Below are 131,789 nucleotides of genomic sequence, written 5' to 3' on the forward strand. Positions count from 1 at the left end.
CAGTGCAGACCATGAGGTCAAGCTTCATTATGATTTTAGTATTTTATTGATTGACAATGGTACAAGTCTCTTTTACTGTCAATAAAAAATGCAGTATGCTTCAGTAAGAAAAATAGTCATAATAAATTATAATAGTGAATGATAACTAAGCAATTAGACTGTGTTACTTGTTAAATTTTATAGACCCTAAGAATATTTTGTGAACATTAGAACTTGACGTTCTCCCATTTATATCAATCTATAGGGCATTAGTGTTCACTGCAGACCTGCCTTGATTTCAGTTTGCTTATTGATGAACCTGTATAGCTCAAAATCGCCTTCTAGGCCAACTCAGTTAAAACTAGTAATAAACTATAAGAAGAAAGGCTGTTACTGTATATCTTATGTATTATTGTTCATAATATGTCACTTTTTTCCTGTTGGCGATAACCACTTTTGCAATTAATGAGAACAACACCAATACAAAAATTGCAAAACAGTTGCACTAAGGAATGAAAATGGCTTATTTTCCTCTGCTTGTCTCCCCTACTGCCCTGGACACACATAAATTCCTGAACATGGAAAGCAACAGGTTGCTTCCTCTTGTCATCAAAGGCTGTCTCCCTGAGCTTTGGCCCAGCCAGTTCTCTGAGTCCCTCAGATCCTTCATCTGTCTCCATGGCTGTGGTGTTTGACAGGGCATGCTGGCTTGGGTAAGCTTCTATTTTCTCTGCCTGTTTTTCTGGCAGAAGAGAGGTATAACTGCACATTATGCTAATCTAATGGTGTTTGGCACACTTCTGGGTTTTAAATTGTTCCTAAACTATCCATGGATTAAAAGTTGGGCTAACAGCAGCTAACATTTAACTGTTAACACCTGTTTTCCAGCATAATAATAAATATATTTAATGTCAAAGAAAAAACACCTCTTTTCTTTGCAAGGTTAATGTTTACATTTGTGTCTCAGTCTTTTTCCAGGTATGCTGCCAGTGCTGCACCTGCAATGGACAGGTTTTCATCTCTTGAATATCTTGCTTTTACCTGAACCATATAAAAAGCTTTATCATAGAATCCTAGAATGGTTTGGGTTGGAAAGAACTCAAATATCATCTAATTCCAACAGCCCCTGTCGTGGTCAGGGACACTTTTCACTAGACCAAGTTACTCAGAGCCCCATCCAGCCTGGCCTGGAACATTTCCAGGGGTGGGGCACCCACAGCTTCTCTGGGCAACCTGTGCCAGGGCCTCAGCACCCTCACAGTGAAGAATTTCTTCCTAATATCCAATCTCAACCTGCCCTCTTTCAGCTAAAGGCCATTGCCCCTTGTCCTATTACTGCAGAGAAAGACAAGGCAGAGAGGACAAAAAACTTGTCATGTTACAGACTTGATAAATAAATTTCACACTAGTTGTTCTACATTAATTTAGTCAAGAAGTAGTTTAGTCAAGTATAATATACATGGATACTTTTTCCCCTCTTGTCCTAACTGGACATGGTTGTGGCTGTAACTTTTCAAACTAGCATGACTCATCTAGTTTAAGAAGAACAGGGAAAAGGGACTTGATAGTGAGTTTCATTTTCAGTGGTTTTTACCTTCTTAATCCTTTCAGTTATTTGGGAATTGCTTGATAATGGTGTGGAAATGAGGAGCTGGGAAAGCAGGACATGGTTTGTGTGAATTGGCTCACATCTCAAAAATTATCAGGAAAGGCCACTATCATGATTTAAAAGGCTGAGGCTACTGTCTAGCTTGATTTAATAGTTAGAAGTCACATGGATTTCAAGCAAAATCAGACTAGGCTGAAAGCTGGCTTTAGCCTCTTCTCAGGCTTGTTAAGTAACATCCAGTGTCTGCTACTGATTATTTAAGTTCCACATGAATGAATTTCTGGAAAGAATGCTTTAGTAAGCACTGCAAGTAAAACATTGCATAGCCCTTTTCTGTTTGAATGATGTTCATCTTCTAAGGAGACACTGTTTGCTTATTCCAGGTATTTGTTTCTGTTCCATAGTTCAATGTTGAACATAGTTGTTCCTGCTGAGAGAGCAAAAAGTACTTGACTGGAACTGACCCTGGTCATGGTCAGGTGGAGAGCTGGTGGCCTTGCTGTTTTCTGATCCTTGATGCTTGACAGGGTTTGTGTCAGCCACGTGTATCTAGCCTCTAAGAAGATGAATTGGTGGAGCCAGCACCTGAAATAACCTCTGGAGAGGAGGACATGAACCTACTGGAGTGAGTCCAGAGAAGGGACACAAAGATGATCAGAGGGCTGGAGGGAGAACCTCTCCTTTGAAGACAGGCTGAGAAAATGGGGGCTGATCACCCTGGAGAGGAGAAGGCTCTGGGGACACCTCCCAGTGCCTAAATGGGACACACTGGGAACATGGAGAAGGACTTTTTACAAGGGCATGGAATTGTAAAGGGCGATAGTTTTAAATAGAGTAGGTTGAGATCAGGGAGAAATTCTCTACTGTGAGGGTGGTGAGGTGCTAGAGGTTATGGATGCCTGGTACTTGATTCTGATGTGACCCTGCAGGGACCCAAGGCTTTTCTTCCCCAGTTGTGCAGCCTTGGTGCTGATCACAGAATAAAATAATAATAAATGCAGGATAGGAGGTGTCTAAGCATAAGGGCAGCTCTTTGGCTTTAAAAGCAGGATTGTTCTTTCAATAGAGGAAAGGTCAGTTTGAAGAAATGAGGTCAGGCAACTTCCTTTCTCTGCTCCAGTGATGGGGCCTTAGCCAGAGCAAGACCCTGCTCTTCCCAGTGGTGAACAGAAAGGAGATACAGAACAAGTTTCCCCAGAAAAACAAGAAACCCATCCTGCAAGCTCAATTTAACACAAAGAAGCATCTGAGTAGAACATCAAAGAACCCAAAAAAAACTTCTCAAAGAACTAAAGGAAAAATTTTTAAAAAATTTATTCCCTTAATATATATACAAGACTTGACATACTCCTGTACAAAGGTGTAAATGGTCTTTGCTGTGATTTGTTGTGCATATGCAGCTTAGTAGACAGATTTAACATTCAATTTGAATCTCAGTGCAAGTAGGCACTAAAACATCCACCATACCTTCAAGGTATAAAAAGACATACCAATTTTACAGGTTTCTCCAGCATATTTTGTTACAGTGCAAAATGCTATGAAATAACGCTTCTTTAGAAAATTCATATAAATTAAACACCTATTGCACTTGTCCCAACCAAAAGTGTAACAAGTTGTACTTACTGAACTAGTTTGATATGTTTTAAAACATTGCTCACACACATACAGTCCTTCCTCCTGGCTATTTGTGACAAATATGTGTAGCTTTTAGCTCAAATCTTAAATAACTGTTTGTAGCTCTTTGGCTAATTCAATTCTTGAACAGACTGGTAAAAAAAAAAAAAAAATTACAGCAGATTAACGTAACAAGAAAATTCTCCAAAACCCTTTTCAGTCTTTCCAGTAGCACTGTAACTAAATACATAAAAATCAGTATTGTTTTAATTCATAATGCAAGTGTATTGAACAGCAACCATTTCAGACACTTACACCCCTATTTTCTGGAAAGGTATGAAACCTCCAGTCCTAAATATATATGTACTTCTAAGATACTTCAAGCTGCAAAGCTAACATTGCATCCACAAACATTTTGTGCAATACCACAGGCAGGACTTTGACTTCTGTACATCACTGGCTGCTATGGGGCACATTGGGAGAAGTGGGGCAAAGTTGCACCAACTTCAGAGAACAAAGTCCCCTGGGCTGAACTGCTCAATGCAGTCTGTGCACCCACCAGAGGAGAAACAGAGGTGAGGGCAAACACCAGTCCTACTAGATTTGACTTTCCCTAAATCCTTACAAGCCTTGAGGTTTAAAGGAACAAGTGCATTTGAGTGCAGATGCTAACTTTGTGCTTAAGATATTTATTCAGAGCTAAAAGGTCAGGGAGTAACTTTAAGTACAATTTTTTTTTTCTTTTTTTTAACAAATCAGTATGAACAAAGTTCTATTAAAACCATTGACATAAAAAAGCAAAGGAAAAGTAAAACATGGGACTAGCTGAGTGCTAGTCCATGTCTTTACAGTTCAGGGTTACCTGCAAAACACCTCCACCATCACACTTCTAACTCCTTCACCTTAGAGGAGTACACTTACTCCTGTCACATACAAAATGAGTATTTCTTTCATGAAAACACTTCTGCATTCAACTCAACTCAGTCATTCAGAACCTGAGTGAAAGAAAAACCCCATTTCTGGTGCTAGAACACTCTCCAGAACCTCTTCTGGAGCCACAACAGCAACTCTCAAAAGGCAGGTCCCCCTCTGACTTGAATACTACTAGATATGGAGTCCTGAATAAGGCAAGATGCTGTTTATACAAGTAGTGAGATGAAACCCTAATCTGATACATTTAGGAACTCTTTATACAGACAGCATAAATCCACACTACTTGTGCAGGTCAAGTGTTCATGTTTCACAAAACCCAACCAGCTGGGCTTTGGATGAGGAGAGCAAAGAGAGAAGGTTCACAAACTGGAAGGCTGGTGGATTACAGGGCCTGGTTCACATTCAGGAAGGTTGTCTTCTGACTTCATGTACATGAGGAACACGGTGACAGTGGCAAAGGTGGCGGCATTGACGGGAAAAGCACGGAGGAGCGTGGAGGTGAGGCCTCTGGTGAACACCCTCCAGCCCTCCTCGTGGTAACTCTTCCTGACACAGTCCAGGATGCCCTTGTACTGTGTGACCCCTCCTACACCGTCGGCCTGGAGCCGGGATTTGATCACATCCATGGGATAGGTGGAGAGCCACGACACGATTCCCGACATCCCTCCCGAAAACAGCAGCTTGGGAATGACGTAGCTGTCCTCGGCCTCGCAGCCCAAGTACCGAGTCATGCAGTCATAGGTCAGGAAGTAAAAGCCAAAGCTTGGAGTTTCTCTTATGAAGGTAGAGACCATGCCCCTGTTGATACCCCTCAGCCCTTCCTTTTGATAGATTTTGATCAAACAGTCCAGAGAATTTTTGTAGTTCTTCGTTTTTAGTTTATATTCTCCCGTTCCTTGAAGCTGCATCCTTGTCTTTGCCAGCTCCATGGGACAGCAGATGACACACTGGATGGCCCCAGCAGCTGACCCTGCCAGGAACTGGTTCAGAGGAGTGTCTTTGCCCAGAGCACGGAGGGTGTTTCCTTGCACACCGAACACCAGCGCGTTAATGAACGTAAGCCCCATCATTGGTGACCCGATGCCTTTATAGAGTCCAAAAGCCTGATGGGAGAAGGGAGGGAAAACCCTTTTTAGCAGAGGTGTGGATAACCTCCTCACACTGCAGAACACAGCTTTTCTGGCTCTCCCTTGTACCCCAGCTTTTTAACAGTGGCCCCATCAAGACCACCTTGTTTTGTAATAACAATTCCATCTCTGCCTAGGACACAAACACCTAAGAAAGTACAAAAATATAGTTTAACACATCCAGAAAATAATTATACTCCACCCAGAGAAAAGTTTTCTGGCAAATTTTATACCTTTTCTTTTTAAATAGCTTACTTAAAGCCTGAGGCCAACTTTTTAACAATGGTCCTAAAGTTTCAGCAGCAAAAAACACCTTATCAATTTCTTCACTCATTTCTTAGATTCTCAGAAAACTAGTTATTTAAATAACTTATTTTATTTAACAAGTTAACCTCAAAATACCACCTTTTGATTTAGTGATCTTCACAAAGTTTTTGGCTACAATATCTGCCCTACAGCCAGGTGAGGTTCAGAGCATGCTTTATCTCTTGATCTTCAATATTTGTCAGCTTTTTAACAGCTTTCCCACCCTCTTGAGCCAAAACATACAAAGATGAAAAACACCCACAAAGTAATAATTTTGTACTTACAGATTCTTGCTTTATGATGGACTGAAAGCAATGGAAAGTCCCACGGTAGAGAGGTTTCTCTACATTTTGAACTTGCAGACGAACCTACAAAAAGTTGTGTGAGATACCAATTTGTACATCAGGAGCAGCCTAAAGGGCAAGCTACTGTCTTGTACCTATGTGGAGATTTGCTACAGCAATGCATATGCAGGAGCACAGGCTGGACACTGGAGTGCCATATGGGGCACAATAATTTGAAAAATCTTGTCTAAGTTTGAGAAATCTTTGACCTAAGTTTGGGGCTGAAAACATGAGGGGAAGAGGATCACCAACTTCTCGTGACTCTTAGCAAACCAATAAGTGGAAAGGTACATTGACATCTAGAATTTCAAACAGATGCTTTTCCAGTACAGGCTACAATAGGGACTTTCTTTAGCTGCCAAGAATGCTTCTGTTCTCACTAAAGAATACCTGTGCAAACCTGAGACCATTTAATTTTAAAAGTTATTTGCAAGTCAAGCATGAGATTAGGATAACTTTAAAAGGATGGAAACTTTCAGCAATAGCCATAGTGGTTCTAAATGCTAGATTTGGGCCCATTCATTGAGATCTGATTTTTTGGTTTTTTGGTTTTTTTTGTTTTTTTTTTCAGAGGGTAGCTGGGTGTTGACTTTAAGCTGTCTGTCTTTGCATAAGGGAAGGACTAAAAAGCCATTTGTCCTTTCAAATTTTAGTCTATTTTAGTTTTTAAGCCTGCTGAATGCAAGCAACTGGTGAGGGTGTAGCTGCTTCAAACCTTTAAATGTTAGCAATCAACTAACTTTTCCAAAAAAGAAAGAGTATGTTCTGCTGGAGAGATAAATGCTTCTGTAACTGGTGGTCTTAGGAGATCTCTTTTCTGGATGCTTTCTAACCTTTAATGGAAAATTCCAATTCTGCTTTTTTCATGCTTGTTTGCCCTCAGCACTTTAAGAGTCTCAGTTCTACCTAGCTCAGGCAAAGCTCTACACTCAGCAATGAGCTCAGTAAGTTGATTTCACTGGATTGATAATGTTATAAATCTGTTTTATCTCCCACATGGAGGGCTGCAATGTTCTTCACAAAAGATGTAATGCTGCTGCTGCAACTCCAGTGCAAAAAAATTCAGTCTCTTATTCTGAGCAAAAGAACAAAAAATTACCTCTATGTAAAAGATTCCTGAACTTATTTTTTTTTCATGGTTGCCTAAAGTAATAAAACACCACCACAGCAATGAAAGGCCTGTAATGTGTGTGTCTAGAAAAAGATTTATGGAGGTGGTTTGTCAGAATCCCATATTCAAAGCAAAAAGAAATTGACAGTTTTAGTATTTTTCCTACAACATGTTATTTTCTGCTTTGTAAATCAAAACTTTAGTTTTCCATGTCATTTAGTACATACATTAGTGTATGCTAGCCATAGTGGGAGGCTGAGATCACCTTGGGTATTGTCACATCTCAGCATTAAAAGCAGGCTTACAGTAGGATTCAAAGAAAATAAATCCTTTGTCACTTCAAGTGACTTTTGGGGAATAGAAAGACTGTCAAAACTGTTAAAGAAGCAGGTCCACAAGCAAAGGTAAATCTTAACAAGCTGTCACAATTGTACAAACAAAGGTTTTACTCCACTTAGAATTTACTGTTATTGTTTCAAACCTTGTCTGTGACTTCCACACATAGGGGCTTTGGGGGATTTGCAGCTTAGAAACTTTCTTACTTTATCCTTTCTGCTTGTGTTTAATAGTTTAGACTCAGCCATATCAATGGGCTGAATTTCCTAGTGGCATACAGCTCCCTCTATTTTTGTCTAAATAATTTGTGCAATATTAACCAATTAAGCCTTACTAGGGTAGAATATTTAGAGTACTGACTCCCCAGGTCTAAGAATGAAACCTCTTTCTCTTGAGCACAGTGCTGGTCACACAGGGCTACTCACATTAGCAGACTGCCACATATGGCCATGAGTGCACATAAAATTTGCATTTTCATGCATGTTAATGCATATTCAACAAGCTCCACAACTATAGGAAAGATGAATCATGTGCAAAGTTTGTCCACCTGTTCCATTCACTGCCCAATATTCTACCTTCCTTCTTACTGGAAAACACCAAGGTGTTAGGTCCAATAATAACACCCAGCAATTTCACATCACTAAAGACTTGCATAAAGGCACTCAAGAGTAAATAAAAAAACCCAAACCACTCCATCCTCAAAACATCCAAGCATTCAATAATGTGGGAAATCAGTGACTTCAGAAGTATTTGAGCAATGAAAACATCATCCAAGAATTTGTAGTGGCTAAGACCTCAGCAACAGTGTGCTGTGTGTGGGAGTGCATACAGCCAGAAATGCATAGCAGAAAGAAGGTTCAGAATAAAACTACATTTAAAAAAAAGAAGGGATATTTAAACCCCACTCCCTCCATGCCACAGCTGTAGAAGAGGGACACATCAGTTTAAAATTAAAAAGGGAAAAAGCTTCATAAATCTTTCGGTTCTTTACTTGAACTAATACATTTGGGAATAAATTAAGACTGAGAGAAACAGAAGTGTTCACCTGGGCTATACTTACTAGGTAACTCTCCCGTGATGAGGCTTATCTGTCATCTACAACAAAGTAACACTTTTGCTGTTAATGAAGACAGCCCCTAGCTCAGAAAGTAAAGGCAGTTAAAAGCAAAAAAGCAATTTTATACATTACATCAACAAACCAGGGATAAAGAATTTGCCAGTTCTGAGATCAGCTCAGCTGCAGGTTTCCCAGGGCGACTTCACAGCTTAATGTCTCCCTGTGTGTCCCACCATCCCCCTCCCCACTCTGTCACACACGAGCACCAGCCAAAAAAAAAAAAAAAGCTTAAATGCCATGACAGAAGTAAAACTTTGGCTTATCTAAGCAGCTTTCCCATAGTTCAATTATATTAAAAATGCACAGTCTAAGGTGGCTACCAGCTAGCTCTTTAAACACTGCAGAACAATAAAAAGTTAATTCTTAACATATACATACACAAGTTATGCAATGGCTTTTTTTTTTTTTTCCTTAAAGGTTAGTTTTTCCACATACAGTGGTAACTATGCCAGCTAATAATACAAACATTAGTATTTGCTCTAACAAAATAAACACCTACAATACCTTCTAAAGGGTATGAAAATATCATGTGTCACGCTGGATTTAATAAAAAACTTATAAACAAATTATTTGCTCTATTGTAAAGCAAGATGCTTTTTTCCAAAGCCAATACATCTATTTTGCAATGATATATCTGCTGAAATCAGCATGGGAGCCCCAGTTTATACAGTTAAATGCCTAGTTTCATGCAATAGAAGCTGTTCCATTTTAAAAAGAACCAAAAAAAACCCCAAAAAATTGAAAAACTCACACATGGTTACCTTTAGTCTGAGCACAGAATTTTAGCAGCTTTACTGGATTCAATGAAATGACTGATCACTTTCAGTTAAGCATGTAAAACTTGTCAGGATGGGAGAAAAAAAAAAAAAGACAGCTGGCCCTGTACCACCATAATAAAAATTGTGCCAGTCTGGATGATGCCATTCCTGAAAATATATTCTAGAATTCAGCTGCATTATTTAACTGTCAAATTTACCATGTTCTGAGCAACAAAAATACAGGTTTTACTGTTTGAGCAGCTTGCACTGCAAGCTTGCAGGGAGGATCAATATCCACTAACTCAGGAATTCTGTACTGAATTAACCATGTGCTGGAACACAGAATGTGGGGTCCTGGGTAACACTACCAGCCCACAGCCTTTGCATATCTAAATTCAGCAAGGTAAAGGCATTCCAAATATAGATCTACTACGTGGCATGCTGTCTGCTGCAGTCAAGTGACCTGGTGCATTACTTTAGCAGGGAATACACTGATTTCCCTTCTTCTATTCTTCAGTGCAAGGCTTTGGATAAGGCTGCCAAAAGATGACTCAAATTGTCATTCTGTTCTGAAATATGGGCTCGGACTCTGGAGAGCCTTGGCTGAGGGACCCTCCAGGAGATCTCAAATCTTGTATTTATAGTAGCTGAAGTATGTGTAACACACACAACTAACCACCAGAAAACCAATTTTAACTTGAAAAGTTATAACAATATATAATAATACTTGGAGGAAACAGCCCCCAGACAAGCTCCATGCTGTGGATTTTGACTTCCACCTACTGCTACAAATTAAGGAGTAATAGCAGAGCTTGAGGGGAAAACTAAACTAACTAATCCTTCAACTAACAAAGTGGGTCTGTCTTACAAATGCAGGGAGAGGCAGTTTTTGCAGGTAGTGCTGAACAGCTGCAGACAAGCAAGCTTAGAACAAAATTTAGTTCAATGCAAAGTTGTATTTCTAAATACCACGTTGTTACTGCACTGAACTTGCAGTTTAAGGCCAGAGTTTGTGTTACTATAAGTTTTCACTTCTGAAGAGCTGGAGATTGAAGAATCTAAAATAGTGGCTGTGGAGGCTTGCTCCAAGCTTTCCCATGCAGATTTACATTCCTACAATGTCAGGGGATTTTTTCGTTTTTCCTCCCCTACTCCTTGGGAAACTAAGTTTTCTACTTAGAGGCAGATATATTTCATAATCAACCCACCTTAACAGTGTCAAAGGGGTGTCCCACCAGCACACCAGCCGCACCTGAAATGAAACAAATGCCAGGTTATTACTCTGGAGTTTCTTCCTGGCTCTGGGGCTACAGTAGCCCAAGCAGGACCACCAGCCTGAGGTGTGAGTGCACAACTGGAAGAGCAGTGAAGGAGCATTCTACCAAGCCAGGAGATAAGAGATCTACAATTCAGTCCTTCAGGCCAGTACCAGGTGCCTTTATGCTTCTCAGGAAGCCTCTGAGCCCCAGACAGGGGTTGAGCTGTGTCACCACAGACTGTGCCACACCATATGGAATGTGCAGCCATGACTCCTGGCCTCAGCTCAGGGCATGTCCAGTGGGCAGAGAACGCAGGTTTCCTCTAAAGCACAATATTCCATGTACATATCTCTCTGTTCAGGCACAGAAAACACATAATCATCCCTAAAGGCAGCAGAACATTCCTGCTCTCTGCCTACAGCCTTTCCAGCCAGCAGCACCTGCAGCAGAACCATGCATTCCTAAAAACATCTGCTTTATCCTAGCATCAAAGGATTTTTTAGAAGCCACATGTGGGCCTGTTAGTTACACCAAGGCGAGCACAGGCATTTCGCACAGACAGGCTGAAGCAAAGGATCCTCTGGCTGAGCACTTCTGCCACCCAGCAATCCTGGATGACAGCAGCGAGACCCGCGGCAGCCCGGGCGCGCCTCCCGCTTTTGGGGATGGCTGCCCCGTGCTCCTGCAGCCCAGCACGGCAGGACACGGCCCAAGATAGAAAAGCAGCAATGTGCTCCGTGCTCGGCACGGAAACGCCAGCGCTGCGGCTGACCCGGGGAACCTGGCAAGGCAAGGGCCGCCAGCGGGAAATCAGAGAGACTCTGGAAAAAGGAATTTAAAACATTTTCGCCAGGTTGGCAAGAAAAACATCGAGTGCAAAATACCCGAGAGTAAATCTCCCGAACACAATCTAATAACAGCTAAATATAGCCGGCGCAGGCGGGCCGCGGATGCGCTCCCGCTCCATCTGACGCTGCCCGGGGTGCTCAGCTCGGGGTCCCGATCCAGCCGCTGCTCCTGAGCCCCGGGCAGCCCCCGGGACACGGGAACCCCCAGGAGCTCCCCCCGGTACACGGTAGCCCCCCGCAGCCTCTGCCCCCGGCCAGGCTCGGCCCCTGCCGCATCGCCCCCGGCACCATCCTCCGCTCCCAAAATAACAGCGCCGCGCCCAGCCCTCCCCAGCGACCTGCCTGCCTTTCTTCCGCATTTTAAAAACATTTCGCTCTACCCCCTTCTACGCCTTTTCTCTATTTCCTACCCTTTTATACGTCTCCCCTTTTCCTTGCTCAGCTTTTTTTTTCTGCTTGTTGTTCTCCTTATTATCGCCTTATTATTCCCTCTCACCCCCTTCCCCCTCTCTTTCCTTTCGCCTATTTTCTCCCCGTTCCCCACCATCTTTAATGGCTGTTTCTGCCCCTGCAGAGCCGGCACTCACCGCCAACACACCCCGCCAGGAAATCCAGAGCCATGCCGGCAGCGCTGGCCCCGCACAGCCCGCTCGGCTCCGCGCTCCTCCGCAGCCCTTTCTACCCTGCGCGGGCCGGGCCGCGCCTCCGGGGGCGGGGGCAGCGGCAACACCCCCGGTACCGGCGGGGAGAGAGGCACCGGGGGCAGCGGCAACACCCCCGGTACCGGCGGGGAGAGAGGCACCGGGGGCAGCGGCAACACCCCCCGGTACCGGCGGGGAGAGAGGCACCGGGGGCAGCGGCAACACCCCCCGGTACCGGCGGGGAGAGAGGCACCGGGGGCAGCGGCAACACCCCCCCGGTACCGGGAGCAGCGGCAACACCCCCCGGTACCGGCGGGGAGAGAGGCACCGGGGGCAGCGGCAACACCCCCCGGTACCGGCGGGGAGAGAGGCACCGGGGGCAGCGGCAACACCCCCCCGGTACCGGCGGGGAGAGAGGCACCGGGGGCAGCGGCAACACCCCCCGGTACCGGGGGCAGCGGCAACACCCCCGGTACCGGCGGGGAGAGAGGCACCGGGGGCAGCGGCAACACCCCCCGGTACCGGGGGCAGCGGCAACACCCCCGGCACCGGCGGCGAACGGGGGCAGCGACAATTCCTCCCGACACCGGGGCCAGCGGCAATTCCCCCCGGCACCCTCGGCACCGGCGGCCACGGTGCCGGATCGGGGATACCGAGAATGCGAGACCCTCCGGCAGCTCCGACACCCCCCTCGCCAACCTGCCACCAACCTGCCGCTTCGTTCTCTGCGGCAGCGTCATAATGAGCCAGAAGGAAAGGCTGAAAAAAAATTTGGGAGGGTGGGGAGGTGGTGGGTGGAGGGTGGAGGGGCAGAGCATCCCTCTTGTGGAGCATCGATGGCACCTCATTGTTTTGGGTGGTGCGGGGAGGCTGTTCTGGGGGTCTTGGTTCCTGGGAGAGGCACCCCTGAGTGCCTGTGGTTGGAAAACCCGAGGAGCTGATATTATGAGGAGTTTGGAGGGAGTGCCTCCTTTTAACAGGGGTAAAATGCGTGTCAGACCTGTTAGGAGGAAAGGCTGAGGGAGGCAGGGCTGTTCAGCCTGGAGAAGAGAAGGGCCAGGGAGAGCTTCACAGAGCAGCTCAGCTTGGAAGGGACCACAGTGGGACATCTTGTCCAACCTTCCTGCTTAAGCAGGGTCATCCCAGAGCATGTGTCCAGATGGTTGCTGAATGCCTTTACTGAAGCAACACTCCAGACCATTTCTGGGAAATCTGTTCCAGTCTGTAATCACTGCACAGTAAAGTTCTCCTTCATGTTCAGGCAGAACTTCCCGTACATCAATTTCTGCCCATTGCCTCTTGCTCAGCACCAGCAGTAAGAGTTTGGGTCCATCCTCTGAGACCCTCCCTTCAGACACTCATAGACATTGGCTGAGTCTCTTCTCAGTGGTTTCTTCTCAAGGCTGAACAGGCCCAGCTCCATCAGCCTTTCCTTGTAAGAGACATGCTCCAGTTCCTTGATCAACTTGCTGCCCTTTGCTGGCTCACTCCAGGAGCTCCCTGTCCCTCTGGACTGAGCAGGACACAGCACTCCAGGTGTGCCTCACCAGGGCTGAGTAGAGGGGCAGGATCACCCCCCTCCACCTGCTGTTGCCAGAGAAACTGTGGATGCCCCATCCCTGGAAGTGCTCAAGGCCAAATTTAATGGCACTTCAAGCCACCAGTTTGAGTGAGAGGTGTCTCTGCCCATGGCAGAGGGAGTGGAACTGGATGGTTTTTGAGGTCCCTTCCAAACCAAACCATTCTATGGTTCTATTATCAGACTACCCCCCAAAATATTGTCCCAGAGAGGGAAGGAAGGGTTGCACCAGCTAAAAAAGGGTTGCACCATTTGTGCTAAGTGCTGACCCCATGGCCCAAAGGGAAGTGTGGGAAAGTGACCTTATCTTTGGTGGTCAAAGCCACAAATAAGAAGCCTGCTGCCCATGGAGCTTTCCAGAGCCCTGATCTCAGTCTCTCTCAGCACTGCTGCATTTCACCCTGCACAAGGGGCCTCTCCCTCCCTGCAGGCTTTTCTTGTTCTGCATTAATTCTGCTTTCCTGCTAACATTGCCTGGCTTCAGGGTGCCCTGATGCCAGAGCCTTTAAATGGGGAACTCAAGCTGTTGACAGTTTCAAAAGGGAGCCCTGTTTAAGCTGCTCGTTATTTCTGCAGGCAATGTCTGAGAAAGGGGAATACCAGGGGCCTAGAACAATAAGTAGCCTATTCCAGCTTTGCTTAGAGTAACAGGATCTTCTTCAGGGCCTGCACAGTCTAAATTGCCTTTAGAGGGTGAATTCCAGAAGCAGAATGGAAAAGCAGATAGGTGGATTTTTTTTCCTTTTTTTTTTTTTTAATTGCTTTCCATAGTAGGGCAGTTGCTTTTTCAGGTGTAGCAGCTCCATAAAAAAAAAAAAAAATCAATAAAATCTTGCAGTGGAATAACACATTAAAAATCAATCCAGCTTTTAGCTTCTGTGCAAAGAAAGCACACAAACAAATGAACAAAGACAAGGGGCCTTTCAAAGAGGTCTGAAACTAATACCAGAGGAAAAAACTGAGAACCTGTCCCAGTTTTAGCAGCTCTTGGACTATCATTACAATTAATAAGACGACAAGATGTAAATACAAAACCTTCAGTGAATCCCTGACATTACTCATATCTTCCAATCCAATGCTCATTTGGGTTTCTTCTCATCTCTAAAAACCATCAAATCCAATCAAGCACCAAGGACGCTTTGAGTTCCCTCATTCACATCCCTGCCCTGGGGATGACCAGCTGGCTCTAGAGAGCAGTGGGTGGGCTGGTCCTGCCCCCAGGCACAGCATCAATGGCTTTGGGGCTGCTCACTCCTGCTCTATCACCCACCTCCTAACAGGAGCCTTAGGTTTCACTGACAGTACTTGAGATCAGGCAGGAATCCCTGATCAGTCGTTTTTCCTTAAGCATTTTATGCCAGTAGAAGTGGAAGTGACTTTCTGTGACTCTTGTATACCCTGGATCCATGGGAGAAACTGCAACCATGGGCAGAGTTCTGCAGGTGAAAATCCTGATGCTGTATGTCTCTGTCTTGTAGCACAAGCCTTGGAAGGATCAGCTTCACCTAAAAGGTTCCTGGCCAAAGTGTTTTTAATCTGTTATTCAAATCCTCTCATCTCCCAAGCAATCTGCCTCAGAGCAATTACCTTCTCTACCAGAAGTGGATTTGTAATTCTAATATATGCCCACAATGGTCAGGGAAAACGTTTCCTCTCTCTTTGTAGGCACTTCTGAAGATGGTTTCAGTCTTAGTCTTTTCTTCTCTGAATTATATTAATAATTATCTTCTGATTTATGAACCTTTTTACCCCCCTCTTTCTTCCATTGATGTGAAGTTCCTTGAGCCAAGCCCAAGGCCTTGCTGAGTGAGTTCTGGGAGATTACCCTGAGTATTTGCAAACAACACTCTTGTTCATGTATCTGAGTATGAGATCAGACATTCACAAGAGATATAACATAACATAACATAACATAACATAACATAACATAACATAACATAACATAACATAACATAACGTAACATGTAACATGTAACATGTAACATGTAACATGTAACATGTAACATGTAACATATAACATATAACATATAACATATAACATATAACATATAACATATAACATATAACATAACACATGATATTGTTCACTTATGGGCAGCCTGTGACACATGATGTGTTCCAGGTCCCTTCCAGTAGATCAGCTGTGTGCCACAATGTTCCCTACCTTGACCCTGCAGGTTTTTTTCTGTGGTTGTTCCTAGCTGTTTGTGCTAAATTGCTTTTTCCAAATTGCATTTCCAGTTTGTCAAGATCACTGGAATTCTAATCCTGCTGTTGGTGTTTGTGCAGCCCCTCCCAGGTTGCTGCAATTTCCCAAGGCCTGTCTTGTTCCTGTATGCTTGAGCTGTTCCTAATAAGCTTTATTTAATATTACAGAATGTTTTATTCAATGCTACTGAACTCCCTGAAGCACTTCAGAGGAGTGGGGGCCACTTTAGGTGCTAGTGCAGAGAACATGAAGGGCTCATTGGTAAAAACTCTGAGATGTCCAGGGCTGGTTCACTGAGGCATGAGCATGGCTTTAGTCCCACTGGGGAGTTTGTCTTTTGTTCATTTTTTCTTCTTGGGGTTTTGTTTTGTTTTCAGTTCAAGTTACACTTGTGAGGCAATGCTGTGTGAATGTGGATGAGTTTATTAATCTTGTGTGTGGGTGGGACAGTGAGTCAGTATAGATACTTGTATTTGTGTGATAAAGGGAAGGAAGTATTAGAGCTCTTAGAGCTGAGTGGTATTTCTTAGATCAAGTATTTTGAATATTCATCCAGAGCCTTACATGTGCAGTACAGACATGGTTTTGGAAAGAACACCTAACCTGACACTGTAGGAAACCCAAATTTAATGGTTCTCCTCTTCACTCAGGCTGTTTTCCTAGATTTTTCAGAAGCTGTTTCTGATCTTGTGTCTGCTTGGTTGATGTGTGGTGCCTCTGGCTCAGAGTGTGACTCAGATGCCTTTTGGGACTCTTGTGGCCTCCAGGCTCCATGGATTAGGCTCAGCAGTGACTGCCTTCCTTCTCATTCTGCTAAGGCTGTTTCAAACATAACTTACAACTGTTGGGATGCATCCCCTGGAATGCTGGAGTGAGAGGCTGTGATTTTCCTGCTTTCTATTTCTTTGGGACCACTGAGCTTCCTTGCATGGCAAAATGTGGGCCCCTCAGATAAAGAAGGCAGGAAAGAAAGAGCCCAAAACAGCTTGGGAAACAGAGTCTACCAGCAAGTACAGCAGCTGCACTGCCATGTGTCTGAGAGAAAAGGATGTAACTCAATCCAACCCTTCAAAGAACCTCTTCCCTTTGTCCTGTTGTCTTTTAGGTAGAAGAGGCTTTGCAGAGGATGCTGGAGGGTGAGACAGCAGAGGAAAATCCTTCTCATTCCTGTGGCAAGGAGTGACCCTGTTGGCTGTCTGCTGTCCTTGATGGCACACAGGGAAAATCTGTGAGAGGGTGACACCAAACTGAAACCTGTGCAAGGGGATCAGGAGGTTAGGGAATGGAACAGAAAAAGGCAGGGAGCAAGCAGTGTGACAGAATAAACACTGCAGGTAAGTGTGGCATGAAGCAGAAGGGCAGCAGGGCAGAATGAAGTAGGAAAGGAACAAAAATGTGGAGTTGTGATGAACTCCTAAAAATTCTGCAATGGCATGCAATAAAATATACATTGTTGACTCAGGTGTTTCAAAATCTTTCTGTTTGCTTGTGAATTTGGCATCAACGATTGGCCATGTACCAGTAGACAGGTCCCACTACAATGAGGAGGGTGGTGGATGGGGGAGCCTCCCCTTTGCTCCCTAGAGCTTTGCTGAGGCTTGGCCAGCTCTGGCACTACCCTGCATGGGAATTCTCTTTCAGACAGCCTTCTGCCCTCAAATCCTTCCTTAACTTTTAGGATTAACTGCTGCATCCTCACAGCTTCAGCTCTCATTTTGTTACCCAGAAAAATGCATCAGTTTCTCTTTCTGTTTCGAGGTGTGACTGGATTTTGAGCTGTGGCCAGATTTTGAGCTTCTTCTTTTGAGCACCTTCTTTGGTTCCTTGAATCACTCTTCAAAGTGGGGCAGCAGCTCTCTGTGTGCCCCACGTTATGTGAACATGGGTGGCACTCAGACCATGTGCAATGTGAATATTGTGTTTACAGGAGCAAACTGCTTTCAAGGAAAACCTTGCATTTCCCAGAAACTGCAGTCCAGCACAAGCAGGCTTGATGATTGGGTGCTTTAAAGAATGGCTGGCATCTAAAGCAGGGGCAAAATAAATCCAAACAGTGAAATGAGATAAACATTGGGACAATGTATGCAGGAAACAAGCAGGCACTGAGCTGCTGTATAGTAGCAGCCCTTTGTCTGAAAAATAATCTCCAGGTGAATTCACTGGGTACCTTTGTGTGGATTCAGGTCTGTTTTCTTTGTTTTCTTACATACTCTTGTGTTTGCTGCCCTACTTGTTGCTTGCACTGTCCCATCCAGTGTTATGTTATTGAGTCAGGTCAGTGGGATACTCCAGATCCTCTGGATGCAGCTCTAGCTGAAGACAGAGCAGCTAAGGCATTATTCTCAGGGGACTAGATGCCTTTATTATCCATTAACTTTATGACCTTGGATGGCTTTAGGGTATTCTCTGGCGTCATTATCCCACTGGCTTCAAAGGTACTGTATATCAAGTGTTGAAACTTCCCAACCTGATAAAATCCCTTGATAAGCCTGGTGTTTCACAGCATGAAATGTAACTGATGCAGCTGTGCAAGAGCTGAGTGCTGCTGAAACAGCTGCCTTGCTTACAGATCTGCTGATGGGTTGAGGCTTTGAGATCCCCCAAAATGTCCTAGTCAGGGTCCCAGCATTTAAGGCCTCTTCTGTTCCCAGGGAAATCATGGCAGATGAGCAACTGCCTTGGCTAATATATGAAATGCTGAGCTTGTGAGAAGCAAGGCAGAGGTGCTGGGGGACAGGAGTGGCTTTGTACACTCTGTGTTGTAAGGTGCCCTGAAATGTTTGGTCTAGCTCCAACTTTCCATGCTTTATCCTGGTAAAATGGAAATATTTTTATTACTGGGAGCACATACCTTCTGGAAAGGCTGCCCCTCTCCAGTTTAAGCAGAAGTGGCCAAGTTCTGACATGCAGCTTCTGCTGTTTGTCTCAGCCTCTGCTGCTCATGTGTGTGGATGAGTTTGGGTTACTGGTGTGTTGGAGAAGAGAAAGAAGCATAACCTGCACACTAAACAGTCCACAACATTCATGTTCGTTCTGAGGAAGAATCTATCCCTGTTCATAGTCAGTTGTCTTGTGCTTTGTTCAAAATACAAAACCATAACAAACCCCTGGATGCTTCCCTGGAAGCAGATGAGAAATGAACAGACCAAAAAACCAGAAATAACTGCCAATGGCCATTAGTCCAAAGTAATTTCCTTGGCATTGTCTGTGTTTTCAAAGATCATATATGCTCTGGTTTTTGTTAACTAAACTGATGAGTCTTCTCCTCTTCTGTCATTTTCTGGTCAGCAAGAAGGCTCAGAGAGGGCAGACCTGCACTTGTCCATGCTTGTCCATGCTTCTCTTACCACAGGTCCCATCTTTGTCTCTGGCCTGTGATAATACTCTGGTGGCTAAGAAATTAAAATTACATTTTTAATGTGTATTTGGGCAAGGAGCTGAGTCCAAAGTACTTGAAGTACTACAAGGACTATGTTCTCTTACATTTGCTGCAGGTGGAGCAGGTTTCTTAGCTGCTGCCTTCCTTGGAGAAGGCCAGAAGGCTTTGCAAGCACTTGCAACCAGTGACAGAGAGAGCAGGTCTCCAGCAGAACCCAAATGATATTTAGCATCACAGTTTGGAGATGCCAGGGCCCAGGAAGAGGCAGAGATAAGAGAGTGGGCACTGGGTCCAGTCACCTGAGCTAATAACCACCTATCAGCCCAGCAGCTTTACCCACCCTTCCTCTGCACATTACTCAGTTACCTGTGACTGGTGACAGTGAGCAAAACCTGCTGGGAAATCGTTCAGGAAAGGAAGATAAAAGCTCAGTAACTGGCATCTTTATAGCATTTTTCCAGTCTGAATTTATAGACAATATAACCTAAGCCTCAGGCTGTTTCTGTGAGGTAAAAAGGTGTAATTATGTCTATTTTATAGATAAGGAAACTGGTAATACTGATTTGGCCTGGGGGAACAGGAGGCAGAACTGGGAGGACAACCTCCTTTGCTTGCCTCATGGCTTTGTTTTTAAGTTACCCTGTTCTTACAGGAACCTTTCTGTGAGGCTAATGGCTTTTCGCTGCCAACAGGTATAAAAATATACTTTCAACATCATGTATATGAAATCCCCTGGCACAAGCTGTATTCACATGCAAAGTCAATGACTGGGAGACCAAGTGTCTAAATCTAAATGCTAGGTTATTCACCAGAGTAGACACACAGCCACTCAGGTTTACATCTGGACAATTTTTTAATCTGTTGGCCAGTCTTCAGGGACAACTTCCTGCTGGGTGAACTGTGGGCCTCCAATTGTCATGTGGAATGTTTGCTGTTGCAATAGCTTTATAGTAAAGACACCCATTTCTTGTAAACCAAAAGAACAGGCTTGGCAGGATGACCATTGTGCCCCTACGGAAACTTCCCACGAAATCTGCATGTGGACACTCCTCTGGCTCCTGAGCAAATGGCAGGTCATGAGTGAGACTGTGCACTTCCTATGATACTCAGAGTGGTACTGTGAGTACTGGCCATGTATTGTTAGTATTCTTTGTTCAGGTTGAGAGTGCTCCTGAAAAAGCTACGGAAACTTCTGGCTTAGATTTCAGTTTTTCTCTATGCTGGGCCAATGGAAAAAGGTTAATGTTGGAGGCACAGGACAGAACACTTGCTGCTGGAATGGGTTTGTATCTGCACTAGGACAGTGCACACTGCTTGCAAAGATTTATGGCAGAGATCCCTGAATTAGTATTGATCAAGTCAGGATGGGTATCAGAGGCTCTTTGCCTCCCATGCCCAACAACATGGGGTTCTTCAGTATTAAACTTGCTTTGTAGCAGTATTTCTAAGGGACATGCTTTGCTTTTGCTTGAAGACCTTAATTAATTCATTGTAGTTTTGGTTGTTTTCTATTTCTGCAAGATAAAATTCCTTTGTATATATTCCTTCTCAACATAAGCTCATAATAATGCTGGCATTTAGAAAAAGTTCTCTTTTCTAAACTCATTGGTGCCAGGTTTTTCAGTTAAGTAACTCTTTCCATGTGACTTTAGCAGCTGATCTCAAAGTCCCAGACAACAATTCTTTATAGTTCTAGAGCTGAGTTTTCTTTCTAATTTCCAAGTAGCTCAGAGGTCTTTAAATCATATAAAATCAGCTAGTTATAAAGGAAAAGGACCACTGGCTATTCAATATTGTAGCACCTCATAGGTTTTTCACTGGTGTAAAGCAGAGATCTCAAAGAGACACAGTTTGGGAATATTGCAGGAAAAGGTACAGGGACACAGACTCTGGAGAGAGCACTGATAGTGCACCAGCAACATCAATAGGCTTGCACATTTACATCATCATGAAATAAAGAGTGCTTTATTGCTTGGTGGTAGGGAAAAGCAGGCCAGGAAGGTGAGTGCCTCCCTCTGCTCCTGGCTCTCTAAGCCTGCTCCAAGTCACTGACTGCACCTTCTGCTCATTAAAGCACAGAAAATGTGCAAGAGGTTGGGAAATGGCTCAAAAAGCAGTCAGAAAGTCAGTAACAGTCCTGACATCCCCTCTCTCCATCACAGCCAGGAGTTCTGCTGCACTGCTAGCAATGTAGGCATCAGATCCTTTTTGAGCTTGCTGTGGTGGTGCACTGCCAAACTTCCTCTTCCCTGGTGTGCAGCTCAGGGTGATGAAATCAGGGCCCCCCAGCAGCTGAAGGGAGCCTGCAAGAAAGAGGGAGAGGGACTTTTTACAAGAATATGTGGCAGAAGGTCACATGGGAAGGGATTCAAACTGAAAGAGAGCAGGTTAGAAAACAGATATTAGGATGAAGTTCTTTACTGTAAGAGTGATGAGGCACTGGCACGAGTTACCCAGAGAAGTTGTGGCTGCCCCATCCCTGGAAGTGTTCAAGGCCAGGCTGGATGGAGCCCTGGTCTACCTGGTCTAGTGTATCCTTGTCCACAGGACAGCTGGAGTTAGGTGATCTTTAAAGTCCCTTGCAACCTAAACCATTCTATGATTGTGTGATTCTATGATTTTGGGGAAAGATATATGTAACACTTAAAATTTTCAATATATACATAATTTCACAGGGGTGTTTGTGCAGGATGGGTGCTAATATTGTTGCTTCCACCTTTTCCCATTGTTTACTCCTGAACAGAGACTTGTGGCTCTCTGACAAGTGTCTGGACCCTTGCAGTGTCTTCATGGCAGTGGACACACCAGTTATGCTGATGAGAAGATGGGAGACTGAAATGACTTGCCCAAAGCCAGAAAATCTGTGACTTCTTAAATTACTGCATTCATCTTCAGACTTTTTGGAAATGTACTGTTTTCCACCTCTTGGGAATATGTGTAGCAACATTCCAACCTTATTTCAGCTTTCCAGAGGTGAAATCATGTACCATTCATACCTGATGCAGTTGCCAGTGCTAAGCAATTTCCTCACTGCTTCTGTTGGTTTTGCAGTGAGGTTCCTGCTGTGAGCTCTCGAGTCCTTGGAATTATTGGTTTTTTTAGTGCCTGGGATAAAGGACAGGGAGCTGCTGGACAGCTGGAGCCAGGAGGTTCCACCCCCATTCCACCCCCAGCACAAGGCCAAGTCCAGGCTCTGCCAGCTCAGCACTGCTGGTGTCACTCTTTCCTGTTCTGCAATGTGCAAACACCCACTGACACTGCAGGCTGTATTTGCTTGGGTTTAGGTGAACCTGGGAGGAAACCTCGAAAGGGGTCCCTCCAGAAAACAGATTTAACTGGCTTTTCCCCTAACTGGTTTGGGAAAATATTTATTTGGAGAAAAGTGGAAAAAAACAAGTTTATTTAACAAGCAAAATATTAATGAGCATAAAAAGTGAATAATATTAAATAATAAAGTTTTTCACTATTTTGAAGATATGGTAAATTTAGAAAGTCTTTTTCATAGGGTGTAGCTTGGCTCACTTACTTTTTTATTAGTCTTTCCTGTGCTGGAAAATGCTGCATTCTGGTCCCCAATGGGATACAGGCAGGAGCTCTTGGTAATTTTGGGGTGTTTTTAGTCTATAGTAGGTTTAAATAATTTTAAGAAAATGAAAAACTATAGTCTAGGAAACTCTTCTGCCTTAACCAGCCAAAATTTAATTAAAAGCTCCAATACTTACCAGTCCTCTAAATCCCCTGCCACTCTGCCATGGAGCATTTCTCTCTGCCTGGGTGAAGCAAATGGAGTATTTCATCCATCACCCACTGGGCAAAATTAGGCCTTCTTCACTTTTTATCACTCAGCTCCATGATTTGCTAGAGATTGCTTCATATCATCAGATATGTATGTTCAGATCTGTACTTTTATCTGACTGCACCTTCCATACTCTGCTTTCTCAAAATCACCTGTGAAATTGGCCCATTTGGAACAAACAGTTTGCTACTGGAGGAAAAGAACTCATGAGTTATTTCTCATGGAATGCTATCCCTTGTGGAGCCTCAAAACAAGTTTTGTGTGTGATTTCCTAGGGCCTGCTTTGAGAAGACCACCTAGGGTGGGACCAGGCACTTCCTCTCCTCCCTGCAGAGATGTGGACATGGTGTTTATTTGCAAGCTGGACTGGCAGTGATCTCTGGATCTGCAGTCCTTGGACACTGTGTCAAAGTGAGACAGGAATGATTTGTGTTTCATCTTGGAGAAATGCCTGACAACTCAAGATTTCTTTAGGATGGATTTTTTGGACTGTCTCTATTGGCCTGTAGCACTGGAAGATCTTGTTCTGGTAAATTAATGAGGATGGTATATCTCTGAAATCTTAGGAAGAGATGATGGAGGAGGAAGCTCCTTCAGCAAGGCATGAAGAAGAGTGAGATTTCAAGGACTCTGTCTCTGGGGGAGCTCTGTTTAGGGAAGTGGAATTGCTGCCTTGAGGGTCCCTCTCTTCAGGGAGGAGTTGGTCTGTGCTGTTTGGAGTGTGCCAGCAGCAACACAGGCTTCATTTCTCAGATGGGGCTTCCTTCATGCAGGATTGCACCTTGCTCAGTAGCTGCTCTCATGTGAACCCTTGTGTGGGGCTCCTCTTCCAGAAAACCCTTCCCTTTTTCCAGCCAGGCTGAGCATGGCACTGGTCCTACTCCCCTAAGTCCTGACTGCATGCCAGGAGCAGGGAGTTCTGCAGGGGTGGCTGTGCTTGCTTGAGGCTCATGTTACTCTGCTAAGCCCTGGCTGAGGCAGGTGTCCCTCTGTGTGCATTCCTCCAGAGCTGGCTGTCCCAGAGAAACCTTCATGGGGCAAGGTGAAACGCTGCAAGCCCCAAAATATTCTTTTTTCATATGGACACCTTCTGAATGACCTCTGTTTGCCAAGCAATGCCAGTCAAATGGAAAGCCTGACTTCTCCTGGTATGCCCCACTGAAATGACCAAAACCATAATGAAAAGGTTATGGAGTCAGATTCCTGCTATATAAAGCAAGTAACATTTTGTTAGAAGCACTGGCATGAATGGAGGTTAAAAAAATAAACAAAGGATTAATTTTCTTTCACAAGATGGAGGGGGTTGGTTTGGTTGGTTTTGTTTTTTACAGTCTCAGACTATTTAATGAGGAATATCCCCTTTGAGCTGTTCAGCTCAGCTAAAGAAGGTAGGAATTTTTAGGAATTTTTCTTGGTCTTCTGATATTTAATAGAAAATACTAATTGGCCCTGATGCTTTAGTCAGCCAGTGTGAAATGCCAGCCAGCCTCTGTTCCCTTGCTGATATGGCACCAGTCACTGCAATGTGTAGGAAAATTCCCCCTCCCCCATGTGCTTGCAGGCTGCCCCTCCAGAGGGGACTGTGTCCTTGTCCCTGTGTGTCACTGACACAGCAGGTCCCATACCTGGTTCTGCTGCTGGAGGGGTCCTGCAAGGACAGCAGCAGAACTGGATGATGGGAGAAGAGGAAACAGCAGATCTCCCTGCACTTGGCATGCACAGACTGTTGATGAACCATTAATAACTCCTGTACAGACACCAGGTAGAACAAGGAAGAGCTGCTAAACAACCCAGTGTGTTTTTGCAGCTACACTGCTGCCTCTCTAGATAATATTTTACTTCTGGTTTTAAGTTTTTGCTGTCCTTGCATGATGTTAAACAGGAATAATTTGTTCTCTTCAGGACAGAAAGCATTCAGGGAAGGACCCTTAAGAAATAACAGGAAGCAAGTTAATAAAAATCCTTTCATTTTCAATTCTCAGAAGCTCTGCCCTTGCATAGAGCTGTGCTATATGTCACTGGCACAGCAGCCCCAAAACATGTGATTAAGTGAGAAATAGGTTCTTGGAAAATGTGCAGGAAATGGCACTGAAGTCCTCAGCTCCTCTGTAAAGCTGATCCAGGGGGCAGCAGCCGTGAAATTTCCTTTTCCCTTTGCTGCCAATGTACCTTGGCTCTGACTGGGAAGAGGGGCACAATTCAGGTCACAGCTTGGCAAGCCCTTCATTGCAACAGGACTTCAGTTTCCAGGGTCTCCATGGCAAAGCTGAACCTCCCACATGTAGATGAGACACCCTTTGGTGATGGGATTGTAGTACAAAAACAGGCAATATGACATTTCCTTGAGCTCTTGGCTCCTCTTGATCAGCAGTCTCTCTACAAGGAGCTGACATTGGAAAGGGAATTAGAAATCTGAGGAAGAAATAAAGAAGTGCTTCAGGGGCTGGGAAAACTATGCTGCTGCTGTCTGAAATAGAAGCAAATACTCTGGATGTGGTTGGATTAATTTCTGGAGTTTACAATTTGTATACATAATGATGGTAATAATTCATGGGGATCTATGTAAAAGTTTAGGGTCAAATTTGAGTGTTAGGAAAGTCAAGAAAAATGCTTAGTAAAGGCAGATGGAATTTTCATTAATGGAAAGGGTGTGTGGTCCATCAGGAGGAGGAAGAGTGGGCTGGGATGGGGGGAGGAGGAATGCTGCAAATAGCCACAAATGCAGCATGTCTGGTGCTGTGTCCCCTGGCAAAGCAGAGTGCAAAGCTCTCTTGTGGGGTTTGGAGTCAGTGAGTTAGGGGATTCTTTGAATCCTTCTAGGAGGAATCAAGGTGCAGGGATTGAATTAAAGCCTTTGGATGGATTGAAGGATAATTAAGCCGCTCACACATAAAGCAGGCATTTAAGAAGAAGTAAGTCAGTAATTTTAGAGTGAGTTCTAATGCTTTTAGTAAGTGAAAGGTTTCAAATGCCAGAGTAGCAGAGCGAGTTCTAGTGAAGGTTGGAACATACTGATATCTTCAGTGGAGGCTTCAGGCCCACAGTTGTAGACAAGACTTAGACATAATAGAGCTATAGTAAGAATATTGCTTACATTTTTCAGACAGAACAAGATAGGTTGTATGTGTAGCTTATACATAACCTGGCGTGCTAAGAAACAAGAATTGTAATAGGTTAAGGAGTGGAAGTCCAAGTTTGTGTCTTAGCTTGTTGGAAAAATCCTGTATAACAGTATGTATTGGGGAGAGTTGTTGCTTTTAGCCATTTTGGCTTCTACCCATTCCTTATTGCTGGCTGCTTTGCCATTGCTTTTGCCATTGCTTTTTGCTATTGCCTGTTGAGACTGATGTGCTTTGTAATAAGATGTGCTTTGGAATAAATAACCTTTTTAGCTATTAGCTGCTTTGCTTTTTTAGAGAACTACCTGCCAAGTTTGTGCCTGGAGCACTAGAGGTCTTACCCTCTCAGTGGGGCTGGTGGGTCCAGCAGGGGATGGCCCCTTCCAGCCAGCCTGACCCTGTCACCACCCGCGGGACTTTCCAGGCAAAAGGGCGCCGGGAACAGCAGCTGTGGCACAGCGTTTCAGGGCTGCATGCGATTATTTATTCACTGTGCTCCTGGAACGCTTCCAGCCTTCCAGCCCTGCCACCAGGGTACGGATCCGGGCACAAGGCTGCAATCCCCGGGGGCAAGAGCAGGCTCTAGGAAGGTGATTAAATGACAAAATCCCCGTCTCCGAAGGACCAGCAGGGCCCTGGGAAGACCGGACCGGTATCCTCGTCCCTCCTGCCGCCCCTCCCTCACCAGGGTGATTCGGGCAGCGGCCGCGCTCTGGATGGAATTCATTGCTGGGGCCATCGGAGGTAAATACACGAATTAGCAGAGAGCCGCGTTTCCTTCTCGGTCAGCTACGAGCAGCTCTCAGCAGCAGAGCTGAGACTCTCTGGATGGGGGTGCTGGTTAGGAGCGTGTTCTTCCCTCCTGAGTGGGCGATGCCATCAGAGCGCTCAGAGCGATGGAGAGGCAGGGCTGCAGGTCAGCCGGGGTCACCCCTGCCATCTGCTCCAGCCTGAGAGGGACAGCGTGAGACTGATGGGAAGAGACACGGTGTAACAGGTTCTGTGCCTGTATTGCCCAGACAGCAAAACCCGCTCGTGTCTGGCGTCCAGGGGTCCCAGCAGTGGCTCTGGGGCTGAGGGGCTGGTTTGTGACAGGAGGGGAGGAGGCACAGTGCTCTTGCTGCATTCAGAATATCTGCATGAACGAGCTTTGCATCGTCTTAGGCTAAGACGTGTTTGCAGCTGTGCTGGGGATCTCAGCGCAGGCGAGCTGCGCAGCAGGCTTTGATCTGGGAGAAAGTAGGTTAGCTGGGTATAAAAAAAGTAACAGGAGAGAAGTGTGATTAAATTCTAGACATTTTTAGAGCATGCACTGCTCAAACCCATCTTCGTTTTAAACTACAAAATGTAGCCATTGGTCTCAGTTCTTTGCTGAAATCTGGTTAGATTTAGTGGAGTATACAAGATAATATACACCAATAAATAAAGCCTTTGGGTTACCACTGACAGAAAGGCCAGCTAAACCTACCAGGTGGCTGACACATCCAGCCCAAGCCAGATCTGACTTTGACATTCACTGAAGTTTGGCATTTTCCCTCACCACAGCAGCCTGTGGTCCTGCTGCAGATGTGCTTGTCCATGCTGAGTCTTACCCTGCCCATCAACTGCTCATCACCCAATATGTGCAAGTGGGGCAAGGTTTGGCATCTCAGCATCATCCAGCCCTGCAGGTGCCTGCTGTGCCTATGCTTGGGGTGTTGTTCTTCCCAGGGTGTTGGGAGACTCTTGGGAGAGGAGGATATAACCAGCCCCACCATGATAGCTGATGTTTCTTCTGTTTCCCTTCTGACTTCAGAGCACCCTGTGAAGAAGGAAGCCCTGTCCTGGGGTGGGCAGCAGGGTGTCCATCCCAGAAGGATTAGCCAAACCTCTTCTCAGACTTCATGTTCATGTTGAGGCAGAGATGATTGCATTTGTTGCTTGGACTCCTTTGCTTTTTTAGCAGAGTTTGAGATAGGTCACTTAAGGACAAACTTCTTTTGCAAGGGAACAAGGAGAGCTGAAAGCAGAATTTGAACGTGGCCATTCACCTTGGCTTTCTGCCCCAGCTCTCATGCAAAGCCAGGGTTTGTGCTGTGACCCCCTGTCCAGGCTCCAGCATCATGTTCTACCCAGCCACGCAGCAAGAGTCTCTCACGTGTGCCTGGACACAGGCTCAGCCTGAGGGCAGGCAGGCTGTGGAGATCCAGCTGGGACCAGAAAAGTCTTTGCTTGTTGTAAGGCACTTTACTGACCTCAGTGTGTCAGAGAGCAGGCTTTTCCATCCCGTGCTCTATGTCCAGCTCAGAACTTTTCTAGGGTGGATACTGAACTTCTCACTGGCTGAAGAGGGAACTTGCCCATAGACACATGGGAGGTACCTGGGTAGGGCTTCAGGGCCATCATCCTCCCCCTCAGATGGGACAGCTCCTGGGGTTGGACATCCATCCTGCAAGAACTGGGATGGTTTTGGTGCTGAGCTTGCTTTGGGGTTTATGTTTGCTAGAGCTGAAGAGTTTCCGTGCTCCTAAGGAGTCTCTGAACTCAGCTAAAAAGGATCAAGCAAGTTGAGGCAACGCAAAAAATAAGACTTTCTGTTTACTAACTGACATTTTTGTGACCTAGACCTATTTTCAGAGTGTCTTGGAAAAAACGTGGCTTAAGCACCTCTGAAAAACAGCAGACATCATACCCATTTGAATTCCAGGCTCTGGCTGCCTCAGACAGCTGCACAAATACTGTGTATTACCTCTGATGTCAGGGAAATGGGAAATGGGTTCTGTGGCAATGAGATAATTTCATCATCTTCAGCCCAAGAAACAGTGATCTGCTATGGCTCCAGACAGAACAAACCTGAGAGGAACATCCTTAGTGACTGTGGAGACTTTCTGTAAGCAGCAAATGTGGCTGGGTGTTTTAGGAAGCAGTCCTTCCTGGCCAGTAAAACTGAGCAGGAGGTTGGACTAGAGACCTCCTGATGTCCCTCCTGACTTGAATTTTCCTGTGATCCCAGGCATGCTTTCTAGCCCTGCTGCAGCACCTGGGCCATGGCAGGGGTGGGGATTGCTGACTGGGGCTGTTGATGACTGCAGGATGGTTTGACTCTTATGTCAGCAGTAAAGATTTGGGGAAGGAAGGTGAGGTTTCCCCAGTGGTGGTGGAGCAGCAGGGGCTGCAGCATGACTGGGTTTTCCACAGCTGGGAGGTTACAGGCAGTCCAAGGGCAGATAAAATCATTCCCCTACAGAAGGAATATGCTGTCTCCTCACCTGCTGGGGTCATGAATGAAGCTCAGCTTGCTTAGGGTGTGGGGCACTGATGTTCCCAACTCTGCCCAAAACAAAGGTTTTTGAAAGCTGCTGTCTGCCCATCCAGTGCATGGACAATGATCCCTGCTTCTCCCTGGGGGTCTCAGCCAAGGGTTTGCCAACAGCTCAGAGCTGTTGCAGCCTGGTGGGCTCTGTACAGCTGCCCCTTGCTTCCTGCTGATTGCCACCCTGCCAGAATCTCTCCTTACTTGAGTTGCTTGGTCAGAGTGCCTGACTTGTGTAGAGACTGTGAATGATCCATTCTGTGCACTCTGTGTGTACAGGGGATGCTGCAACTTCTCTCAATACCTGGGAATATCTCAGATAAAGGAGGCATAAAAAATGGTTCACTAAAATTTTAAAAAAGGTAATTTCCCTGGTTTTGCTATTTATTTTTGTCACAACTGATGTGGTGTTACTCAGCAGAAGTCCTACAGGAACTCTATGCCCACTGTTCATTGCTGGCCTTCTTTGATTTTGCTGCACAAACAGGGCATGTGTGGGTCATGCTATCTTAGTTCCAGGCTATTTATATCGTGTGACAGTGTGCAGAGCCCTCATTCCTCATCCTTTGATAGACTTGGCTGAGCTCCTCAGCTCTGACAACTGCTTGGAGTGCTTTGTGCCCCTAAGCAGCACAGTTCATGGCAGGTTTGTTTATTTGGAGGTTTGGGGATTCACATCTTTGCTGGGAGCAGTGAAAAATATACTTTTATAGTCTGCTTCCTAGTGGAGATGTTTGGTCCTTACTGGAACCAAGCTGAGTGGGAGCCTTTAGGGCTGAGGCAGTCTGTTTTGGGTAACCTCTGGGCTGCTGTCTTTGTATCTTAACATGTGAACAGGGTGCTTTCTCCAGAAGGGAGGTCAGTTCTCATCAAACACTGACCCAAATCATCCTTGGAGTATGATCTGCATGAGGCAGTGGAGTGAGCAGGACCTGGCTGTGCATGGTGCCCCTGTGTTGCAGCACTCAGTCAGCCCATGCCCATCTCCTCTAAGGTTCAGGATTCTGGAAACCATGAGATGTGCTGAAACCTCCCAGCTGAGATGGGTGCTTGGGCTGGGGGACTGTGAGGGGCAGCTGTGAGGTCAGCACTGCCACCCTGGCATTGGTTCATGTGCTGCTCCTCCCTGGCTGGCAGTGTCTGTGTTTACTCTGGCTGATGGAACCTGGGACAGCACAGGTGTCCCCAGATGACTTTGTGCATTGTCACTCTCTGCTTGGACCAAAGCCATTGCTTCTTCAAGCCATATTATTGCCTGTCTATTCCCACTAGCCCTCTCCCGTCCATCATTTTCTCTCTTCCTAGGCCCTTTTCCCCCTTCATTACTGTTTTTCTGGTGTCAGATTTGATAGATGTTTTTGAAAAACAAACCTCAATTTTCTGCAAGAAAGATGCTGTTGGCTGTTTTCCTCTGAGTAATGCACTTTGGGATTGTCTCCTGGTGACTCACAACAGCAGCTGCTGCTTTCTCCAGAACATGGGAGAGCTCTCAAGCAGCTGTGTAATCACAGGTGAACATGCCCACACCAACTAACACATTTTTGAGTAGCTTGGGTTTCAATCTTTCATTTTTAACGAAGAACTCAGTGAGAGGCAGTTTTCAGCAGGTGAGCCCCCAGATGTGCCCTGTACCTCTGAAAGCCTGGCTCATCCTGCACTGCTGTGAACTTGGTCTCTGTCTAAATGACCCACGTGGATACAGCTCCGTGGCTCTCCAGCCTGATTTCCTCTCAGGTGACTTGCCCAGTGATGTACTGGCAGGATGTTTGCTGGTCAGCACCTGTATTACCTGCTCACAGTTAGAGCTGGGAATGCAGTGAGGTGAGATCTATTTATGATTGCAACAGAGAGAAATCCTGGCTGGAGCTCTTTAGCCCTCCTTCCCTGCCATTAAGGCAGTAGCTTTGTCCCGGAGGATTATCACATGTCCGGCGGCTGTTTGAAGGCTCAGGGGTGGGTGTGGGTGCTGCTGAGGCTGGCACAGCCCCGGGGCTGGGCAGTGGCACGGACAGGGCAGTGATGCTGCCCCCGCACACTCCCAGCGCTAATCCCTCCCTGCCCCAAATCCCGCCGAGCCCTGAGCACAAAATCGCTCCAGACCGTGTGATGGGGGAGGCTGGGTCACAGTCCAAAGATGCTTTAGTGCCTAAAACGAGAGGGGAAACAAATCCAGCCCAGGGAAACACAGCCTCCCTTCACCCTTCGTGGGGCAGCACTCTCATGGTCCCTCCTGTCTCATCTTGGTGTTCCTCCCTGATTCTGTTTGCTCCTCTGAGTGAGCCTCGGTCACACAGAGAAATCTGCATTTTTCTCTGTCATTCTTGGCTCAAGTGTCGTTACTGGAGAAGTCTGGTGCCAGGCACGGCTGGGCCCTGGAGCTGTTCTTTGCTGGACCCAGTGCCCTTCTGTGATGGGTGAAATGGTCTGTTTGACATGTGCTGTTAACCATCTCCAACATATTCTCTGTTCCAGGTGGTCTAAGCACAGCTGTGGGTTATCCACTGGACACAGTAAAGGTACCTGTTGCAGCTTTATTTCTTCACTACAGGACAACAACAAAGAGGCCCTTTTGTTTTCCCTCTCCTTTTCAGAAAACTAGTCCCATGATAATACTTTATCTGCATTACATCTGCATATATCACTGTATTTGATTGTCTTGTTTGTCTTTTGAAAAAAAATCAAATTGTTTGATGATGTTATTTTATGGTTAATTATCCAGTTTGCTGCTATGGCATTTGTTGTTTTATTTATTTTTGATCTGATAGCTGCATTTTAAAGTTGTCCCTGTCTTCCTAGGTGAGAATTCAGACTGAGAACCACTACAGAGGATTTTGGCACTGTGTTCAGGAAACATACAGGACAGAAAAGGTAGGTGCCTCTCATCAGAATTGCTGACACCAGTTGCAGGTGCCTTGTTTCAGAACAGCCTCTGTCAGTTTGGGGAGGTTGGGCACGAGCATCTGTTGGGAGAGGGGTCAGGGTGAAATTCAGCTTTGCTGATGAGCTGTAAGGTGAGAATAAGCTTTGCCACAGCAATGCACAGCCAGTGCTTTTGAGCAGATGCTTGCCCATGCCATTGCATTAAAAGCCCTCTCTGCTCTTTTCCCACGAGGTCCGGGGGTTTTACAAAGGAGTGACTGCCTCAGCCCTCGCAGTGTCAGTGGTGTCCTCTGTCTCCTTTGGCACGTACAAGAACTGCCTGGGTGCCCTCTGCAGGCTGCGCCACGGGGCTGTGGATGCCAGGCCATCCCAGCTGGATGTCACTCTGGCTGGAGCTGCTGCTGGCGCTGCCCGGGTAGGTGCACAGCCCACAGGACAGCACAGCAGATTTGTTCACAGACAAAAGCAGGGAATGTTGTTTTAGTCCAGGAGGCCACAGGGGAGCCTGCATCACGTCTGCTGGGTTTGTTTTTGCAGGGAGGTCGTGCTCTGCCCACGCTGGCCCTGCACTGGTTGGCTCCATGGCGTGGCCGAGTCCTGCTGGGCAGCTCCTGCTGGATTTGGTTTGCAGCACCACAACACTTCAGAACGTGCCATTAAAATGACACAGACCTTGGCAGCAAACAGAACAAGGAAGGAAAAACATAGGCAGCAAACTCCCCAAGTGTCTGGGATGGTGTGTTTGTGTCAGAAAGACACAATTGTGGAGTTAAAGCACAGGTCAGGGCTTTCCCAGCGGCTGCACAAGCACTGCTGCAGGGATGGGCAGAGCACAGTGCTGCCTTGCAGGGCTTAAAACTCAACAGGTACCACTGAGAAGTGATGCTGCCTCTCAAACCTGCAGGATCCTCAGACAGGGAGGTGAGGCTGGGCCCAGGAGCAGTTTCCACTGGAAGCAGATGAGGGTGAGCACCAACAGGTGCTGTGAACGTGGAGCAGCTCATCCCATCACACCCATGGCACGCTGGGCAGAAATGTGTGCCTGGCCACAATCCTCTTATAGAGCAGGCCAGATGGTCAGGTGCTTCCCAGCAGTCAGACTCAACATAGGCTAACTTTTTTATAGTCTGGATGGTCTTATTCACATACAAATACAGACACAAGTAAGAGCCCTGATGCATGCTTCCCTATGGCTGAGGACATCCCCTTTCCACACCCATCTAGTTCAGCAAGTAGTTACAGGTATTTAATATCCTGTGTTGATTTCTGCTTGCCTTCCTCTCTACCCAGTGCAGCTCTCACACGTGTCCTGCTGCTGCTGGGTGGAACAGAGGCAGAGGGGAGGAGGCTGGAGCTTGCTGGAACTCGCAGACAATATTATTGCCTGAAAAACTGGGAGACAAGAATTTACAGGAGGGAGATCAAAACACTGCTTGACTGTGAGGGTTAAAATGCCATTCTCTGTTTTTGCAGGTTGTGCTGACAAACCCAAGTGAAGTGGCTAAGGTTCGGATGCAGACTCAGAGGAACCCACACCCTTCCATCACACATCAGCCTGCTTCCAAGCCAAAGTACCAAGGGTCTCTGCACTGTCTGAAGGTTATCATCAAGGAGGAAGGCTTTGGGGGTCTCTACAAGGGCTGTTCTGCATTACTGTGCAGGGATTGCTCTGCTTCTGCAATATATTTCCTTTCCTATTCTGCTCTGTGTGACTGGCTCACACCAGATGGGAGAAATAAACCAGGTATGTACTGGGAAGCATCTGGCATTACCTGCAAAAATGACTCATTTAGTCCCACACTAAGAGGGAAACCAGGCTCTGGGCAAACACCCCCCAGTACCTATAAAACCTCACCCAGATCCTCCAGAGGGGCTGCTCTGTGTGTGCTGGTTTTAGTGCCAGCAGCTGGTGTGAGGGCATCACTGGCCTCACCCTGTCCCTGAGCAGCTCCTCCTCCTCCTGCAGGAGGGGTTTTTACCACACACTCTGGTGCCTGGAATGTGGATATGAAATCCTGTTACTGCAGAAACAGGATAACAAGAAATTAAACATGGACAAAGCTCCTGGGAGCCATCATGGAGCTCGGACAAGGGTCAGTCAGGGAAGATAAAGGCACTTCAGGTTCTTAGTTGTGATTTGGCTCCAAAAAGCAACCATCCACTTTGAGAAAAGATTGAATAGGTAAGGTTCAGCAAAAGAGCATCTTCCCAAGAATTATAAAAATTAAATCCACCTGAAGAAGGTGTGAGTGCTCTCAGGCTGTGCCACATCTCTAGTTCACATGGTGTTCAAAGTGTCAAGTGTGCAAAAGTTCTCCTGGAAACACACAAATGCAAGAGCTGCATGAAATAACTCCCTTAAAACATGAAAGTTACCAAAGAGTGCTGTCAAATCTGAGATGCAAGTGAGCTGCCCTCCTCCCTCCCCTCCCTGCTGCAGGTTTCCTCGTTGTGCTGCTTTCTGGTGGTTCTGCTGGAGTCCTGGCCTGGGGATTAGCTACTCCCATGGATGTCATCAAATCACGCATGCAAACAGATGAATCAGACCAGCACAAGTACAAAGGCCTGATCCACTGTGTGAGGGAAAGTGTGAGAAAGGAGGGGCCAAAAGTGCTTTTCAAAGGACTGGGTTTAAACTGCATCCGTGCCTTTCCCGTGAACATGGTAGTGTTTGTAACATATGAAGGTGTACTGAGATTTACAGATCATTATATAAAGAAAAAATAGCTTGTTCCACTCTGTCCAAAGTGTATTTTATTTATTTTTTATTTTTTTTGGTAAGACAACATCCACAAATAATTGTTGAATTGGTGGACAGCATAAGAAGCATGAACATTTCAGCCCAAAGCTAACAATTGATGGCTTTGTTTTATTCTTATAGGATTACAAACTCATCAGGGAGCCTTTCAGATAAAACCTCCCTTTTATCTCATTAAGGTGTTTAGACTGTAGCTGCTGCTTAGGCCGTTGAAACATTTGCTAATTTTTATGTTCAGTTGTTTGTCTGATCAGAGGTTTTGGTAAATCAAGTAATTTTTTTCCTACTGGCACAGAAAACGATCCTCACAACTGAAGGACGAGCTGGAGGGAGTTTGTGTAAGATTTGACACTCTCCAGTGTGTGCTCTTCACATGCTATGCCTGCACTGCATTCACTGACTGACTCACATATTTGTGCTTCAGGCTGCAACTTCCCCTTCCCAGCAGTAATTTTCCCAAAGCACTCTCCAATTATATCCCCTTGGCAGCAGCTGAGGCAGGAATGTCCTTTCTTTTCCCTGCTGCTCTTTAATGAGTGGCAGACACGGTCTGTGTACATAACTGTGCTAATGGTCTCGCTGCTTCCTGGCAGGCCCCTGGTTTTCTCTCTCTGATTGTCTCTCTGATTTTCTCTCCATTATTTTCTCTCTGTGATTTTCTCTCTCTGATTTTTTCTGATTTGCTCTCCATGATTTTTCTCCATGATTTTCTCACTGATTTTTTTTTCTGATTTGCTCTCCATGATTTTCTCCCCGTGATTTTTGCTGATTTTCTCTCTGTGATTTTCTCCCCGTGATTTTCTCTCTGTGATTTTCTCTCTCTGATTTTCTCTCTGTGATTTTCTCTCTCTGATTTTCTCTTCGTGATTTTCTCTCCATGATTTTCTCTCTGCCATTTTCTGATTTTCTCTCTCTGATTTTCTCTCTGTGATTTTTTTCCCCATGATTTTCTCTCTGTGATTTTCTCCCCATGATTTCCTCTCTCTGATTTTCTCCGATTTTCTCCCCGTGATTTTCTCTCTCTGATTTTCTCCCCATGATTGTCTCCTGAGCCTTCTCTGCAGGCCATGGTCCCAGCTTGGCACAGCTTTGGAAGTGTTCTGTTCCCATCCTGGAGCAAGAGTAGGAATGGATGCAAAACCTCCTTGCTTCTCAAAGGAAAGGCTGCCATAAAATCCATGTGCTGGTGGGGTTAGGCAAGTTAGAGGAGAGTTGCAAAGCTGTAGAGCATAATCAAGATTTCCAGCTTTCAAAGGTGCACGCTCTTCTCCCTTGAAATTATGCTGCCAAATGTATTTTGCCAAAAGTGCATTTTGAAAGAATTTCAGAATTTTCTACTATTTCTTTTCTCATCTTCCTACTACTTATTTTTCATTTGTTTTTCCTATATTTTTTTCATGAAAAAGATTGTTGAAAAACCAATGCCCATGCTATTGCTTCAGAAGGAAAATGCCTAAACCCAGAAATGTTAGTTTGCTCATCCTGCCTCAGGGGCCACATGTATGCTTCTGGCTTAATCTGGATCCAACCTCTCAGATTCTGCTAAAAATGTGTTTATTGGAGGGAAAAGGGAATACTGCATTTTAGATGGAGTTCTCATATTTAGGACCCTTCTGGTCAGCAGCCACTTTCATCAGTTGATGGCATGGTTTTACTGCACTGGCTGCAGTTTTGCAGCAGACAGAAAGAACTGCAACATGTTTAAAGAATTCTGGTGCCCCTAGTCAAGAATAAAGGGAACCTCTTCTACCCCAGAGACCATTAAAAAGCTCCAAAACTCCTCCTGAAATCTAAGCTTTCAACTGGCCTTTTAAACACATTCACAGCCATGCTGTCATATCAAACAAGCATCTGAATTCTTCCAGCTCTTGATCTCAGCTGATCCAAGAGCAGGGTGAAGAGACCAGGCTGGTGCACACTGTGTCACCTTAAGGGGAGTGAAATGAAAGACCCAACATTGAACTGGATTCTCTCCAAAATGGTTATGGCCTCAGCAACCCACCACCCTGGTGACAGCTTTGGGTGTCAGCACCAAACTTCCTATAGTCAGAAAGTCTTAAAAAAGAAGATTTAATTATGTCCTAGAGGTTTGGAATTCCTGTTAAGAGTCTACTACCCTCACCTTTTTGTACAAGGGATGTGTTTAACTGGGCAGTGATTTATCCCTGCTCTGCCTGGATGTTTGGAATCATAATCCTTTATCCCATGTTATTCTCAGCCAACCTTGTTCTCAGCCATAACACTCTCTGAACTGAGACAGTGAAAGAATGCCTGCAAAACAGACTAAACAACCATTTATTGTTAGGCAGCACTGATACCATCCATGGTCAGCCCAAGGTTTGAATACTAAATAGCTCATCTTTCCCAGTATGCTCATGCCCTCAGATAACTGAAAATGTCTCCTCCTGTGGGTGTAACTGAAATACAGCTGATTCCAAGGGAGAGGAATTACAGAGGAATTGTAAATATGAGTGGGAATAACTGCAGAAGCCAGTGCAAGGGCTGAGAACTCTAAGCCTCAGGGTATTCAGCACCACATATAAGCAGGTTCTCACAAGGTCTGAACAAATGCTACATGAGAGGCAAATTATATCTCCAGGCAGCTTGTTTCAGGAAAGTAAAATAAGGGCTTCATAATCCATCCTGCTCAGAATCCTTTTCTGGGAAAAACATCTACACAGTGAGTGGATGACAACCCGAGGAAGAACTGATACAAACAGCAACAGGTACAGGAACTGACTGTGTGAGTACTGCAAACACAGGCACATAAGTTTGAACCAATTTTTCTTTACTGATAGGACACATTATGTACACCAAGCTGGGTGTCTGGCTTCTGGTTTTTAGCACTTGAATGCTTTATTTTCTGATCTGTATTATCTTGACCTTTAGCTACAATAATGATCACAGAACTGTTTATTTTGATAAACTAGCTAGCTGAAGGCCAGCCAACAGAAAGAAGGAACCACATTTGTTGTGCTGATATTGGGTTTACTTTGCTATGTGGACTGCAGCTTGTTGTACAGATAATTCCTTTCAGCAACAAAGCTAGTAGCCTTGAGGAAAAAAACAACCTCTTTGAAGTCACACTTGGGATCAGGTTCCATGCTGCTGACAGTTCATGTTTGCTCTGACAGTGCTCATGACTATCCAGGTAGGTTTCAGCATTTCTCTTGGTGATTGTGGAAGTGCTGTGGGAAGCTATTCAGAATCTGTGCTTTTGCACAGAATTGTGAGCACTGTTTCCACCTAAACACCAGTTTTGCACCAAACCTACTGAGGTGTCACTGTAAACAGGTGTCACTGACCTTCCCCCACCCCAGAGCTGGCTGCTGTGCACAGGGACATGCCACATCCAGCCTGGCTTGTGACCTGGTCATCTCTGCACAACTGACCCTAAACAGCTCGCTCTGGGAGCAGCCTGAAGTCTGCCTGGAAGGGGGTTCTAAGGTACCACAGCTCAATACTTCAAAACAGGGACCAGCTACATCAGATGACAAATCAACACCTAAAAAGGTAGGAAGAGAGGTAAAAACCAGAGTAAGGGTAAATTAAGGCTTTTAAAGAATTATAAAAAAGTAAAACAAAAGAAGTTTGATACAGACTTTTATCTACATCTTTATTACAGTGAGATGAACAAAATGGGCAAATTGAGGAAAATGTAATGAACAATGCCTGATAACATTTCAGCATGCTTTTGAAAACTGCCTTGACCTTTAAAATGACCTCTGGGACATGAACTGTAATTACATGAGTCAGGAATTCACCAAGACTCCTCTGAGAAACTGCACCATCTCAGAAATATGTTAGTATGAATTTATCAGAGAACTTGAAAATAGTACTTGTTCAGCAAACAAATAAATAGTTTTCCTATCACACTTCCCTTTCTAGAACTTTCAAAACATATTTCAATTGTTGCTATAAAATAATCCATCTACTTATCTAGAACACAGCACTGTTTTTCCTACAGCTATTTCCCTTTGCTGAATAACAAAATTAATTCTCAGTGAATGAAATAAATCTAGCAGAACAAATCTGCATATATTTTAAACAATATATTTGCATACATTTTTAAAAGCACTTTCTAAGTAAATTTAAGGCTTATCTTTTATGTATGGCTTAAAGATGACAAAGAGTAGACTGCAAGAACAGTGAGGTCATAATTAAAGTCTAAAGTAATTAGGACCTAGCTTATTTATTACTGGATTTAAGAAGCTGCTTTTTCCCCCTAAGAATTGTTCCACTACTTCTAGAAGAAAAAAAAAAAGCTTTTCTATTCATTGTTATGCCCCTGCTGGCACTGAGATGCTTTGCCTGTGGGTTATGGAGACAGTCTCTGGGAAACATTTTCAGTAATATGCTGAAGTCAATGGCATTAAATTAGAAATGTCAGCTCACATAAACTGTAAAGAAAAAGACAAAAGCTAAGCCTTGCTATTTCTAGCACAAGTTGGAAACTTGTGCAATAGGCCTAGGTTTGCCTTGCACTTCTGCCTTTTCCTTGGTTCCTTGAACAAACATAACCAGGCTAACCCACCTGTGTTATCTACATCAAATAAAATCACCTTTGCTAAGACTGTATCTGGGCTAGCAACTTTCTATTCTATACAAGACAGATCTAACAGTTTGCACTCAAGCACTGTTCAGATCAAAACACATAGCTAATAATTGGAATTTTTCTTCCATAAATCATAGCAAAGACACTGAAGTTCTTTTGAAGAAAGGAGATAAATATTACATGAGATATTTTAACAAAGTATATTTTCTCACTGAAAATAAATATAATAAATATCCCTAGTTTAAACCTCCTGGTGCAGTGAAAGAGAACAGACAGTACTAGAAGTATCCCTGTGTCCAGTGTGACTTCAATTTTCACAGCATGATTTAACACTCATTATTTATAACTAGAAACCAGTATTTGCATTTCTATACTATCTTCCACCTGAGAATATCAAGGACCTGACAACTTCTTGATGACCTCCTCCCTCCAGAGGCACTCAGATCAGGTAAAAAGCTCCTGAAAAAAAATAGATTTCTGCAACTTGCCCAATGTCAAAGAGGAAGGCAATAGCAAGACAAGTCTGATATTCTTTCTCCAGTGTTCAACTCACAGATGTCCACTCTTTCTGTACTGATCCCACCTTGTAACATTCACTACTTTTTTGTGTGCAGCATGTTTTCAGTAGCCTAAGAAGACATACAGTGTAGTAAACCAAAGTACATAGTACAGAAGAAAATGGAGCTACTATTTATTGCTTTGAGATATGACCTCTTACCAACATATTTAAAACAATTTCCAAATTAGCCTTTATCATCAAATGGAAATTTTATTTATATTTTCAACATGAAATACATTAAAATACAATGCTGGGCTGACATACATGCTTTTCTGCAAGACTGATAAATTCTGTCTTGCATATTCTGATTTTAAATAGATACAAGTCCTCTTTAAAACTTTTTCTGTACTCTGCTGTTCATGATAATTTACTCATTATTTATAAAGCACCAATTACAGGCTGTACATAACTAGGGAGTGATGACATACAACAGAAGACAACAATTACTTGGTTGTGGATTATCAAGTGCTAAGTTACATATACATTTCTTCAAAATTCAAAAGCCAGCTTCCTTGGAGTCATGAACTGCTTCACAATTTCATCTGTGACCTGCTTCCTTCTTTCTTGATGAGCTGCTACCAAGGGCTGCATTGTTTCAATAAGTACCTTCTTCAGCTCCCCTGTGAGCAATTCCCCACTGGTGTAGGCCTGCCAAGACAGTGTTGCTTGCTGAACACGGTGCCATTCACAAAAGACTCACAAAAGTGATCAGTATTTATTTAAAGACAGATTTGGATGACTTAAATGTAAGTATATGTCAGAAGATTATCTGGTATTACTCAGAAAATGCAACTTGCAGAGTTGCTTGTTGCCTGTTAAAACATTAAGGCAGCTGGCAAAGTTCATATGTGACAAGTTATTATAAGGACTGAATAAACTACATTCACAAGTTTAACTAGGAAATCCTGTAATTACTTGCAGGAAACAGCAACTTTCCTCCCTAGAATCCCAGTTCAAATAAACAATCACCCTAATCCATTTTTTTTTTCAATAAAAGGTATAAATTCTCATATTTTTCTCTCATTGCATTTGGGTAAAAGACTAGATGTGATTAAAATATCCTTTTTATAGCAAAGACACTCAGAATCTGTGTTCACATTAGTCATATTCACAGTTGGTAATCCATTCCATTGCTCAGTACTGAAATGCTTTAGCTTAGAAGCACAGGCCAACAGTTTATTGGTTCAGCCACATTTAGCAACTGTGGCTGGGACAGTTAGCTATATTTGAAATTACAATAAACATGATAATCTTACCTCATCATCAAGCCATTTGTAACACCTGCTCAAGGTGTAAATGCTGCTAATATTCACTCAGCAAGAGTGAAATACATTAACAAGAACAAATGGAATTGCAATTTCAGTGGTGTGGTTTGGGATGTGTGTGTTAATTTTGTTTATTAGCTTGTTATAAAACACCAAGGTTGCTTTCTCTGGAAGTGTCCTCTGGTGCTAGATGTGAAGCAGCTGCACTGATGCTGCTACAGGGGGTGAGTTCATGTTTCCTACTCAGGTTCTGAGGCACCACTGCAGTGAGTAGCAAGCTGTGGGCCAGGCTTTGTGCTCTGCAGCAGACTTAGGCTGACACTCTTGCAGTGGTTGGAGATTAATTTAAAAAGTATCTTTAAGCCAAAAGTGCTTCAGGTTTCCACAAGGAATTTACAACAGCACAGAAAAGAGTAGCTATCCAACTCTGCTCTTGTGTGGGAAGGAACAGAGGGCTGGAGAAGAATCTGCAGCTCTTGATTTTCTTGCAGCTGTTCCCAGCAGGAGAAAGCTGATAAACCAATGTGACATGGGTGATATCTGCTGCAGCACCTGCCTTCCAGAGAACACACACCACCTAGTACTGGTGATGAAAGGAAGGGAAATGAATTGCTACCAGCCCTGGAGACAGAAGTCTGCCAGACAGGCTTAAAAAAATGCAACACATATGAAGCAGTTTTTGCCTGGGGTCAATGAATCAATTCCTCAGAGCTACTGGATTTCTTGTGATGATAAGAAAAAACCAAAAACCAGCAAGCTTTAGACATGAGCTCCTGTGGTTTTGCAGAATGTTTAGGTACTTTACAATAAGGAACAGGCAGAGTCTATTATACAATTAAAACAACATAAAACCCAAAGTGACCTCATTTGAAAAGTATGGAAGATAATGTCCTACAGAGTGTTGGAGATTCCTGTGAAAACACTAGGGATTTTTTGTTTTAAAGAGGAGACAGATTGGCCTGTGAGAAAGAACAGTGCAAAGAAACACAAACTGAGATACTAAGAGTGAAACTTGCAAGGGATGGAGAATAACACCAAAATTACCTTCCTGGAGCAGGTTCCCAGGAGGACTGAGCTACAGCTCTGTTGAGGGCTGAGGTACAGCTTTGTCCTCAGAGCAGGGAATGAATAACCCTGTCTGCAGTTTGGTTACTCACCTGCTTCAGCTGCTGGAGCCTGTCATCATCCTCCAGGAAGAAAGTCAGGTACATGAAGGACACGTCCACGTCACAGTTGCCTCCGTACTTCCTGTGCTCTTCAATGGTGTCCCTGCCCCCCGAGAAGGCGTGCTTGTTAATCTGAAACAACACCAGCAGCTCAAGCTCTCATTCCCACCACAATGGGGATTCCTTCACTGCAAACACAGATGTGTCATGATCATCCAAATTCTTTACTAAGGATTAGCTGAAGAATGAGTGGGACAGGTTAAAGCAGAGCCTCAGGACTGAAAACAGGAGGTCATTACAACCCAGCAGGGAAAGTGGCTACACACATACTCCTCAGACTGCATAATCAGAACAAAAATTAAGTGAAAATAAAAAATAATCTACCCAAGACTCAGTCAAAAAAGTTTTAAATCCCTATTGCTGAAGCTGTTGGGTAGAATTTGTGCTTACAGAAAATGTACTTCATGTAAGAAGAATTAAGATATCTACTTTGTCAAGAAATGAATTTTGAAAGAGAATGAAGAAGACATGGAAATTCCTGCAGAAATTGTAGAGATAATCTGATCTCTTTTCAGGGAAAAGGAAAACAAGAGAAAGCAAAGTTAAAGATGACAAAAGTCTGTCTAGAATCCTTAAGTCAGACCAATGCCCAACTGTTTAGTCTAAAAATGGAATATTTGCTGACAGCCTGCCTCTTATTTAAGCATAGTTTCCTATAGGCAGATGAACAGCAGTATTGAACAGATGCAATTGCTAATGCCATTCCCAATAAATTCAGAAGCCACTGGCCTATTTTGAACAGTTATACATATGCAGAACTCTCAGAGGATGCTAATCTTCTTACAAATTTAAAGAAAATAAACTGCTAAGTGGAGAGAAAAAAATATTTCTTAACCATATGCTGAGCTTTCATTTAGCTCTTGTATCTTTTGAGATACCACAATCAACCTGCCAAGAGACACATTTGCATATGAAGTAGGTGGTTTTTTTTAGTTGTGATATCTGTTATATATTTACAATTTATGAACATTCCTACTGTCTGTATAGACTGTCTAGTGCTTTTTTTGAATCTCTCCAACCACCAAGTTACAGATGAATCTTGTGGCAATGAACTACAATCAGAAATCACACACCAATGAATATTTTAAGGAAATGAACTGCCACATTGTATTTATTCTTATACTGTAGGGCAGACTGAATAGCTGTCTCAGCATCTGTAAAATGAAGTTTTTAACATACTCTTCTGCACTCATCTTCCTCCTTATTAGATTTTGTAAGCCCGCGTGAAATATTTCACTGCCTTTTATCTCTACAGTTTGTGTTCTTCCTAAACAGAGAGGGATTAAATACAATATGTCAGCTGAAAGCATATTTTGTAGAAAAACAAAATGTTTCCTTTCTTAATCTCAAATTCATTTTTTTACATATTCTGGAATCTACTCACCTGACTAAAGACTCAGTCACCTATCCATAGCGATGCACTGATTTTTCCCCCCTGAATTTCTCTGAATCCCTCAATATGACTATAGACATAAAATCTAAGTAACACTTTATAGGAAAACAAACAAATAATTGAGTTGTAATTTGCTGACAGGTACAGTAAAAATAGTTTATTACAATGCTGCCACTCATCTCATTGGATTACCCAGAATCCTCTTAGCCATTCCCAATATATAATAATTTTTTATCTGTAACCTGTAAGTTTTGAACCTCATTAATTAGCCATGTAGCAATAATCTGAAAAATGCTGTAAGCAGTAATTTTTTTTTGTCCAGCATAGCATTCTTTTTTTAATCTTCATTCAAGACCAGAAATCACTTTTCCTAATATATTTTTTTATTTATTTGCTATAACAGTATTTGATCTTTCACTCCAACTCTATTTCCATAAAGACTTGTTTCTGATGGGCTTCAGAAGATTAAATAAATCTCAGCTTGTCCTCCATTACTCAACACTTCACGTCATGTTCAGGATTTTTCTTTATGTCTTTTATATTCCAAGTAGCTACAATTATTTTTTTTTTCAAGTAGTTTAAAGACAGTAGAATTAGGACTTATGAACTTGGATCTCTTTGCAGACCACAAGTTACTTGCCAGGAAGAAAACATGGAAGAATGCTACCAATATTACCATTAACCAAGTATTCTCTATCCTGAAATTACAGCCTTTCTTTTTTCTTTTTTGAAAGCAACTCTGTAACTGTGCAAATAAATGGGAATTACTATAATCCAAACACATGAGGAATTCAAATTCCTCAAACAGTACTGCTTAATCAGTTTCTACAAAAGAGAAGTGTTATGAGGTGGCTGTAGAAGAGTATCACCATAAGAGAATTAATCCAGGCCTGCCCAATAGAAACAACATAAACATATTTTCTTCTTGCTGTTTCAGTTATTTAATGTCTGGTTTCATGCCTATAAATTCCTTCCCAAGGACTGATTTTCACTTTCTTTACCACAACACAGGTGAACTTTTGCCAAACTAAATCATCTGACACCAGATAAGAGCAATCCTCCTTTGAACTTGGAAACAAACTAGGAATATACTCAGAATAAAATACCCCTTCTGAGCTGAAATTCAGCATAATGTTTACTTGTAAATTGGAGTGAGCAGATTTCTTTGTGAATTGGCAGCAATAGATTCTCAAGCAGCAGGAAAGGTCTGACCTGTGCTGGAACTAACACTGTGCAATGTTTGGTGCTCCCAACAGTGAAAGGTAGTCAAGAGAAAGAGCTGTATATTACGTTTACATCATGGCCTGTCTGATTTCAAAACTATGGCAACATAATATTTATTTTAAGATCATGAGCCTCCACAGCTCTTACTCTTACATCACTGCTCTGCAGGTACCAGATAAACAAACATGTTTTGTACACTATCCCAGCTAATATTTGTACTGTCAGACTAGCTGGTAATGCAAAATTTCATACTTGATAGTCTAGCTAAGTTTGTGTAACTCAATCAGTTCCTGAAGACCCTTTGCCATGAAATTCATATATGTTCAAGAAAAACACTCAAAACTGTCATTGTAACCAGAAGCTTCTGAAGGTAGTGTCAGATATCAAAAGAGTATCAGGTAGGAGCTCTGGGCTAACCTCTGCAGCACTTCCTGATGAAGCTGGAGACTATCTCTACTTATATGATACCTATAGATATGGTTTAGGGGGGGACTTGACAGGGATAGGTTTATGGTTGAATTCTATGATCTTAAGGGTCTTTCCTGACCCAAATGACTCTATGATTCTATGACCACCACTCCTTTCTGCTGTAAAGCTTTGTGCTATCAGAGTTTGCAGGTCCTTACCTTTGTCTTGATTTGTTTGGGTGTATCAGTGAGGAAGATGGAAGAGTTTGGGTCACTAGCACTCATTTTGGTCTGTGCTCCTTGTAGGGCTGGGAAGAAGACTGAGTGGAGTAAGGCTGGCTTAGGCTGTCCAATTCTCGGTGCTACATCGCGGGTCATTCTGAAATAAGGATCCTAAAACAACCATCAATAGAAAGCACAGAATAAAGTTGAAAAACGTGATGACTCATTCATGCTGTAAGAAATGATGTGAAAAAACCAAAAAGTGCAAAAAAAGACCCCATGAAATATTCCAGAAACTACTTTCAATCCAGTTCATTCAGAACACCAACAAACAAAATTCCCTTTTTTCTTTTCCACAGTGCTGTACACTCTGATTCTCTTAAGTACCAGGCATATTTACAAAATTTTACATTAATTCAAATAGTTGCTAAAACTATGCTTTATATGTCTGGAGATGGATGCAGCCTAAGATGAAAGCTTTCTCCAAAAGCATTTTAACAACCAGCAGGGAATCTAAACTAAATCAGCAATCAAGCTGCCAGTGCTGTGCTGATGATGTGACTTAAACCAAAGTGAAATATTACTTCATAATATTGTGGCTGATGAATGTATTTACATCACCTTGCAGAGTCTGTCTCTGTGACAAAAATAGCTAAAGATTCAGACAGTGCAGGATGTGATTCCTAGAAACACTACTAAAGTAAAGACCCTATTACCCTCATTTGTATCTGATGCTTTTCCAGCTCTCTCTATAAATCTGAATTGTTAAGGGTCTGCAGCCTTTCTGGCAAACTATTTCAATGCCTCTTTATTCTTACTGAGAAAGGGTTTTTCCCCATGGTTCAACTGAAATCTCTTGTGCTGTAAGTTGAGCTCATTCCATCTTGCCCAAGTTACCATGGAGATGGCCAGAAGTTTCTTCCTACCCCCATGTCAGTGTGCTTTTGCATAGATATTACTGTCTTTGCTTCCCTAGATGTCAGCTCAGTTGAACAGAGTTGAGATCAAGAGAGATCCAGGACTGGATGAATACATGATTGTTGAGTTAAACCTTCATCTTATCATCTTTTAGGTCTTTCAGTTTCTGTCACACACAGAGGTGCTGCAGAAACATTTTACAGATGCCTCGAGACACCACCATGAAGCTTGAATGGTACAATACAAAACCAAATCCATGAAAACCAAATCAAAGCAATATGATTTTTTTACCTGGTCAATAGCACATGGGATAAGACACTGAATATTCTCCTTGCCATTGAATATCTGTGGAAATGATGAACTGAAGGATGGAGCAGCTTGGATAGCAGGAAAGCTGATCTTACCTAAAGAACATGTTTGGAAAAGCTAAGCAATCAACAGAAGCAGTGATAAATAGAGAATTTTTTGCAATATGTAAAATGCACAAATGAATCATCCAAATACTTAGTTGAAGACCAAGCTCTATCTTTAGCAAGCACTGCTGCCTTATCTGAGGAAACCTTTTCATCTTTACCTTCTGCAATGTCAACAAACCTTCAACTGACATAGAAACTAGTGACAAAAGGCAAGCTGTGCCCACACTGAAGTCAGCAAAAATTCATCACTGCATACTCTCTTGATCACTGAACTATCTACCCTTTCCAGAAACAGAGCTGACTAAGCTTTCCATTTTTTTTTCAGTTTGTGAGAGAACAGCTACAGTCATCACATCAGTTTCCTTCTAAATCTTAAATCACTGCTATATGCACACTGTATTCATGAAGCATCTCAGATATGCCAAAACAGATATGTTTTCTTTTTTATACAGGGCTAAATCACAGTGTGCCCAACCTGGAACTGACCAAAATCCTATCAGAACAGACAGCAAGACTTTTACACACATGTGTTGAAGTCATAATCACAATTCTATCTTTTATCAGAGCATTGCTAAAACACGTGCAAATCTGTTCCTTGGTTACAGTGAAGGCTGAAAGCTGTCACTGGCCTAAATACTGGACAAAGAATGAGATAATGCTCAGAAACATCCAGGATTTAATGTCATTTTTACATAGAATCTTTTTTCTTGGCCATGTGACAGAAACCTGCAATTGCAGTGATGTAAATAGGAGACCTGAGTTATCTAGCACCTTGATTAATTAGGCTATTCAGCACTCAACTTTTTTCATATATGTAAATGCCTATGGGTATTAATGCAACTTTTTCTGACAAGTTGCTTTACAAATCTGGCATAGAAATTTCTAGGAGGTAAGATTGTCTATAGCTCCAAACACTATAACAAAAGAATAAAAAAGAAAATAGAAGAAATAGTTGTTCTCTGTTTTGGACCCTTTAACATTTGTGATTTGTACTTGACTCTTACTAAAGTCAAAAAGGTAGATGTTATTCTAGAAATTTAATTTTAAAGTGTTTTCTGTTCTGAAGGAACAACAATAATATCAGAATCTGCTTGGAAAGATAATCCTCCTGCTTTTTCTGTCTGTTTCCTGAGTGGCAGACACTAATCTCTTTAATCCATTACTTAAAATAGCTCAATTGAAAGTGAAAGCAAACACTGTTTCTTGTAACTAGTATGATTTCCTACCAATGCAATCACTGTCTGTAAAGCCAAAGATTCCTTTCACTTGGTTAAATGTAACATGCTTCTGAACTTTGACAATATTTCTGTAGAATCCAGCACTTGTCCTGTAAGAAAAAAAAATGTGGAAAAATAAAATGAGGAGAGTGTATGAACAAACTGTGACTGCAAAAGCTGAAAACATCAAAAACCCTGCAGGACTGAATCTCACCGTTTCAGACTTTTTGTGGCCCATTGAGATGATGATTAGAGAATCATTTACAAACAGGAATTTTATGCCTTGAAAGTTTAATTTGTTCTTCCCTTCCCCCAATAACTACTACAAACCTTCTCCTTTAAACTTCACTCAATGCTGTATTATTAAAATAATCTAACAAAGCAAGTTGCTGCAATGCCTTCTGTTAAAGCCAATAAAGTGTAAACACATCTGAGAGATTTTGGTACCATATTAAACAAATCAATCTGGAAGTTTCTTGGTGGTTCAGGTATTTTTACACTTTAGCTGGTATAATATACTTTCCATAATTTACACATTGCACACTCAAATAGTTGTTCATATGTTTTACAGGAGAATGACAATAACATATATAAAATGTTGGATAGCAGAAAAAATATGTTTCTATTTCAAGTGTTACAAAACTTGTCCTGAAGCTTTCAAATTTAGACACACTTATTAAAACATTTCTGGTAGTCAAAGTTAGAGAGAAAATACACACACTTTTTTCACTACAATGCTCGAAAGAAATTTATACTTACCCTAAATAGTCTAAATCCGAAAATATAAAGGTTTTATTGACATCAAAACCACATGCAATGATGTCTTTTGCATTTTCTTTAGCATATTCATATGCCTTCTCAATTGTCATGTCCTTCCAAAGGTATTTCTCATCATCAGTTAACTGTATTACCAAGGGAACATCAAATACCTCTTGCAGCCACCTAATAGAAGCAGACACGTTTTATTCCAAATTAGGTTAAAATGAAGTTAAATTTAAGTTAAAATAAATCATGCAGCTAAAATATTTTTATATATTTAAACAAAAGTATATGGAGAGGTCTGCTCCTTTCTTTGTATGCATATGCAGCTATATTTATGTCAACAGATTAAATGTTTTATACAGGTGATAATGACAACTTACCTGGAAAAAAGACTCACACTGTTTTCTGTACACATGACAGAGGTCACCAGTTGCAAAGGACCCAGAATTCAAAGAGCCTTTACCTTTCTGAGCCCAATGTCTCTGTGTCCTGCTGCTGCAGGCACCACCTTACAAAGTAATGTTACTGAATTTTGTAAGGAAATGGTTTTTAGGAACAACAGAAATTCAAAGGAGGCCACATGGCTAAGGGAGTAAGGAAAAGGACTTTATGGTGATGCAGGGACTGTGATCATTTCAGTGAAAAGGTAAGACTGAATTAAGTTCATTAATATTCACCACATAATCAGAACTTACAAAGTAACATTTGGGCAGTCTCACAAGCCATGTACAATGTTTCTTTTGAAAAAAAAAAAAAAAAAAGATTTTATTAATACAACTGGTAGAAACAGCTTACTTTGTGAACATGAATGGGATAAGATGACCAACGTGCATTGCCTGAGAGGATGGCCCTCTGCCTGTATAAAGGTAAAAGGGCTTCTTATTTTCATAAGCATCAAGTACTTGGTCCATATCTCTAGAAAAAACACAGAGAAAATAAGATACAATTATTTAGTAAGAAATAACTACAGTTAAAAGCCTTTATTCAAAACCTGTGTGTTTTTAAAGCCAAAAGTACTTATATATAAATTATAGTATGTTAAGTGTCCTAGAAATAAAAAAGTTGTTTACTCATTTTTTAATTCAAGAAAAGCATAGTCTCCTTCAGTCTCTATGTGGGGAAAAAAAAAACTTAAAGAAAAATGAAATAAAATCTGAATATTTAATGTTGAAATTGTGCAACTTTTAAAACAGCCAGGGATCATTTCTCAAATAGGTTCAACCAAGCAGTTTAGCTGACCTCTGGTGGAGGTCATGCTCTTAGTCATGCTCAGACCCTTCTGTGAAACCTGCTGATGCCATAGCCCAAAAGCTCCAATTAATTGTGTGCTAAGAATTAAACAGTGAAGGTCACTGGCAGAATCATGCTTAAGATTATATCCTGAGAGCCCTGCTAAAATCATCAGTGACACCTGGAGCTCTCTGCCAGGCCACTGCCTCTGGCTGCTGACAGAGAGAGAGTCAAAATGAGCCTGCACTCTGAGCACATTTCTTCAGTCTGGGATTTTTGAGGACATATCACAAACCCACGCAATCCAGAGTTTCAAGTGTTGCCAGGAGAAATCTGCAGTAGTTGCTAATTTCAAATGGCACAGTTGGTTTGCCTTGGTATAAAAGCACATGGTTTTTGCTAGTTACAGGCTTCTCCCAATAATTCTCACAGGAAGTCTGCCCAACAGGACCTTTTGAATTTTAATAGAAGAACTCACCTGTGGGAAAAAAAGATTCCTCTACGTAGAAAGTGGTGAGGTTTTTGCCCGATAGCTCTTTCTATTCGATTAATCAGATCTGTGTCAATTTTACTGCTGCCAAACCGAACTATAATCATAAAATGTTAAAAAAAAATTAAAATAAGCACAGCATAGCTACAACCAGATCTTGAAATACAAGAACATACCAATGCAGGCTAGATTAAAAAAGACACCTTCAAGTCAAAAAGTCGAAGTCAATTTTCCTGATTCTTGCCTGAAGACCCAGCAGTCATCTCCAGTATTATCTCTATGCTAGGAGGCTCAGCTCACTCACACATGCAGTATTTCTCCATCCACAAATTACTATAATTGCAGTCTTCTTAAAGCAAAAGCATTGATATTCCAAGCAAAAAAACATGCTAAAGAAACATATTCAGATCACTAACTTGGCCTAAGCCATATGATAAAAACGCCTATGAGGCTCTGAATGTTTCTCTCTTGATGTCTAAATTTTCTGCTGTCAGACAACATCTTCTTTTGCTTTCACTCAAACTACATCACCAACCCAAATACTCTTCTGCAGACTTGAATCTTCTTTAAAATGAATATGATTACAGACACTGCTCCCCTCAAGAGGCATGAAAAGGAAATGCATAATGCTCTTCATGGCAATCAGAAAGACTTACAACTTGGTGGTTTAGGAAAGGCTGTGATAGAGTAAAACAGCAGTATTTTCTCTATTCCCAATAATTCTGGGATCCTAATAATCAGGCCAATGGTCCATGATTTAAACTTGTTAAAAAAAAAAAAATCTATGTAAGAATCTACATAGATTCATTGCTACTATCTGCTCTATTCAACATTAAAACTATTCAACACTGCAGCAATAAAATGCAAAATGCATCCAAATGGAAAAATATAATCTGAATGAATGCTAAAAAGAGATCAAATAAGCATAAAAATGATTCAGCACATCAACAGCAACTGCTAAGAGACTTATCTGACAGAAACAGAAAGCATGAAAATGCCCTAGATTAACTGGGACTAGCTCCCCTAGAAATATTCGTGTACTGTCATAGAAAGTGATTAGAAAACCTCTCTGGGGTATAGAACGCTTCACTTCACTGGAAATGCCTAAATATCTTTACTAAACATTCACAGGCTGCACAACTCCCTCTTCTTTGCCCATGTTCACTTTTTTCTGTTAAAAAATGGATAATTTTCCCCTATCTATTTCCTCCTATTTGAATGTTCAGAACATCTTAGGCTCTGTGCTCACAAAGAATCTGCCTTTCCAAACAGCTTCTGACAAAGTCACAGTCTCTGCTCCTAAACAAGCTTTAAAAAAATTCCTGGTGTGCTTTTCATCTCTGATGCTCTAGCTTTTACCATAATACAGCTTTCAACTCACTGTGCAGAAGTCCTGAGAACTGCCATTTTCAAAAGCATATTTGCATTTCCTGAAAATTCATTGTGCACTTTTTGCCATTAGCCCTAGTTATAATTACATGGAAAAATGTATACCCTAATATTTGTCATACAGTAACTCTGGTGATCAGCCAGTCTTGATGATCTCTGAACAGTTATGACAACTGTGAGATTCTCCTGGAGGCTGGAAGAAAGCAAATGCCTACCTTAAAGAAGGGCTAGAAGGAGGAATTGTGGAATTGTGGGGGGCAGGCCAGTTACTCCAAGGAGGAGTTTGAGGGAGCTGGGATTGCTGAGCTTGGGGAAGAGAAGGCTCAGGAGGGATCTTATCAATGTGTATAAATATGTGATAAGGGGAAGCGGGGAGGAAATAAAAAAGACAGCACCAGACTCTTCTCAGTGATGCCCAGTGAAACAACAAAGAGCAAATGGTACAACTTAGAAGAAAGAGGAAATTCATTTAAACATACAAAACCCCCTCATACTGTGCATATGGTCAAATACTGGAACGTGTTGCCCAGTGAGGTCATGGGATCTCCATCCTTGGAGATTAAAAAGTCCTGCTGGACAAGCAACCTGCTCTAGCTGACTGGTTTGCAGAGAGGGGCTGACTAAATGGTCTGAGAAACTGCCCACCAACTTCAACCATTTAGCATTACTTGCAATATTCAGCTTACTGAATTATCAGCACAAACAGCATAAAAAGCTCTTTCTTCCTCATTCCTCCGCTTTGTTTATGCTCAAATAAACAAACAGATTTCCAGGGATGTTCATATCTAGTACTTAGCTGACAGAACCCTTCCTCCCAGAATATCTTCAGGCTGTTTTGTTGTGCTACCATACACTTAAGTGCACATCTAGGACAACCATTTGAGAAGAAGACCTCTTTCAATTCAAACACTGATTTAATTTCTTACTATTTTTGACTAAATATAAGCACAGTGGCAAGTTTCTCAAATATCACTAGTAACAATTATAGATGGCACAAAAATTTCCTTAGGGTAGGAGCTATCCAATGTAACAAGTTCTTGGACACCTTTTACTGTTATTTTTTAAAAGGGAAGGAAAAGAAGGAAGCTTATCAATAACAACCAGCAACTGCTTTACATTCTGAAGTGGCTAGGCTAGCATTCTCTGAAAAATTTCCAACACAGCACTTAGAACAAGCAAAATGACTCATTTATCAAATTCATTAATCTGAGAGTAGTGTAAAGAAGTAAAAACCCTTTAGGTTTTCACACTCTATGGAAGATGAAAGGTCTTATGTACACAGTTACTGTGTACTGTGGAAAAAAAGGGCAGGAACTGATTTATAGTAAGTTGTTTTTAGGAAGATCCTGAGACTGTGCCAATGCAATTGTGCAATTCTTCCTTTTGTAAAATGCTCAGAACCCCTCCCTCTAAGACAAAATCCCCAAATCACTTCTCTGTAACCCTTAAGCGAATAACAAGATTATGAGAGATCTTGTCCACTTCCAGATTCTAATAAATATATTTATTTTCCTTCTCTTGTATTGACCTATATTTTTCTTTGCACACTTCTCCCTTTCCAATTTTTTCCTATTACTTCCTGTAGACTCAGCCAATGTGTGCATACATTTGACACGATCTCTCAGTAACATCACAAAGAATTAAAATAATGCTGACAAGCAACTAGTCCCAAAAGCAAATATGATTACTGCCACATAAGGGTGTATGCTCTATTGTGAGAAAAAAAACTACTAAACAGACCTCAGCAATGTACAACTGAGGTACTAAACACGAACTGAAGACTGACAACAATGAAACAAAGAAGGAAAACCAGAGAAATTAAAGAATAGTTCTCTCACTTGTTTCTATGCTAGACTCAAACAAGTCATTAAAATAGCAAAATTAAGCTACAGAACTTTGCAAATTTTGCAACAACCCCATCTGAAACATTTTCCATTACACTGCATGTTTTTGAATGAGCTGCAACTCCTTCACTCCAGCCAGCACTTGGCTGCCTGTAATTGAGCCTTCTGAAGAAGTCATTAGACTTAATAGATTTCTGCATTGGTTTTGGATCATTCCTGCCCTCCCTAATCTATAAGAGATGTGAGGAGTGGGTAGGAAGAATCCTTCAGCCTGGCCAAAATACTCTTCTGCATTCCAGCCACTGAAGATGCAGATACTCAGTCATAGTGTTTTCATTAGTGTAATTACTAATAACAGTCCTTACACCAAAAAACAAATCACATTAAAACTTGGATTTTGAACTTAGAAGTTCTTTGCAAAGTATATAAGTCTTTCATAGGAAATCTCCACCTGGGACATTTTCATCTCTTACAGCAAATTCTTTAGACATGGAAATGCTAAGATTAGACATAAATTAAATGTTACCTATGATGTTTTGATCTGGATTTGTTATGGTGCCTTGCTGTTTCTGTGGTCATTAGGATCACTTTACATAAATTCCTTAGTAGCAGTGAAGGAAGAGTTATACCTATGAGCTTGTCATAATCCACGCCTTTAGCATTTGATGTCTGCACATTCCAGGGATCCACTAAATCCTCATCCTCTTCTTTTGTTGTACCATTGTTTATTAATACAAGATCTTTTGGAGGCAAGCCTGCCTGATAATCTTGTCCTGTTGTTGTTTTATATGACAGTTTTAATGATAAGAGCATCCTCACTGCTGCATCAATTTCATCCTGAATAAAGGAAAAAACCCAAACAACTGTTTGCCTTAACATACTTGAAACAGACAAGTATATTAATGTCCCAACCTTTCAAAATCCCACATCCATGCTTTGATCTGAATTGCATCATTAATAAACTCTAAACTCTGTTCTATTTAAATGTTTTCAGCATCAATGTCAAATGTAGAAGAAAAGCAAATACATAATCATTAGAATATAAATCATCACCATTGCCAAGATATTTAAAGCACCTCTACTTTGCTTTTCAATTTCTGCCTAGGAAAAAATGCTTGCTTTCTTTTCAGAAGTATAACAAGCTTAGCACTTTTACCATAAATTTCCAAGGCATATAAATAAAATATAAATTATTATCTAATTTACTTACTGCTTCTGGTGGTTCACCTTAAAATAATTTATTCATTACAATTCATTGACAGACTTAAAGACAAACTAGAACAAGAAGTTATGGTTATGACCTCTCTAATATAAAGCTATCATAAAATCTCATGCAAGTAATACTTAGAACAACACTTTATTTGACTCCCAGTTTTCAAGGCTTACTCCCATAGGCAATACATTAATAGAGCCCATATTAAAAACTGAGCTCTCCTTGCCAAAATAGTGATGACTAGTTTGAAAATAAATGGAAAATTACTGAATTATTTAAGGGAGATTAAGAAAAGCCTGTCAGTATAGTTACAGGAAGACATATTTGATAAAGTCTACAAAAATGCCTGGAGAAAAAGGTTTTCATGAACCACCTATAACCAGGGAAGAATGCAAGTGACATAAATTAGCTTGAGAAATAAATGCCTTGGATCCTGTCACATGGCATGGCAACTGGATGAAGCAGACTTCTAAGCCTAGGTCTCTGTTCTGACTTCAAGAGTAAAAACTTTGGTCATGCCAGTGACTACCTTACTCCAGGTATGCCACAGCTCACAGAATGGACATAAACAGTTTTTAACAAGAGTTTTTCTCATAACAGTGCAAAATAGGACAGTAAAATTCTTCAGCACTCAAAGAGAATGGGTCCAAAACATGAAATGCAAATACCTTTGGTGCTTTTCCTGCTTTTAGTGCTCTGACTTTCTCTCCTTGTTCAGTCACTTTTTCAAACAGCTGAAGTGGACTCAGAGACTTCAAATCACAATTCGGGCTGTCAGCCATTTTGCCACACTGCACAAAGATCTGAGGTACAACTCAACTGAATTTATCCTCTTCCAATTCTTTGGCTTGGAGATTCAAAACAGCAGCAACAAACAGAACTGTGGGGCAAAAAGTAGTATATTTTACTCTTTAATGCAAGTCTTCAAGGTTAGGTGAACAGAGTAAGAAAATAAAAACTATACTGATCCCTACCATGTTCTATTCACATCAAATTGACAGATGTGGAGACAGTACACAGTGAGCTTCAGTTTCACACAAAAATGGACAGAGACTGACAAGAGTATCAGGTAAATTCAGACATCACTGTTCATGTTGTCTGCCTATGTATTTAACACTAGAACACCTTTTCAAAGTCAAATGCCTGCCAAAATAAAAATAATTAAATACGTGTATATATATGGTTCAGAGCATCTCAGAACAACTGGCAGAGGCTATATGATTCCTGACTAGCCAATGTTCCTGCACTGATACTTCTGGATGATGAGACTTTCATAACTATGATATGAAATTTAGTCTCAGTATATGTAATAGAGTACTTCAGCCCAAAAAAAGATAGAAAGGAGCAAAGCTTAGTCATCTCCTTTATGGCTTTCCTCCAGAGGTTATAAAACACAGTGATGACCCGTGAGAAATGCTGCTTTCCAAAGAATCCTTGGGTCAGCAATAGGGTGTAAATTTACCTGTGTTTCTCAAAACTATGCAGGAAAAATAATAGGAGATGGTTTAAGATGAGGAGATGGCTGAGACTAAGAACACAGCAGTCTGCCTAAGTGTGCTCTGTCATGCTGTGCCCTTGCCTACCAAGGGGGAAGCTCTGTGCCCATGTAAAAAACTACTGACTTTCAATGGTCTTATTGTCTCTCCCTAGCAAATTCCTGATCCACTGCTGTGCATGCAGCACAGATTGATTGAGTATTAGCAAAAATACACTTTCCTTTGGCTCCCTTTTCCCAGAATTAAAACAAACAAAAAATCCAAGCAAAACAAAACCTCCAGAAGCATTTACTAGTTGCATTAGCTGTTCAGCAGAACTTCAAAGCCTTCCTTCTACAAAAAAAAATCAGTCTAATCATAACCTTGGTTATATGTACATAGTGTTTATCTAAACTGCTCCTGTAAAAAGCCTTCACCTGCCTAGCAAACTTTGAAGGTTGATTTGGTAATGGGTGGTTACCAAAAAGATATCTATTATTAAGGCTCTATTTGTCAGTCACCTGCAATATTCCCATACTTCAGCTTCAGCTGAATACCCTGAGAAGTGGATACATCCACTTGTTAATGTAATTTGTTTACTCTATTAACTCTTGGATTACCATACTTAGATGACATAATAATACTTAAATTTTTAAACTAATTTGATTCCTTTAGACTTGACTTTTTGCAGTTCAACAGTGTGATTTAAAAAAAAGAAATCTGAAGCAGATCAAAAATTTTTGATTCATTCCTACAATTTAATTACATTTTTTAAATTTGGATATTGCCTCCTCTTCTTCATGGGCAGAGAATATTTTAAATGTTAAGTAAAGTATAGAATAAATGCATATTAAAAATGTTTATGAAGATTAACACACCTCTTCTGTAGGAACTTGCCAATTATATTTACTGGCTTCAAATTACACAAAATAATAAAGACATAAATAAGAATTTTCTCAGGTGTAGAACAAATTGTGACTTGTTGTTTTAACTTAATTCCTTACAGTACAGTGTTACTGATGGATTGCCTCTATTCAGAAAAGCTGAAATGAAAGCTGACACTTGGCATATATAGTGGAAAGCAGCAAACCAGACTTCTTAAAATATTTGGAATATGGATTTAAGGTGAAGAGAGAATCTCAAATGAAGGTGTCTCTTCATTGAGAAGTAGCAAAAGTAATCTAGGTGGTGCAACAAGAAATGAGGATATTGTGACTATAAAATGCAGAACATATGGACTGCTACCTAAAGGTTGTCTTTATTTACCTCAGTACTGCCCCTGTTATTCAAGCCAGGAATTAAGTAATGTGGAACAGAGGTTTTTACCTTTTGAAATTCAATAATGCAATTGTGAGCCATAAAAAAGAAATGGCTGGATATTCTACTATTTATCAGGATTTTTTTTCTCGTTCTCTTATTGATATTATAAAAGTAACAGTCACAGACAGATTACATATCATAGACAAGCAGATCTGAAAGAAAAAAAGATGCATAGGAATTGGAGAATGAACTATTAAGATGTTTAGGACCAGAGTACAGAATGATCCAGTGTGAACTTGAAAGCCAAGATGTGTATGCTTTTTCTACCTATGAAATGTAGGTAACTGATAATGGGTACTGCTCCTCTGTCCATTTCAATATATTAAATTGCTATGAGACAAAGCTCAAAAACAACCCTTGGCAAAGGCATCAGAAAACTACTGCATCTTCCTCCCTTTCCAATTGGCTGACCACCACAGATCTATGATCATTTTCACTCTCTGCAGTCTAACTTGGTAAGTTAGAAACCTGAGAATTAAAAAACAGGGTTTCACATTAAGTTAAGACAAACATTGCATGAAAGCACATTATGACTTCCAGAGACAACAGTAATACAACCGTGCAGAACAAGCTTTCATAAGCAAATGAAAGAATGCGAGACCAAGTCTAAAAGCACTTACATTCCTGAAAATTGTTTTTCCTCCTGTAGAAAAAATCAAAACAAAAAAAAAGGAAAGTAAAATTAAAGTAGGTAGCATCCACACAGATGTCATGTGAAACAGGCCTTAAGAGGCACTGCAACACAGGCTGCATTTTACAGCAGACCTACCTTCTCAGTCATGGCAAATACCAATTTACGTACGAAATAACAATGAAAGAGTGCAAGACGGCTCCCCAAGATGACAGATAACGCGACCATTCAAAGACTGAGGAGTCCCCAGAAGAAAGCCCGACACAAATCTTTGCTATACTGTAGCGGTGTAAGAGCAAAGCTCCTGCTGTGCACAAAACCACCCAACACGCAATGTCCCCTAACCCTGGTGCTCTGCAGCGTTCCCTGCCACGCCCTGCCCGGCACAGCAAAGCCACCGCCAGCTCTGCCCTGCTGCGGAGGGACGCCTATCCAGGGACCTGGACACTGCCCTTCCCAGGGAAAAGCGCATTTTCACCTGACTTTCTGGCGAGGTAGGGAATGGGGGAATAGCTCTCAAGTGCATCACGCATCTGCAGGGGAAGGAGAGAACGTGCCCGGCAGAGACCCTCCACAGCCGGCGCCTCGCACCGGTCACAGGGGCGGCAGTGACCACCCAGCCAGCCCCTGTCCCGCCCGCCGGGTCTGTCCGCGAGTGCCCATCACAGTGCCCATCACTGCCCGTGCCCGTGCCCGTGCCCGTGCCCGTGCCCGTGCCCGTGCCCGTGCGGGCCCATCCCGCCGCTCCTCACCCGCCGCTCCTCTGTCACCACCATTGCATCACCCCAGCCGGCACGGCCGGCGCGGCTCCCGGCTGGGAAACACCACCTCCCGGAACCATTGCCTCACACAGTCCTCCCTCCTGCTCCAGCCGCCAGCCCAAGGGAGCGCTCTCCATCCCGCTCGCAGCGGGGGAAGAGGAAATCCTGCCCCCTCAAGGAGCCGCGGTCTGACCGCTGCCCTTCCCAACACGCGGCCCCAGCGCGGGGGCTACCACATGCGGAACTGTTTGAGTGGGGTGCCTTGTTTTCACCCGGCGCGGATTTCGAAGCGGCGCGGCGGCGGCCGGCAGGTGAGTTCCGGCCGCGCTGCCGGGAGCGCAGGTACCGCGGGGTGGGAACGGGAACGGGAATGGGAATGGGAATCGGAACGGGAATCGGAACCGGAACGGTGCCGGGTGCTGTTGTCCCGGCACCACGGGAGGGCTCGGCGGCCCGCGCTCTGGGGAGAGGTAGCGGCTCTGTGGGAGAGGGGAAGGAACCGGCCTCAGTTGCCGGGGCCCTCCCGGGAGCCGCTTTCTCGTGTGGGGCTGCCCCGGGGGCACTGGAGAGGGCCGGGTGTTTGCAGGATCGCTAGGGCTGGAGGGGCTCTCTGGAGGTTTTCCCGGCCGGCCGTGTGCCCGGGCAGGGTCACCCAGGGCAGGTTGCACAGTAACGCATCGGGTGGGGTCCGAATGTCTCCAGCCAGGGAGAATCCTCGCCTTCACTGAGCAGCCTGTCCCAGTGCTCTGCCACCCTCCATGGAAAGAGGTTCTTCCTCGCGTTGAGGTGGAACTTCTTGTGTTTTAGTTCATGGCCATTGCTCCTCGTCGTGTCGCTGGGCACCCCCGAAAAAAGCCTGGCATCATCCTCCTTGCCCCCGCCTTTGAGACATTTGTATGAATTGATGAGATCCCCTCAGTCTTCTCCAGCCTAAACGCATCTCCCAGAATCTCTCAGAAGAGAGATGCTCCAGACCCCTCACCATCTTTGTGGCCCCCACTGAACCCTCTCCAGTAGCTCGTTCTTTCCCCCTGGGGGCTGTGGGGCGTTAGGATGCTCTGCTGGCATCCTCGGGCACTGTGCCCCTACTGAACACTCCTCTTCAGTGCGTTCAGGTAATTCAGTATTGTGGAAGCCGAGGAAAACCAAAACGCTGTAAACTTCTCTTTTAGTCCAATACATTACACATCACAATCTGGATATTTCCAGTCAAGTACATTGTGGTTCCTCCCCGACCCCCCATTTTTCTTTAGCTAGGGCAATTTCTCTGGGTGGTGTTTCTTGAAAAACAAAAGTTGATGGGAAAACGAAAAAACAAAAAGTCTTTAGATGACAGAGATACGTTTATGGGTGATGTGTGTCGTGGGATGGATTTATCCTGACCAAATGTAATGGAATGTTTCTCTTCAGTATCTCGTGAAACATTTTTAACCTTGTGTTTGCAAGGCACTGTCATGCATTTCTGAATGTCAGCGTGGGGTTTTTTTTGTGTTAAAACAAATTAAAGTAACTTTGTAAGTCTACCCCAATCCACTTGTGTATCCTACTTTATAGCTTTTAGCCAGAGGTCAGCTTCTTACTCTATTTGTTTTATGGACATGATGCATTTGGCTGGGAAATGTTTAGCACTGCAACACAAACAGTAACCATTTGATACAATTATTGAAGTGAAACCTTTCAAAACTCCTATTTATTTGATGTTTCAATTTACTGCTAGGAACTTCAATTTACTGTTTTTAAATTTATTTGTTAGTTAAGTTTTCATGGAACACTACTATTTTTTGGACACTGTTTAAATGAAATATTTTTGTAATTAATTAAAAGCTGTATTGTAAAAAAAAAGAGATTTTTTTCCTTGCTCTTGTTTGCTGTCACTTATAGGTGTCTTAAACTTCAGATAATGATAAAATGTCCTCTAGAGGGAGATCTTGTTGCTTTTATGTGCTGAAATGTTGGTCACCTTGTTCCAGTTAAATGTCTTGATCACTTGTCTTGGGAAGGATCTGTAATGATGAATGCATGTATCTTAATAAGTACCTATCTTCTGGATCTGTGCTTAGAAATTTGATAACAGAATATAGAGTCATGTAACACTTCTCATGGTTATTTTAATTCAAATAGATCTAATTCTGAAGTTAAATGAATAATCTTTGCAAGTTCCAGAGTCCTACTGCTGCAGAGATATTTGTAGGACCTACGTTTGTGGTGTCCCTACATTTGTGGTGTCAATTCTGCAAATGTTTATGAAGATACTGACTTTCATGCTGCATTCCCTGTTGTCATCAAGATGCTTTTCAAGGCAGTTTGTTTGCTGACCTGAACCAAGAATTTCAGCAGCCTGTCTGAAAGTGTTGTGGGTTAAATCTCTTCAGTGTAATGAGTGCTAACAGCTTGGCAAGGAAACAAAGCAGTAATAACATGACAAATTTAATCAAACTTACTAGTACTTCCTGCCTGTAAACAGCAGAGCAGAAATATTACTTTGCTGACACATCAGTTGTTTTAATGTAGTTAATTCTATACTCCACATACTCCATACAAATCATTGGAAAAATCTTGGTGGGATCATTAGGAGGGTGAATTATTCTGCAGGTTACACTTGCAGTCTTAGCATGAGATTTGTTTCTCCTGGACATGTTGAAAAAACTTATTTCACCGTTGAGGCATCTATGCTCTCATTTTTCTGTTAGTAGATGCAAATAGTGAATTCAGTGTAGCTTCTGACATATCTGATCTGTAAGATTAAAGACTGTGTGGAACATGCTCTTGGATATAGTTGGAAAATTTCCTCATACTGCAAGGCTGCTGAAGGTGCCAAAAACATGTTTATATTTTAACTGCCAGTTGAACCCCTATACTCCTTTCAAGTCATCTGTACTGTTTAGATATAGATATTGTTAGACTGACTCCAAAAGAGTTGTAGTATTTGTATTCTTATGAATGTACATACAAACCCACTACATAATTAAATAATTTCTTCTTTGTATGTGTGTAGAAGTAATGCTGGAAGTAAGGCAAAGTAATTTGTTGTATTTATATTGCAAGGTTGTTTTCCTTTTCATCCTCATTGTCATTGTTTTGTGGTATACAAATACACCTCTGCAATGCATTAAAAATGTATGCAAAGGGCTTGGAGGCAAATCATGTTGTTTAATAGAATGTACAGTGTGTTATAATAGAAGAATAAATTCCATTAATGAACAGAAATAAGAGGTTTGAAATTTTTTTTTTAAAGAAAGGCATATTTATATCCCTAAGTTACTCAAATTGTAGACTTTGTAATTAATTGTGCTCTGAATAATCAATTCTTTATTTTAGATCATAATTTTGGAGGATTGCAGCACTGAGATCTCTGGAGTCTGCTGTGTCTAGCCATAATGAGTTTGGTTGCTTATGAAGATTCAGACTCTGAGACAGAAGCTGAAAAGACTGAAGCCCCCGATGCTTCTGGCAGACAAACAAACCAGCTGAGTTCTTCTGTGAGTTGTGTTCAGCACTTTGCACCTGGTAGTACAAAATCTGCATATGAAATGCACCCTGCTGGGAACACTGGCAGATCTGGCAGGAGCAGGGTTTGTGAAGATCCCCCTGAGCCTTATGCACAGAATAACAACACTGACTTGGCATCTCCCTACTGTCCCAGGATGTACTCTGGCCCTGCTGCATTATCTGTGGCTTACAAAAACTATGAACAGGCTTCAAGCTCTTCAACAAATTCTGGAAATGGCTTTTCCCAGAAGAGAACACATAAAGACAGCACTACTACCATAACAGGAATTAGGCCATATATCCCTAAACGATTGCGTCAAGAAAATTCCAGTAAGCCTGAAAAAGAAGAATCTGACCAGAGAGGTAGCTCAGATTGTGATGTTAAGTTTAGTGTATCAGGAGAGCAGACTTTGAGTAAGATCTCTGAATTAATTAAGCCATATTTGGGATCTAGATATAAAGTGACTGAAGTTCCCAAAAGCTTAATATTTTACATGTCTAAACACAGCGGCCCTGTTAATGAAATCCAATGGTGTCCTGTACGGGAACAAAGTCACATGCTTCTCTCAGCTTCTATGGACAAAACAGTCAAGGTAATGTAAAGCAAGATGTTTCTGGTTCAATCACCAGACTTAAAAATATTTTATTAAACTGTGCTCTTCTGGAAATAACATCCTTGCTTGTGTGTATTTAACAGTTCCAATGTACTCAAAATTTGAGGACATGCTTTATTAAGAGTAACTGTTAGTTCCATTAGCTTGGAATGTGGTGGTTTTGGGTTTTTATTTTAGTCATGTCAGTGTTTTAGACCTTAAGAAGTTAGATTTCTGCTACTTACTTTCTCATGATCTGCATCAGTGTTTTATCACAATGGCCCATGAGCACTATGGTATGCACACAGATTTTGCCCCGAGTCATTAAGCAACTAACTGCCAGCACTGGAATAATATTTTGAAGAACTTTTTGACAGCCTATGTGACATCTGCTGGAGGAGGTAGGTCAGGTCAGATGGATTTTGCATGTCAGAACAGTGTCTTGTCATGATCTAAGGGGTCTTCCCACTTCAATTTGTTTCAAGGGTTAATTGCTCAATACTCAGAGTGAATTTTCCTCCTAGCTTTAATGAATTTGTCTTCAGTTCTTTGGTAATTTAGTCAGTCCAATGAGGCTTTTGTTTTTAAAACGGGTAATAAAAGTATTTTATGTGTATGCTTTCCCAGATGTAGGGCTAATTGTGCCTCTGGGTTCAAATAATAGTCTTCTGAAGTGGCCTTGCACAGAAGCATACCTTTGATAAGAGTGCACAGAAGGTATCCTTTCTGGTGGAAGACATGCACAATTATTTTCTTGCTTCTAAAATTTAGGAGTTTAGTAAATTTTCCTAAATAGAGAGAAGAAGAACATCCCTTGTCCCAGGATACCAACATAATTCCTCCATCTTCTTTCCCAGGCTTTTTAAACCTCTTTTTCTTAAACATTAAATGGAGGAAAAAATTACCTTTGTTTCTCCTTGCAAGTTGTCTTTACTGTATTTGTTGTGTCTTGGCTGTTGCTTGAAGAAAAGACTTAGAAGGAAGAGGCTAAGATATGCAAAAAGGCTGATGGATATTTCTGCTAAGCAGCAATGTAAATTTAGATTTATACTGATGTCCAGGTGTCTGAATTTGACCTTTTGTCTTAAATTGTCACATCATCTGCTTAATGTTTGTTGACTGTTCCAGAGCCTCATTTTACTGACAAGTGAAGTTATGGATGTGCTGAATTTGGTATAAAATCTAAAATCTAAGTTGTTGTTGCAATATAAAATTATTAAAAAGTTGAAATATTGGCCAGTCTGCTTTGTCTTCTGAGCATAAAGAAAAATTGTCTTTCTGAAGCATTGTTACTGTGCCTGCTTGGAAGCAGTCATTAACAGTAAAGATGGTTTTTGAAGAAATCTGACTGTTCTATGTCCCCCAAACCTTGGAAATTCAATATAAACGAAGTGTATTAGTGTAGCCAACACTTCAGAGCACGCAGGTCTAAAAAATTAATAAAGGAATAACGTAACACTTAGGAAGTATCTGAAACCACAGTTTATCTTCTGGAAGGTGGCTCGTCGAGAGGCTGGGAGCTATGGATGCCCCTGCTGTCATTTCTTAGGGAATCTCGTCACTGTCGCGTCCTTACACGCGGGCGGTCCTGGGCAGCAGAGGGCGCGGTGACACCGAGGATTCACTTGGTGTCACGCTGCCAAATTCCCTCCCTGTCTGGGATCACAAGCACATAGATCCCTGGTGACTGTGACAGCAGTGCTTTACCTTCTGGGAATTGATTTTGGCTGCCTACTGTTGCCCGAAGTTGTCCATTTTCTGGTATAAGCATAAAACAACTGACTGAAATTGCAGGTCAACTATTCTTTTTCCTCATCCCTTTAATTTAACACAGATTGTATTTTTTTTCTCCCCCCAAAAACACCTGCTTGGGAATGCTCATTTAAATCCAGGCAGATGGATCTGTGTCCTCTTTCCCTCTAATGGGAATATGCAGAGACTCAGAATGTTTTTTACTTTCAACATCTGATTTGGGTAAAACTCAAGGCACAGTTAAAAGCCTAAAATCTCTGTATGATCAGAGAGAAGAAGCAATTCAGAGCCTAAAAACTCTGTACTTTCAGTTAGTCATAGGAGTAACTGTGACTATTTTTAAGTGTAAATGTCTTGGATTCAGTCCTTAGACTCAGCCTATGCATTAAGACATTTATGTTTTGAAGAGTCCAATATTAATGGGGATTTCTCAGAACTGAGTGTTTTAAGTTGAGATGACTGCGGTACTTAAAGTCATGCTTGAACCAGAGCTCTATAACTGTACTCTATTTCTGGAGAATGTAGCCACTTTCGTATATTTTATCTGTTCTTATATGCTTAATAATTTCCTCTTTCATCACAAGCTAAGAATTTTCCTTTGTGGGAAAGGATTTTCTTTTCTTTTTTTCTTTCTTTTTTTAAAGTTGGTATGGAGAAAGAAGAAACAGTTGGTTTACCTACTTAGTGATCATAATTTTTTTAATTCCCATCTTAATTACAATGACTAAGTCATTCATATCACACATATATATGTCTAAACTGTGTCTATGGAACTGATTATGTGGGTTTTTTTACTTTTTAAGTATGTATACGTATCCTGTTTAGATCAGGAGAAAAAAAAGTGCACTTCAACATCTTTATGAATCACTGTAAGTCATGCTAAAGTATTTACAATAAATTAGTTGATATTTTCAGCTTCTATTGACTGAAGAATAGCCTAGAGCTGGAAGGTCACAGAAGCATTTAGTAAAAATATCTTGCAAAGTTAAGAATGAAAGAACTGTATGAGCATTTTATGGTTTTCTTTAAAAGAATTTCATCTGATTTCTTTTGTATTGCTGCATTTAAAACACCTCAAGCAGTTATCAAGTGGTGAAGTTGAAAACAGTATTGGTTACCAGCTCAGGGGCAGAATTCTTTAGAGTAACACTCCTACCAGCAGATGGGGCTCCTCAGCGTGTTAAAAAGGGATGGGAACTAAACTGCCTCTAAAGACTCAAAGACTTTAATATTTGCCTCTGCTCTGTGTTGAAAGACCAAAGTTACAAGTTTATGCATGTGTTGATAAATGTATAAGAAAGCCCCTGAGTTTTCTAAGAGACCTGTAAATAAGATAGAACTCCATCTGGGAAGTGATAGGCTTTGCAAATTACCCACAGTTCTTCAAATCTGGAGCGTTAGTAGAAGAATATTTAGTGCTAAAGTTCAAATTTGTAGGGAATGGAGAGCTCTTACTGTGGCAGCACTGCTCTTCACAGTTACAGTCTAAAGGTATTGTGAGTGACTTATGTTTTTAGCTAAGGTACGTGTTTTAAGGACCTTGAAACATTGCCTGAACTGAATGAATTTGTTTTCTTTGAATAACCATTCTCTACCTTTGTTTGAATAGCTGCTGGAAATGAATTTTAGGCATCTTATTGCCATTTTTGTGTTTTCCTACTTAAACACGAAAATTATGTTCATTATTCTTATATCTCATCTATTGTTTGTTTTTTTTTTTTTTTTTTTTTGCATAAAGTTTGAGAGTTATCACTGCTGTTAAAGGTGCCTGGTTCCCATAGTGTGGATATTCAATGCTTTCTGAACATCACACCCTGTTTAGGTATTTCTGTTTTAGAACCCCAAATACAGAATCCAGAATCACAGATTATTCAACTACCATTGAATACAGCCTTTTACCTTTGGTAGCAGAGAACATTAAAAAGTTGTGTCTTGAAAGACATTTATAAATGGCAGAAACCACAATACTGCATTCACATTGTCAGTGTCTTTTATCTGGAAGATCTTATCATTGCACAGAGCCACACAGATGCTAACATTTTCACTAGTTACTGGTGCTGGGCTTAGCTTTTTAACAATTGTTCATAACTTCAGCATCCTATGCCTTTAATCTGTATTTCCAACCTTAAAATTAACTCAAGGTAACATCTTTATATAATCATCTGTTAGCTGTTAATTTTGTGTTTCTCATATTTTATTTAGAGCATCACAGCAGGTGTTATGTTTGTTGCAGAGGATTTCATAATTTTCAGCACTTTCACTCTCCATTGTTAAACAAGGTCAAGGAAAGAAAATGCTGCAATTCTTGAGTATGCAAAATGTATATTAATAGCACTTTGTGTTCTAATACATTGTTGCAAGCTTTCCCTATATATTTTGCTCTCTACTGGCCTAGCTGAATGGTCATTTAGTCACAGCTCTATATATACAAGTAAAGTAAAAGTTTTAAAAATGAGTTTAATAATATCAGCCTCTTGAACAGGAGCTTTATTGACTTGCCATGATTAAGAACAGAACAACAGAACACTCAGACCAGGGCTCTGTGTAGCCCAGGGGTCAGTCTCTATGTAGATGTGTAAAGAACAAGTCAAAGGTTTGTGGTGCCTTTAAGTCCTCTTCTGGTCTGTGCTTATTTTCAGGCTGGGATTTCTGAGCTCCTAAGTAGTTCATCTTTGTAACTTGCTACCTCAAGAGATTTCTTCCAGATACTTCTCCAGTCTTCTGAGACCCTTTTGTGATCATTAGATTTAGAACGGTGTGTTACTCATACTCATTAAATTTAATGTATGGATTTTGGTTCCTGGAGTGTGTCAAATGCCACAAGAAATACAATTTTCAATCATACTTTCAAAGTATTTTAGTATTTTGTGGCTTTGTGTCTGTTAGGAGAAGGATAGCACAGTAGTATATTCCAGGAATTTTTTTATTCTTGATCTTATTTTATTGGACTGAATGATAGAAGATGATAGCCTGAATCCATAAACTGTGTGTGGCACAGATACTGGCAACACAAATTTCCTAGATGTTGGCCATTACCTTGTCTCAGAGTAACAAAATCGAATATTTCTGTTTTCAACCATTCTGTATACAATTCACTTGGAATAGGCAGTGTTTTTTGTTGTTCTGTCATGTTCATTAAGGAATAAATTTAAGATGCCAGCATATTTCCTGTACACTCAGGCATAGCTGTCAGATGGCTGTAGCCCTGTCACAGCTAGGCTGGATTCAAACTGTTCACTAAGCAGAATTAGCTATCATGCTGCTAGTACCTCAAGTAGGGCAGCTCTTAGATTGATTTTTAAAATCTAATTGTGGCAACATTTCTTTAACTGTAGGTGATGATAAGATGACAAATTGGGAAGTCATCCTATTTGATACTTATGTTCTGTATTTGAAATGTTTTGAAGATCTCTGTTGATACATTTAAAATAATATATATTAAAAATAACCAGTACTTCTCCCCATTGTCTTGGAAGTGGCAAAGAAATGCTCATATACTGGATAATGTGTGCTGCTTACCTAGATGTGGGAAAAAAACCACATTGTTTTCTTGTTGAAGGGGCTACTAAATTGGCTGCTCTGAAATACTGAAGCAGACTTTTCTTTATGAAGGTTCTGGCTTTCTTCCCTTGTTTTTTTCCTTGTGCGTGTTTTTTCCAGTGACTTTAAGATTGCTGATTATTAAGATGGCAGTACACTTATGTGATAGGTACCTTTATAGTAATACCAGCCTTTTATGTATACCTTGGTTGTCTTCTAACAAAATTATTTCATACACTTCAATGAGAAGGATCCTCCATAATGCTTATTTTTGTAAGGAAGGAATGTACTTGACCATCAGTGAAAAGCTTCTGGCTGTGCCATGGGTAGATCATAATCCAGGTCAGGATGTAATAGATAGCTCTCACAATTATTCTGCAAAAGCTGATGACATGTATCAGCAAAGAAGAGTTCATGAAAGTGGTGAATTTTGGTCTCTTCATCCCAAAGGTTTATGTGGGTAAGAGTGGTTTCACATTTGGTATTTCAGTACCTTGATAATGTTTAGAGATCGCTGTTAGAGAGACATATTTTTTTAATTATTTTCTTGTTTCCAGTGATGCTGTTGTCAAGGAAACAAAAATCCTAGTAAAGCCTTTGTTCACTTTTTCAGAATCCACAGCTGGAGATGACTTGTATAGTTTTTATTATGTTGGGAGTGTTTGACACATGCTTAGGCCTCAAAGGATTTTTTCAAAGGAGTATGTTTCTTTGAGTATAAATAGCGCCATCCTCATCTCTGTAGGGTATGATAAGCCATTGTTTCTTTCCTTCTGCAATAACAGGAACTAAATTCAGTACTGCTTTGGATTAGAATTTATCTTAACACTTATATGAAGACTGACATTTGAGGAAAAGGGGGAGGGCAAAAATACAGTGAGCCTCTCAGCTTCTGGGTGAGGTTTTTAGCTTTGTGATGTCATGAGTTTTTTTCTACTTGGAAATGACTCCCAGCTTAAGATCTCCTTAAGGAATGCAAGGGTGATACCCCAAGTGTTCTTGTGAAACATTTTTGACTGCTTTGTGGCTGTGTTGGAGGATGTGCTGTGGGGGAGAAGAGTGGGATGGATATTTCGCAGTGTAGCTAGTACGCCTGTGTTCCCCCTCGCCCCCGCAAAAATCAATTGGGAATTATTTCAAGAAAAATTTTGAAAATTAAAAGTTCTTCCAAGAGCAGGGAAGTTACAGAAGCCTGTCTGTATTTTGAGTCTGACTACAAATCCTCTTCAATTTCTTTCTTTGGAGCTTCTGCAGTGTCTTTTATTCAGGTGCTTAGCATGTTTAAGCCTCGAGGATAAAATACTGAGGCCTTCTGTAAAATTTGGTTGACAGATGCAAAGTGGCCACAGGTGAGATGCACAGGATAACATGGTTGTTGTGACAGTACTATTTCACAAACTGTTTTCTGTGGAAATCCAAAAGCATGGAGATGGCTTCTAAATATCCTTAAAACAGATATGGAAGAAAGGATTCTGTTCTCTCACATTACCTAAAAAGAGTTATTTGGTTATCTGTATCATTATTTGCAGAAGTATGATGAATTTAAATTGTTTAGCTGACTTTTTCCTTAGCAGCCCATGTGTCCTGAATGGGTGAGCTCTGCACTTTCTACTGGGAGCTCTTCCAGTTGTTTACCGTGTCTCTGAAGTAGCAGAGGAGAAAGCAACCTCCCAGCACAGCCAGCCTGCTAGGGAAGAGACTCAGGGCTAGAGATGTCAGTGGAGCAGTGCCTCTAATAAAGCTGAATGGTAATATCCTAAGGTAAGCTCTCAAATTACACACAGGATCTGTGTGGCAGCTGCTGTGCAGTCTAATGCAGAATGTCAGCTGAGGTGGGAGAGATTTATTGTGCTGTTCTTCCCATTCTGGGTGTGTCAGTGAGATTGCTGGTGAAAAAGTCAAGATTTTGGTATTTGACAAAAAAATGAGCTAGATTAGTATTAAGTTCTTAAGTGACTGTAATATATTACAGGAGTATCTCAATATTTTTTGGTAACCCTAAGAAATTCTGAATATTTTTGCTGTTTGAAAATATAAATAACACCGATCTAACTTTGCTTCTTTTCTAGAAATCTGGCTTTATAGCTGCATCTCACATACTGCTATATATTAAAAAAATCTGCTAACAAAGCCACAAGGCATCTTATGACTTTGATTCCTTACCCTTCATGGTTTGTCAATGTTGTCAAGGAAACAACTTTTTGAGAAATTTTGCTCTACTTTTTCAGGTTCTATAGAGAGATTGCTTGTGTAGGATTTATCTGGCATCACGGCTAGAAAGAGTTTTCCTGAAGTTTCTATTCTTCTCAGTATGTTCATGTCCTTGTTTTTTTAAAAGCAGGTTTTATTTTTAGCATGTGTCACATAGCTGCATCTTTTAGGTCATAATACCTGTGAATGTACCAAGGATTGCTGACACTTGATCTTTGGATGAAGCCTCATAGAAAGAACTTAATTGATGCCTTTGCTATATATTCTATAAAAACAACTGTTAGTTATAAATTCCCTTTAAATTATAGGAGAAAGAAACATTAGAAAACCCCTTGTTCTTCAAAGAAGTTGCTTCATTACTATGGAACTAATGACTTGCTATCCTTTATCATACATATCATGTTTCATTGCAGTAATATCTCTCTTCAAAGAAAAAGCATTTTGTGGCTGGTGTGGAATTGTGTTGGGTTTGTCTTCCAGGCTTTGTCCCTGGCTTGCTGGGTGACAGACTGATTAGATTGTTATGGTTGATCTTTATTTTCACTGTGCTTGTGGAGGTTTTATTTTATATTATTTTAATAAAACTGCTGGTTTTCTTCTCGGACATGAAAATGTTATCAAAACTTCTGATTTTCTCAGATGTTTCAGTTGGTTGATGGATTAAGAATAATACTGGGTGTTAAAGTTGAGACTGCATGTGCTTGTGTGTTGTGCATGTACCAGCTATGTAACACCTTGCTTCCTGAAGTCAGAGCTAGGAATCTGTCCTTTTCTCTGGTCTCCTTGCCTATTTCCAAAATATAATGTACTATTTAAAAGAATTTTTCTCATTCTGAACGTTGTGACTTGTGCATGAAATTTTTTATTTTTATCTACTAAGGGAGGAACACAGCTGGTTTTCTATGGAAAGGATGGGACTTAGGGGTGCAGGTGGTTAGGGCTGACATAGTCATATAAACATGTTAAAGCTAGCACTATGTTAACAATGCAGAAGAAATTAAAATTAATTAGGTAGTTCAATCATACTCTGCTTGCTGGTACTGAAATGGTGCTAGTTAAAATGTCCTCATTGCTAGCAAAACACATAGCTGCTTGACATAATTAATAGTTTATTTCCATAATTAAATGACTGGTTTTCATCTTTAATACTGGGTTATGTCGCTGACATCAGTGGGTTTAGGATTGAATCTATATTTTCCAGAGAAGAGAATATTTAATATTTTGTTTTGATTTATTGGGTTTTTCTCTTTGTTTTTGCTTGTGTTTTGGGTTTCCACACCCCTCTCTCCCCCCCCCCCCCCCCGCCACTTATTAACATTCTCAGTAGCCTTGGGAATAATAAATGGTTTATTTTTTAGTTGAAAGAATGAAGTTGTAAAGAAAATGTAACTAGCCCAGACTGACTGATAAATGCAAGATTCATTAAAGCTCAGGTTTTCAGATAGCTGTTCTAAATCACTGTGTACTGCCTCTCAGATATTACTCCAAATCAGGGTGGGCAGTAAGACTGCAAAAACTACTTAAAATAAGAAAACCACCTGGTTAACATTGGGGATGGACAGAATTTGCTTGTAAATTTGCATTAGGTAATTTCTTCCAAATAGAAATTAGTCCCTAAGTACAGCTCTCTACCATTATTTTTGGACCTGCTGCAGTGATGTGCTACTCTGTGCCATTGCACAAATACTGTCAGTGGGTGCACAGTTGGCAGTGTCCAGCTGTGTTGTGCTGATCAACAGCCACCACTCATCTGATGATTGTGTCACCAGAGCTTGTCCTTAGCTGTTGTCCCTGCTGTGCCACGTGCTCCCAGTGGATAATGTGGAGCAATGAGACAGGTTTAATTTTAATTTTAATTTTTGTTTGTACTTTCTTTTATTGACTGCATGAAGAAGATGATGTCTGATTTTATATATGTACATAGATCAGTATAAAGCTGTAAAGTACATGAGTAGCCTTAGCTGATTGGCAATTTTATATTAAAAAAGTATGGTAGTATTAGGGTACAGTACAAACAGCTATGATTTGAATTTTGATAGCTGCTGTTTAACTGAAGCTTAAGAAAAAACCCCATACAACTAAAAGGAGTTTGTCTATGGTGGTTTTTTCCTTTTTTTTTCAGAAATAAGTCACAGGTCGTCAGGAGCAGACACACAGTGTTTCAGAAGCTGGGAATGCAGTTGCTAAGACTTGTGTTCTGAATAGAACAGTGTTTCTACACCAACAGTGGATGCTCAAATTTGTGGCATGCAAGAGTCTCTGGGATATGCTTCTGGAAGTAGTTAGTCCTTCCTTACCTGTAGGAACTGAGGATACTTAAGGCAATTTGCCTCCCAAGTGCTGTAATTCTGAAATTGAGGTGTCTAGCACTTAGGAATCCCTGCTTTTAATAGAGCATAAATGTTTGTGACTTTGAAGAAGTGATTGAGCTAATGAATATGATTCATAGAGATGAAGGGAAAACCAGATTATTTAATAAATGGCTATAATAATTCAGCTAATTATCTCCTGGAGAGCCTTCTTTGCCTGCTGGTAAGATCTTGATTGCTGAAGTGTTTTCTGGGCATGAATACTGTCTGCTAGTAACTACTACTGGGTTTGTGCTTTTAGGTCTTGTGAGCACACGTGTTACTCTTAACACACTACTATATGCACTGCATTCTGAAGTTGATGGGAAGCTGCCAAATTTATGCCATGTTCTTCTCCCACATAGGGGCAGCAGTAGGGAATTTAGTGGTTTAAAAGCAATTCTTAATAGCTACCTGTCATTAAATGTGTGTTTCTCTTGAATTACGTGAATATGTGCGTAAAACTGCTCTGCTTGAACCATGTCATCCCAAATTTGTCCACTGCTGTGTGTGAAATAGCTAATGTATCTGAAGTAAACTTTTGTGGATATGTAGTGTACAGCAGGGGTGGGGATTTAAGTATCTTTGCTATACTTAGCTTTGTCTCATGCTAAAATAATTCTGATTTTTCATATTTTAGAACAAACGATAGCTTGAATCACTAGCTGATTTATAAGAATATTGTAGCTTCTTTTCACTTCTGTGTTTTCCAGGAACTTGCCATTTAAGGAACATCCACAGGGTTAGCCATAGTGCCATGATTAGTCACAAAACACTTAAAGGTTAACTGCAAACTAGATGGGAATTCTTCACTTTGTTTTGGTGTGTGTGGGAAGTTACTCTCTTGTGCTGTCTGCCCAGCATGAATGTACAAGAAGAACCTAGTCACGCTCAGAACTTTTAGCTGGCTGAGAATGTGATCTACATGAGCATATTCCTTAGAGTCAGTGGTTTATGGAAAACTTGTGATTAGCTTCAGGGGTAGTTGTCCCAGAGTCTCTGCACGATAAAGAACACGCTGTGTTAAAAGATGACAATTGGTGGCATGGTAGAAACACTTTGCTCATGAGAAGGATAGAGTCCTCAAAAACTAATGGTTTAAAATATCCTTTACTGGATATATACACTTATTTACAAATTGCTTTTTTTTGTGAGCATTGTGTATAATGTAAAGGTTACCTGTCTTCAGAGTAAAAAATGGTGGTTCTCTATTCATTTTCCTATTTTCTCTCTTTTCTTTCCTTGTCAGTTTGCCATGTTACTCAGCATTTGGTAAGCCCATCTCTCTTGTAAATAGTGGGAATTAGCTAAAAGACATTGATTGGTACAGATGACTAAAACAACAAACAAAGTCTCTGTTGGTGTGAATCTTGCTGTTTGGTCTGGCTTAGCTCAACTCTTCTTGAGACCATTTGATGTTTTGGCTGAGAATTTCTGATTTTTCATTTGGGCTACCTAATACATAAGGTGTTAATTTCTAGGCTTCTTTAGTACAAATCTGTGCAATAATTCAGAGGATACTTATTTTGGATTTTAGAAGGTTTGAGAAGAGAGCATACAATGTGTTGTGGTATATATGGTCTAATACCATCATGCTAGCTCTGTAGAGCAGGTGAATTCCTTTGAAAAACACGTTGCTTTCCTCTTAATTTGCTGTAAATTCAATGATGAGCATCAGAAACATAAATAATTATTCCCCTAAAATGTCTGAAGACATTATTTTGTCATACTTAACTAGTAAAATAGGAGAAAATACTAATTGCATAGTTTTTCTTTTTACTTATTCCTTCTATTCCTTGGGGTTTTTTGGTCATAAAAAGCAGAAAACCACTGCTCTGGGGGATTTAAAATGTCCAGTAGCTTTAAGGATGTGCACTGGACCAGTTGGCCTTCAATTAATGCTGGTTTGGCAACCTGGCTTGCCTTAGGGCTAACCTGTTATACTTGGTGGTAGTAATTTTAGTGTAGTGGTATTTAGTGTAGTGTAACCTCCCACAGCCTATTTTATTTTGCTGACAACTTTATATGGGAACAGAATAATTCCTCATGAAACTTGCCAAAGGTCACTACTAAATGACTGTAAGAAAGTGTTTCAACAGCATTTTGGTGATCTTGCACAGAATAAGGAAAGGGAAAGGAAGGTCTATAGTAAGTTTTAATCTTCTCCTGATTTCTTCTTTTGGATAATCCTGAGTAGGTTGATTTTCTAGGAAACCTGCTTTGAGCGCTTGGAAAAGAACTACAATTTTGATTTTATTGATTATTTTGTTTGAAGATCACTTTTATCTGAACTCATGTCTTTAGGAGGAGTGCAGCAACATGGTCTGTTGTTCATCTCCAGAGACTGTAGAACATTTTTTTTCCTTCTTGTTTTCTCAGTCTATAGTTTAGGGAAAGAGATATTGGGGAAGGTGGCCAACATGTAGATCTCTTGAGGAGATTCTTCCCAAGCCTGGACTTGGTTGTATGAGGTGTATCCTGTGTTTGGGGTCAGCTGGTTGTATGAGGTGTATCCTGTGTTTGGGGTCAGGTGTTCTCCTTTCACTGCTGAGAAATGGAACAACACTTTCCTGGAGGGTGACACCTCCAGTGCAGCCCAGCTGGCTGCTGATGTGAGCAGGGTGCTGACTGGGGTTAATGCCCTGTGGCACAGTGTCTCACCCCCTCTGTTCTCTTGGCATTGCCAGTGCTTGATGGGCTTTGAAGTAGAACAGTAAATCTACACTCAATGCAGCCAGGCAGCAGCAGGAACTGGCTTTTAGACAAGGTCAGGAGTTTCTTGGCACTATGCACAATTGAACGTTCAATTTTTCTTTTTTTAGAAAGATTTTGCCTTATTTTTCTCTTCAAACATAATCCTTGATAAAAGTTTGATCAGGAGAAAGTTCTGTGGTATAGAATGAAACTGCTATTCAAACTGGGCTGGGAGATACAGACCAGTAGGACATCCTTAGATTACATAATTATTCACATTGTTGTTTTGACTGATTAAAAATCCTCTATATCAAATAATTGGAGAGTGATAGAGTACATTTAACCTTTTGTACTTTAGAACGCTGTCTAAATGTTTCTTCTCCATCTTGGAACACATTATTCATTAATCATTTTTTCTAGTGGAAAGAAGCTGGCTTTACTCTTAAAAGAACAAAGGACAAAACACCAAGTTATGACTCTTCTGACATTCTGTTCTTGGGGTCATTTTTTTTTCTTATTTTCAGAGTTTATTTCTCCAAGAAGGTTTTGATCAAGACCAAGATCAGAGTTGATGATCAAAGACTCTTGCCTCTGAAGAAGGTAGTGGTTAGAACTTTTTTCCAACAGAAAGAAATCAGTTCTCTTTCTGATTTTCACATTTTTACATTATACATTGTATTTCATCCCTGAATTTGGTTGCTTTTTTCTTTTCATAGAGAAATGGACCTAGCTATAATAAGATGGAAGAAAGTATGCAACCTAACATGAATAGTATCCTCAGCATGTGCATTGGGGGTACCTTTGACTTGATGATGGATATTTTCAGTCAAATATGGCTCACATCAGTCTTGTGATCCTGAGTTCAGTTAGGGAAACTTAAAAATTTTTGGTTTTATTTCCGTCTGATGGTGTGAGGAATTAATTTTTAATTGTCCTTCCTGAGAAAACAATCAGAATCACTGTTTTTTTTACTCAGCATTTGCCTGAAGGAGAGTTTCTTATCTAAAGCCACGTACTAGCATTTGAATACATATCCCAATATTAGCAGGTAAGCAAAGGTATGCAATTTTCCTGAGCAACAAAATACTTGATTACAGGTCTAATGATAGTTTAAGAGGTGTTTTCAGATGTGCCTAAATCAAGGACTTGAAGCAGATGAACTTAATTATCTTTGTGAATATTCACAATCACATTATGTGCTTTAAATGTCACATTTGGAAATAGTGCCTCATCTATAGTTAATTAACAATAATTACTCAAGGTACTACTTATGTTTCTGGAATCTCTTTCCTACTGTGAAAAATGTATTTTGCTTCTCAGTATAAAATCCAGATTTTATTTAAATCATTCTGAAAGTGTTGCAGTTGCTTAGGCCCTGTGTACTATTTACTTATACCACTGCAGCATGGATAATCAGTTATTTCATTCCATTTGGTTTTTAACACCTGAACTGTGATGTGTATAGTATTTTTTTTTTTAAAGCAAGCAGTTGATTTTTTTTTCCTTGGCAGCATAAGAAAAGAGAAGCAGTAGCAAATGAGACTGGCAGGCTAGATCCATCATGAGGTGTTACAAAGGTGTGTTGACATCTTCAGCTAAAGAAGTATGGCTTATGATAATACCAGAAGGGTTTTATCTCTCTAAGGATGTTTTTTCTTGGCAGAGAGCATTCCACAGCCCAAGACAGCTTACACTGAAATCAAAATAAACCCCTCATAGATTGTAGAAAATCTTCCCTATATTCTAGTTTCCAGATTCCCTCTTCCATCTTTCTTCTCTGCTTTTCAGATAGAAACTTAATTGAAATATCCAAGGATTCTCTTCAAAGGTTTTCCATTAAAATAAAACTTTCTTCCATTGTTAATCTTTCTTTCGACTTGCTTGCAGCAATGCACTTTACATGTGCTTATATGTATATATGTGTATGTATATTAAAAAACCATATATTTAAATATATATAAAAAGAGCATTAAATGAACAGAAAACCTCTATTGTCAATTACTTTTACTTACAAACGACATATTCTATTTGCATAGACATTCATTAACCTGTGTGAATGGAGAGTCCATTGAAATCGTGGTAACAACCTGTAGCTTACATTTCAGAATAATATTTTCCTATATAGTACATGAAATACTTTCAAGTTTTTAATTCAGGACACTTTAATTCAGGATAGTTGCAACATGCTAAGCAGATATTTCATCTCTCAGACATCAATTTCAAACTACTTTAGAGAACAGGAAGAAATAAAAACCTATTTACAAAAGTCTTGTGCAGAATGTGAAAAAATTAAGTAGTTGTTATTTTAAGGTTATTTTTTTGAATCTTAAAATGCAAACTTGTGCTTTGTATTGCTGAAAAAACATAATCAAAGATCTCTTGTTCAACTTCAGGTGGGCTACACGACTGTATTACATTGTAGGAATGTAAGTGAGCATTGAAAACCCTCTGCTGACTAGATGTACATTAGATTTGCAAATTACCTACAAATGCCCTATGAGACAAAGCTCTTCATGAAATCATTGTCAATAACTTTCTGTTGGGTTGACTTGTGGAATAGGTTGTTCTTCAAGATTTCACAGGAGAGAGATTAAATGTTATAAAGTACAAAGTACAGAAACTCCGTAGGGCAATCTAAATGACGTTATAGGAACTGAGCTATATTACAAAGAATATTAAACATATTTGCAGTCTTCTGTTATTTGTCACATGAATGCCAGGCCCCTTTTTGTTTAGTGGTTTGCATAGATATGCAAAGGAGAAATAACAAAAGCTAATCAGTTTTGTTTTATGTAAAGCTGTTAATATGTAGATACTTGAGTTCCCTAAAAGAAAAAAAATCTGAGTATTCTAATGATGTGTTTGATGCTGTGTAAATTGCTTGGTGAAGAGAGCTGCTGTATTCACTTCATTTGAAAAAGGAATGTATCTAAAAAGAAGATAGCATGACACAGCCAATGCTTTATATCTATGCTTGTGTATATCTGTGGCTGTGCTGAGTGAAGGAAACTGAACTGTGCTGTGTGCTTGGAGGGAAGCTGCAAAAAAAAAAAAAAAAAAAAAGAGGACAAATTGTTCTACAACTTTTCTAGATAACTGTGTCAGAGCAGGATTTTTTCTACTACATTTAAAAGTCAGGGATTTACTGAGGGTTAGTAGTGTATGTGTGTTGCTGCACGCAAGGTGCCCATTCCCATCTGTGAGGCAAACTGTTTTGTTCAAGGCAGCAAATCTTATAGGAGGCACAGAATATCCTGGGAGTCAAATGTGTAACTTTGAGAAATCCTGATGTGTTTTTGAGGCATCTGCCTCCTACCTCCTTGAGTGATTGAGTGGCCAGGAAATGCAAACATCCTTAATATAATAAATCACTTGTTTACCATCATGTTGCTTGCTCTTTGATGCTCCTCAGCTTCCAAGGCTTAGCAGTATTTTTCACAGACTTCATACTAGATAAAATCTACCTCCACACATGCAGTGGAGACCCACCTGAGCAGGAATTCCTGCGGCAGAGATTTGAACCTCTGTGTGAGGAATTGTTATTGAGGATTATGGGAGGCAGCTCTGTGTTAGGAGCTGTCTGGAGGCTCTTTAATTTACATAGGAAGCAGTACTTCTCATTCACATGCAGCAATTTGATGTTTGTGTTAGAAGGCAGAACACTCACAACACAAGCAACAGTTTGTTCCAGGGGAAGCAGGAGACCAAACCTGGCACTGAGAGACCTTTGTCACTTGGACTGTAAACTTCTTGTTCTTCCCATTACTTGCTTAGAGACACACAAGCATCATATTAACTCAGTAAAGGTACAAACAATTATTGTAAAGCAGAATGGTTTCCTCAAGAAAAATTGGAAAAATTCTGTCTGGGTGACCCTAGTATAACTAGAACAAATGGAGGTTCCTATATTGTACATCCATCCTGCTAAATAACATCTTATGCAGAAAAGCCTTGAGAAGACCTCAGCCAAAGTTTATCCCTGCAGCCTTTAGGCTAGGTGTATTCTTCAAAGCAATTTAAAAGTATTCAGTTAAATTTAAAAAAACCTATCCAAATAAATTACCTATTTTTTCGGTGCTCTCTTGTTGTTCTGGCTAACCTGATTTCATTACAAAGTTATTTCTGTTACACAACTAAAATTTAGCATTATCTTCAGTGTCACTTAAGTAACCAAACTGCTCATTGTATTTATCAAAATATATTCTGCTCTGGGTAAGGAAAATATCTGCTCTTACTTAAAGACCTTTACTCCAAGAACTTAATCAAACAGTGGGCTTATCTTTTCTCTCCACTGCTGTTTCTGAACTGCAGGGTAAGACTATTTATGTGGAAACAAATCATGATGTTAAAGTTGTACAGCTGCCAGAGGGGGCTCTGATATTTCTTTCTCTGAAGGTGAAGAAGACTCCACCTTACTTCTAATTGTGTGATATAGCTTCAGTAAACTGTTACCACAAGCTGTCATGGGCAGCCCTGCATTATTGATTCATTTGGACATTAAAATATGTAGCCAAAGTCAAATGTGTGATAACACCTTAATTTATGCAGTTCTTAGTGTGTCAAAATTGGTGTAGTTTGTAGAGGTTGCATCTTCCAGGTCTTTTAGAGGGATGAGCAAGTGTTGTGTGTAGTGTGACTGACTCATTCATCTCCATTTGAGGTCTTGGTGCTGCAGTTTGTGCTGAAACCAGGACTAAAAGGGAGGTACCAGTACAGAGGATGCTGAGCTGACATTTCTGTCCAAGGGTGTTTGCTCTGCTGGCTCTGCTGCTGTCCCACAAGTCGTGCTGGCATTTAAAGGACTCTAAGGCAACAGGGTTCTACTTAGAGTGGTCTCGTATCAATGAAAAGCAGTGTTTCTCCAAATCTTAGAATGGGGGAAAGAATTCTGTTCTTAATATCTATTGCATCTCTGTTCCTTTGGAATCTTTTTTAAGAACAAAGGAGAACTGGGAAAACTAGCTGTCTGCCAGAATAAAAGTCAAAAGAATGATTGGTGTGCTTAGAGATCAAGATGTCTAAGTGAAGACTTTATTCTGCGAATGTCTGTAATTTTCTAGTGTCTTTTAAAATTATACATGTGGTATAAAACATTCTAACAAACAAATCTGTGCTTTGTAGAAGGAATCAACGTGTTTTGAAAGTCTAATGGTGTAATTTATTCCCCTGAAGTTTTTAGAGGAAGATAAAATGGTTTCAGGAGAATTTTCTTACTAATGATCTTTTGGTTCCAAGGAAGGAAGCTAGAATTGTGAAGATTTCACTTGCCAATGTAGAAAAAAAAAAAACTACATAAAAGTAATGAAAATAGGCATGTCAGTTTACTCACAACTTAATACTGTCAAGAAATATAACTAATAAAAAATGCTAGCAACTGTATGATGGCTGTGTTTTGAACAGTTTTATACTATGGGTCCTAACTGACATATTAGTTAAAGCTCTAATACTTATTACCAGAAACCAGGTTGCTTTTTCCCATCCCTCTGTGCCTTTGCCAACTTGATTACAGTTGACAAAGTTGATAAATTTAGATAGTTTTCAGGTTCTTCAGCATGTCTCCTCAGTTTTTGGTTTACATTCCCCTGCTGGAGTGGCAGTCATACTTTTAGAGAAATTCAGATGATATCCAAGGAACTCTGAGTTGTGTTAGGACTTCTCTTCAGTTGCCTGCTTTCCTGGAAATATTTTTAGTGGCAAGATCATCTTACTGGGCTTGTTTCAGTATTCTTTTATTTAGTGGGGGGGACCCTGTGCTGTTGGTACCATTCATTAAACAAGTAAGATATATAGCTCCTGCTGATTTTAATTGGTTTAAACTGATTTTGTAGCTTTGTAATGTGTTCTTGTCACAATACAAATGTGCTTTGTGTTACACTGTGATACTAAAAATAAATGCATATTTGAAACTTGTAACCCTCACCTCTGTTTACAAAAACAAACTTCTCTGCCAAACACACTGCACTGCAGGAAACCTTGTGTCCCTAAAACTCAAAGCTTGGTGCCATACCTTAACTAGACATTCACTGGAAATGCTACAAAACTATGAAATGGCCCATGATTGTGGTATGGAACACATTAAAAAAAAAAAAAAAAACAAAACCGGCCAACAAGCAAAATAACCCTACCCAAAACCCCCTCAATAATGGTTTTATTTTCAAGTGAGTGGAGTAATGCTCCAGCATTTAAAAATGCTCTGAAGCTTAATTTTTAAAACATGTCTTTAAAAAAACCAACCCAAATTTGAAACCCTTTTGTTTAAATAGTGATCAAAGCTATTAATTAAAGCAAGATATTGATTGATCCTTGAAGTATTATAACACTTAAAAAATAGAATGCTACTTTTATCTTCTCATTTAAAGGAGTCTAATTCATTTTTTCATTTGTTTATTAAACACAACAAACCTTATAAGTTACCATTCTGCCAAAAAAAGGAAGTATTAGATTTATTTTGATTGTTTTATTAGGTATATCTTCTTTCTCAGCAATTATATGGTAGTGACTGACTTTTGTATAAATTTTTTGCATTGTGAAATAATAGTAATATGTGCATGGAATTTATATGCCATCCAAGAGAAGAATTTCATGTGTATGTGTGACTCAGAAGCTTGGACTAATGAAGTAGAAGATTATTATATATCTGCTTCTGATGTTACTTTGTGCAAAAATCCTGAAAGAAACTGCCTGTTCAGCTTTGATAATTTTGTGAAGCCCAGGTGCTGAATGGAAACAGTTCAGTATAAACCTGTCATGATTTCAGCTCAACATGCTTGGCTACAAATATGCTATAATAAAAAGAAAAATTTACAAGGAGTTGCTGTGTCATGAAAATACTCAGAACTGCTGTTGAGTTACTTTGAAACTTTTAACTGTGTTTTCATGAAAATGTTCATACTTCTTCAGTATTTCAGTTCTTATAATAGAGATAATCATTTTAGGTAAACATTCTTTGTAAACAAACTCATCCTAATCTCTAGCTTCAGTTTTGTAAGAGCAGCAGGGCTTCCTTCTGAATAATTATATAATATTCTAGCACTTACTTACTTCAATCAAGTGTTTGAATATGTTACTAGTATCTTGCTAGTCCATATTACTGCATCCATGCATGGGTTACTTGTGAGTGTTTAGCAGCATTTCATCTGGACACCAGCTGTGTGTAGGTTCTGTGTGCAGCCTCCCTCTGAGAGGGTGGGGAAACCATGGAGGATTGAGCTTGTTTGCCCAGAAACTGCACATAATTAACAGGGAAAGAATATTGAAACCACTGAATAAGAAATAAGGTCTCAACTATCCATTTCATCTTTCTGTCTGTAATTCTAGACATGAATGACATCCAAGAAATGGGAATTCACCATAGTCCATGTTTTCTTTACTTTTTCCATTTCTGAATCAAATGGTTAAAAAAAGAGTTCTCACAGATGAGATTAGTATGTCCTGAGGACACTTTTAATACAATGGGAATATATAATTAGCAAATTCTTTAATAGAAATGTCTATGAAATATTTATATCAGTATTGTTCAGTGTCTTATTGTTACCATTTAAAAAATATGATTGACTTCTTTCTGAAGAGTTCTGTTTGTCAGTTTTGACTTTACAGACTCCTGTGGAGGCAATATTAATTATTTATATTGTCAAACTCCCAGATAGTTTGAATACTTTAAAATTATTTATGTCCTCATTTTTCCTTGATTAGATTTTCCTTGTTTTATAGGTTAACTTTTGAAGTAGGGAATCATTAGGTCTATTTAAATGAAGTGTAGTAGCTCTTGTTCTGAAAGCTTTACCAAGAATATTTCTTTATTGTATGTAATCAGATGGGCAGATCTTGCCTCAGTGATGTGGAGATTTTGTTTCATTTTTGCAGAATTCTATTTTATTTGTCTTGTCCCTCCTTTGCCAACTGAAAATGTTTTATCTTCTTCCATTAGTGTTTTCTTAAAATTATTATATAGGATGCTGGCAGCTTGAAGTGTACTTTTGATTGGGTTTTTACTTTCCTATTATTGGGAAAACCACCCAAAGGAAGCTTCACAACTAACAATTATGGAACATTCACTGGAGACAGGGCTGCTGAGTTTCTGTGGGAGGGATTTTATTTAAAATAAACCACCAAATAATTGGAAATGTATTTCATAGGCGTGGTTGGCATGAAGCTCATGTAGTGCTTGTACTTAACCTTTACTGGATTTGCTAGGATTAAAGTTTTTTGACATGTGTGCAAATCAGTTTTCATACCACTGAGTAATTTCTAGTAGTAGTGCCAGCTAGTATTCCACAGATATTATAAGTTAAAATACTTCTGCCTGAATAAAGCCCCCTACAAAATTGGAACTATCTTATGTCTAATATACTGGGCTATTTTTGGGTTTAGTTTGATTTTGTTTCTGGAGTTTTTGTTTGTTTTTGTTTTCCTTTTTTTTTGTAAAAGAGATTTTACACCTCATTAATTTAACTAATACACTTGTGATATTTTAGTATAAAATTTTTTAGGGGAAAAATAACAAATTTAGACCTTATGCTGGCTGTCTCACTAATTGAATTTATCATATTTTTCTATTTGCATTCTTGTTTCTACAGTAGTAAGGGTTGTGTAGTAAGTAATAAGCTATCCAAATACAAATTCTTATTCTCTTATTCAGATATTAAAGCAATAATAAAGTTACTTCTTCCCTTCAGATTAGTGAGGTAATTGTATTTTGAGTTACAACTGCTGCAAGAAGAAAGCTAGTGGAAATCTGTAAATGTTCAAATGACAGCATTGATATATACTTCTTACACCATGTCTAGATTAGGAAGAGGGATGTCATTTAAAATATATTCCCTAGAACACTTTAAACATTCCTAAAAGAAGTGTTCAACACATCTGAAAATGCATTAACTTTATCTAGCTATACAGAATCCTGCAGATAAACTCTTTTTTTTGGGGACAGTTGGTTTAAAAATTAAGCTGGTATGTCCAAAATGTCATCACTCATAGTTCATGAAACAGGCTGAACATCTATTTACATCCTTCATAACTGTTTGAAAATAAGTTTATTTGCACTTGAAAGTTATACACAATGTGACCTTAGCTCACAGGTTTTTTTTGAGCTTAATTTAGTTTTTCACGTGGTTTAACTGCAGGTTTAGACAAAAGAGTTCAAGTGATCTCCTTTGCAGTCCTTTCAACAAATTTTACTTTGTACTACAACAGTATTATTTAGCTCAATATTTTAAGAAGACATTTATTTAAACAAGAATAAAACATTCTAAATATTCCTGTGGTTACTTTAGGAATTTATATATATTACATGCAAGATCAGACATTTTTGTGAGTCGTGCAATGGTTGAGAGGCTTAGGCACACCTAGCAATTCTAATGCTTGGCTATTTATTGCTTCCCTTCCTGGCTGTCTCTTGTCTCAGTTCTATGAAGAAAAGAGTGTACCTGTTTATGTAGCCCTTATCCTTTTTGCTGCTGGTTAGAGATAAGGGGCACTTTTAGCTCTTGCAGTCCTGCCCAAAGCTGCACCTCATCCAAGAGGGGAATCTGGAGAAGCAGTAACAGCAGGAGATACCTTTTTATAATTTTTCCATGAGACTCTTTCTGCCCTCTGGCCCACTGATTTTCAAAGAACCTTTTAAAGTACAGATCAGAGCCTGCTTTGAAAACTAGAAAGACATTTTATGCAGATAGTTTGGGGCTTCCTTCTCTACTGTATTTGTTAGAAATTACAGTATTTAGATATTGACGAGATCGGAAAAGCAGTGTAGTTCAGGGAGCACCATTCCCTTGAATCTCTGCATGTGAGCAGATATGGCATATTATCTTTCAGACCTGAATTCAGTTCTGCAGTTAAAAAACAAAGTGAAAAACCCAATCAGTTTTATCTCCTTGAGACACATCAGGGAGCAGTGCTGTTCCAAGAAAGGGAAAGGAGAGGCTCCTGTCTTCAGCTTCAGAAGTCTGTGGAGCAGCCTGAGTGTGCTGTGGAATGGAACAGAGTCTATTCTAGTCAAAGCATAGTTATTTCTTCATGCATCCTGTAACTCAGTACTATCCCACATCATCCTTGAACAGGGCTGTTTCTTAAATGCCACTTTTATATTTATAGTAATTGAAAAGTATGAAATGATTTCTTACTGTAGTTCATTAGGAGCTGTTGACAGAGGAAGTTGGTAACACAGCTTTGCACAACTTGGCTAAACTGAGGGGGGAAGTGTTCTTTTAGTGTGGATGTTATGTTATGTTGTGGAAATGAACACATATCCATCCATGTAAAAAGTTTATAATTTTAATGCTCCAGAAATTAATTTCTTGTTTAGTATTCTTGACTGGCTCTCCTGTAGTTCCTCTATGCATGCAAATTCAAAATGCATACAACTTAATTCCTCACTTGCTTCTAACCTCTAATTTATCACAATTGAATCATTGTTCTCAGGTTCACTGTGCAATTACTGACTGCCTGCTTGAATAGATGCACCTTTCTCTTTCTAAAAGTCAGGCTGCTGGATTTTCTTTTCTGCTATCTGAATTGGAGGCAAGTGCATCATAGATAATCATAGCATGGCAATGAAAGAGATGAGCTCAGTTCCTCATTTATCAGTCTTGCTGTGCTTGATGAGTTCTCATATTATTTTGGTTACTCTTCTTATGTTACTGTGTCCTTTTTTCTGGGAATGAGTCCCTAGGTTGTATGATCAGTAAGATAAAAGTCTTTCTTTTGTGCCTTATGAGCTGGTTGACAGTGCAGCAGACCCCAGAGCTTTATTCTGTGATTGCTGTTTACTTGAGTATCAAGTGCTTACCCTCTCCTGCTTCCTGCTGTGACTTACCAAGAGAGTTTTTATCTTCAAACCAAACCTCTTTATTTTGCAAGGCTGTTTTCCTGAAAGCAGAAAATAGGATCTGGAAACATATCTATAATAAAACTCATCTTTAGTATTGTGTAGTTGCTTATGTGCTTTGTGAACTTCTATTCTCAAGGGCAAGGAGGTCTGGTTGTGTTACCTAAAATACAAGTTATGGTATCTTCATAGCATTTCTAATCTATACAGAAAAGCAAACAACTTCTGAGGTCTTTATTTCCAAATACTATAGAGAATGAGAAAGAGCAATTGAATTACACTGTGCCTCAGAGAAAGTAAAAGGAAAATTGCTTTTGTAAAGAAATCACTGGTATAATTTTGTCACTTTGCTGTTTGTACCTGCCGTTTTGGCCCCATATATTAATCCTAGCAGATAACTATGTAATCTCCATGCTTTCTATAATGGAAGAGGAAATGAAATGAAAACAATTCATGAAAAATAAATGGGAATGCAGTGTTAGAAATAGTGAAGAAGAGTAAGAAATAGTAGTGAAAGATGAACCTGTTTGCTAAACTAAAGCAAATTTTAATAAAATTGGAAAAAAATAAAATTAAACTTTTCATGATATTTTTGTGCTAGAAATGAGTATAGGCTGTTTATTTCTTTTAAATACTGTATAATTAATTAGTTAATAACTGTAGCTTTAGAGGAGGTAATATGGCAATATATGTTTTTTTTCTCATAATTGTTGCATATTTCATTGTTTTTGTTATTCTTACAATGGGAAAGGATGGACTGGTTACTGTTTCTAACATATAACATTGCTTGAATGTGTGGCAAAAAAGTATTTTCAGAGTTGCAGGATGAAATGTGTGCTTTTAAATTTTAGCTCAGTAATTAAAATCACAATGGTCATCACAAGATAAAAGAGCAACCTCAGGTTTAATAAGAATTCAGTATAGAAATAATACTGAGTTTCTGTGAGAGCTGAGTTTTGAAGTCAAGCTACAACACTTAAAGCACTTCATCTCTTGGTAAAAATAATTTCGTATAAATGTGTCTTGCTTTGGCAGATGCATAATAATCTCTAGTCTTATAATATTTGATACATGTGTTTCAATGCCTGTGAAGGAAGATATATATATATATATCAGCCTCTGTGTTTTTTAGTGCACTGTTTCCTCTGCACAAGTAATTTATTCTGTACTAAATATGATCTTTATTCGATGTAAATCTGGGATTTTATTCTACAAATCTTAATTGTAAAGGTATTTATTAGAAGGTTAATGTTTAGCAGCTTTTGGTATTTAAAGTGAAATTTTCTAAATGATTATAAGACACTCCATTTATTAAAAAAATTACCTTGAAATTCTTAAAACCATGACTTCTTAGATTATGGTGTTGTAGCCTTTCTCTTCAGCCTTAGACTGGTTTTGGAAACAAATCCTTTTTTTTGAGTTCATGTAGAGATGCCACTCAGAACAGTATGTTTGGGATCCTCTTCTGGTAAAGAGGCTGTAATTCATGTTCCTTTTTGCCAAAGAAGGCACGATTCACAGCATCAGTCACTTGAAATAGGAAGCTTTAATGACCCTAGTTCCTAGAATTTGGAAGAAGATTAGAAAGGCCTTTATTTCCACACAAGTTATTCTTGACACACTTGACTCTCAGTTGAAATTAAAACCCAGAAATACCCATCACTCTGGACAATCTGAGTCTTGGGCAGAGAGATGCAAACTCAGATGCTGAGGACTCATCCTTTTGCAACCTTTCCTTTTTTCAGTGATGGTGGCTGCCTGGTGGAGCAAGCACCAGCAGCTGAGCAGAAATTCCTCTCAAGCTTTGGACAGAGTACAGTGGAACTGTCCCACAAGTCACATTTCTTTCACTTACCACTGCTTAAGCAGTGGAAATACACAGGAATGGGGAAGTGCTTAAGAGTTTCCCTAAGGAAATGCTGACATGATGGTGGCTTTGCAGTGATCCTCTGATAGATCTGAAGGATTTTCCCTTGTAATGAAATGCAGAAGATTCTCCATTTGTGCATATACCATGGTTAACATCTCTGACACTTGAGGTGCAGACTGGTGCTTGTAACCTGGGGCTCTGTTACAGCTGAGCATTCACCAGCATGCCCAGAGAAAACTGATGAAGCTGGGTAGGAGCAGGGGGAGAAGGACTGGACTGAAGTGGGATGGTACTCCTCTAAGTGCTTGTTTAACTCTTGTTCTTTCTTCCTCAAAACCTGGTTCTGTAATTAAAAGTTTACGCTAATTGGCAGTAAACAAAGTGAATTTCCTCAGTCAAAACTACCTTGCTCATGCAACTCTGGTTCCAGAAAGCATTGCAACACCACCATTACCTGGGCAAAAAGAGCTGATGGAAAATAAGAGTGGAAAGAAATGTGTGTTACTTGGTAAATTATCCCTTGGGCATGGTCAGTAGTCTCATCCACAGAAAGTGGATCACTTGTTCCAGCTCACATAATGGAGGGAAATATGCAGCTTTAAGGATGTGCTATTTCCAATTATGTAGCTTTTTAAAATGAAACATGAACTCAGAGTGCTGTCGGACTTGCTTTACTTTACCTTTCTTGTGAAAATTGAGTTTTTGTACTTAATCTCTAAAACCTGTCAGAAAATGTTGGAAGCATGTACCACCTGTTTTTCCTTTCATCTTGATTCATTTTCATTAGCTTCCTTGTATTAAAGCCCTCCAAGACATAATTAACCCTTTTTTTGATACTGTGAAACTTCAAACAATCATTAAAACTCATTAAAAGAGAGAAACTTACTTTCAAAAGCAGTTTAATATTAGAATTTCCCTGATTTTTTAAACTTGTGATTACGGTAGAATACTAAGGGTATGGCCCTCACAGTTTCAGTCTTTACTGGCTAGTCAAGTAATTAATGATAATTGGTTGCTTTGCCTTGCAGAACTGTGCTTTGTGATAGAAGATCTTTTGATAAAGTAATTTTCTATAATGGAATATTGTCTTCTGAGTATGTATTATGTAATGATCCTGTCAGCAATTCCTTTTTGTCCAGTAAAAAGAAAATATAGTTGAAGAAAAAATATAGAATACCCAAATCTCATTTTTTTTCTCCCTGTTCACATCTAAGCTCAATAGTTACTATATTGTACAACTATAGGATACTTTATAATCTAATTTTTACTGAAGAAGAAAATTTATAAGAAAATAGTTTTGATGTTTAGCCTTCTGTCACAGAACTAATCATACTGGATTTTTATATGGGCCATTTGTCGCTAAACTTGTAATTTTATCTTAAAGCTATCACAAAAAGAGAACCATGAAAAGGATATGCTTTTAATTTTTGTCGACTATACTTGGTAACTAAAGTCAGAGTAATTGTGTTTTCTAAAATATATTACTTGGAAACAAGTACCTGTCTTTTTAAAAATTGCTTTTAAAATATGAGCCGGAGTATTTATGTTCTGAAAATGCTACTTGTTATATACTTAAATATAATTGGATAACTTCTAGGATTTTCAGAAATTCTCAGCATCAACTTAGTTCTTTCCACAAGAAAATGAAAAATGAGGGGACTTAGACCAGTCCTTAAAAATCTCCATGTAGCTGCATGATAATATTCTTATCTGCTTCCTCAGTGAAGTTAAGGTAAAATTCTACTTAAAATTACAAACTAAGAAATATGATAAAAACTCATGCATGGGCAGATGTGAAAGCTGTAATCTGTCAGGATTCTTCTTACTAGATGGAAAGCATGATGTGATGTAGACAAAAATTTAGAAGAAAAATGATTTAAAGGTAAAATGTCTTTGGATACATCCCTGCATAGATTAGGACAGCATTATAAATGGGAAAGTATAACGGGAATAGAAAGTAATGTAGACATTTCAAGAAATAACAAAAGTAATAAAAATACACTGATTTGTGGCTTGTTAATAAAATACCCTAATTCTAATCAACCATGCAATTATTTCAAACCATTTTTTACAGCTTAGCTGGTACAACTTCAGAATGCTCAACTAAAATGATTTGCTGTAGCAAATTATTATTAAAAAAAAAAAAATCGTGATTCTTTGTAAAGGTGTCCTGATCTTTCTTTTGAAGGTGTGGGATGCTGTAGATACAGGCTGCTGTTTAAAAACCTACTCCTGTCACTCCTGTGCTGTTCGGGCTGCCCGGTGGTCGTTCTGTGGAAGAAGGATCCTCAGTGGAGGCTTTGATTCCATGCTGCATTTAACAGATGTAGAAACAGGTAAAGGCCATGAAGAGTGCATTATTGCCACTTCTTTACTGTGTACAGATAACTTGGGATCTTGCTAGCCTTATTCTTTCTTCTAAAATATAGACAAATCTGTGGATGAAAGTTAGAATTCTTGAAATGCGACCTTACTTTAAAAATGTATTTTGGCAATTAAGAGTAGTTGGAAAAGTTTGAGAAAACTGAAATAGCTTGCAGTTCATGATCCCATGTAATTTTTTTCAGGTACTAAACAGATGGAATGAAATGTGTGTTTTTATGCTCTGTCACGGTCACTCATTAAAGTGTTTGAACAGCCTCTTAAGGCTGACTTCAGTAACATTTATACATATGTTTAATTTAAACATAGGCTTGTATCTCATTCTCTCTTGGGTTGAAGCTTGTGCTTGAAGTTAATTAGGTGATTTTTTCTTTTTTCTGAATAGGACCTTAATTAGGAGTATAGAAACTTAAATTCTGGTATGAAACCTTGTGACTGAACTTGTGTTGCTTTGATGCATTTTTAAATTTGATTTGGGATTTGATTGTTGTAATTTTAACAACTAATTTCCTTGATGCTGTGTCTCCTCATGTCTCCTTCACAAACTAAAGTGCTTCTGTCAGCTGTATTCCTTCTTTCCTTAATGTATGTTACCAACATACCAGCATTCACTGGGGCTGTGCATAATAGGACATCTCTGTGTGCCTGTATGAATTAGATCCAAAATGGGACCTTGTCAAGGGAAGAGATGCAACATTTTACATTTCCCACTTAGTTTAAGTGTTTAATTCCTGCAAAGGTGCAATATTTTTTGTAAGACTACAATAGAAATCCTTACAAAATTACAAGTGGTTTTTTGTCTAGGAGGATTTTCTGTTGCGTGAAACAAGAACTACATTGTATGTGAATATCTGGAAAGCAGAAGTCCTATTCAGATGAACTGGGAAAGCAGCCAAGAAAATTTTAAAATATTGTTCACATGAGGAAAAGGTTCTTTTTCATGCTTCAAGAATTTATTTTTCTCAACAATAGTTGTATTTGAATTCAGTGATGGCTGGAAAGGAGCTGTTGCAGTGTGGGAATGTAAAACATTTACAGAATACTGATGTTTTGAGAATATTCAGCTTCTTTAATGAGGAAAGGAGCTTTTTATACTTGGTGTAGTAGAACATGAGGTTAATATACCAAGTCATTAATTTGTTAGACTTCTACAGCAACCTTTCTAGTCTCACATATAACTGAATCTTTCTAATTGAAGTGCATTTACTTTTGTCTGTAATGCTTACAAATTCTATATGGAATGGCTGTCTTCATAATGGGATTTATAGGAGCTGAATAGCTTTTGTACATCTGAGTAATTTTTCCCTACTCTGGGAAAATCTCATAAAATCATAGGAAAAATTCTGAAGATACGTAATTTAAATAATATACTTTAATTTCAAACATGTCTTTGGCTTAACTATCCAATAATGGGACAGGAGTCTGGATTAAGTTGATTATAGTGATTCATTTATACTTCTCTAGGAAATGGCAATAGTAGCAAAATATATTTACTAAGTTTCAAAGCAGCTAAGTTTATAAATGGTTCTTTCCTCACTAACTCATGACTTATATAGTGTTTCTATCTACTTAAATTAATAGTATGCATAAAATGAATCCTTATGTACATTGAAATATCAGATCTTCATTATTGCCTTATTTAAAGAACACAGAATTCCTTGTAGTTCCTCTGAACTGCAGTTGTGATTGGACCTGACTTTCACACCTCATTTGGAAAAGCATGATATGATCAGAATTTTGGTCGGATTTCCTACGTATGCAAGCCAGTTTCTGAGTTCTTCCCTGTTGTAAAGTTCTTTTCATACATTTCAGTCAGTTCTGTTCAGAGAGACAGGGCAAGTGGTTTGCCTCTGGAATCCAAATCAATTTGATATAAAAAGCCTCATTTCCATTTGAAAAACACTAAGGCATCTATAAGATTTTGATTTACATTAGTTCACTGAATCATTCATTCCTCCTCACTCTTCATCAGTGCTGAGATGATTTCTTCTTTGATTAACTTCAGATAGATGCTAGAACTGTTTCTTTACAGAGGACTTTCATATACTTTTTTGGACTTCAGTCCTAATTACTTTGCATTGCTAGTGTGAACTAACTACCAGCGTGTTTAAATGTAGTAAATGCATGCCAGTGGGATTTTATAAAGAATAATGCTCTCTTTCAGGCTCTATGCTTTTGTATATTTTGTTCTCGTTTAACATCTTTCCAGTTGTTTCATAAATTCTAATCTTTCTTGTCTCTGTTTTCAGTATATGTTTTATGCATTATATCTGTGTTATAAAAATTACTACATGTCCTTCACTAAAAGAAACCTAATGGTCTATATAGAATGACTTAAAAAGTGTAAAAGATGTTGCAAATACAGCTTAGTACATGCATGGTATTGAGCTGCTGAGTTGTGTGGGGGTTTTTGTCATTTTCTGTTGGTTTTCTGTTGGGAACAGTTTCTCCCCTATTAAATTGAATTTGTAGTCTGAATTTGAAATTATTCTGGGTCTGATGAAGGCTAGTTATGATATTTCTCAAAAGAATGTATCAGCCACTTTTTAACAAATAGCACTAGAATAAATTCTTCAGGAATATTTCATTCTAAGATTGGACTTGAGTTTGGATATCCCATGTCCTAACATATTGCATCTTCTGGAGTGGTTTTATTTTTTTTCAGTCTTTATGATCTGGACAACATCAGAGTACAAGGAAACTCTGAAATCTCATTAATCATGAAACAAAACTTTTTCTGTTGGCAGAGAAATCCTGATATGAGGATAATACACATTTCTTAAATCTTATCCTACAGTTTTACACCATCAAACTTCTTTCCCTTGTCAGGTGTATTTAATGAAAGTTCTTATATATAAAGATCTAAGATACTGCATTAAGCATTAAAGATGAGCTGATAGGAATCTCAGGAAGTTCAACAAGTGCATGCATCTAGAATAGAGTAATCCTGTGCAACAGGCTGATGCTAAACTGGTTAGAAAGAAACTGCAGAAAAATACCTGAAGGTCCTGGTGCTGAATATGAATCAGCAGTGTTCTCTTGAAGCAAAGAAAGTCAGTGTCATTCCAGGCCAGATTAGGAAATTATACCAGACTCTTCTCAGAGATGTACAGTGAAAGGATACAAGGCAAAAGAACAATATAGGAGCATAGAAACTTGTTGGGTCAACTCAAGAGTTGTCAAATACTAAACCAGGCTGTTGAGAGAAGCTGTGGAGTCAAAACTTCAGTGGGCAGAGCAATCTGGACCTGATTTGAGTAGGGATTCAAAAGATCCCTGGAGGTCCCTGGAGATGACCCCTGGAGGTCCAACCTACATGATACAGAACAGGGCAAGAGAAGAATTCAAGTTAATGAGTTACAAGGAGTTCTCTTACTTGGTAAGAGATAAGACATATTGCTGTGCAAGTCTTTTTTAAATTCAGTTTTTGTAGATCATAATTTATTATCTTCAAGGGCCATCCAGTGCCTTAACACCAGGATGTGAAGCTAAGACTCTCCACAAATATGATTTTCTTTAAAGCTTTTGTACACATTCAGTATGGGTCAGACCCAAAATGTGTGTAAATTTTTGAAGAACTCAAGGTTATTCCCGAGTCATTCATGGGTGGTTCTGTGATTAGTTGCAGTTTGCATCAAGCAAGTTCAGTACTGCACTATGGAAATTCATAAATACTGGTAGATCCAAAGCCTGTGAATTTACTGCCTGTGACTGGTTAATTTTTTTTATTGTCCTATTTCATACACAGTATTTCTTTATAAAAATAAAGCCTTTTGAATGGTTTCACAAATGTGATAATAGTGCAGCAGTCTGAGAATCTCTGGTTTTGTTTTTCTCTAATAACACACAATCATTTTCTATTACTATTCAGTAACAGACAGTTCAGACACATTGAGTATAAAATAATATTACAGAGTATAAAATAGTGCTATATTCAGAGAGCACTGAAAAAATGCTTTAAAAACAGTTCTAGGTCAAATACATTTGACATTTAACTTCTTTTACATCCAGATGCAATGGAGATGCTCTACCAACTTTGGAAGGGTAATCATATTTTTAGAATTTATTTATAACTGTGTTATTTTTGGAATGCATGTTTTATTAATCAGTAGATTTTTCATTAGTCACAAATGAATTGGTATAATAGCATAGGCAGAACATTGGCTGGGTTTTTTACTATTTGCATATTGTAGATACTTTTCATTTCTTTAATATTATGACAGAGGGAATGTTCCAAGAAATTTTGGCACATTTCCTAAGTTGCCAAATGCTGCAGTTGTATTTTAGTTCATGGACTGAGCTTGCTTTCAAATATAATTTCCTCAGAGTTATAATGAGAAAGAGAGTTTCTTAATGGAACATTTTGTACCTACCAAGAGAATGGCTCAAATTTTCCTTTCTATGTATTTTTCTATTCTAATTTGATAGTCCTATAGATATAACACTGCTATTTTTAATGTACTTATATTTGTTCACATAGGAGTTTTAGTTCTCTTACCTAGACATCACCACAGGAAAGCTGTGGCATTCTTCTGTTCCTCCTTTTCTTTCCCAGTACTATTTAGAAAGTATGTTTTAATATGCAGAAGGCTTTTATATGACACCTCAGAAAAAAGCCCAGTTGATTGATATTGTTTTTGTTTACTTGTTTTTTTGGTTTTTTTTTTCATTTTGGGTGTGTGCAGGCACCTTAGATGTGAGGTCAAACGTTTCCCCCAAGATTCAGTGGTTTTATGAAATATGCTGAACATAGTTTAGAGGTCACTCTCCATCTAGGAGGTAACAGCACTTTACTTATGCTCACTGGTGTAAAGCCTTCCTGAAAAGTAATTATTTTGGGGACATTTCAAATTTAAAAGAGAAAATTATTTAATATTTCAAACATCTTCACATGCTGTGAACTTGTGAACATGTAGGGACAAAAATTAGGAAAAACAGGTAGTCAATAAAACCTTGGTTCTTGAAAAAATAATAAGGCCATTTGTAAGCACACCAAGAATGGAGAAGTAACAGACAGCATTGATTTGTTAAGAACAAATGATGTCTAATCAATCTAATGTTTTTTCTCACTATTGTGCATGAGCAGGACTGTGACTGTAATGAAATATTTTTGTATATTATTGTTTTATGTGTTTTTCCAAACACAGAGGGAAATCCATTTTGCTAAGCAAGATTGATCTTGTGTCCCTGTCACTCTCCAGCTTCACTTTTCTTTACAGATTAGAGTAAGGAAGTAAATGATTTTGAGTTATGCAGGTAGATGTGTGAACCTGAGGACCCCTAAGCATAGCACCCTGTGCTGAGTAATTGTGCAGATTTTCTGTGAAAAATTCAGAATGTTAAACACCCTTTAAAACATCTGATTTTGTCGCTGAGCAGTTTCACAGTAGGCTGCTGCATAAAGGAGCAGAAACATATATTCAAGATATTTTTAAAGATTTTTTTCCATGTTGTGTGTGTTACTATTATGCTACTGGCAAGCCTTTAATGCTTGGAGAATTGAATTAAAGCCTTTAAATAACATAAAGCACATTGCAAAAGATATAGTAGATATTGTTACTGAAATTAAGAAAATATAGGATTTAGTGAAACATTTGATTTCTGCTTTAGAATAACAACCCCTTATAAAGGAGAATGATATGTGGTATGGATTTTCCCTCAATTAGCCAAAGATATTTTCAAAAGACCTAATTTTCTAGTCTGTGAGTTGGTTATGCTGCCTTTAGGAACTAAAATACAATAAATATATACACAATAAAGATATATACTTATAAATAAATATATACACTATATATATATATATAAATATATACACAATAAAGATATATACAAGCTTGCTGTTATGGGTAAGGGGGTCTTCTCCTCAAAGGCCTCCTTTTGCAATATATAAAATAAGGGCCCCTGAAGGTGAATATTTCATTTTAGTAAACTGAGTAATTGTAGAGAAAAAAAAGATTTCTAGAAAGGTGGAGGAAGATCTATAGCAAACACTGAACCTGAATTTCCCAAGATATGGGGTAGGTTCCATCATAGCAGGATTACAGCCTGGAAAGAATAAATTCTGCTCATAGTAGTATAACACACTAAGCAAAGTTTGTACAGAAAAAGGCTAAGAGTTGAGTTCATTATCTGAAATTACCTGAATTACATTAGCTAATATGCTCAATGTCATCTTTTTCATTGACCTGTTCCATCTCTCAGATGGATATTTTTCCTAAATTTCTGAGTTCTGACAGTAAGAGTGTTTCCTTTCTCTAACACCTTTTGAGTTTGCTAACTGCTGCTGTTCATCCTGTCTACATTCCAGTCTTGCTTATTTTCTGTGACATGACAGTAGAATGGAATCCATGTATACATCTAATAACACCAAACTCTTCAGAACACTGTGCACTCAATTTCCAAAAAGAGATGTTTGATGGAATTTCACTTTGGGGAGACAACAAGAGAGCTTTACTTTCAGCTCAGGAGATCCTCAGCTTTTAGGATTAATTTATTGTGATTGTTTCTGACTTAAATAAAAAAAATGGTTAATATCTGCATCAAATTGTAAGGTAGCAGCTTAAAATAAGAAAATGAATGATGTTAAAGAGTGTAGAGGTAAATAAGATGCTCAGGTTGTTTGCATTATTTTTATTTGTTATTACACTTTAATGTAGAATTCATGACACTGAGATTATTGTGGTTTAATTATGTTAGTGACTGTCACTGAGAGCTTTTGGATAAATTGCAGCCTCTAGAAGACAAGAAAAGAGCAAATTCAGTGCCCATTTCTCCTTCAAATGGGGAGACAAAGTAGGGAATTAGAGTGTTTTAGTTTCTGAAGAAAATATCAGGCAAATGATTAAATTGCTTGGAAACAATTTGGAATGAGATTGAAAAATTGACTAATTAATAACAAATTTTGTTAAATCAGTCTTTCTGTGGAAAAGGTAACTGATCTTGTAGTTAGTAGATGAAATGCATCTTGAACTAAATGCACATCTTTTTTGCCTGTGTTTTACTTGACTTTCTCCTGTCTTAGGCTAGAGAGCAAAAGTATTTACTAAAGAAAAGGCAATTTTGAGAAATCTTGTGGAGGTAAACACACAGCAAAGCCACTGTTTGCTGAAAGCTTAAATGAGGAGTTCCACTGAATCAGTTATGGATATGTCTAATGCCATTTGGACAGCACACTTTGTGGAGAACAGTGATCACTTGATGTGTCTTTTATAAAGCTGTGTGACAGGATTAGTAGGTAGGCTGCATTTTTCCTAAATTCTGGCTGCAGTCCCATTGAAACTTGTTGGTTAGACTCCCAGGGCTTTTATTAGTCTGGGAACTAGTAAGAAACCAATTCCTTTGGGAGCAAAGTGCTGTTAAACTGAGTACTGAGCCTCTCAAGTGCTGTGGGTGAGAGCAAGATGCCTGTGTATGTGGCTTTTGTAAAGCCCTCCCAAATGATGCCTGGTAGTGGTGTACATTAGAGCAATATCTTGTTGCTCCTATAACTGATGATTTTAATACTTCCTTCCCTGTTGAGTCCTTTTTTTTTTTTTTTTTTTTTCCCTGTAGCTGTTGGGGTTCTGAAAGCTCCCATGGCAAGAGATAGCCAAAGATATGACTTGTGGAGAAAATCTCTGCTGCCCTTATGACTTTTTTGGTCCTTTTGGGAAGGAACTCATGGACAAAATTAAATGTTTCACTTAGTGGTGGCAGAGAGACCCTTTAGATCTTGCACTGGCAATCAGTGGAGAGTAATTTTAAAAAAGGACAAAAATCTCCTACAAATACCAGAATTCACATAGAACAACACTCACCCCTCCTTTAGGCTCTCTGTAATATTTTTCCTGTCTTTTCCCTTCATGAGCATGTGTAATGAAGTAAAACCTTTTTCTTTTTTAAACTGAATAAAGAAATAATTTTACAAGTCTTAGCCTATTGACTGTGTAAGTTGAGTTCAGCAGATAAGGGAAATGGAATTGATGATGAAATCAAATAAATTGGCCCCAGAGAATGAAATGAGTATAAAAAAATCCGTGTGAATGATTTTCAGTATTGTACACCTAACTGCAAGAGTTTACATCTGTCAGTAATGTTTTTAGCTGAAAGTATTTTCAGTTGTTTAAAAAAGCCTGTTTTAAGATAACCCTCACTTGCATAAAATGCAAATTAAAGAATATTTTAAGAAGATTTTATCATAGTATTTTAAAGGAATTTTTTGTTCTACTTCTGCAGTACCTCCTTCACTGCTGCTTACAGTAGTAACTTTATTTAAAGTAGATCTTTATATAGGATATGTAGAATATAAATCACAGTTGTTATTGTGAAAGTGAGCAGATATATTTATCTTGTTCCATACTGCTGTTCCAAAAATTTTATTTCAGTGAATGTACAGTAATATCATAAATTCGTTAGGAGGAAAGGAAGCAGTGAACTGTGGAAAAGTCCTATAGATGAATCTAGCTGAATTCTGTTGTGTTCCAAAGTGCAGGCAATCCAATTGATACTAACCACAGGATCCTGTGGAGATTAGTGTTCACAATTAAATGTTGGCAACAGTGTATCCATGGGAACAGCTATTGCTTCATATGGTGCTTTGCAAATTATTTCCTAATTTCAAGATGAAGTTTCACTCCTACCCTCACAGAGAGTTAAGTAAACAACTTAGGAGTTGTAATAAAGATTTGGACATGGTATTTGTGTACAGACAATGTTTTGTTCTAGATATTTTTGTCTCACTGAAAACAAAAAAACAAACAAACAAAAAAAAAAGGCTGTGGCTTCTCTGTAGGGAAACCAACCATTAGATTTGTGGATTTCTTCCTGGCTATTGTCTGAACTGTGACCTCAGTGGAGCTGCTTTCCTTAGTGTGGGAGCAACTTGTTGTGTCCTTTCAGTAGGAAGCAGTCAGTGGTGCAGAGGCCCATGAGCAGGAGCAATTTCAAGTGGATAGACATTAGTGAGTTGTCTTTTATTTTCATTAAATTAGACTAGTCCCAGGTATTTGAAATGTGTTACTATAAGCATATTCACTTTAAGCAACCCTGATATTTCTGAAACTAAGTTGAAATGAATAAATTATTTAATTTTCTGTTCAAATTTTAATCTCTGCTTGTCACTTGATTTTAGGGAAGCAGATATTTAGCAGCAAAACAGAATTTAGGATCAGTGCACTGAAGTTCCACCCTACAGAGTCAAATGTTTTCATTTGTGGAGGGTTCAGCCCAGAAGTTAAAGCATGGGATTTAAGGACTTCTAAGGTAAAGGAAATATTTTTTTCTCTTTCAGAGTGTTTCCTAGGTTGTGTGTGCTGTGTGTTACTACAGTGCTAGATGTACTTCCTGGTCTTTCATGAAAATGTTATTCTGAAGTCTTTTGCATTTGTCACTGTGTTCCTATTTGTTGTTATGAACCTCTGTAATGTGTTTTAAATGCTGTGAAGAACATTGTATGGAAAAATATTATTTTTTTTCTTTCTGTAGATATAAGTAACACCTGTTTGAATTAAGCAAAACAAATAGCTCACTTAAGGATTGTGAAAAACAAGGAAGCAGTACAGCAAATTTGCTCTTCAATTTCTTACATTTGGGTCAGGATGTGTATGCCTGTACCTTTTGTGTAGAAGCCAGGAGCAATTTTTACATTCATGAAGGGCCACAGATGACTCTGCTTTTACTTTGTCATAAACCACAAATAACAATTCAGAGCTCAGGTAAGACCAGAGCTGTACTCTGCCAGTGGAAGTGTAAGGTAAGCAACATCCTAATGCACAGAACAGCTCAAAGAGAAGCAGGAAATGTAAAGTGAGTAGTTCTTTGTTTTCCTTTGGATTTCTCTGTGGGTAGATCTTACTCATCATAGTTTGCCATGTTTGCTCTTGAGGACAGCAAAAGGGGCCTGAAAAGGATAAGACAACATAGCCACACTTTGTCTGTGTTGTCCTAAGAATAATAGGTGACAGATATAGGGAGATGCATTTCAGGTATGAGGGCTCTAATGGGAGAGCTCTGAAATCATTGTGAGAGTTGCTCTATCAAGTTCCTGTGCTGCAATTGCATTTGTCACTGATGTTTAAGGAAAGAATTTAATTATGTAGGATCTCTACCATGTGAATAGGTTCTTAAAAGGAAAACATTAGTAAATACATATTGAGACTGCCACATCTGAGGCTACTCTGAAAATAAAAATACTGTGAATTTCAGAGTTACAGTGTTAGTATGAAAACCTTTGTAAAAGTGAATGGGATTTATTGCATCCATCATACTTGTATGATGGCTAGTTTTCATCCATGGGCATGTGAATAGATTCTCAAAGCACAGGTCTATGAAGGAAGATGGTTCTAATTTTAAGTTGCAAAATATAAGTGCATTTAATAAAAAATACCTATGTAACTTTTAAAAAAGGAAATTAGATTTTCTATTTTAACTGTTCCCCCTGACAGGGAACTGAAGAAGAAAGACTAATAGAAGTCTTTTCTCCTGAAGAGCAGGATCAGTGGTTTCATGGCATGGAAATGACATAGAGAATACAGTTTTTCTTTATTGAGATTTCTTTATGATGGATTTTGCACCTGTGCAAAATATCTTTGAGCGACTATCTTTGAGAATCTGTGAAGATGATTTTTCTATAGATTTGAAATCAATTCTGATTGATGAGCATGGTCATGCCAAAACTGGCAATGCTTCCAGCTTGTGTGTGTGTTTAGACTGCCCAGTCTTTCCAGATGGAAAATGGTAACTGATTCTGTTCTACAGTAACAAATGGCTGAAGTCACATTTGCAAAAATGTGCCTGTCTGGATTGGGCTCATATTGTGTATGGTTGTGGAGGAATATGTTAGAAATTTTTCAAAGGTGATAGGACACAATCTCAAATATTGATAATGGAGAAGGCACTTCAGTTTCAAGGAAATAGATTTATTTACAATGGATATTTACAATCCAAGACTTATGCTTGAATAATTTTTTTCCTATCAATTCTGATACCAGTGATTTTGATGACAAGATCTGAAAACTATGCAAAATTGGCATTGACTCAAGTAGAGCTAAGGGGCTAGAGAACAGATGCTAGTGCTTGTCCTAGATAAATTAGTTCTGAGTTCTCCCGAGCCTGCTACTCTCCTGTTGCCAGTATCTCTGCCAATCTCCAGTATTTTTGTTTTATCTTTGAACAGTGTTATAGTATCACCAGGACAAATGGCTTGAAAAATAGTGTTCTTGGCCCTTTTTTTCCCCCTGTGAATCATCAGAGTTGCAATAGTGCTTTCTCTTGGCACCAGACAAGGTATCAAACAGTGCTGTATTCCAGGCAATGACAACAATAAATGTATTTTTCTTTTAAAGCAGGTCCTTCCTTTTAGGTTTTAAATTCTGATGGTGTCCCAGTTTAACCACAGCTAAACTCTCAATTGATATTTCTGGCACACCTGATTGTAGTTCAGGCCTTTATAAACATAGATTCAGAAAGTTCCTTGTGAAGAGGAGCAGGCACGGAACAGCATGTGGTGCTCAACCTGGACAGAGGCTGCAAGACACCACAAGTATCTCAGGCTGTGATTGCCAAATATTGCCAACCACTCAGCCTGATGTTCCACAGAAGGTGCCTCCTATGGAAATATGTGTATCTCTGTGGGCTGGAGTTTGCTGTTTGGCTGTCTTGGAAAGTCTTCTCAGAGAAACTGTTCCTGAAAACTGGTGGGAGAGAAGAAACATCCTTCACCAGAGAACAGTGCAGGTGCAACAGGGACAAAGCAAATAGAGAGGTGTTTACATGAGGCAGTAACAAGGAGCAGACAAAGGTTCCTCAGGCAGAGGTTAGTCTCACCTGTGTATCATTACTGCAAAATGTCAGGTGTAGACTGAAATATTGGTTAGGCATGAGTTATCAGTATCACCAGTATGCCATGTCTTCCACTTCCTAGTTTGGGGGATTTCAATGGATTCTTCAGGTGCCCCTGCTTTCAGTTTATATTGTTATGTTTATTCACATATCTTTTCCCACAGTTAGAGCCATAGCTAAAACTGGATAGTGTCCCAGCCAATATTTTGAAATTCATCCTGTTCTAATAAAAGCCATTTTTCTCTTAACTCCAGTAGATGTCTGATGCCTCATGCCATTTTGTTTCAGTTTTGACACAAATGACCTTTCTATATTTCAAGTTCTTTCATCCTAATTAATTACAAGATTTTCCTGTTTTGCCTGTTCTTTCAAGTGTGTTAACCTGTCATTCAGCTTGGAATGATTGTGGGTGAATGACTCTTTTTGTTCCTATCATCATACTCCTGATAGCCTTTTCAGGCTTTGCTGCATATTTTGTCAATAGAGAGAACATTCTAAATCAGGCATCTAAATCTTGTTATTCACTGCATATTGAAAACTCAATTTCAGCATTTGCTGGTAATTCAATTTCAGGGGTCATTCTTTAGGATGTACTCCTATGTTTTAACAAGCTATCCTTTTGCACAACTTAAAAGGAAGTGTGGGGCAAAATGATAATTTTATCAGGAAACAAGGGGATTTTTCATGGGATTTCAGAGCAAAACATTAGACATAACAGAAAGAGAGAATGAGAATTGCAAAAATGTTGTCCAGTTACACATACATGCAGTGGTTTAAATGAGCTGCTTTGTGAGTATGAGAGTATGCCACACTGATGCTTTCTGCTGATGGAAAATGATAGAATAGCTCATAGTGGTATTTTTAAAAATTAGTACTTATGACCAGGACATGAATTTATAAGCATTAATTGCTAATATTTTTTCATTATTTGAATGTGGTACAAAAACTGGATTTGCAAGTCCCAGAGAAAATGTATCAAGTTGGTTTGAGGCAGCCTCTCAGCTACTAAAACACAGAAAAAATTTAGGGGAGCTAATAGTATCCCTGCTTTACACAATGGAAACCTTGCTGACGTATAAATGGATCTTTTCAATTCAGTTTGACAGTTCACTCATGGTACAAGGGAAGTGAGCGAGTGGCTGTGTGGGTCTTAGTTGCTGACTGGTTTTAAAACACCACAGAAATGTGCAGTAGGCCATTAATCAGAGAGGCTGTTACTGAAAAAAAAGGGGGAATGTTGAAAGATACTTATTGCTATCCCTGTTCTGTTGAGCAAATAGGCAAAATAGTTTCAAATGCAGCCTTGGGTATTAAGGAAGACAAAGAATGAAAGAACAATAAGGGAGTTTAAATCTTTAAGATAAAGCTAAGCAATATACTTCAGAGAAATGAATGGATGGGACAGCTTGTTAACTGCTCAGTGTAATGTAAAGTATACAGACATCTCAAAATTACAGACACAAGTAATCAAAGCCTGAAAAAAAAATAAAAGAGGCAGCTGAATAGCCTGTGGAGATTTATTTCAGTGGTATTTCTTTCTGTTTGTGTTAAACTCAGTTTTGTCTCTCTGGTAAAGAGATTATTCTGGAGATTTTTTATTACTGTATACCAGATTGATTACATTTATGAAAAATTTGGGGAATTTTTATAGAAATTTTATGAAAAGACTAGAAAACCTGGAAGTGAGATGCTATGTTTAAAAAAAAAAAGATCTGCAGTGTCGACCAAGGAGGGAGCATCATATTGAACAGCCCCCATGGGATCTTTGGACCTTGGAGCTGAACCTAGATAAACCCTGTAAAACCCTGTAAAAAGAAGTGTGCAATAACCCCAAGACCTTAAAGTAGTTATGTATTTTAGAAGTATTTCCTTTCTCTGAGCTGTGGAAGAATTTCTTAAGATGTTCCGCATAAGCACAGTCACCCTTCATTTTGGCTGATGTACATTAGTTTTTCAGACAGGATACAATATATATTCCAAAACCACTTATTCTGCCTGAAATTTTATGATTCCTTGAAATACCAAAGAGAACAAAAGGTTGGGACTTCTATCCTTTAATCCAGCACTAAGGACCTTATACTGTTCATTAAAGTAAATATAACTACAGATGTTTCTTTTGCTTTTTAATTTGGGTTTCTAAGCTTGCACAGATGTACTATCAGAGAAAGACTACAACTGTAGCTGTCTTAAACTGATAGTACTTTTAAAGAAGCCGAAGTTCATTATATTGTGAATGGTCAAACTGCATTGAAATAATGTATGTACACAATTTATTGTGTCAGCAAGGTTTGTGTAGTGTAGAGCAGGCATGCTGTTAGCTCTGGTGAAAGGGTTTACAGCAGTCAAAGCTTACATCTGAATGTACTCAAAGTTTCTAAATGTATTCATTTAATTATTTTTGAGATTTACATGTCTTATCTTTTATTTATATTCTGCTTGGATGAAACTATATGTTTTGTAAGCATTCAGGAACTTGTTATTTATTGTGTCCATACAGAAATGCATTGGACTTTAAAAGTGGAGGTCACTAACAACGTTTTTTTGGACTCTGTTAAAAATAGAGGAATAATTTACTCAGTTGTAGGACATAGTCTCTTTTTTGATCTCTTGTCTGTTGATGTTCCTGTGTCCAGTGTCACAAGATAGTGAGGTTTCTTGGAGCTTTGGCAAGAGCTATTTGTGATTGCTGTTAGAACAGCAAGTCCTGATGAAACACCACTCAGTAATCTGGAGAGGGAATAAGTGAAAGGTGACAGAGCCTAAAGCATTATTTGAAACTCTTAGACCTCCATAAATGCAAACCCACTGATGATGTTAAACAAGGAGGGAAAGAGAAGAAGGGCATCAGGTAGAGGAGACCCATTAAAATATGACTGGACAGCCACAGAGCAGACTTTGAAGCAAAGGTTAGTCACAGATATAGAAATAAAAGACATTTTAAAAAATTTATTATTTAAGGCAAGGTTGATGTTGTGAAGTTTACATGATGTCACTTTATGGTATTGGACTTTGATAGAGCAAAAAGAGAAGCTGGGGAAGGAAGGAATTAACTTAGGTGCTGTATAACGAGAAAACTGGCTAAAAGAAAGGAACTGTCTCAAGAAAGGGAACTGGCTGGAAAGAATTTAATTAGTGTTTCAGGTATGACACAAAATGGTGACAAAATTTTTTATTTTATTTTTGGAAAATGTTTTTAACAGAAAGTCTTGTGTTACCACAATCAATAAAAAAGTGATATAATATGCAGGAAAAATAGCAGCAAGTTACTAGAAATTGAAATAGTACAAAGAAATAGAATGGTTCAACCATTTGGAGTTAATAACAAAATTTTGTCATGGAAAATTTGAAAAAGATTAGTATAAAGTCAAGACAAATTTAAGGAAAACAGATTTGAAGATTTACATACAATTTCCCATTTTAAAAATTGAGATCTTATAAGATATAGAACAAATTAACTAGAAAAAATGGTGGAAGTTCCTATTTCAAGCTTTTCAATAAGTCTTGAACTATAAAATTTTTATTAACAACAGAGTTCAAGGCAGAGTAACAACAGGGTTTTTTTGCCTCCCTCCATCTTTGTTTATTACTCTGAACATTATTTAGCTACAAAATTACAACAGTCATCTACAACTTTATGCTTAAAAAAAATAAAGAGATGCTTTTTATGTTGGTGAGCTATTTCTCCATACTTGAGTTTATAAGGAAATAAGCCCAAGCTGTTAAAACACAGTTAAAAAATTAATAGGTGCAAATGCACTGCATTTGTTTCCTTGGAAACATTCTATTGCAATTTCTTTCAGATGAGATGCAGTCATTTTAAGTAGCATGTATTTAGGAGATCCTGATGAATTTGTCTCTGGATAGCATATAAATATGAAAAAAAGGCTGCAGAAACTGGTGGAGCTGCTTGCACTCCTGGTTTCTATAGAAACAGCCAATACATTGTTATGTACTGGTGGTATTAGGAAGAACAAGGTAATTAAAATAAGATGATTTATGCAGTGCTTTAGAAAACTCAAGTTATTCTTCTCAGAGAAATCCTTCCTGAATCCATGGACAAAAGTCCAAAGAAATATGGTGGGGATATATTTGCACTTGCATAATGGCATGTGATTTAAATGTTAGCATTCAGGGCTCCTTTCTGAGTGTAAGGCTCGTGCTATGTGTCTGTGGCACAGAGGTGAGCACTCTGCTGGGAGCCTCATGGTGGCATTGCAGGTGAAAATCCACCTGTCTGTGCACAATCACTCCTGTGCTTCCAGAGGGACTGAAACGAGCCAGGAGCAAAACATTCCTTCTTTTGGAGTGGGAGTGCTCAAGTGAGAAGCTGTCAGGGAATGGCTGTTCCAGTTTCAGCTCATTTCTAGACATATTTTACACCCCCTGCAGTGGCCAATACATTTTTGAAGAATAAGAATAGGAATGCACAGCAAATGTCTTTATCACTGTTCCCAGCAGTGGTTACCTAGGCCCCTTAACTTAGAGTTCAGGAGTTCCTGCCTCTTTGTCCTTCTTGGATCACTTTGGGTTTTCACACTGTGGAATTGGTTGTTCTTGATCTTTCTACATCTGCAACTTCCTTTAGCAAGGAATTCAGTTTAAATATATAGTGTTTGAAGAAGCATCTCATTCTGTGTGTTTTGAAGCTGCCTTCTGCTCATTTCAGTCTGAAGTCTTATAATGAGGAAACCACTTGCCTTCTCCATGCTGCTCAGACTTTATTTCAAATTCTTTCAGATTCCCCTCAGTCATCTCATTTCTGTAGTAAGAATTCCTTGTTTTTGTACTAAAAACTTTGTGTGAGTTCCTCACAGAAAAGCCATTCTGTATCTTCCTGTATCTTTCCTATATGCGGATTTCACTTCTTATTCTATTTGAGATGGGGAGGTAATTTTAAATTTAAAAAAATCTGATGGGAAAATAATTTTTTTTCTTATAAAGGGTTGACAATTTCCATCACAAGATTCTTGTGCCTTTTCAAGTGATCAAAACTGACTTTAAAAAAAAGCCAGTGTACATTGTTCATATCTGAAGTCTTAGAGCTCAATACAAGATTAAGGTTAACCCCTTCTTTATATTAAAAAGTTTTTCTTTCCTTTTAATTATTCTCAAAATCCTTAATAATCTTGAGCAGTATCTCTAAAAAGAGAGCAGTTATAAATGGGGAAAATATTAAATAGTAAAGAAAAGTAGGTTTTTTTTAACTTAATAAAGAGAAATACAATACCTTGACACAAATAGTTTGCACTGCAATAGATAAAAACCCCTTCTATTTTGTGAAAAAATATGCTTCTATTTAAGTTAAAATGTACTTTTTGTTACTGTTTATGGTGTAGTACTGTTTCACAGAGGAAATTTAATCAGTCCCCCATTGAACTAATGTATGTAAGTAAGAAGAGGCAGGTCCATGCCAAATCACACAATCTAAAAAGGTAGGACAAGAAATAAAAGAAAAAATATGCCAAATTTTACAAGTTGGAAGCCACAGATCTGACTGATTAAGGTTTTTTTTTTTTTAATGACCAGCTATATTGCCTGTAGTCCTGTTAGATTTGTTTTGAGACCTCCTCTTCTAATGCCCAGGACAATGACTATAAAAGCATGTTTCTTTCTCATCACCAACATAAAATTTGAGGTGCTTTTTGTAAAGTGCATTGCAGACAGCATACAAGGGACCAGCACAGAGTTGGGGCAAATGGCAGCTTCTGAATTGCTCATGTGGAAGCTTTGAGATTTCTTGACAAAATGTGCATGGTATGTGCTTAATGCAAAAAAGTATTATAGAACACCCATCTGAAATATATGCCTTGAATTCAGCATCACAGCTTGCTTTTCAAATCACCAGAACCATAAGAATCTGTTTGAAACTGATTTAATTTGCTTAAATTACCTTTCTTTTTGAATTCCTGCAGCCATGAACTCCTGCCTTATTGAAGAAGCTTTGTTATTATGTTGGATTGTGTTGACACCAGAAACGATTATGCCTTTGAAATTCCTTTGAAATGATTTCTTTTATGTCCATAAAATTCTTCAATTGAAGAAGTGATCTGTGGTTTTCCAGTGCTGATGGGTGATAAATCTGCAAGTAGGACAAGAGCAGAAGCTGTTATTAACAAACTGAAGCCAGCAGGGTGGGCAAATTGGTGCTTTCCCCAGACAAGTTCCTCAGGCATGTCATGAATTAATTGCCTAAGGTAGAGCAAAGCAGATTTAATTATGAGTACTTTCCTGAGAAGTGATATTGCAATTAGTTATTTTTGAAAGCTGTCTTTATGGGGCAATTGAAATTCTATGTGTAGCAAGTTCCCAGCTGCTATTCAAAGTGTTAATTTACTGTTCTCTAAGTCAGTTCCTACTGTAGGGTTTAAAGATAAAACAGCATAGTTTTCCTGAGGTATGTATCAAACATATAGAAAAAAAAGGTCCCAATTTTGATAGACAGTTCCCTGTTGCAAAGCTAAGGTACACAGGTAATGTGGTTTAATATCTATTAAATAACGGACAAACAAATATTATTTAATGATTACTGGTGACAATATTTAAATTGATAGTGGCAGTTTTTGTAAGAACCCAACAGGTTTTCAGCAAATATGAAAACTATTTGCACATTACCAACTTCACAGTATCTTCTTTTTCCTTACCAAGAGATGTCTCTTGCTCCAAAGACTGTTAAAAGCAAGTCCAAAATCTAAACCCTTTATAATGTTGGACACAGTGTATGGATGGATAAGTACCCACATTTCACAAGTTTTGGGCTTTTTGTAGATGATAAAGATATGAACAGTATGTCTGTAATTTTCATCCTTAAAATAAGAAAATATTAAAATTCACTGCCATATCCATTTGGAAGTTTGTTACAATTTATTGCCCTATTTTGTTGTTCTTCATTTCCCAGCACTAACTGGCCTTTGTTTTTGGCTCTTTGTCTCTGTATCTACACTTGTGCTGCTCCATGCTCTTGCTGCTGCTGACTCTTCTGGTTGGGACTTGTCACTTCTGAGAAGGTTCCTGCTGCTGAGTAGCTGCCTCCTCTGTCTGTTGTGTCCAGACAGACTTTTGTGTCCACTCCCCTCAATTTAACTTAATTCTTCTCCTGCAGTTCCTACAGCTGTCAGGTTTCTGTATGGTTTTCCATTTCTCATTCCAGGCAGCTATTATATTTTGTGGGTTTTTTTTTTTTTCAGTTTGGGATTTTAATTTTCATTTTTGCTCCTACAAAGTAGCTTCATTTTTCTGCTTTACTAATGAACTATAGACTTCCTTTTATAACTCTGTGAAGAAATATGCATGGTGATTTCTCCATAGAGAGAGTGGAGGCTATAAATATGGAAATATCCCTTTTGGCTTTACAAAAGTTTAATTGCTTTGTATATTATGCAGATTCTGAAGCTGTAAAATCTGATGAGAGCAAGTAACACATTTGTATGTTCACCATCTTAAAAAAGCAGGCAGATTGCTAAGAAATGGGCAAGTTTTTGAGTGTGCAGGTTTACATCTTGTTGCTGTTATTATAGGGTGTGGAGAGTACTTGCATGGCTAAGGTTCTTCACTGAATGCAGACATGATGTGTCTAAACTGTTTATTTCACAAAACCTGTGAAAAGCAACTGGAGCAGCTGCTGCTGCCATCCTTCTACATCCTTCTACATGCTGAGATCACAGGAAGCACAGCTGGAAGGGACCTCAGGACACCCACAAGTAGATTGCCACCCTAAAGCCAGATCAGCTTTCTGAACATTTTCCCAACAGTCATAAATTTTTGAGTTTGAGCCAATAAATCAAGAAGTTCTCATGCTGTGTTTGGTATTTGCAATGGTTTTTCTTTTATTGGTGAAAGTGTAAAAGAGGGGTATAATTTAGGATATTTCACTGTGACACCTGAAAGTTGTTTGTTTGGTGGTTATTTTAAAAAAAGAAAAAAGTTTCTACAAATGGTCTTGGCCCTGAAGTCAGTTGTCACTAGGTTTATAAGGGTATCAGGTAGGCACTGAAATGCCTCACAAAGTTGGGAGTCATTTCAGGATAATGCTTCAAGGACTTTCTCCACTCTGTTGGTTTTCCAGTGACATTAGAAGAAGGACTAACCTCTGAATACCCGTTGGAAGTGCAGGCAGCTATTTAGCTGTTTTTAGCTGTCTTGGAGAGAGAGTCAGATATTAATAACTAGGAGTCTTCCCATGTCCTAGTTTCAAGGATCACCATATTCAGAGAGATGGTTTGCTTTGATCTGGCCACTTGCCTTGAAGTTTCTCTTCACTGGAGGCAAATCAGAGAAAAAAGAAAGCAAAAGTATGGATTTGCAATATTCAAATTAGACAACAAAGATACAGAGTTTCATGAAGAAAGATGGAAAGAAAGGAAATTCAAATTGTTCATGTGTTCCTTAGAATAATTAAAAATGTCTCTTAAAGATCCAGCTGACAGGCTGTTAAAATATTCAGAATCCTGTGGCTGATATCCATTTCTGCATGGATCTAACCCACTTTTTGTGTACAATCAGAATCTCCCCAGGTGTAACTTGTACCCATTACCCCTCCTCTTTTCCACACAACTGTTTGTAAGAAGGGAGTTTCTGTCATCTTTGTAGTCACCCTTTAAACACTGGAACTTGGTCTCCCCTAAACCTTTTATTCTCAAGGCTGAGCAAGCCCAGTTCTCTCTGTCTTTCCTTGTGTAGCAGCTTCTCAGTCTTTTGAGCATCTTCCCTGCCCTTCCCTGGTCCCTTTTCAGCCTGTCCCCATGTCTTTTGTATAGCATGGGCAAAACTGAACAGTGTTCCAGGTGTGGTTTGAAAAGAGCTGACAATACAATGACAATCTCTGCTAGTGATGCCCTTGTTGATGTCCCCCAGCACCCAGCTGTGTTCCTTTGCTGCAGCTGCACACTGTTCCCTCGTGTTGAGGTCGTTGTCCATGAGCATCCTCAGGTCCCTTTCACTTTCTGTCTGGGCACACAGCTCCAGCTCCTCCTGCTTCTTCCCAGGCTGAGTGTGTTGGTATGCAGGCACCTGAAGTGCTTGGTCTGCTGGTCTTCATCTTGGGGGGGCAGCTAAGGAACACTTGTTGCTGCTCTGGCTGGCCTGGCTTGTCCCCAGCTGGTTGCAATGATGTGTTTAGTGTTGCCACTTTGGGCACCCCAAACTCCCTGAGTCCTTCATTTTAAAGCCCAGCTCACTGAGTGGGACAGCTTTCTGCCAAGGATTCTTTTGCCTCTTCTAGGGAACCTAGAAGAGTTCATAATATTGAAGGGAGTTTATGTAGACCCAGCTTCACAATGTATTGTCTAAAGCTCTTTCTGGATCTTACTCAAATTCCTAGGTAATTTCCAACAGACTCTTATGTATATATAAATATAATATATAAATTGTACAAACTGATGCTTTTAAAATCTAATTTAATTTTCCTGTATGTTGATTCTTTATATTCATTGACCAAGCTATTTATAACACTAGTAGGTCAACATTTTAAATTTAGTTACCTTTTGATATTTAAAAATAATATATAATTTAATAGAGACAATTATTAACACAAAAAGGGACAACAGAGGTTATCAGGTTCTAATCTGTCAAAAAATAACAAACTCTTTTGTCCACTAGGTGTTGAGAGTGTACAAAGCTGCAGTACAACAGACTTTGGATATTCTCTTCCTCCCTGAAGGAAGAGAATTTCTCACCAGCACGGATGCAGTAAGCCGGGACTCTGCCGATCGCACCATTGTTGCGTGGGACTTCCAAAGTGCTGCCAAAATCTCCAATCAGATTTTTCATGTAAGATTAACAACTACTCCTGTTTGGGTCATAATTTCATATTTCATACATGTCAGTGTAGTAATAAAAAGCATTTGATTTTTCAATAAGCTCTTGTGATGTATGCCTTTCATGCAAGTTGATGACTTTGTTTTTATACTTAAAACTTAATTATTATTAAAAAATAACCTTGAAGACTGAGAGGCCTCCTTGTGTTTAAAATATTTACATTTCAGTGCTAATTCATTGACATCTAAGCTATATTTAGGCAAGGACTCTTAAGTGACATTGTGGTTTGGCAATGGTGCATAGCATGTAGCTGCTATAGTGCAATGTTTCTTTTCCCACACTTTTTCATATATTTTTTGTCAGCTGCAATGAGGGCTATTAACAAATTTAGTTTAATATTCACATAGTAATAGCAACCTGATATGTGCATATAGATACCTAATAAAGAATAATCACAGAGGTAAAATTTGCATTTATCAGTGCAGGTGCAGTATTTCTCAGTCATCTAACCAAGCAAGTCATTTAATGGACTAAATTGTCTAGAAAGGCTGACAGCTTCAAAGGAGATTACCAAGGCAGTTAATAGAAAATTTCAACTCTCTAGGTCTCTTTTGAAAACCCAAGTCTAATATCCTATGTAATATAATATGATTGGATTGTATATAGATCCTTTTTGGCTGAAATGAAAAGTCCTCTGCTGACAATAACACAAAGTTGATGATTTAATGGGATTGTTTCGTGTTTAATTTCCAGAATTGTGTCTTTGTACAATATTGGATCTATCAATACCTTGGATAGACAATAGGAAAGGAAAAAATAAATAACTGTGAATATATAAATTACAGACCAGAACTTCCCTGTCCCCCTACTTTTCTGCACTGTGAATAAACAAAACGTAGTGATGACTTTGTAAACTCTCCTTCACTTTTCTGAATTTCACCTTTGAAACCTTTGAGGTGGGAGTGAGCCCTTCAGCTCTTCAAAGAGATTAGATCCCAACAGGACTTGATCTATTGCTTGTCTGCATTAACAAATGAATAGTTACAGTTCTAAAATAGCCCATTACTACAACATACCCAGCACATCAGCACCTTGCTCCTGCAGACTGTGTTGTGCTCTCTGGTGCTATACTTGCAGACCCAGTTTCTCTGCAGAAACACACAGTTGCACTGTGCCCAATGCTTTACAGTGCCCAGAACTTCCTTCCCAGTCCTTCACTTCCAAATCACACAACAAAACCAATCTGATGTTCCTCCTGCTCTGCCTCACACCCCATGGTGACCAGTGGTCACTGTCATCCTGGAGCTCTTCACAAGCAGATGGATCCTACAGCCAAAGCTCTCATGGTGTCAAACTCAGCACTCTGTCTTAGGTTAGGCTGAAACTAGAACTGGACCTGGTGGAAGCCTTGGGAGAGCAGCTGATTTCTGAGGGAGTCACCATGCAGAGTTTTGATAATAATGTCAATTCAGTCTTAAATAGGAACTGTACAGTAAAGCCAAGTCTTACTAATTACTGCAGATATTTATGAGTTTGCAGCCAGCAGCAGCCCACATAACTGTCATAAGGAGGCTAATAATGATCCTTCTTTTTTCCTCCTTCTTTTTTGTAAGAGTGGTATGGGGAAAGGTGTCTGTTTCAATCAAATATTTTCTGTTCATGTCAGTCTGGCCAGAACTAGAAGGATGGAGGATTTGAGAACTGTACAAAGTAGCATGGAAAGCACAATATGGCTGTGGAGAAAGGGATATGGGAGAAGATGATTCACATTCAAACTTTGGGTTTCCTTGGGCAGGAAGAGAATGATGGAGAACCATCTGGTTGGAATTATGTTTCTGCAGCTGTTCTGCAGTATAATTATGGCTCAGAGAGACAGGGGATTTTGGTCAATATCTAGGAAAACAGGGTAGAGGTTTGATTTAGCATTTGTCCTGATGTAAGACTGCCAGTGATTTGTGAGTTAAGTATCTTTATATAATGTATATATGGAGATGAGTTGTCCTTACCTTGTTCTTCATGGCCTTTCAAATATGTCGAGAGATAACTTGAATCATTTGGCCTAATCTTCTGTTTGATACAACAATACTTCCTTTAAAATCATTTTCAGGAGCGTTACACGTGCCCAAGTCTGACCCTGCACCCAAAGGAGTCTGTGTTTGTAGCTCAGACCAACGGGAACTACATGGCTTTGTTTTCTGCCCAGCGACCCTACAGAATCAACAAAAAGAAAAGATACGAAGGACACAAGGTATCCTTCCCCACCAGGAGCTCAGTGTCCAAGTTTAAAAGGAAGATAGGTAGCAAAGCACCTCTGCTTTTTAATATGTCTACTAATAGTGTTTTATTAGAAATCAGTGATAGATATTAACTGGCTTCATTAGATATTAATTGGCTTCATTTGCTTTCCTATGTGCCAGTCTATTTTGAATCATATGCACTCTGAAGAAAATAGTTATTAGAAGACTTTATGAATGCTTAATGGCTTGATCAAATAAGTTTTTGATATAGCTCTGTCTTAATCAAGACATGAAGAAATCTTTAGTGTATCTTTATTTAAGAATATGTAGGTTTTGTACTATATTAATTTTCAGTATATCACAATGAACTTTTCCAATCAGTATCATTACTCTGCTATTGTTTTTCACAGGTGGAAGGATTTGCAGTGGGCTGTGAATTTTCTCCAGATGGAACACTTTTGGTGACAGGAAGTTCAGATGGCAAAGTGTTTTTCTACAACTATCATACTTCAAGGATTATTCGCACTTTGTCTGCACATAAAGAAGCTTGTGTGAGTGCAATATTTCACCCAGTCCTGCCATCACTCCTAGCAACATGTGATTGGGCTGGAGAAATCAAGATCTGGCAGTAACAAGCAGAGTTACTGTTCAGGATGTCTCTCTCCTGTTAGTCTGTCAAAGCCTTAGGAAGTAAGCCAGAGTATGGAATGTGAAATTCTGTTGGGATGTGTTGTAAGCAGGAGAGAGACTGTTGTCTTTCCTTCTATGACCTCTAAGTTTATGCTTTCATAATGCAGTTAAGATGGTTTTGTGGTTAGCTGTTGAGCAAAGAAGTGGTACTACTCTCTCCTTCAACCCTGGGGACAAATTTCTAACCCTTTTGAGTCAATCTTCTGGTGCTCATCCAGTCCCATTCTACTTTGAGCAAGCACTTAAATTTAAGAAAATTGTTACTCTTCTTATGCATCCTTTCAATGCAACTTTCTTAGAGCAGGGTTTATCATAGAATCATTTAGGTTGGAAAAGACCTTTAAAGTCATTGAGTCCAAGCTTTAACCCAGTACAGCCAAGTCCACCACTAAACCATGTCCTGTAGTGCCACAAATCTGCAAATCTTTTAAATACCTCCAAGGATGGTGACTCCACCACTTCCATGGGCAGCCTGTTCCAATGCCTGAAAACCTTTTGGCTGAAGAAGTTTTTTCTGTTATCCAGTCTGAACCTCCTCTATCACAATATGAGACTGTTTTCTCTTGTGCTCACCAAAAGTGGAGGACATACTAGAATGATGTTCAGATCAGTTAATATCTATTCCATCTTCCTGTGATGTTTTTCCCCAGTTTTTTGTACTAGTTTAGCTGCCTCACCTGATCATTGGAGGGTTAGAGAGGCAATACTGTAGTTCAAGGCAAAATAGCTTCTATGCACAAGAAGGGGGAAGGTCACAGGGCAGGTGGGACTGCTTCTTCTGATATGCACAGTCTATTATTAGCTCAACTTACTGTAAAATGCTTTCTGAGAGTTCAGGGAAAGGTGTGACAGATAGCTTGAACCTAATTTTGAAGTCAATACATTTGTGTTCTTGAAATCCTGACGTTTAAACTTGAGTTTTAAACTTACTTTTATGACTGTATAATAGCAAAATGAAACTATGTATAAATATTTTTATGGAAAAAATAAACATTTTTTTAAAATAAATGCTATCTGTGTTTACTACTTTACTCCTATTATTCTTGACAAGTTAGTACACAAGCCTGTAATGGAATCCATGCTTGGGGGTGAAAACAATTAACATGTTAGTCTAATTTAGTGCAAACACATACCCATTTCCCCATAGCTCTTGGTGTTGCTTGGACACAGAAAATTATCATCATGCTGTTCAGTGCAGGGAGGTTCTTCAGCACTCAAACAGGAGCTGGGCTGTTCTTCAGCAAATATAAAATTCATTAGGCCATTACTATGTATTTACATATATAGAGATTGTTTGTAAGTGTACTTTAAATTTGTGTTCCCTGCAATCGTATTACTTGCTTCTAGAAAATATTTTATGTGTATGTGTGTGTTTATGTATGAAAACCAGTATGTCTGTGCATCACATAAACCATATATATTCCTAATAATGACTCCATATAAACATGTATTATCTTGTAGTGAGTGCTGGAAGCTTGTCTTTGGTCTGGTTAGTCTGTAAAGGTGTTTTAACATACACAGGATAATTGTGCTGAGTAAATTGTCTCTGTCATGAAATCCAGAAACCATTATAGTAGCAACTTTTCTTCTGTAGCATCTTTTTATTCTTCTGATTTTTCATATTAGCAGAAATGCAAGGGGTTTTTATTCACTTTTTTTTTTTGTGTGTGTGTGTGTGTGTGTATTCAGTAAAAAGCTTTTTCAGAGAAAAATTAAAATTTTCAGAACACTCTTTGCAAACAGAAGATTTTAATTAATGAGCATAATGTACTCCACTGGTTTGTAGTTTATGTCCCTTATTGCCTGTCGTGAGAACTAAGCCTATACCAGGAATGTGGGTCCAGTTAATTTGTTTGAAGTCTAGACCAAGATATTGTAGTTGCATTGTTTTAATCACTTTATCAACACCTATGACAGGTTTTCACACAGGACATTAAATTTAAGTGAGTCTTGCAACAAAAAAACAACTTTTTCTTTGTTTCACAGATTGCCCTTTATTTCTTCCTTCCTTTCAGCAACGAGCTGTTAAACAGGAGCCTGAAGTTTGCACTTTTTTTTTCACTGTGCCTCTAGTACACAAGCCAGCTGTACCTTTAAATAGAAACCTGTTCTGCAGTTTTGAGTTACTCAAATTCAAGCTGTGGGATCCTCATAAAAGTCGGGAGGAGGTCAGCTGGAAGTGAAGTAGCCCTTGCCTGTTGCTAGGCAGGCTGAGTCCCGACTGCCCAGCATTTTCCAAAGGGCTGGCTCTGTGTTCTTCCCCCCTGGTGTTGTAATTCAGCATGTACTGTTACCACTTTAAAACTTTGGGCAGCCAGGTGTGTCTTAGATGAAGGATGGGCAGCACAGTAATTGTTCCTGTTCCAACCTGGTGCCTGTCTCCACAGGAGGTTATCTGTTATTTTGTTAAGTACAGCCTTGAGAAAGGCCTCTGAAATAACTGTGAGCTGATTGTAGAAATGCTTTCTTGGATGAGGCCTCAGCTTGTGTGAACACTTCCCTGAACCTGATTGAGCTCTCAGCAAGAGCACATCTGGGCAGAGGGAAAGTCCTGAGAGAGGCTCTTTGGGAATCATGGAGAAAAGTAACTGCATTTTGTACAATTACCCATGCTGTTGCTTCAGTTTAACTTGTGTGCTGAGGCATGATTCTGGTGTCTAGAATTTATCCCTCCTGAAATTATCTTGCAGGTGTAAATTGTAGACTATTTGAGGGGTGGAGAGGGAGGGAAAAGCTTAAATTTGATTAAAGGTAGTATAGAAAATAAAAGAAACTTGAAACTGTACAATCTTAGAGTATTTAAGTTAGAATGGCATTTATGTCAGATTTCCAAGATGGCTGGAGTTTAATTACTCAAAGTTTTTATAATACTATGAAATTATTTTCACAGCATTATCTTGTTAAAATATCTTTCTAATATAAAACTGATTAAGACACAGACTGAAATTTAGCCACTGGAAATATTTTAGAAGAGTGGTGTCAATTAACTTTTCATTATGATTCAAACAGAAATTCTTCTTTGTTATCTTATGCAATGAAATGTAATCAAAAATATCCACATTATTCCATCACTCTGCAATTACCAAATACTGTTTGGGCTGCAAACAAGGATTATTATGCTCAGATGAAGCTTTTAGAATGTAATGAATTGTTGGTTAATTAATTTTATTCATAAAATTGTAAAGTATAAATTTTTGCATCTTGCTTTAGGAGAAATTCTTTTAGTTTTATACAGAGGTCTCTATAGGGCATCCTATGTTAGAGCCAAGGCAGAGGTTTTCAGCATTTTGAAATGGTCTAGACTGTGTAGATAAACAAGCCAGATTAATTTAAATCTATTTTGTACTGTACCAAAAAGTAATAATGCCAGTCTCTACCGCTTTATGATTTGCTACTGGAGCATTATTAATTTGGGGTGTCAGAGAATGCAAGCTATTCAACTGTCTTTATCTCAAAAACCTGCTAATTAGCAGACAGTTATTAGAATCACTGTGTTCACTCAGCTGAAATACTCTTGGTGAGTCACTATATTTCAGCTATTGGCTTCCTCATAAAAATAAGGTATGGCATTACAATGAGATTTTTCTTTCTGTAGGGGACAGGCAAATGTAAAAATACAATATTATGGCAGAACTGAACAAAACAGACATCAAAAAATTGTGGGATCTCAAATTATCCATTATCCTTACATAAGGGTTTGGCCTGTGTTCAATTGAAAATATTTGCTCTGCTTTCTTCAGCTAGCCTTGATCTTGGTCTCTTAATCCCAGCTCCTCCTAGTCACTGCTTGCATCCTCACCATTTAACTTTCTGCTTTTCTGTCCTTGTCTCAGCACCTTGTCTTCTGCATTTGAAAGTATACCAGTCTATGTCCTTACACTACATTCATCTTATGTATTTTTTTTAACTGTGCTCTGACTTGAGACTTTCAGGCTTTCATTCCAGCTGTCATTAGAAAGGCAGGCAGGATTCCCAGAGCACTCTGCACTCCATTCTTGCCTGTTTTCCAGTTTTAATGAGGCTTATTACTTTTGGAGACTCTCCCCTTTCCTTAGCCTCTCCTCTCTCTACTTCTCTTTCTGCCTTTGATAACTGCTTTACTGTCTTGCAGATCCTTTTTATTATATCAGTTCCTACAAGGTTTACCTTGTCAGGAGTGCACTTTTGTGGAATAAAAAATAACAAAGAAACCTCACCCACCACCCCTCCAAGTTATTGCCACTTACTTACACTGCTTTAGCTCTCAGAGTGTGCAAACTGCACTGCCCTCAAAAGAATTTAAATGAGGGGATGTGCTCTAAGACCATATTTAATATGTCCCAGCTGGTGGGACTAGACTGGGGATGGGTCAGAGTATTCCCTACTCCCCCAAACGCTTGTAGGTTAGATACTGTGCTTTCAGAAGTGAGATAAACTACACATTTACTCCCATTGGGCCTTACTGCTTGCAAATATGAATGTAGCCTCAAAAGCCTCAAAGAGTCTTTAGTGTTTTCCCCTTTGATAAATTTCTCACTGCTCTCTTCATGACTCACCTCTCTGTGCAGAGTGGCCATAGTCTGATGCTTTCACACTTCAAAGAATTGAAATGCAGGGAGTTAGTTTATGAGCAGAAAAAAAAAAAGCAATTTTAGAGGTGCTTGATCTCCAGTGGCAGCAAGATGAGCTGGCCCTGCCCCAGAGCTTGGTGAATCCTGCCACGTGTGCAGAATGACTCCCAGCTGGGACAGAGCAGCCCAGCACAGGATGGAAATGATGGGTCTCTGGGAGGGGTAGGACTCCCTGCACTGGATTTAGGTAGAGGTTTAATGGAACTCAGCTTATTCACCTCCCTTTCCCAGTCCCTGGATATCTGACACTTAAACTTATTTAGAAGTCTACCAGAAGGAACCTAGGTACTGCACAGAAATGATAAAGTTTCATCCAAAGGTAATTCTCAGTACATTTTCACAATTTTGCATAAGAGCCTCTTAATCTAAAAACTTTTTCAGGAAGACTTTGGAGAATGAAGTTCACCAAGGTTGAAAGTGCCTGAAGTTCTTGTCCAAACAGTTTCAGCTAGATCCATTTGTCTCAATTTTCCATCAGCAGGGCAGCAAAACTCAGGTATCATTCTGAGGAAGATTTCTGCTGAGAAATTGTTTGAAGAAAGAAGAGCAGCTTATGCAGCAGCTTGTGTTAAGTGTACCTGCTCTGGTACAACCTGGCTTACACTGAGAAAGCAATTTCCTTATGTTCAGATTAGTGCCACTTGTTTATAACCAAGTAGCAAAGAATTGCCTCTAAAAATAATTTTGATAGATCTTCACCATGAACTATGTTATTTTTTATGTTTTTTATTATTTATCGCACAACCACTTCCTTTGTTGGCTTGCCACTTAGAGTTGTAAGTAAATTCCAGAGCTCTTCCACCTCATGGTCCACAGGAAATTATTTAAGATGAATACGAGGTAAAGAATGTCATAACTTACTCCTATGTTATAATTTATATGTGTATATAATAGAGCAAATTAAATAGTTTGATTCATTCCTTTCTTTGCTTTTTTAATCTGTGCTTTTTAAAATCCTCTCTAAGGCAAATTCTTGTTTTTAAAAAGAGTTTCTTATAAATCAAGATAAAAGATCTATTACCAGCAGCCAGTCTGGATGTTTAGTTTGCACATCCTTGCTATTTGTTGTAGTGCATGCAACTACTTGAAATGCAGACATCAGTTCAAATCATGTACTACTTTTAGTACAAAAATGAAAATTATTATGTTTATTATGCCATTAATATGAAACATGCAATCTGTGAACTGTAGGCATATCATGGACTAATTTTTTTTTGTTGCGACCTCAAACAGGTTAAGTTTTGACCAGTGAAATTTTAAATAATCTTTTTATTAATGATGTATACAATGTTTTCCTTGTTTTTCAACATAATAGTTGAACTACCACATTAATTATGCATCTTTGGGGGTTTTTGTTATTTGGTGCATTTTGAATGCCCTTCAGAGAGAGGGAGGTTTGCAAGTCTGACAAGGTTTCTCTGAGTGAATAAAAAAATTTCTCCTCCTACTTTTCCAGTTGCTTATAATAAGTTGAATGCTGTCTTTGGTGCAGTTGAACTAAATTCACTGGTGTAACAGAAAATGTATCCTTTTTTTACAAAATAAAAGTGTTACCAGGACCTGGGCTTAAATGCTTGCATTTTGGTCAACACTTTCGTACAAAATCCTGCATCCAAATTTGGATGTGGTCATGGAAATGAGTCAGGGGAGGCTTAGTTTAGGTATAAGGAAAAGGTTTTTCACTCAGAGGGTGGTTGAGCACTGGAATAGGCTCCCCAGGGAAGTGGTCACAGCTCCAAGCCTGACAGCTCCAGGAGTGTCTGGACAAGGCTCCCAAGCCCCTGGTGTGACCCTTGGGTGTCCTGCCAGGAGCTGGATCCTGATGGGTCCTTTCCAACTCAGGATATTGTGTGACTCTGTGTAATACTTGACATGTGAACTGGCTCCTGGACCTCATGTTCCCCCAAATGAAACTCCTGCTTTCCTGGTGCCATGGGTCTGTTGGGGCCTTGGCCCTACAGAGATTGCTTTGCTCTTCACATTGTGTTGTTGCAGGAACATGTAACAGGGAGCCCTGAACCTCCTTTCCTCCCACTATTCTCTACCCTCCCATTTTCCATGTATCTTAAAGGATGCTTAAGCATTCCCTTGGGAACTGCAGTCCTAAAAAATGAGGATAATGACTTTTTCATTGTGTTTTAAACTGCCTTTTATTTAGGTGTCTGCCAAGGGAGTAATTTCAGAGAAATTTTATTCTTCATAATCTGCCCTGAGATCAGATGGTAACATTTTAATTTTAGTAAGGAAGCCTAGCTCTACTTAGCTTTTCACCAAACTCCTCTAGTTTAATAAACTCACATTTAGTTGTGCATTAATTATTCCTGAACCTGAGATTTTGAAAGGTGGTGACTGAATGAGCAATACAAAATAGTTTAATGAGAGAACTTGTCAGAGGAAAATTTTGGCAGTAATTTGAGTAAATTATAGAAAAAATATCAATGGACTCTTCAGATATTTTCTAGAGGAATGTTATTTTTTTTCGTAACATAAGGACTCATCATTTGCTCCTGAAATTAATAGCTCTGTTTTTATTTTTAACATTCCTAATTAGACATTAGTTTGCTCTCTGAATGCTTACATTTCAAATTCTACAATCATTCCCTTTTGAGCAAGTACTGCTCTGAATCTCTGGGAAAAAAATTCAAGAAGATTAAGTATATTTGAAATGTTATGACATTATCTGGGTGATGTATTTTTACATGCACAGGGGACACAGTCCCATCCATGAAGTCACTGTAAGAGTGCAGGGATTCCAATAGAGGCTTCCACAGAACATCACTGTGCAGGTCTAAACAAAATCCTGCACTAACCTCTTCTTTCTGCTTTTAAATATAATTTTTGTAACACATCTCAAGAATTGTCTTTAAATTTTCTCATGTTTCCTTGGGTTTTTTCCCCTCTGCTGGTTCTATTATTTCTGTTTGTCCTTCCTCAGTTACTCCTCAGGACAATGATTCAGGACAGCTTTGAATGCCTGTGATGCACCTTTCCCTTCATGGGCACAACCACAAAGAAACCTGAAGCTGTGAGGTTTCAACATCACTTTTTTCTGGCCTGTAGAGAACATGCTGAAGTGTGGTGGAAGTATTTGTGGCTGGAACATTGTTAAGTACATAACACAAGAGTGGCATCCCTGATCCCTCTGGAATGCCATCTCCCATCAAACAAATAACATGGTGCTGCTTTGTGCAGAAGATGTACATAAAACCCATTCTTTCATGTTCATATAGGTGTGCTGCCTAGTTTTTCAGAAAATAGCCTGTCATCCAGGCAGCTCTTTAGGAACATTTTCTAGTGTTATGACATGTGCAACCAGTGAGATGATAGAGCTTGATTTCTCTTTAATAGCTCTGTTGCATCTTGGTTCATCCAGCAGGTGGGATGTAGCTGGCTCTGCCTGAGCAATCTGCTGTGCCTGCACAGCTCTCACAGGGCTCCTCACCAGCACAGGGAACTGGGACCCAGAGGAGGCTGGAAGGTGAAGGTTCTCTCCTGCACCATGAGGCAGCAGGAATACCCTTGTGATGGCTACAGGGGAGACCCTCCACTGGGCTGGCACAGGTGTTTGCAGCTGAAAGTCTCTGCTGCATTTGCATGGGATTTCTCAAACTTACTTTGGAAATTGTTCCTACGAGGTTTTGGAGAATCACAGAATGGTTTGGGTTGGAAGGGACCTTAAATCCCAACCCCAGCTGCAATCCCACTGCCATGGGCAGGGACACCTTCCACTAGACCAAATTGCTCAAGGCCCCATCCAGCCTGGCCTGGAACACTTTCAGGGATGGAGCATCCACAGCTTCTCTGGCAACCTGTGCCAGTGCCTCACCACCCTCACCTTTGAGTAAAGGATTTCTTCCTAACATCTAATCTAAATCTCTCTTCTTACAGTTTAAAACCCTTGTTCCTTCTTGTCCTATCACTGTATAAAATGTTATTCTCACTCTCTTTTAGAAGGCCCCTGTAGCTACTGGAGGGTCACACAGATCTCCATGGAGCCTTCTCTTCTCCAATCTGAGCAGCTCCTGCTTTCTTAGCCTTTCCTTGGGAGCTCCAGCCCTTGGAGAGTTTCCATGGCAGTCCTCTGGATCCAGTTTAACAGGTCCCTGTCTCCCTTGTGCTGAAACCAGGACATACCTCTAGTTGTGTAGTCTACATGGTCCCAAGGCACAGGGTGAGGTGTTCCTTTACACACCTTTATCCAAGATGCATCTAAGCCTGTGACAAAACTGTGTCCCCCTGCAGAAATGCTGGGAAGCAGAAAAAAGAGTTACTATTTGGAGAAGGAAAACAAACTGCTATACATTTTTGTATTGTAGTACTGTTTTCAGGAAGTGTTTTGAACAATTTAGTGCAACAAGTAAAAGAAATATAACTAATAGGTTGTATTGAACTTCTGTTATGAAGAGGGAAATAATAAGCAGATCTCATATTCCAGGAGGCTGAACACATCACATGTCAGCCTGACTCAGTGACATCTCTGCTGTGGCTGTCTGAGGCAGGAGTGACTCCTACAAACAGAACAGCATCAGGGAAACCAGTTCTTCATCTTTCAAAGAATTATTCTGCTTAAAAGACACATTTGTTTCCCACTGTAATATTATTGTACAGTTTTCTGTACTGATTATTTTTGGTCTTTAAATTGGGTTATTATTTGTGTGTTAGCAGCCTGAATTTAATGTCTCTTCTGTGCCTGGGGTAAGAAGTGTATAGCTTGCTTTAATAATACAGCCAATTCACCTCTCAGGTTTCAGACCAAATGCTTTTGCTGCATGATTGGAACTCATCTAAATTACTAATAAAATAATTTCAATTGAAATGAAATTGTCATAATTATATAATAACATATGTGTTTAATATAAGTATTGGGCATAATACAAATACATTTGCAAGCTATATGGTGGAAAATATCTTCCTCCTATTAAAGATGTGGGCACACATGCAGAGATAAATGACTGGCCCAGCAAAAATCTCTGCTGTTTTTCTAGGCAAACAATCCCAACACAGCAGTCCAATGGAAACTCATTTGTTAAACAGAATTCAGAATAGGTCGCTGTACCTGCTGGGAGGGTTATGCTGACAAGGATCAAGATAAGTCGTTTATCTACAGTTTGTATTCTACTTTTTCTAAATTCCTGAATAATTTTAATGTGATTGAAATGTGTAAGGCAATTAAATGTGACATTCCATAGCCAGAGAGCACAGTCTGTGTGTCTTCAGTGGGTTTAAAATGAGCCCTAAAGCCTTTATAAGACTTGGTGTGTGGGAAGTCTCTAAAATGGCTAGAGGCATGAATTGAATGTACTGTAAATAAACTGTGGCATGAAAACTTTCACTAGTGTTCAGGGAGGAGAGAAAATGCTGATGAATGTAGAAACCATAACATTTGAATGCAGTGGGTAGCTCCTGCCTGACACATTGGGCTGGAGCAGAGAAAATTTGATTAATTCAGCCAGCACAATGAGGGAGAAGCCTGACTCTGACACTGCCATTAAATAGGAAAAATTTTGACAGGTAAGTGAAGTTATGCTGTATGTATTTTTCATCACTGTTGTACATTTCTGAGGAGTTGTTGCCCTGGTGCCTGCTCTGCAGATATGGTTCTGCAACCTCAGGGGACACCACGATTTTCTCAGGTCTGCCTATGAGCCCACAGGAAAACAGAACCCTTTCCTGGTTTCCAGTCTATTTCTTGGACAACAGGAAATGGCAAGATAACTGTACCCTTGATCCTCAGGATCTGGGAGATTCCCAGGCTTGGTTGCTGTTTCTCCCTTATTTTCTGATGAGCCTGACTTCATTCTGTTGTCTGTTATTTGTCACTGTGCAATGCTAAGATTGTGCACCCCAAGAAATGAAATGGAGACAGGTATTCACACCACAAATTTCAAGACCTGCCTGGACAGCCCATGGGATCTCCATCACTGATGTAATGAGGGAATGTTGCTGTGTGGATACAACTATTACTACAGCATCTGTACAGCAACTGAGAGCCCTAAAGGCATCATCCTGAGACTTGTGCTGGTTCAAATGGGGTCAAAATCTGACTGTCACCAGCCTCTGAAAGAGCAGCTGAGCAGGAGAGGTTGCTGGTTGCTGTCTGCCAGCAGTGCTGCAGTCATGAGGCTTCTCCCAGGCTCTTGCCAGTTGTACAGCTCCTGCAGTCAGTGTGCTCTGGAAATGGAAAGCCTTTCCCAGATGGAGAAAGGTTCCTTATCACCCCCTTAGCAGCTGCACCAGTCCAGTCCAATGGGCTCTCTAAACAGTCCTGCTTCTTTGAAGTCTTCCCTGTTCTGCTGTTTGCTTGGGTTATTTTTCTCCAGTAAGAGCTATTTCTTTTGACAGTTGTGTGAAGCTTTATCCACTCAGCAGGAGAACAATTCCCAAGTATCATTGTCCATCTAGTGTGGGTGGCATTAATGGAAGAAGGTGCAGATGTGCCAGGGAGGTTTGTGGCCAGGGTGGTGCCTTTTTTGGAATAGATCTTTTTTGTGTGAATTGATAAATAGCTTTGGCTTGCAAGTGAGTATAAATATAAACTGCAGAGTGTTGAGAAATATGATACATGCAGTGTCAGTGTCTGTGGAAAAATGAGGTGGAGCCCAGCTGTTCTGTAGTAATTTCCAAATACTGTATGCTGAGGCTTTTGCTATTTCAGTTTAAGAAGCTTTGCAAGGAAAAGGGAGAGCCCAGGGTAATGAACTTTCTTCAAATACTGTTAGTTCAAATAGTCCCCTTAATTTCTCTGTATGAGGTGTACATAGGTGTGAAGTGAGGTATTGTAGCCCAGGGACTGATCTGTGAATAGAAAATGTTAATTTCCCATCCAAAGGGGAAAAAATACTTAGGATAAGAAATTTGGTAATGGTAGGCAGGTAATGCAATATGCATGGCCTATGCAATTATAATCAAGAGACTATTCTGTCAAGTACTGTATAATCAAGTAATAAGAGACAATCCACCCTTCATAAGACTAAGGGATAAAAAGATAGAAGAATTATCCCAACTATTAATAAGGATAAAATACAAATGCTGGACAAATTACCAATTTAGTAGAGCTCAGGAGTTGTATGTGCATTTTCATGAGTTGAAAGTTAGGTTGCTTGAGTGGGAGCAACACTTTCTCTCTAAACAAAGCAGAAATTCAAAGCTCAAAATAAAGTAGTCTTAGAAGTCAGAGACAAGTGGAGTTATGAGCTGAAGCAAGAAATCAAGTTTAATTGGTGTCATCTAGAGTGCCAAAAAGTGCATTTCATCTTCATCATCAATAGAGAATGAAAGAAAAGTAAAAGGCAGTCCAAACCTATTTTAAATAAAATACTTGTTTGGGGTCTTTATAAAGCCTGACTTCACTGGATTTGTTGTGTTCCACACCTCAGCTTTCTGGACTCTGAAATCTCAGTAATGAGCTGTTTACTGACATCCTTTTCAATTAGACCATTTCTCCTTGAGTAGCAAATGTTATTCTGTTAAACTGATTTCATTTTTAAACTGTTTTTCCCTACTGACACAAGTCAGGTCTTTACAGGCAGGACTGTCAGCTCCAGCAAAACCCCCCAAATCACTGCAGCTTGCAAAACATTATTTTTTTTCTCTTTAAAAAGAGGTGGGGAAAAAAGTCAAAATTAGATTGAATGAAAATAGTCTATTTCTAAAAGCCTTTTCCTGGGACTTTTTCATAATGCACCCTAAAAATCAGGGGAATACAGTAAGTGTTGTGACTGGAATGTTTTTCTGCATTTTGTGCTGACAGAGCAATCATCCTTGCTCTGCCTCCATTCCCTTATCTGTCCTTGCAGCTTGTCAGGAAAATCCAAGTTGGTTCAAAACAGCAAGGTGCAAGTTCTCAGCTCAGTTACATACTTTCTTTGGCAGTGTATGTATTCTCTGGGAAAAATATGGGAAAAAACCCAGTTTTATTGTAGACAAGCATGACTGCCTTGGAAATAATTTGACCTTTTAATAGTTTGGATGCACAGATTAATTTTTGAATTTTCTTTCTTCCAGTGTCAGGTCTTTCCTTCCTCACCTTCAGGCTATTCTGGACTCTGAAAGCACAGGAAAGTGGAGATGAATCAGAAAAAAATGATTCAGTTCCTGTGCTAAGGCTGAGCTTGAGAACTTGAGCTTTCATTCTTTATCTGTTTCTCAAGTTATAGCATAAGCCTAAGGCCAAGAGCCTTAAAATCTGCTAAAACTAAAATAGCTAACTCCTTACTATCTGTCTGGGATTAGGCATGTCATCCTAGTGTAACTCCCAGGGCTTTGGGATAAGAGCATTTCCCTCATTTGTGGAGGATAAAGACTGTGAAGTGCTGAAGGTCCATTGAAGTAAATGGACAAATTTAAGTCAAGTGAACATAAATCCAGATTAATCTCTTTGCCAAAAATAATCCCACCAGAGTCAATACTTGTAATTTATCAGTTAGAGGCACTGCTGCTGTTGTCCCCACTTCCTCAAGTTGGTGGCACAGTGGTTTATTGGGGTTAGATGTTCTGTGCTAGAATTGAGTGTAGATCTTCCTCTTCATGTCATCCTACACAACTGGTCTCCAGACCAAAAGGATTTCTACTGTAACAGTAAAAGTTCTACTTTAACAAAAACCTCTTGAGTGGGAGCCTGCTGAAATTTATAACTCTTATATGCTGAGGATGCTTTTATTCCTTGTTTTTCAATGTCACATGTGAAAACCTGGAATGGGAAAGGACATTGGCTGACATTGACATTGCAAATTTAATTATTCTGGGGCTTGCTGTTGTTTGCCTTCTTCTAAATCATAGAGCTGTCATTGCTGGGCTGGGTGTAGTAAATAGTGCTGTGGTGCTGTGGCTCTGCAGCTCGTGCACGTCTGCTCTGACTCATAAACTGCAAAGGAAAAATTGAAATGGGTGAATGTATTTAAATATTCATTAGAGCTGACTTCAAAAATTAGAATTTTTTCTGAATAATCACAGTTAGAGTATTAATGTATATTTATCATGATGGGTGTGTTGTCGAGGAGGCACTTAACTCCATCAGGGATATTTTCCAACAATTGCATCTTGTATGGATGCATCTTGTTTTGGCCCCTGCAGATGAAGATGCTCTTCCTACTCTGGGATCCTAACTGCCTTCAGGGATGAGCCTTGCCTCACCAGGAGGGGTGGGAGGGGCTTTTCCACTCCCCACAGGTTGGGATGTGGGGCTGACACCATCCTTAAGGAGCTCCCATCTGGCAGAAAGCACAGGGGCTGAGGAGCCTGGGGAGACAGAGCTCAGGGCTTGGAACAGCAGCATTCCTAGACCTGGGTGCCTTGGACATTAGGCTGGTGTCTAAGACCTTGAGGGGTACAAAAGGAGCAAAACTTTTCATTGTATGAATATTCAAATTATTCTTTTTAGCTGCAGCTAAACAAAACCTCTCAATTACTGAAATACAGGAAAAAGAAAACACCAAGGAGAAAATAATATGAGAGGCACTGGAATGAATGGCAGGTTGTTCAAGAATGACTGAATCCCCAAAGCTGTCTTTAACAATGAAGTTTGTTTACAAAGACTCAGAGGAAAGATGGGGAAAACAATGAAAAACTTCTGGTAATGTTGATATAAGAGCAAGTAGACAGCATGCCATGATGTGATGCATCCAGATCAGTGTGCATGGTCTTGAGAAGCTGCTCTCATCTGTGTCACCTTTTCCTTTCCTTCAGCTGCACTTTTGTACAGGGGCTGGAACAGCTCTCTGTTCATATTGAAGAGCAGTTAGTATCCTGAAAGGAATGTCTTCCAAGAGAAAAATCAGAGAGGACTGCATCTACACAATTCAAGCAATATTTAAGGAGACATTTAACAGTAGTCTGTAAAGATTACAAGGTTGCAGACATGAATGGGGGATAAGAATTTTATATGAAAGTGCAAAGGATTTCAATTAGTACTTTGAAATTAAACAAGGGGAAATTAATCTAAGTAGCTGCATAATCATGCTCTGTGATAGATTATGGAATGAAAATTCTTTTTAATTAAAACTGATGGAAGGAGAAGGAATAGTTTAATTAATTTTCTAGTTTGGGTGAACAAGTTAGCAACTGTTGAGTTGAAAATGACCAGTGTTATGGCTTGCCATGATTTAAACTTAAAAATTTTAACTATTTCTAGACTTCTAAAAAGTTTAACTGAAGTGACCTGTATTATTCATAATTATTGAGATTTTGCACTTTTTTTAAAGATTAATTTGGAATGAGAAAACATCTCAAAAATGCATTTTCTTTCTACAATTTCATAATATCCTTGCACTGCAATTCCTGTGAATTATAACCCATATCTCCAGTAACATTTTTGTAAATATGCCTCACTCTGATCTCTTTTAGCCCTCTTTGTTTTCCTCCTGATCAGTGTCCTGCGTCATATTCATTCTTTTGGTTTTCATCATTAAAATGACATTTTTCATCTTCTGCTTCACTGCACTGTTGGGGACTTGCCACTTCTTTTACCCTCCCTTTCTGTTCTTACTCATGGCAAATGAAAAAATGAATCAAATCAAAATTCCTGTCAGAGTTACCTGCAAATCCTGCATATGAAATTTGGTGTGGAAAAGTGAGGTTTTGTGGCAGCATGGAGACACCTTGGTGTTCTTGTAATGCTTAAGAGGAAACTGAACATTTATGTCCTTGGGAAAAGCTATTTAATGGTAAATTGTCAGCCACTGGAGTGGAGGGGTCTGTGGCACTTTGGCTGAAGATTTGTTCTTTTGCTTTCTGGAGACACTTGTCATTAAATGAACAGAAGAGAAGAGTTTATCAAACCACATCTGCCATTTCTACATGAAAAAGGGAAGTCAGCCCTTCTGAGAAGGATCTTTCAGGTGCTGTTCTGTGTCTGAAATGTCCCACAGAAGGTGAGTGCCCTGGGGAAGGTGGTGGCAGAGAGATCTACTGCCCCTTTTACCTGGGTTCAGGCTTATTCTCTGCCTGTGTCTCTTTTTAACAGGGTTCAATCTCCTAAAATCTCAGTGACTATAATCTTACAAACAGGTTGTCTGATGGCACAGCAGAACTCTGTTGGCTGTTTTCAGTATCTCCAATGACAACTGGATTATTTCCTTCTGGTGTGAAAACTGAAGGCAAGCAAAAGAAAATTAAGATACTACCATGAAGAAAATTTGAATCTATTGTGAAAACACCAACCATCATTCTGTCCTCATGCTTCAGATCTTCTCTATAATAATTCTCAATAAATCTAAACTTATTGCAACAAAATTAACACCAAAATCCCAGGAATCAATTCTTTATTCTAATATTTCATTTCTTTTTTTTAAAATTAAACTAAACCATAGTATATCTGTAAATCTGAGAAAATTTTGGTAAATTATTGAAACTTTTTCTCATGTTCATAGGAAATTAGCAAACTTACTGTCAGTTTTTCTAATTAAGGAGAAATTTAAATCAACACATTAATGCTGAAGAATTTTTATAGCCATTTTGATTGATTCAGGTG

The 131,789-nt window shown here is 39.6% G+C and overlaps 4 protein-coding genes across 13 annotated transcripts; 2 read left to right on the plus strand and 2 right to left on the minus strand.

The window, feature by feature from the left end:
- Positions 1-2,885: 2,885 nt before the first annotated feature.
- Positions 2,886-12,055, minus strand: SLC25A29 (solute carrier family 25 member 29). Of its 4 annotated transcripts, XM_056493989.1 has the most exons (5): positions 11,929-11,950; positions 10,443-10,486; positions 8,420-8,454; positions 5,853-5,936; positions 2,886-5,238 (listed from the first exon to the last, which is right to left on the minus strand). In XM_056493989.1, the coding sequence occupies exon 5, from the start codon at positions 5,203-5,205 to the stop codon at positions 4,495-4,497; it is 711 nt and encodes a 236-aa protein (XP_056349964.1). In that variant the 5' UTR covers positions 5,206-5,238; positions 5,853-5,936; positions 8,420-8,454; positions 10,443-10,486; positions 11,929-11,950; the 3' UTR covers positions 2,886-4,494. The 4 variants fall into 4 exon arrangements, with proteins under 4 accessions (XP_056349964.1, XP_056349962.1, XP_056349963.1 ...); XM_056493987.1 differs by lacking the exon at positions 8,420-8,454 and having other exon boundaries at positions 11,929-12,055; XM_056493988.1 differs by having other exon boundaries at positions 5,853-8,454.
- Positions 12,056-26,274: 14,219 nt separating this feature from the next.
- Positions 26,275-34,977, plus strand: SLC25A47 (solute carrier family 25 member 47). 2 transcript variants are annotated; one of them, XM_056493991.1, is made up of 6 exons: positions 26,275-26,808; positions 31,829-31,872; positions 32,153-32,224; positions 32,469-32,651; positions 33,710-33,980; positions 34,677-34,977. In XM_056493991.1, the coding sequence occupies exons 1-6, from the start codon at positions 26,781-26,783 to the stop codon at positions 34,961-34,963; spliced, it is 885 nt and encodes a 294-aa protein (XP_056349966.1). In that variant the 5' UTR covers positions 26,275-26,780; the 3' UTR covers positions 34,964-34,977. The 2 variants fall into 2 exon arrangements, with proteins under 2 accessions (XP_056349966.1, XP_056349967.1); XM_056493992.1 differs by lacking the exons at positions 26,275-26,808; positions 31,829-31,872; positions 32,153-32,224; positions 32,469-32,651 and adding an exon at positions 32,726-32,972.
- A 3,607-nt stretch (positions 34,978-38,584) lies between these two features.
- WARS1 (tryptophanyl-tRNA synthetase 1) lies at positions 38,585-59,650 on the minus strand. Of its 4 annotated transcripts, XM_056493983.1 has the most exons (12): positions 59,503-59,650; positions 58,740-58,762; positions 55,993-56,204; positions 54,741-54,948; positions 50,867-50,975; positions 49,954-50,073; positions 49,156-49,338; positions 48,406-48,506; positions 47,055-47,167; positions 45,843-46,016; positions 42,531-42,671; positions 38,585-40,756 (listed from the first exon to the last, which is right to left on the minus strand). In XM_056493983.1, exons 3-12 carry the CDS (start codon positions 56,104-56,106, stop codon positions 40,598-40,600), a joined length of 1,422 nt encoding a protein of 473 aa, XP_056349958.1. In that variant the 5' UTR covers positions 56,107-56,204; positions 58,740-58,762; positions 59,503-59,650; the 3' UTR covers positions 38,585-40,597. The 4 variants fall into 4 exon arrangements, with proteins under 4 accessions (XP_056349958.1, XP_056349961.1, XP_056349959.1 ...); XM_056493986.1 differs by lacking the exon at positions 58,740-58,762 and having other exon boundaries at positions 59,503-59,562; XM_056493984.1 differs by lacking the exons at positions 58,740-58,762; positions 59,503-59,650 and adding an exon at positions 58,126-58,282.
- On the plus strand, positions 59,120-116,790 carry WDR25 (WD repeat domain 25). Of its 3 annotated transcripts, XM_056493982.1 has the most exons (8): positions 59,654-59,822; positions 60,218-60,626; positions 62,830-63,593; positions 91,022-91,169; positions 100,325-100,455; positions 112,627-112,797; positions 114,893-115,033; positions 115,433-116,790. In XM_056493982.1, the coding sequence occupies exons 3-8, from the start codon at positions 62,889-62,891 to the stop codon at positions 115,652-115,654; spliced, it is 1,518 nt and encodes a 505-aa protein (XP_056349957.1). In that variant the 5' UTR covers positions 59,654-59,822; positions 60,218-60,626; positions 62,830-62,888; the 3' UTR covers positions 115,655-116,790. The 3 variants fall into 3 exon arrangements, with proteins under 3 accessions (XP_056349955.1, XP_056349957.1, XP_056349956.1); XM_056493980.1 differs by lacking the exon at positions 60,218-60,626 and having other exon boundaries at positions 59,120-59,853; XM_056493981.1 differs by lacking the exon at positions 60,218-60,626.
- Positions 116,791-131,789: the final 14,999 nt, after the last annotated feature.

The sequence above is a fragment of the Oenanthe melanoleuca genome, chromosome 5 (assembly GCF_029582105.1).
Source record: "Oenanthe melanoleuca isolate GR-GAL-2019-014 chromosome 5, OMel1.0, whole genome shotgun sequence".
Taxonomy (NCBI): domain Eukaryota; kingdom Metazoa; phylum Chordata; class Aves; order Passeriformes; family Muscicapidae; genus Oenanthe; species Oenanthe melanoleuca.

Excerpts from the sequence above, each read along its gene's own strand:
- SLC25A29 (XM_056493987.1), bottom strand. The coding sequence starts at position 11,962 with ATGGCTCTGGATTTCCTGGCGGGGTGTGTTGGCG. Across the intron at positions 10,487-11,928 it reads CCTGGCGGGGTGTGTTGGCG|GTGCGGCTGGTGTGCTGGTG; the intron begins GTGAGTGCCGGC and ends GTTTCATTTCAG. Across the intron at positions 5,239-5,852 it reads CCATCATAAAGCAAGAATCT|GCTTTTGGACTCTATAAAGG; the intron begins GTAAGTACAAAA and ends TTCTCCCATCAG.
- SLC25A47 (XM_056493991.1), top strand. The coding sequence starts at position 26,781 with ATGGAATTCATTGCTGGGGCCATCGGAG. Across the intron at positions 32,652-33,709 it reads CTGCTGCTGGCGCTGCCCGG|GTTGTGCTGACAAACCCAAG; the intron begins GTAGGTGCACAG and ends CTGTTTTTGCAG. Across the intron at positions 33,981-34,676 it reads AGATGGGAGAAATAAACCAG|GTTTCCTCGTTGTGCTGCTT; the intron begins GTATGTACTGGG and ends TCCCTGCTGCAG.
- WARS1 (XM_056493983.1), bottom strand. The coding sequence starts at position 56,106 with ATGGCTGACAGCCCGAATTGTGATTTGAAGTCTCTGAGTCCACTTCAG. Across the intron at positions 46,017-47,054 it reads TCCCATGTGCTATTGACCAG|GATCCTTATTTCAGAATGAC; the intron begins GTAAAAAAATCA and ends TGGTTGTTTTAG. Across the intron at positions 40,757-42,530 it reads GGCTCCAGCAGCTGAAGCAG|GCCTACACCAGTGGGGAATT; the intron begins GTGAGTAACCAA and ends CTGTCTTGGCAG.
- WDR25 (XM_056493980.1), top strand. The coding sequence starts at position 62,889 with ATGAGTTTGGTTGCTTATGAAGATTCAGACTCTGAGACAGAAGCTGAA. Across the intron at positions 91,170-100,324 it reads TTTAACAGATGTAGAAACAG|GGAAGCAGATATTTAGCAGC; the intron begins GTAAAGGCCATG and ends ACTTGATTTTAG. Across the intron at positions 112,798-114,892 it reads TCTCCAATCAGATTTTTCAT|GAGCGTTACACGTGCCCAAG; the intron begins GTAAGATTAACA and ends AATCATTTTCAG.